Source organism: Pleurodeles waltl, chromosome 3_1 (genome assembly GCF_031143425.1).
Source record: "Pleurodeles waltl isolate 20211129_DDA chromosome 3_1, aPleWal1.hap1.20221129, whole genome shotgun sequence".
Lineage (NCBI taxonomy): Eukaryota > Metazoa > Chordata > Amphibia > Caudata > Salamandridae > Pleurodeles > Pleurodeles waltl.
In genome coordinates this window covers 974970646-975114824 of record NC_090440.1, presented here as the reverse complement: position 1 = coordinate 975114824, position 144179 = coordinate 974970646, and the positions used below count along the sequence as shown (strand labels likewise).

The 144179-nt window shown below is 46.2% G+C and overlaps 1 protein-coding gene across 4 annotated transcripts; it reads right to left on the bottom strand.

Annotated features, from left to right (window-relative positions):
* Positions 1-42204: 42204 nt before the first annotated feature.
* ZDHHC18 (zinc finger DHHC-type palmitoyltransferase 18) lies at positions 42205-135303 on the bottom strand. Of its 4 annotated transcripts, XR_011201465.1 has the most exons (11): positions 134957-135303; positions 124658-124818; positions 114793-114942; positions 113257-113394; positions 108885-108933; positions 107972-108074; positions 83511-83620; positions 81098-81194; positions 77840-77936; positions 43319-43392; positions 42206-43140 (listed from the first exon to the last, which is right to left on the bottom strand). XR_011201465.1 is itself a non-coding variant. In XM_069224055.1 (10 exons), exons 1-10 carry the CDS (start codon positions 135169-135171, stop codon positions 43128-43130), a joined length of 1110 nt encoding a protein of 369 aa, XP_069080156.1. In that variant the 5' UTR covers positions 135172-135300; the 3' UTR covers positions 43002-43127. The 4 variants fall into 4 exon arrangements, 2 of the variants coding, with proteins under 2 accessions (XP_069080155.1, XP_069080156.1); XR_011201464.1 differs by lacking the exon at positions 43319-43392 and having other exon boundaries at positions 42205-43140; XM_069224055.1 differs by lacking the exon at positions 77840-77936 and having other exon boundaries at positions 43002-43140; positions 134957-135300.
* Positions 135304-144179: the final 8876 nt, after the last annotated feature.

The following is a 144179-nucleotide window of genomic DNA, read 5'->3' as shown; positions in this document are numbered from 1 at the left end:
CATCCACTGGGGGAACAGCCTGCTTGTATATCAGAGGCTGTGCACCCTTTGAAGCTCACCGCCTCTATGCGCCACTTCACTGGCCTTCCTGGGAGGGAGCGAGGAAAGAAGGTGTGACCTAGACCTACTTCCTGTCCAGGCCATTGTCCTCTCTCCTGAGAGTGCTCACACTTTTGCCCAGGGGGTCAAAATTCTGTTTTGATGGCAGCAGCTGCGAACTGGCAGCCCGAGCAGAGGAAAACTGGGGTAACTAGGTGGGCAACCTCTAAGGTTGCTTTATGGGTCCATGCCACTTTGCCCTCAACACAAGATTTGTGTCAGACGTGAGAAGACACATTGTTTGATACCAAACATGACCCATTTCGGTGCTACCATAATGGAGCTGGCGACCTCTGGTTTGCCTGGGTGCCAATCCATGTTATCCTATGGACCTTGGTTCACTTATAGTATCCTTCAATGGAAAAGGCCACTATAGGGAGACATAAGCCTGCACTTATAGTTCAATACCTTTCATATAATGCATTCTGCCTTCTGGGCTCCGGAGGCCATCCTTAGGGGTGACTGGCGTAAATGAAATATAGTGCTTGGGCTGTGCCACACATGGTGTGGGCACAGTCGAATTCAAGCAGTTTGCACTGTTCCTGGAGTCTGATGGCAGGCCTGCTGTCAGTAGTTTACTTGGGTCACTCAGAGGGGCATAAACAGTGCTTAAGGCCCTGGTTACCCCTTTAACACCCATGCTCTGTGTACCAGCGGCACCATATACTAGGGACTTATAATGAGGTTAAAGTACTTGCCAATTGTGGGTGCCAATTTACATATAACGATTTAGGGGGAAGCACTTGCACTGGGGCCTAGTTAGCAGGCTCTAGTGCACTTTTGGAGTCCTAAACCAGCAGCTAGTAGTCCAAATGGGGCAAAAAGCAGGGAGAAACGTCAAAAATGCCTGGTTTCCTACAACCTCAAAAGATATGAAGAGGTTCACTTTTATGTGGAGGTGGTATGTGACTAACTGTGGTGATCCTGCCTTTCACAGCCATTCATCAAGGTAGGGGAAAATTGGAATCCCTACCCTCCGAAGGAGTGCAGCGACCACCACCATCAATTTCATGAACACCCAAGGAACATTGTTGAGGCCAAAGGGGAGCAGGCAACTGAAAATGCTCTTGACCCAACTTGAACCCCAAGTAGCACCTGTGGGACTGCAGGACGGAAACCTGAAAGTAAGCATCCTGCAGATCCAAAGTAACCATTTAGTCACTGGATCCAGAGCCAACAGAACCTGGGTCAGTGTGAGCATTTTGAATTTGTCCTTCATCAAGAAGCCATTTAGAGGACAGAGATCTAAAATAGGATGAAGACCTTTGCCCTTCTTCGGCACAAGAAAATACGGAGTAACAACCACCCTATTTTCTGGGTGGGGACTCTGTGACTCCTTCAGGCAATAGAGTCTGCACTTGAAGAAAAATGGGCAAGTACTCATCTGAAAGACGCTCTGATGGAGGTGGAGCATATGGCGGGTCAGAAAGGAACGGCAGGGCATACCTTATTTGAATGATCTGAAGGACCCACCTGCCGGATGTTATATTTTGCTACCCTTGGAGAAAATGTTTCATCCTGCATTCCACAGAGTGGCCATGTGCTACTAATGGCAAACAAAAGGAGCAGGAAGGCTAATACTACAGGGTGTTGGGAGTGAGAAGTTCTCTGCCCCTGGTGTGCTTGATTGCTGCGCCTGAAAGGACTGGGGGGCTGTTGTAGGGGAGGAGGCCTTGCACTGCTCCTACACCAAGCCTCCGGACTATCCTCAAAAGGGGCAAACTATTGAGGATACTGTCCCACAGGGGTAGAAAGGCATAAAGAATGCACTTTGGCACTGTTTCCTTGAAGTGTTCCAACCCCGAATCAGTTTTTTCACCAAAAAGGCGAAATCTGTTCAATAGCATGTCCATTAAAGGGGCCTGAACATCTCCATAGAAACCTGTGGATAACATCCAAGCAGTCATTTGTGTTCAGTCCTGAACGTATGATGTATTTGGCTGCATCCTAACTACCATGAATGGTTTGATCTAGGTTGACCCGAAATTCCACTGGAACTGATGACAAGATATCACCAACCATGTCCCATAAGGCCTGAGAATATCTACAGAGCAAACCTCTGGCATTGACTTACTGGAGGGCTAGTCTGGCTGAGGAAAATATCAGTTTCCCGAATGTTTCAATTTGCTTTGACTCTGTCTGGGCAGTTGTAGGAAACACACTGGAGTTTACCCTGCTGGTGAAAGTCTGAACCACCAACCATTCTGATGTGCTATGCTATGTTAAGGGCTCAGGATCACCTCGTGCCAGTCTGTGCTGCCTAGCCACCAAGCAACCTACCTGTTTACTGTCAGACAGCAACAAGGCTTAGACAAGGTACTGATCAGGGTGTCCATCAGGGCTTCATTGAGTGGCAAGAGAGGCACAGAGGATGTTTTTCCGGGTTGAAAATCTCCCATCAAGACTTTAGGTTTGACTTCCATAGTTGGCAGTTGTAAGTCCAATATCTTTGCTGCCCGTCTCATCACCACAGCAAAGGAGGCAATGTCTTCCTTTAGTGGCCCAGGGGACACAGCCCACAGTCTGGGGAAGTGTCCAACCCAGTGGCCTCTTGTAAATCCATGCACAGGTTGTCATCATAATCTTGGAGGAAATAATCTCTATTGTCTTATCCAAAAACTGGTTGGCAATGATCAGAACTGGCACCAAAATGTTATTGAAGTGCTAGGGTGCAACACTGTGGCAAGCTGTGGTTCTATCTGTCTAATTTGTTGAGTTAACGGTGAACGCTAACATGTCAGAGTGTGACATAGGCATTGTTACCTGCTATTGCTCATAGTGAGACCAGTTGTGAAGAGTATGGCATTTCTATGCCATTTCTCTTCACCCTATATGTTACCAATCTGGGTAGGGTGCAGAGACCTGTCTCAGATTGGAAGTCACCCTGTTACCGCCTTCTTCTATGCTGAAAATGCAGTACTTATGGCCAGTGCCCCCATTAGTCTGCAATGACTTATTAATGCCTTTGTGGATTTTACAGCAGATTTAGGTTGGGGATTAATCGGGCAAAAACCTTCATTATGAAATGTGGTCCAAACTAAAACAGACTTTGTCAATTTAAAGTAGAGGGAAGTCAAATTACCCCAAATCAACACATTTTCTTACTTGGGTGTATTATTTGATGCTCAAAGGGCCTGGACACATCTAACCACGGCAAGAAAACTCTAATTTAAAAATACTATCACTGCATTATGTAATTTTTCTGCAAAAATGTGGATAAAGCCATTGGAAGGGATGGACATTTATACGGCGAAATGTGTATCAATGGTTATGCTTGGGGCACCGGTTGGGGGACACACTAATCTCATGAATTTACAAACAGCATAAAATGTCGATCTTCGGCGACTACTTGCGGGTCCCCTGAGCTGTTCAACATTTGTTTGCCATAAAGAGCTGTGCATGCTGTTTATGGAGGATTTAAGCAGGAAATGACCTATAGTATTGGGACCAGATAATTGGACTCAAGAGGAGGCCCTTCTGAAGAGAATTGTTGTGAGCGACAGTAAATCATTGGATTTAGCCGCACATATTTAATGGATACATTACATAAAAACCTTTTCTGTCAGGCTGGGCAGACCAGATATTTTTTACGACTCAAGAGTCTTTACATGGAGTTTGTAAAGCAGAGCAGAAAAAAATCCCTGCATGAAGCTGCTTGAGAAATAAAGGTTTAATGGAGAATGAGGTAAGCCTATTGTTATCTATGATCAATTGCTGTTAAACTGTGATTGCCTCCAACCCTATCTGGAGCATGCGCCTAACTCTCAGTTTAGGTTTGTTTTAACAAGATTTATGAGCAATACAATTCACCAAACGTTAACATTTCCTAGGGTAAATGATTGGTCCAGTCCGTTAATGAAATGTCCATGTGATGGCCATTCAGAAGAAGACACAATGTACCTTCTATTTTTCTGTAAATATTATGTGTAGAGAAGAGAATCTGTTTTATCTCATTAACTGAAAAGGCACTTCAGACAATGTAGACTAGATTCGATTTTTCTCCAGCAACTATGTTCAGGAGAGATTTGCTGTAGTACACTGGCTCTCTATATAGTGCACTAACATGAACTACACTGTGCAGAGAGTCCAGTGGATTCCCCTAATTGGTATTGCAGAAGCAAAAGTAGATAGAAACAATGCTCTGTTTGTAGTGGTGTGGGTGAGCAGTTAGGCTTATCAGAGGGTAGTGCTAAGCATTTGTTGTACTCATAGAGGCAACACATGAAACACACGCCCAAAAAACAAAACCGAGACCAATTTAGAAAAATAATGCTTCTTTTTATACATGGTTCAAACGAAAGAAATTCATAATCAGGTGAGTACGTTTTCAGGTATAAATACTTTTCAGATCCAAAAATCACCGCTTAGTGCAATTCTCAGTGTTCTTCAAAGTTAACCTATGGAGGAAAACAGATGTTTAGGAAACACAGAATTTACAACAACTTATGAAGCCAATCTCAGGGTGTTAAGGTAAGTACTGGGCACTGATCAGAATCACACCAACAGGTCACACCAGGCAACACTTAGGTGGCCGGGTGCAGAGGTGCAGTAAGGCGTCGTGTGGATAGGAAGCCAGTCAGGGACAACAGACAGATAGGTAGTAGACTTATAGGGCTCGGGGACGTGGGTACACCTTTGGTCCTCTACTCCTGTGCCCAGGGTCAACGGATGCATGGGTGTCTTTGGGAGTCAGTGTTTCACAACCGGGAGCACTCGCAGTCAGGGGGTCCTGTGTATTGCGGCTGTAGGCGTCATCAGGGAGTCCAGCAGGGATGGATACAGGGTGGGCTCGAACTCTTAGGGCCGGGGGCGTCATTGGAACCTGTGACCCACCTCAGCTGGGGCCAGGGGGTCATGGGTGCAGTGGGTGCTGTAGCTGTCAGATTTTTTCTCTCCACAAGCCTGCGTGCAGAGGCTGCAGGTGTCCGAGGAAAGTCCAAGATGGGTGAAACCACACTGGACTTGGTCTCTGAGCAGCTGAGGACCCGCATTGGCACTGTCAGTTGGCTTCACCTCAGGTTGTGGATGTCAGGTGCAGTGGTCGCTTCTGGTGTCAGGTTTCTGGGGTTCCGGCAGCAACAGAGTCTTTTCGTTGGAGTTTCTTATTGCAGGGCAAGTCCGATGCCTACGGGAGAATTTAGTCTTTATTGAAGGCTGGACGAGTTGGCTTCTTGTGCAGGATCCTTCGTTGTCAGAAGGCAGGCTGGAGGGGCCGGTCAGCTGCTTCTTTTTTTCCTCTTCTGCGGGTGCAACTTTTCTTTGTCCGGATCTTCTTAGGTTGTCAAAATCTAGTTCTAGGGTTCAGGGGTGCCACCTAAATATTCAATTTAGGGGTGTTACAGGGAGTACCAGGCGGTAGCCAATGGGCTGACCATCTTTAGGATGACTACACCCTTCTTGTGATCACTTCTGCTGGGGAGCGGGCATAATCTTAACACTTGTGACCTAATTCATTCCAAGCAAGAATTTGAAAAGGAGTGTCCACTTCAGCTCATCCACCTTAGGAGTGGGACTGGCATGAAGTGGGCACTTCTAATTTAACTAATTTTCCCGCCTGCGCTGCCGCCAAACGTGGGGTCAGTATAGGGGAGTTTGGTCATATCTGCCATTTGGAGAGACCTGGGTCACATTACAAAGGCAGCAAGGTCTTTGACGCTCCCCACCCTGGAATGTCCATCCTGCCTGGTACAGGAGGTCACTCCTCTACACAGAGCAGGCCTTTGTCTCAGGCCCTCGAGAACACTGGCTCTCACCGTGGGGGTCCAGAAACGTGTCTGTGGTGGCTGAACTGGTCAGGTCCAGTCAGTCAACACACTAGCAGTTAGTAGGTTTTCAGGGGGCACCTCTAAGGTGCCCTTTGTGTGTATTTATTAATAAATCCATCACTGGGGTCAGTGAGGGTTTATTATTCTGAGATGCTTAATACCAAACATCCCAGGATTCAGAGAAGCCATCATGTAGCTGGGGAACTCGTAATGACCAGTGTCCAGCACATGCATTTAAAATGGCTTCCGTGTGCACTTACTATGTCTCAGAATCGACAGAGGCATAGTAGGGGCATATCTGCTACTGCATATATGCCATCACATGTGGCTTGAGGCACCCTGCTTTAGGGATGACTTACACCTGCCACATGCAATGACAGGGGACCTGGCACACAGGGACCCAGTGTGCTAACAGTCAAAGCCACATCATAAATCAGGCAAAAAGTGGTGGCTAACCATGGCAAAAAACAGTGGTTTCCTACATTTCCTATACAATTTCCACTTTTATATAGCAGGATGGTTTTACCCAAAAAAAGAACGGATACATAAAGTCTATCTATGTATCGATTTATTGGGTTTGGTTGTATGAGCAATGTTGTTATATTTACTAATGATTGTACTTTTATAGTTTTAAAAGAAGCTGAATAAAGCTTACTATGAGGATGATTAATGGGGTGGTTACTTTGTGAAAACAATTTGCCTCCAAAATATTGGGTAAGAGTAAGACTTATGGATCTTTAGCAAAGGAAGCAGATGTGTGATTTGTCCTGCCCGTGTGGTCTATGATCGGTTTGGAGACTGTACTGGTAGAGTTTACTTTCCTTTTAACTTTGTTGGAGTGATGGTGTAATTTGGTGGAGGCAAGAGAGGTGAAGTTAACCTTTGGGCATGATGAACAAGTTACTTTCAGTAATGACAGTAATGTTTGAGACTATTTAGCTGCAGATTCCTCACCTTTTTTTTTTTTATTATATTTTATTAACTTTTATTATCTTACATCCGTTTACTCTCTCATTGCAACATTTTGTATTCATTGTACATTTCTCTCAGACAGTTTGTATTTACAATTTGTATTGCTTTTAATTCTCTACTCAGATCCTGAACCTCGTATGTTTCCTTAATGCTTTCATCAATCCCTGACTCTGGTGTGATTATCAAATTTACATTTTGCATTACATTACTCGCCGGCCTGTGTTGCCTTTTGGGATCCCGTAAGTCAGTGGTCAACTTAGTTCTGTTCTGACCCATAACTTGGATGAGATACTAACAATAAGGGAGAGAGAGTGAAAATGTAAAAAGGAGAGCAACGGAGTTGAGAGGGCAAAAGAACAAAAATTAAGGTAAATAGACCAACGAGCTAATGGTCAACATAGCGGCATTGTGTGGGTGGGACTTATTACTGATACCCTAAGAAGGCACGGGAACATAGGAGCATGAGAGGGAGGGCCTAGCCCCGGGCGCCCTAGCGTGCAGATAGGCAGGCCTCCACCTACTTTATCCCTCCCCTCTATTGGTGGTGTATAAGGTTGCTATTCGCTCGCTTCTGTACTACCTCAGTCAGTGTATTTTGATTGTGTAAGTATTCGTCTTCAGGCCCCCACTCGGGAACTTTCCCTTGTGTCAGCTTCATGGGGTGTGCTACTCATCCCTTATTTCTACCTCGTGTGCTGTTGCCCTCTTACATAGACCTTCCCAGTGTGAGACCAGGTCTTCCCAATCTGGGGCAATGGGGACCTGTCGGATTCCTCTTGCTTCTTCTGCCTTCAAAACCTGCAGTTCGGCCCTGGACCATTTCAAAACGTCACCTTTCCAGTCAGTCTGTGAGGGGCTGCTCGGGGCCTTCCAGCCCTTCGCGATTAATCTTTTATAAAGTGCCAGGGCTAAGTCAAGGAATCTCCCTCTCACTTTCCCTTGCAGCGCAGCCGCCCTAAGGCCCAGTAAGCACAGATCAGGTGTAGGCGATAATTCTATCCCTAGTAACTGGGCCAAAAAGGCCATTGTCTCTCTCCAACCCGATTGAAGCTCCGGGCACCCCCACACCATATGGTCAAAGTCAGCATCTGCCCCCCGACATCTCGGGCACGTCCTCGGGGTCCCCCCGTATATCCGAAACAGTCGGTGTGGCATTAGATATGTCCTATGAAGGTAGTTGTACTGAATGTACCTTAACCGTGTGTTACGCGAGACCACACGGGGATAAGCCAGTGCTTTATTCCATTCTGAGTCAGTTAATTCCCTCCCTATCGTGTTTCCCCACCTTTCTCTCAAGGATCGTAGAGGGTCCAGCATGGCCTCCACCTGAGCCCGGTATATCCTGGCGACCGCATGGGGTTCCGATCCCGTTGTCAGCAGTAGGTGGAGCACCCCGTGCGTGGCTGGCTCTGCGTTTATCGTATCCCAATGGCTTTTCAGGGTGTGTAGTATCTTAGCGAAGAGTAAGAACTGACCCCGGGGGACCCCCTCCAACAGTATGTCAGCGAATCCCTTCAGCACCCCCTCCTCGAAGAGTCCTCCCACTGTCTCAATCCCCGCGCCAGTCCAGGGGCCCAACCCCAGTTCTTCCGAATCCTTCCCTCCGGGCCCCACTACCAGTGCCGACAACGGCAATGCTGGAGAATATGGCTGGCCCACTCCCACTCTTTTCGTGCATTTTTTCCAGCATGCTAATGCGATCTTTACCATTGCGCTGTTCTCAGGAAGGGCTATCTTCCTGCCTGCCATATGTGCCACTATCCTTGCCGTACCTATTACTCCCTGTGCAGTACAACGGTCTAGGTGTCCCTTGCCCGCTTGCCAGCCGGCCACCCATTGTAGCTGGGCCGCTAGGTAGTATGCCTCGAAGTCAGGAGCGCCCAGGCTGCCCATATGGGTTGGTCTACAAAGGGTCGTCAAGCCGTTCGTCTGCATCCGTCGTCCCACACTAGTTCCCTGAGGAGAGTATTCAGGTTGCGAAACCATGTCGGCGGGATCAGTAGTGGTAGGTTGGCAAAGTAATAGAGGAGTCGGGGAAGCATAATCATTTTGGCCAGTGCTACTCTGGCCATTATTGAAAGTTTTAGTGAACGCCAAAACCCAACCGACGATCGTAGGGATCTAAGTACCTTACCTAGGTTACCGTCTCTGAGATCGCTAATCTCGTGAAATATTTGGATACCCAGATACTTGAAGGTCCGTGGAGCCCAGCTCACATCCAGTGGGCACTCCACCGGGCGCGCGGATCCCTGCCTCATGGGGAACACGTATGTCTTGCCGCGGTTAAGGCGTAGTCCCGAAACCTCCCCAAAGTCCTCCAACGCCTCCAAAGCCCAGGGAAGACCGTTAGCTCCGTCCCTGAGGTAGATCAGGATGTCATCCGCATACAGGGAGACAATATGCTCGTCCGGGCCCCATTCAATCCCCTTACCCACCCCCTCTCCCCGCAGCTGGGCCGCCAGGGGTTCAATCGCTAATGCAAACAGCAGCGGGGACAGCGGGCACCCCTGTCGGGTTCCGCGAAACACTGGGTACGCGCCCGAGATTGTCCCGCCCGTCCTCACTCTAGCCGTTGGAGTCGAGTACAGCAGGTCCACCCATTTAACCCATTTCTCCCCAAGGCCCATTTTTAACATAGCTGCCCTCAGGTAGTCCCACCTAATCGAATCAAAAGCCTTTTCGAAATCCACCGCTAGTAAGACCCCGGCAGGGGGCTTCAACTCATCGGGCATGTACATTATAGAGAAAAGCCGCCTGAGGTTCAGGGAGGTGCTGCGTCCAGGGATAAAACCATTCTGGTCAGGATGTATTAATGTAGTTATGAGGGGGAGCAGCCGGTTGGCCATAATCTTGCTAAGTATCTTAAAATCACTGTTTAGCATCGATAACGGGCGGTAGTCAGTCACTGATGCTTCCCTATTGTTGGTTTTGGGGAGTGGCACTACCAGTGCCTCACGCAGTGTGTTAGGTAGTTCTCCACAATTCCACGCCTCTGCGTACATGTCCGCCAGCTCAGGAATCAGCAGGGTTTTATATTTTTTGTAGAAATCCATGGGGAACCCGTCCGTACCGGGGGTCTTCCCAGGGGCCAGTTGTGTTATTGCCTCATCTATTTCTTCCCTAGTCACTGGCACCCCCAGGCTGTCTCTGACCACCGGGTCTAGCACTGCTAGAGGGATCTGTATTAGGAAATCATCTAGAGACTGTGTCTCCAATTCTTTAGGTCTTCTGTACAGATACGTATAATAATCCCTGAATGCATCATTAATAGGGCCTGGGTTAAGTCTGCGGTTCCCCCCTCTGTCCAATACATTCGTGATAGGCTCATTTCCTCCGCTCGGACGCACCAGCCATGCCAAGAGCTTCCCCGATCTGCCCTCCTCTGATTGCAGAGACGCTAGGTATCTTTGCATGTCATGGCATCTAAGCCTTTCCTCAGTTTGGGAGTGCTCTCTGCGGGCGCGGTCGTATTGTTCATCACCTTGTGTTGTTGGGCCTTGTCTCAGTTCCCCTTCGTGTATAATCTTCTCTAGGGCGGTTAGCTCTCTCTCTAGTGTATGCCTCACTCCTGCTGATTGCCCAAGGCAGAAACCCCTTGTCACCACTTTAAGCGTCTCCCATTCCACAGCCCTAGAAGAGGTGGATCCCTTATTGGTCTCAATGTGTTCTGTCAGGTGGCAACGGAGCGCTTCCCTATACGCCTGGTCCTCCAGTGCCGCAGGGGCCAACTTCCAAGAAGGTATAGGGGGTCTGTCCTGTGGCACCCTCAGTGTTAACAGTAGTGGGTTGTGATCTGATATTGTGCGGGCCAGGTATTCGGAGTGGGTCATGCCTCGTGCCAGGCCCGCAGTGCAGACTACCCTATCAATTCTGGTGTGTACTCGATGGAGGCCTGAGTAAAATGAGTAGTCCCTAATGTCCGGGTGTCGCATCCGCCAGACATCCACTAAACCCCAGGTGCTCATCCACTCCACCAGCCTTTGAGCTATCTTAATTGATGTCGCCCCTTGTAGCGGCGGGGTGGATCTATCCATATCTATGTCCAATACTGCGTTGAAGTCCCCACCTATTAGTACTTCCCCAGTGCGTTGTCGGGTGAGGTGTCTTGATAGGCCTGTCATGAATGAAGTCTGGTCCTGATTAGGGGCATAGATGCAACCCAACACTAATGGGGTCCCATGCAGTTTCCCCTCCAATATCACGAACCTACCATCTTTGTCTATGTTGGAAGAATCAACCGTTAGGGGGACACCCGCTCTTATCCAAATTAGTACGCCTCTTGCATAGGCTGAACATTCTGTGGCGAACACCTGCCCCCTCCATCTACGCCTTAGTTTCTCACCCTCCCCCGGTGCCAGGTGGGTCTCCTGTAGCATTGCTATCTGCACTTTCCTTCTTTTAAGGAAGGACAGGATTCTGTGTCTTTTGGCCGGCGTGCCCATCCCCCTGACATTCCAGGTTATGAAATTGTAGTCAGCCATTTTAATCCTGTACTCTGGTGAGAACGGGCCCGGTGCACCCGGGGCACCGGCCGAAGCCCCCACACGCCCGCACCCCTATAGTGTACTGATGTCACCACCCATCTTGCCGACTGAACTCGTATCTGTAAACCCCAACTCCCCATACCCAGGGCGCCTCCGGAACTGCAGGTGGCCCAGCAAACTGTGCAACAGTGCAACTTGTTTAAAAACATAACTGTCCTATTCGCCAGCCGAATCTGCAGGCGAAAGTCAAGTCTAGGGGGGGTGGCCAGGTCCGGAGGGGCCACATGTTTACTCACAGTGTGCCAAGTTCCCAGGTGCTGCTACTGTTCTGGACTATCAGAGTTCGTCTGCCGTTTGAGGTGTCACTCTCGGGGCGCAGGCCAAGCTCCCCGATTCTCCGGCGGAGGACATCACTGTGTCGTCAGACTCCACCTCAGAGCCATCTTGGGGGGACGTCTCTCCACCCACTCGGGCCGCTGCCTCAAGGGCTGCCTTCCTGCCCGTTTCTCTTTGCGTTTGTGTTGGCGCTAGTTGAGGGCGATCCCTGGGTCTCTTCCCCCTCGGGGCTCGGCGGGGCCTTCCCGCACTGGATTTCCCACGGGCGGCTTGATCCGTGTGGGACCCGTGCCTTTCGAGCCACTCCCATGCCTCCTCTGGGGATTGGAAAAATTTGGATTTCCCATCCATAATCACTCTTAGTCGTGCTGGGAATAGTAACGAGTACTGGATCCCTTCGTCTCGGAAGGCTCTTTTTACACCTAGAAATGAAGCTCGTTTGTTTTGGACTTCTAGTGTAAAGTCTGGGAACAGTGTCACTTCTCTGTTTGGCACTCTGAACGGGCCCGTCTCTCTGGCTTTCTGCAGAAGGATGTCCCTGTCTCTATAGTGTAGGAGCTTAGCGATTACCGCACGGGGCGGCCTGCCAGGGGCAAGGGGCCTCGCCGGTACACGGTGCGCTCGTTCCAGTGCGTAGAAAGGAGTCAGGCATCCAGGTGCGACCACCGTGCTGAGCCACTTCTCCAGAAATTCCACCATGTTCGACCCCTCTGACCCCTCAGGAAGGCCCACCACTCGCACATTGTTCCTTCTGTTTCTTCCCTCTGCATCTTCAGCCCGTTGTTCGAGTCTTGTCACTCTGTCAGTCAGGGAAGCAACCTCAGCCGTCGTGTCTTTCTGTCTTGGCGCGATGTCTGCCAGTGAAGCTTCTGTCGCTTTGACTCTGTCCACCAGCTTATGGTGTTCCGCCCTTAGGAGCCCCACCTCAATTGCCACTTGGTTGATGTCGTGCTGCAATGTCGACTTTGTGTCCTCTATTGTTCCCAGTATCTTGTCTAGGGTATCTTGTACTTTGGTTTGTGACTGACTCTGTGCGTCCGCTTCTTCGCCCCCAGCAGGCGTCATGTGGTCCATGGCTCTGTACTTGTGGCGGCCCTTGGGGGGCATCAGACCGGCAGGGGGGTGTACCACGGTGGGCACTGCCAGCAGTCCGGTTTTCTTCGTGCGTTCTGCTATTGGTCTGTCCCTCCGTTTTGGTCTCCAAAGGTTTAGTTCCTGTTCGCAGATATCCCCAGATCGAGTTCCAAGCGCCCCGCCGGCTATTTCCGGCTTCTAGTCGCAGAAACAGTGGGTTCCATGCCCGTCTACGGTTGCCGGTTGCCACCCCCTTCGATGGTGTGTCTCTTGCTCATTGCTCCTGCCGGGCGTATCCTTTTTGCAATCAGGATCGGGCGCTCGCCTTAGCCTCCGTTCGACCGTCTCCCTGTGCAGGGCATTCGTCCGTTCCCCAGCGCTTCGTCCTTTGCTGTAGACTTGTTTAGGTTCGCGCACAGTGGCCCCATTCAGGGGTCGGTGGTGCTCCCAGGCGTTCAGCCGCTTTCTTGGTTTCTCATTTTGGGCGGACGCTTTCCCCTGTTTTGTTGAGTGGGCCCCTTTCAAAGCGGAACTTCTGTGGCCCTAGCCCCCCTTCGGGAGACCTCTTAATTGGCCCCCACAGGAGTCAGGGTGCCGCAGGTTCAATATTGCTCTCCAAAGTTCTGATCGGGCCCAGTGCGTCCCGCTCCAATCGGGGCTGGAGGCCTATGACCGTGACTGCCTCCCTGCCTCCAGGTAGGGATTGTTCTTTGGGGTGGGGCCCCTCCGTGGCCTCCCGCCCTTGCCAGGCATCTCGGGGGTCCTCACCCCGGCTGTTGGGCCCAGGCGCGACCGCCGCCACTCACGGGCCGCCCAATCCGATCCCAGGGCGGCCCGCCGCTTCACGCTAGGCCGTGGTCCCCCAAAGGGGGATGGGCTGCAAACCTCTTCCCGCGTCGGTCGGCCCGCCTCTGTCCCTCGCTCACCTCCGTCCCGTGGTGAAAGATCGATCGCGTCGGCAACTCGTCGGCAGTCCGCTGCTCATGCTCCGGTGAGAAATAGCCCGGGCTGGCGCGTTTAATAGGATTTTTGGCCCCGGCCCCTCCGGAGCCCGAGAATTAGACGTGCGCCATGCTCGGCACTTTGGCCACGCCCCCTGCAGATTCCTCACCTTTTGAAGATTCCTCATCTTTTGAATATTCCCCAGGTCTCAGACTGAATCCAGAAACGTTTCAGCAGCACCTGGGGATTGTGCCATGCAGCTCTGCAAAGGCACCATTCCACTCCGGAAATGAAGTTTGGAGCCTATAGAGGAGCCACTCCCACAAATTGACATCTGCTGCCTTCAAGGGTGTCCGTGCCTTCAGATGCAAAGCCTGAATAGTAAATTGGTTGTGACCAGTGTGCAGATTCCTAGACTTGTTATCTTTTTAATGGAAAACGTCTAAACACAGAACGAGGAGGATGGGAGGGTCAGTGGGGAATCTATGGCTAGGTAGAGTCTCTAACAGAAAGAGCGTTACCGAAGGTAAGTACCTTGTTCTTCTGAAGGAGACTTCTAGCCACAGATTCCTCACCTTTTAAATAGACATAAAACAATACCTATTTGGAGGTGGATCTGCGGATGGTCTCAAATCAGAAAATCAATATTTCTTTGGTATCAAAACTGTTTGAGTGTGGGGACTGAATGTGAGTGTATATATAGTGTAAGCAATTTAACAAGGGGAATCCTCCATATTGTGTGGTTGTTTAAACCTCGTCTCCTTGTCTTGAGGGGATTACCTAAATGTATTACTCTCTTGTGCACAACTGTGAGTTCGATAGTGATATTGCAAGATATCTTATCCGAATATGGACACTCTAAAAACATTTTGTTTCAGTGAGGACAAATTCAACAAAATTATTAGTGGGAATGGCCAGGTAGCCACAGTAAGGTAGCCATTATTTCCAATAATAACGAGAAATGGGTAAACTTTTGTCCTTAAAGAAAAAAATTGAAGAGAGCTGAACTTTATGTGGAATTTCTAATTGAGTACTACAGAAAAGGGGTCATATCAATTGGCCTTCAGCCAGGGCCTATTATAGAAAACCAGAAATTTCAACATACGTGGACTCTCATTGCGAATCGCTGCAGTAAGGACTGGATGCTGCTAATCATAGACAGCTCAGGAGATAATTTTGCTTGAACGAAAGGAAATTGATGATGCAGAGCAGAGCTTGAAAGAGAACACAGCCTTAGCTGAAACCAAAAAAAATAGAAGAAATGAATCATTAAATAGACAGCTATAGGGACTACTTGGTTAACAAAAACAAAAAAAAAAATTAAAGTAGAATATTAGTAAATTTAACCAACAAGTGGTTTATCCATATTTGAGAAAAGAATATTATGATGAGCAGAGGAATGATCAGGGCCGGGACGGACCACATAGGGAGAACTCTTATCAGTCCACTTGGCTATATTACTACCATAGGTAAAAGAAGATTTCCTCCCTGAGTGATAGGGTGGTTCCTGCCTAAAAGAACCACTACAGACTGAGTGGAGTGCCGGTTACATTATTCAGAAGGCACTGGTCCCTGACTGTCTAGGGGCCTAGGTGTGGTTCAGCAGTTGGTCAAATGTGCAAATAGGCATGAATGAAGGTGGAGAGAGGTGGTGGCTAATATGCACTTTTGCACTTAACCTGAATGAATAAATGATGGGTGTGGCATGCACAACCATGTGGTGGCGTGGAAGCAAGCAGTATTTTTATACCACAGGATAAGTGGTCAGCACTTGCGGTCTACAGGCAAGTTCTACTTATGAGGTTTCAACAAGGATTTTTGTAACTCTTCACTATCAAATGACTTTTTTTTTCAACAATGACACATAGTTTGTTCTGTTGCCTTAACATGTTTATGTATTTTTTTTTAAAGAAATATATCTGTTTTATAGATACTCATTTGGGAGGAGTCATTAAATCTGAGGAAGCTGGTATACATGATTAAAGACCAATGAAACGCGTCAACAGAATATATATCCACAACCCACAGTGCATGGACGATTTCAATATGTCACTGAACATAATCAAGTCATACCCAGTGACACAGTGAGAAATCAATTGGAGTATTTTATTTGTAATTCTCCCCTTTTGATTAATGTTGTTTTGTATTTTGTCTTTTTTGTTATTTTTGTTAATTTGGTACATTGATATTCTATGCATTTTAATGAATCTATAATTAAATGACCTATGTGTTCTTTCAAAATTACTGTGGTATCAAATCAGTTTGAGCATGGGAACTGAATGTGAGTGTATCTATAGTGTAAGCAATTTAGCAAGGGGGATCCTTCATATTGTTTGGCTCAAATCGGAAAGTGCTCCAGAACCAAGTGGACAAAATGCACCTCTCGCAAACCTGACTTTCAAGACAATAAAGCCTCGTGAACAAATGGAGGGATGCCCACATAGCCACCTGGGAAAAGTCCAAGACAGGGATTCCAAGTGCCAATGCAGTGGTGGCAGCTTTGGCCCTGGTCGAATAAGCACACAGTCCTTCCGAAGGTTGTGTTTTAGCCAATGCATAGCAGATCTCAATGAAAAGTACGGCCCAGCAGCAGATGATTCTCTTCTACCCTGGCTTGCCCTTTTCCACTCCACCGGTCCCTACAAAGAATTGACTATCAATCCAGTGTTTTTGACACGAACAACATAAAAAAACAGCTCTCTTGGGACCCACAAAGTGGACTCCCTCCTCCTATTTAGAGGTGATGCGAGCATAGAATGCCTGCAAAATGATGTTTGACTGATGTGGAACCGCGCCACAATTTTAGGCAAGGAGGTTGACCATTTCCAAAAAAACAGACTGCCTAGGCACAGGTGATGTACAGTAGGATGGAAGAGAGAGTCTGATCTCATTCACATGCTACACCAATGTTATGGTGATGAAGAACACGGTCTTGAGAGTGGGAAGCCACAAGGGACAACCGTAAAACAGCTCAAAGGCAACGCGTGACAGACCTATGATGACCATGTTAAGGTCCCTCTGTGGCATGACAAAGGGAGAGGGAGGAAACAAATGGTATACTCTTTTAAAAAATGCATAAGAACTGGAGACCTACACAATGAGGACTGATCCAGCAACCATAAAAAGGCTGAAAAGTACCCCTGAACTGTGCCCAGAGCAAAGTTGTGCTGGGCTAGGGACAAATCAAACAACAAAACGCCTTATAACTTTGCCTGCAGAGGTTCTTTCTGTTGCGTACCACATCAAGCCACAAATTTGTCCAGACAGGCGTTTACAGTTTTTTATTGCGTGATGCCTGGCTGCCAGGGTGACATCAATCACCTCCAGAGGAAGGTCAAAGGTGTTTGTTTGTCATCACTCAATCTCCAAAAATGAGAGTGAGGAATGCAAATGCCCGGGTGCAGAACCTGCCCTGCTGATGAAAAAACAGATCCTCCTGGAGGGGCAGACTGATCGGAGGACAGACGCTCCTCCTCATGACTTCCAGATACCATACCCTCGGTGCTCAAACCAGAGCCACAAGAACGACTTGGGTCCAGTCGGTCTTGATCTTCTTAAGAACTCAGGGCAGGAGTGGAATCGGCAAAAAGGCATACATGAGTCCAGAGTTCCACTTGAGTTGGGCAGTGTCTCCAAGCAAGAGATACTTTGGAAACTCTAACATGCAGAAATGCTAACACTGCACAGTATCCACGGTGGCAAACAGACCAAGCTATGCTTCTTCTCATTTGTCTAAGAGACCTTTTGACACCTACAGGTGTAACTGCTAATCACCGAGAGTGGCTCTGCAAACAATCTCAGGACCTTCCCCACGACTGGGGTCTGGAACCTCACGGGGGCATTCGGGGTCAGGCGAGGAGATTAAAGGACTACTCCCTCAGCGCCTTTGGATGCATGGCGTGGTAATCCTCTCATATCTTGCCATTATGGCTCAGACACCAAAGGCAAACCAAGTGCAAGCCTGTCACCAACATCTGATGGTGACAGGTACTGCATGGGTTGAAATATTCCTTTTTGGTGGACATCTCAAATTAGAAGAGAAAGGGTCAAAAAAATATTTGACAAAAAAAAAACAGTCAAAAATTTACTGGGGGTAGCTTTCTCCGGATATGCCCTGATTGGTGCAGAAAGAAAAGAACTGTTGTCAGCATTCTGGGGTGGTGCCTATATAGACACCACACAGATTATTTCCAGCTCGGACAATGCTGATTTTGCCACATGGAGCCGAACAACACCTACTACTACCATTCAAAGCTACTGCTCGTCAAATGTTTTCATATCCAGCCTGGGGAACATACTATGATAAGAAATCTGCAGCTAGAAGTCTCTAGCATATACAGGAAAATAAGTCACTTACCTGTTACTGTGGTTCTCCAGTATTGGCATCTTTCATAGATTCACATGCTTGAATAATTTCCTGTTGTCGAGGTGGGAGTCCTACAGTACGGCTGAAAAAGCAGTACAGGTTTTGCATAGCCCAGAAGGGTTAGAAAACATTCACTATAGTAACTTATGCACAATAACCGAACTACAGCTAATTAAGTGACAGCACCCTCTAAAAACATTCCCCACAGAGGCTTCACTTCCTCAGATTTTCAATAACTAGTGAAAGTAAAAATAATCCCATAAGGGTAAGGTGAGACTCTCGGGGGAAAGGGATGGGTCACGTGTTTCTACAAAAGATGAGTAAATTATTTTCTTCACCATTATTGGATCTTTCATAGGTGCACATGCTTGCATCCGAATAGATTAAGTATACAAAAAGAGATGGATAGAATGCTTAATCTCAGCCACTGGTAATTACTCGAGGTGCATCCTAGTCTAGCATTGTTTTGCACACCATGCCACCTCAGTTTGGATACAGCTGTTTGCAAATCAGTCTAGATCCTTCCCCAATCGGAACAGTCCATCCCAAACTGCCAAGCCAGGCCCTCCCTGAACCGGAACACAAGCAACTCAGGCCTCGTTTCACCCTTATTATGGACTCGTCAGCTGGGTATAGCTTGGTCCCAGCGGCACACTGGGCACAGGACCCATGTTTGGGCATACCCATCCCACTTAGGGCAACATACTGAAGTATACAATAGTGATGGTGGACTGCTTGAATTAATCTCAGCCACTGGTAATTACTCAGGCTGCCTCCCAAACCGTCTTTATTTTGTGCAGTATGCCACCTCAGTTTGCACCCAGCAATATGCAAATCAGTCTTGACCCTGTTCCAATGGGAACAGTCCAGCCTGAACTGCCAAGTCAGGTAATCCCTGAAAGGGAACACAAGTAACCCAGGACTGGTTTTGCACTTGTTATAGGCTCATCAGCCAAGTATAGCTTGGTTCGAGTAGCACAGTGTGCACAGGATCTAAGTCTGAGCTTAACCATTCTACTTAAGGCGACATACTCAAGCACACAAAAAGTGATGGGTGGAATGCTTGAATTAATCTAAGCCACTGGTAATTACTCAGGCTGCATCCCAGTCCATTGTTATTTTGCACACCATGCCACCTCAGTTTGGACCCAGCTATATGCAAATGAGTCTTAACTCTGCTGCAATGGGAACAGTCCAGCCTGAACTGCCAAGCCAGGTAATCCCTGAACCAGAAAATAAGCAACCTAAGACCGGGTTTACCCTTAATACATTTTGTTGGTGGAATCAGCTGTAGCCTTAGCAATAATTTCCTTACATTCCTGTGGAATATTCAGGCTTGCAAACATTGTGTTCAGGAACCAGGCTGATAAGTGTAAGGATGTCAGATCCAAATAAAGTATTTGGTTGTGGTTCATTGTTAAAGCCATTAATGGTTTCAGGTGAATGTACTGTTTCTCTGATAGCAGAATTAGGTCCGTGAACCAATACTGTCTGGGCCATTTCAAGGCTATTAGAATTATCCTGCACGGCTCTCGCTTCATCGTATTGAGAAGCTTTGGGATTAGCAGGATCAGTGGAAAAATTCAAACAGATCCTTGACCATCTTATCGAAAATGCATTCCCCAATGACCCTGGCTGTGGTTTCAACTTGCATAAAACCAACATCTTAAATTCTGATGAGCTGTAAACAGGTCTAGATGTGGCATAGCGCAAAGATCAAAGATATTACCTAGAGTATCTTGATTGGGCTCCCATTAATGGCAGCTGTTTTGGGCTCTGCCTAATGTATCTGCTATAATGTTCCTTATTCCTGGAACACATTTCATGTTTCACATATCAGGTGCTTGAGATCTTGTGCCACCTTGTTTGTTGATTGCCTAATGTATCTGCTATAATGTTCCTTATTCGTAGAACAGGTTTCAGGTTTCATGTGTCAGGTCCTTGAGATCTTGTGCCACCTTGTTTCTTGATGTAATACAAGGTGGTGGTATTGTCCATGCATTTCAGCACTGACAATTATTTTATTATAGGAAGGAAGGACTGCAGACTTAGGCCACTGCTTTGAGTTCCAATAGATTTATGTGAATACTTTTGTATTTCAGAGCCCACTTTCATCTGATATGTAAATCCTGAAGGTGAGCACCTCGTCCCTCTAGGGAGCCATCTGTGGTAACCACAAAATCAGCCATTTGAGGCAGAAAACTTGATCCTAAAGAAAGATGCTCCAGTCCACCAGGGAAAGGACTCCTTCTTGCTCAGAGTGATCTTGGTGATCTCCTTGAAAGAGTCCTGAGTTAGTAGCCATGGTTTGTCTAACTCGTCCTGTAGAGTTTGCATTTGAAGACAACAAAATTAGACCAGAGGAATGCAAGACGACACCATCCCTAAAAAGGATTTGAACAGATGAACTGAAACAAACTTTCTTTTCAGTAATGTACCCGCCAAAAACTTGAATCTTGCTCATCTGTTAGATATGCTTTGTCCCGCATGGCGGCTAAAATGGCTCCTAAAAGTGTCAGTCTGTGATGGAAGAAGTGACATTTTCTGCTGGTTGAGGGTCAAGCCCAGTTTGCTGAAAAGCGCCATACAGGCTCTTGTACCTTTGGTGGTCTCTCAACCAGTATGGGTCTTTATCAACCAATCACCAAGGTATGGGAATATTTGACAACCTCCCTGTCTCAAATGAGCAGCCACTGCAGCCAGACATTTCATGAAAACAAGGGTGTCAATTTCAGTCCAAAAGGGAGGACTTTGATCTGATAATGAATGCCAGCTACTCTGAATCTCAACCTTTTTTGATGCTACAGATGAATTGGGATGTGGAAATAGGCATTCAGGAGTTCTAGTATTGTTATGTAGTCACCAGGATTTAGAAGTAGGAGGAGGTCTTGAAGAGTGACCATGTGTAAAGATTGCTTTCTTAGGTATTTGTTCAACCTCCGCAAATCCAAGATCGGCCTCCATTCCCCTGTCTTTTTCTCAATTGAAAAGAATTGTGAACAGAATCCCATCCAGAGTCGGACTAAGAGAAAAAAATAGGCCTGGGCACAAAAATCTAAGTGGACCCAATTAGCAAAGTGGATATCAACAAAACTGGTAATAGCAGGTAATTCAACACGAAAAACTAGCTGACAACTACTAAACAAAAAAGCAGCCCACACACTGATCTGTCAGACCAGCCCATCAGGCATGGCCTAACTGCCCTATAGGCCAGTCCAAGCCTGAAACCTATTCTTTTCTTGTTGAAGGGTACCCTTTCCTTACCACATTTGCTGAGCATGGTTGATATTTCCAGTTGTAGGTGTTTGAGATGAAGCAGGGATGCTCCTCTTGGAGGTGTAGGAGGTGTTTTTCTGTATAAAATCCACAGTATGGCTGTAGGTCACTTAATCTAAAACCACTTGCCTACTGATATGAATTTCCACAGCTCCAAATAGTTTGTTATTTGGCCACCTACTAATTCCAAGAATAGTGTGGGAATAAGCGGCAATTTTGCATCGTCTCTGCTTTCTACCTGTGTCCCTTCCTTGGAAAGTATGCTTCCTTCTTGCTGTTTGTTATAAGCGGCTGATGGTGGCAGACTGAATTGTTATTGAGGATACTGTGGCCTGTATTGTTGCTGAACGAGCTGGTATTGTTCAGATGAATGAGACTGATATCCACCTCTGTAGGAAAAGATCTCTGCCTCTTGTTTCTTGAAAAAGGCACGCACGACTTTGGGTCCGTATCTGCTTTTATCGACTGTTAAGCATTGTCAATATGTTTGCCAAATAATACATTCACATCGTGAGTCATATCTTACTTTGGACTACAGGTCTAAAGGAAGTAGCTTTTAGCCACCCTTGTCTGCTGAGGACAGCAACACCTGCCAATTGCTGAAAATCTGTAGAAGAGATATCCATTGTACAGTCAATAATTTCCAATGAGGTTCTTTAACCCTCCTGTAGAATGTTTTTGCTTCCATCTTTATATCTGCAGGCAGGCAATCTATGAACAGAGCAATATCTGACCACATTTGTCTGTCGTAGCGACCAAGGATTGCTAGAGAATTAGCTGCTCCAACAGTAGTCACTGTCATGGCAGAAATACGCTTCCCTATGTTATCTAAACACCTCTCCTCCCTATCAGGTGGTGCGGAGATGGGCACAGAGGGGTTTTTATGAGCAGCATTGACCTGCTTGAGTTATGGAGTACAGCTTTGGGTGTCCTATTAAGCAAGCTGGTGAATTCACAGGTGCCTTATTATTTTTTAACCAATCTGGGTAGGACAGCAAAGACTGCTGCTGGATTTTTCTTTATTTTAACGCCTTCATCCCAGACGAAATTAACAACAGGGATGTTTCTGATGCATTTCCTAGCAGGTTACTTAAAGTCATACAGAAAACAATCCTATTGCTTTACTACCATTGGAAAGTCGAGGGGCATATTTATACTCCGTTTACGCTGAATTTGCGTCGTTTTTTTCGACGCAAATTTGACGCAAAACTAACTCCATATTTATACTTTGGCGTTAGACGCGTCTAGCGCCAAAGTTCATGGAGTTAGCGTAATTTTTTTGCGTGAACACCTTCCTTGCGTTAATGATATGCAAGGTAGGCGTTCCCGTCTTAAAAAATGACTCCGATGCATATGCGTCGTATTTATACTCCCGGGCAAAAATGACGCCCGGGAGTGGGAGGGTCTAAAAAACCTGCATTAGCGCCGGATTTTAGCGCCTGGGTCAGGGCAGGCGTTAAGGGACCTGTGGGCTCAGAATGAGCCCAGAGGTGCCCTCCCCTGCCCCCAGGGACACCCCCTGCCACCCTTGCCCACCCCAGGAGGACACCCAAGGATGTAGGGACCCACCCCAGGGACATTAAGGTAAGTCCAGGTAAGTATTTTTTTTTATTTTTTTTTGTGGCATAGGGGGGCCTGATTTGTGCCCCCCTACATGCCACTATGCCCAATGACCATGCCCAGGGGACAGAAGTCCCCTGGGCATGGCCATTGGGCAAGGGGGCATGACTCCTGTCTTTGCTAAGACAGGAGTCATTTCAATGGGGGATGGGTGTCGTAAAAAAATGGCGCAAATCGGGTTGTGGCAATTTTTTTGCCTCAGCCTGACTTGCACCATTTTTGGACGCCCATACGCCATTTTTCCCCTACGCCGGCGCTGCCTGGTGTACGTCGTTTTTGTTAACGCACACCAGACAGCGCCGGCGGCTAACGCCGGCTAACGTCATTGAATAAATACAGCGCCCGCATGGCGCTTCAGAATGGCGTTAGCCGGCGCTAATTTTTTTTGCGCAAAACTGCGTTAGCGCAGTTTTGCGTCAAAAAATATAAATATGGCCCCAAACCTTTTAGCTGCTCTTTCCAGGACAGTATGAATTTCTCCAATATCTTCCGGAGTTGAATCCACCTGATAAAGAGAAGGTGGTGATGGTGTTGGAAGCAGGTAGTCGTCCCATTCATTGGATGCACTTTTGTCATCTGATATTTCACCTTCCTCTTCGAAAGATATTCCACCATCTGTAGGTGGAACTGTGATGTTTGATGCTGTGTCCTTTCGGGTGTATGCACTGCTTAAAAATGATGCTGTGTGCTTGGATTAGGAGCTTGTACTCGAGGAGATTTTGGAGACTGGACTGGTTCTGGTGACAATATAGCCTTTGAGGGTTTTTGAAATCTCTTGTAATAATCTTGTAACATGCTTTGTAAATCATGAACCAAGGTTCTTGGTACCTGGACCATGTCCTCATGAGGCTAATAATGGCTACAGGGTTAGTAGTGTTTCATGTATGGAATAGGTTTATTGAGAAATTGTGCCTCTCTAGAGTAATATTCCTTCTCAAAATATTCCTCCCTTTCCTCTTGATATTTAACATTTAACTCAGAAGGACTATGGGCTGTTACAAACTGTTGATCATCCGAATTCTCCTTATCCAGCAAATGGGTTGGCGAAGTGGTGAAACTTTACTTGGAGGGGTGTGTTCTAGCATCAGTAAAACTGACTCAGAACCTATTGCTTATACCGTGAACTAGGTCATAGGTGACATAATGCTTTTGTCATCAACTGAGTTGCTGTCACCGTTCTCAACTGAATCATTGACGCCTTCCTCGTCATTGATGTCTCAGTGGAAGTCGTAGGTGTTGATGCATATGACTGCGTTACCTTTGCAGTCAATGGTGTCATAGTTGAAGTTTTCATCTGCATTTATTTCAGCACTGTCAAGGCAGATTTCTCCATTGATGGACTGAGGAGGGCTTCTTGAAATGTAATGTCAACTTTGGAGAAGATGTTGTGGGTACGGATTTCAACATTTGTGAGGAAATATCCTCTTTTGAATAATTGTGGGACTTTCGGTTGACAGAACTTGCTCTTTAGATTACCCACAATGTCTTTTATAGAGCTTTCTTCCGTGGTCTATGAGGGATTTTGGTCTTCTGATCTTTCAATATTATGTAGCTTCCTCTGAGATTTTAAGTAACCACCCTCCTCTGAAAGTGGAGCATCCTTGATTTTAAGTTTCTGAAGCCATATAAGAAGCCTCCACTCCCTGTCTTTAAGGGTAGCTGAAGAGAAAGTACAGCACATTTTGAATTGCTTACCTTATGGGAAGGGTTGAGGCAGTAAATGCATTCCTGGTGAGTAGCTTCTGAGTGCAGCCTTTTCTTTCCACAAGCCTGAAAAGTCCTTTTTTGGTTAAATCTGGCATTCTGAATAGTCAAGTTTGAACAGCAGACTTTGCTTCTATATAATTGTTTTACTGGAAAAACAAAAAAGGTTAAAGTAATGTTATAATTAAGTGAAAAGTTCAGTAACAACTTAACGTTTTAAACTCTAAAAAACGAATTCACCAGTTATAGTTATCTCAAGTAACTATAACTCTTGCTCTAAGGTAAATTTAGCTCATGCCTCCACCATGCACAGTTTTCTCATCAATGTCATTGCAAATGTTGCAGTGATATCATCAATGATGTCATAGAAGTTGTCATGAGAGATGTAATATCTACGGTAATTAGCAGTGCATGGCGCCAGCTCCATTTATCGTTACCTTAGGGTACGAGTTACAGTCACTTGAAATAACTATAACTGGTGAATTTCTGTGGTTTTTAGAGTTTAAAACATTACGCTGTTCCTGAACATTTCACCTAACTATAACATTACTTTAACCTTTGCTTTTTTCAGTGAATTTGTAGGTTTTTTTTGTTTCTGTTTTTTTTAAACAAAGTCATATTTATTTATTACCATTTGTAAAGCCAAGCCGGGGTGGGTTGGCTGCAGGACCTGTGGTCAATTCTCCCGCAGCCAACCAACCTCACAATTTGCACGGCCTTTTGCTGTTTACAGCAGGGGTTGGCAAGAGGGCCTGGCCTATTGCCAACTCACCCAGAGGTAGCCAGCAAACCCAAAGGCAGCCAACCCCACTCTGTGCACGGCTTACCTCATGCACAGCATAGGGTTGGCCACAGGCAGCCACCCAAACACAGCCAACCCCATGAGGCACACAGCCTTTGGTCGAGTGTGGTATGGGGTTGGCCACAGACAGCCAACATCACGCTGCACAGGCCTTTGGCCAGAGGGAGCGGGGGGCTAGCCACAGAACTTGGCATGCTGTAATGCCCTGTGGCCAAGTCCCCCTCCCTCCCCCCCCCCCACCCCCCCACCCCACCCCACCCCACCACCACCACCCACATCAGGCTGGCAATCCCATCCTGCGCACCTGGGGACAAACTCCATTAAAAAAGGGGAAGGGGCCATGTGGTCACCTAACCTGACCTTTGAAAAGCCTCAGGGACACCACCCCCCTTGGGTCAAATTCAACTAAACAGGGAAGGGGGACATGTGGTCCCCCTCACCAAGCGTTGTTGGGCCATGGGACCCCCATCCTCCAGGGGCCAAATACAGTTTAACAGGGGAGAAGGGTTGCAGGCCCACCTCAAGCCTTGTTAGGCCCCAGGGACCCCATACCCCCGGGCATTTCTAAATTATAGGTGGGTGCCCCAGTGCATCCAGGGCACCCACCAACCATCACACTGGAGGGTTAAGGAGGCTGCCATCACTTCCTGGTTGAAGTGGTAGAAGCCAATCAAATCTCAGCTTGTGATCTGTCAGATCCGTGAAGGCTCCATATCCCTAGATATACAAAGTTTTTGAGCATTAATTGCTCAAAAACTACTGAACAGATTTACACCAAATCACAAAAAGCACTCTTTCTGCACCAAGAACTAGCTAGTGTAAATCAGTTCAGCAGTTTGGACTGTAGCTGAGTCTAAAATGATTTGGTAAACACATTTTGGGACCCTCCCCCTTTTCTCAGCTCTTGCTTGGCAGATCAACCCGAAACACTCCATGCGCAAACTAATAAAAAAGTAGCACTTTAAAAAAAAGTTTGGTGGAGATTTGTCAAAAAGCGCCAAGTTATTAGCAACACAAAAATTGCATTTTCTAGGGGCGGAGCTTGCCTGGAACCAAGATGGCTACAAACTGAGTGCACTCTGCGAGCCACCAGCAATCCTGCTCAAACCTGTACATCCCAAATAGACTCATGCACATTAAAATAGCCCACTGAACTGCCCGCCACCCTTGGAAGCCACTTCCTCGATTCAGCAAGGCGGAGCAGGCTCAGTGGTGAGGCCGAGGCCTGTAGATCGGTCGACCAGAGTTTAGTGGCGTACTTACAGCAGAGTCTTTAACCAACCTAAGTGGCACAGGCTGCGCGAAGAGTAGCAGGACAATTTACACCCCACCCTCTGAGATACTGAATATGCAGTGGAACCCCACATCAAGCAAGTACTCGCAGCCATGCAACATAGTCTGGCCACAATTGATGGTAAGATCGACTCTTTGTTCCGGATGGACAGAATGAATGAATGGCTGGATAAACATGCTGAATGCATTGATGCTACAAAACGCAGGATATCGGACCTAAAAGATGACTGCACTGGGGCTAGCGCGTCATAGTCCCAGATGGACAAAATGCTTGTTGGTCTTCAGGCTAAGCTGGAGGATCTGGGGGCCCGATCCCGCAGGATTTTACGTGTAGTGGGAATAGCTGAATCAACTGCCATAGATAACATGAAAAAGTATATCGAACAATTGCTCATTACCTTGCTGGGCAGCGAAACATTCTCAGACATATTTGTGGGTGAATGGGCACACCGATCGCTGGCACCTAGGCCACCCCCGGGGGCATGGACCGGCCGGTTGTGGCTAGACTATAAGAAATACAGAGACAGACTCGGCCTACCGAAAGGCATGGGAGCTCAAGTCACTGCGACATGAGGGTTCTGATATAGCATTTTACCCTGACTTCACCGAGCAAGTCCGGGAGGCACGCAGACTGTTTCTTGCAGCCAAGCACCAAATGTAAGACCTTCATTTGGACTACTGCATGGTACACCCAGCAAAGCTTAAAGTCATGATTGAGGGAAAACCCATGCTGTTCACAGATCACAAACTTCTTTCCCAATTCCTGAAAAGAAGGGCTGCCATGAGCAGCCAAAGGAATTCGCCTACGTTGTAACCCTAGTGGGAGGCCTTGAATGTGTTTCACTGTGTTAAATTCCTGTCTATTTCATTTTACCACTGGCATAACATGGGGATCACTCTGGCAACCTCTGCCCCGTTGTGTGTCCAATATAAGAAACTAGGTGATTTTATTGAGGGATTGTTGGGAGGGTGGAGTGGGAATCGATTTTCATGGAAGGGCAGACTGAGGGTTTGCTTGTCGTGGGTGGGTCTTATTGTAAAGGTTTTACTTTGTTATTGTTTGCTACAAGCGTCAGTGACTGTGTAGGAAGTTGGCTCTGTATGTGCTATTTCAAAGTAAGGAATAGCATGCACAGAGTCCAAGGGTTCCCCTTAGAGGTAAAATAGTGGTAAAAAGAGATAATACTAATGCTCTATTTTGTGGTAGTGTGGTCGAGCAGTAGGCTTATCCAAGGAGTAGTGTTAAGCATTTGTTGTACATACACATAGACAATAAATGAGGTACACACACTCAGAGACAAATCCAGCCAATAGGTTTTGTTATAGAAAAATATCTTTTCTTAGTTTATTTTAAGAACCACAGGTTCAAATTTAACATGTAATATCTTGGTTGAAAGGTATTGCAGGTAAGTACATTAGGAACTTTGAATCATCTCAATTGCATGTATACTTTTCAAGTTATTCACAAATAGCTATTTCAAAAGTGGACACAGTGCAATTTTCACAGTTCCTGGGGGAGGTAAGTTTTTGTTAGTTTTACCAGGTAAGTAAGACACTTACAGGGTTCAGTTCTTGGTCCAAGGTAGCCCACCGTTGGGGGTTCAGAGCAACCCCAAAGTCACCACACCAGCAGCTCAGGGCCGGTTAGGTGCAGACTTCAAAGTGGTGCCCAAAACGCATAGGCTAGAATGGAGAGAAGGGGGTGCCCCGGTTCCGGTCTGCTTGCAGGTAAGTACCCGCGTCTTCGGAGGGCAGACCAGGGGGGTTTTGTAGGGCACCGGGGGGGACACAAGCCCACACAGAAATTTCACCCTCAGCAGCGCGGGGGCGGCCGGGTGCAGTGTAGAAACAAGCGTCGGGTTTGCAATGTTAGTCTATGAGAGATCAACGGATCTCTTCAGCGCTGCAGGCAGGCAAGGGGGGGCTTCCTCGGGGAAACCTCCACTTGGGCAAGGGAGAGGGAGTCCTGGGGGTCACTTCTCCAGTGAAAGTCCGGTCCTTCAGGTCCTGGGGGCTGCGGGTGCAGGGTCTTTTCCAGGCGTCGGGACTTAGGTTCCAGAGAGTCGCGGTCAGGGGAAGCCTCGGGATTCCGTCTGCAGGCGGCGCTGTGGGGGCTCAGGGGGGACAGGTTTTGGTACTCACAGTCGTAGAGTAGTCCGGGGGTCCTCCCTGAGGTGTTGGTTCTCCACCAGCCGAGTCGGGGTCGCCGGGTGCAGTGTTGCAAGTCTCACGCTTCTTGCGGGGAGATTGCAGGGTCTTTAAAGCTGCTCCTTGAAACAAAGTTGCAGTCTTTTTGGAGCAGGTCCGCTGTCCTCGGGAGTTTCTTGTCTTTTTCGAAGCAGGGCAGTCCTCAGAGGATTCAGAGGTCGCTGGTCCCTTGGAAGGCGTCGCTGGAGCAGAGTTCTTTGGAAGGCAGGAGACAGGCCGGTGAGTTTCTGGAGCCAAGGCAGTTGTCATCTTCTGGTCTTCCTCTGCAGGGGTTTTCAGCTATGCAGTCCTTCTTCTTGTAGTTTGCAGGAATCTAATTTTCTAGGGTTCAGGGTAGCCCTTAAATACTAAATTTAAGGGCGTGTTTAGGTCTGGGGGGTTAGTAGCCAATGGCTACTAGCCCTGAGGGTGGGTACACCCTCTTTGTGCCTCCTCCCAAGGGGAGGGGGTCACAATCCTAACCCTATTGGGGGGATCCTCCATCTGCAAGATGGAGGATTTCTAAAAGTTAGAGTCACTTCAGCTCAGGACACCTTAGGGGCTGTCCTGACTGGCCAGTGACTCCTCCTTGTTGCTTTCTTTGTTCCCTCCAGCCTTGCCGCCAAAAGTGGGGGCCGTGGCCGGAGGGGGCGGGCAACTCCACTAAGCTGGAGTGCCCTGCTGGGCTGTGACAAAGGGGTGAGCCTTTGAGGCTCACCGCCAGGTGTTACAGCTCCTGCCTGGGGGAGGTGTTAGCATCTCCACCCAGTGCAGGCTTTGTTACTGGCCTCAGAGTGACAAAGGCACTCTCCCCATGGGGCCAGCAACATGTCTCTAGTGTGGCAGGCTGCTGGCACTAGTCAGCCTACACAGACAGTCGGTTAAGTTTCAGGGGGCACCTCTAAGGTGCCCTCTGGGGTGTATTTTGCAATAAAATGTACACTGGCATCAGTGTGCATTTATTGTGCTGAGAAGTTTGATACCAAACTTCCCAGTTTTCAGTGTAGCCATTATGGTGCTGTGGAGTTCGTGTTTGACAGACTCCCAGACCATATACTCTTATGGCTACCCTGCACTTACAATGTCTAAGGTTTTGTTTAGACACTGTAGGGGTACCATGCTCATGCACTGGTACCCTCACCTATGGTATAGTGCACCCTGCCTTAGGGCTGTAAGGCCTGCTAGAGGGGGGTCTTACCTATACTGCATAGGCAGTGAGAGGCTGGCATGGCACCCTGAGGGGAGTGCCATGTCGACTTACTCGTTTTGTCCTCACTAGCACACACAAGCTGGCAAGCAGTGTGTCTGTGCTGAGTGAGAGGTCTCCAGGGTGGCATAAGACATGCTGCAGCCCTTAGAGACCTTCCTTGGCATCAGGGCCCTTGGTACTAGAAGTACCAGTTACAAGGGACTTATCTGGATGCCAGGGTCTGCCAATTGTGGATACAAAAGTACAGGTTAGGGAAAGAACACTGGTGCTGGGGCCTGGTTAGCAGGCCTCAGCACACTTTCAATTGTAAACATAGCATCAGCAAAGGCAAAAAGTCAGGGGGCAACCATGCCAAGGAGGCATTTCCTTACACAACCCCCCCCCCAAACGAAAGAGGATGAGACTAACCTTTCCCAAGAGAGTCTTCATTTTCTAAGTGGAAGAACCTGGAAAGGCCATCTGCATTGGCATGGGCAGTCCCAGGTCTGTGTTCCACTATAAAGTCCATTCCCTGTAGGGAGATGGACCACCTCAACAGTTTAGGATTTTCACCTTTCATTTGCATCAGCCATTTGAGAGGTCTGTGGTCAGTTTGAACTAGGAAGTGAGTCCCAAAGAGGTATGGTCTCAGCTTCTTCAGGGACCAAACCACAGCAAAGGCCTCCCTCTCAATGGCACTCCAACGCTGCTCCCTGGGGAGTAACCTCCTGCTAATGAAAGCAACAGGCTGGTCAAGGCCATCATCATTTGTTTGGGAAAAAACTGCCCCTATCCCATGTTCAGAGGCATCTGTCTGCACAATGAACTGCTTAGAATAATCTGGAGCTTTTAGAACTGGTGCTGAGCACATTGCTTGTTTCAGGGTGTCAAAGGCCTGTTGGCATTCCACAGTCCAGTTCACTTTCTTGGGCATTTTCTTGGAGGTGAGTTCAGTGAGGGCTGTCACAATGGATCCATATCCCTTCACAAACCTCCTGTAATACCCAGTCAAGCCAAGGAATGCCCTGACTTGAGTCTGGGTTTTTGGAGCTACCCAGTCCAGAATAGTCTGGATCTTGGGTTGGAGTGGCTGAACTTGGCCTCCACCTACAAGGTGGCCCAAGTAAACCACAGTTCCCTGCCCTATCTGGCATTTGGATGCCTTGATAGAGAGGCCTGCAGATTGCAGAGCCTTCAAAACCTTCTTCAGGTGGACCAGGTGATCCTGCCAGGTGGAGCTAAAGACAGCAATATCATCAAGATAAGCTGTGCTAAAGGACTCCAAACCAGCAAGGACTTGATTCACCAACCTTTGGAAGGTGGCAGGGGCATTCTTTAAACCAAAGGGCATAACAGTAAACTGATAATGCCCATCAGGTGTGGAGAATGCTGTTTTCTCTTTTGCTCCAGGTGCCATTTTTATTTGCCAGTACCCTGCTGTCAAGTCAAAGGTACTTAGGAATTTGGCAGCACCTAATTTATCTATGGGCTCATCAGCTCTAGGAATTGGATGAGCATCTGTCTTGGTGACAGAATTGAGCCCTCTGTAGTCCACACAAAACCTCATCTCTTTCTTTCCATCTTTGGTGTGAGGTTTGGGGACTAAGACCACTGGGCTAGCCCAGGGGCTGTCAGAGCGCTCAATTACTCCCAATTCCAACATCTTGTGGACTTCCACCTTGATGCTTTCCTTAACATGGTCAGACTGTCTAAAGATTTTGTTCTTGACAGGCATGCTGTCTCCTGTGTCCACATCATGGGTACACAGGTGTGTCTGACCAGGGGTTAAGGAGAAGAGTTCAGGAAACTGTTGTAGGACTCTCCTACAATCAGCTTGCTGTTGGCCAGAGAGGGTGTCTGAGTAGATCACTCCATCTACTGAGCCATCTTTTGGGTCTGATGACAGAAGATCAGGGAGAGGTTCACTCTCTGCCTCCTGATCCTCATCTGTTACCATCAACAGATTCACATCAGCCCTGTCATGGAAGAGCTTAAGGCGGTTCACATGGATCACCCTCTTGGGGCTCCTGCTTGTGCCCAGGTCCACCAGGTAGGTGACCTGACTCTTCCTTTCTAGCACTGGGTAAGGGCCACTCCATTTGTCCTGGAGTGCCCTGGGAGCCACAGGCTCCAGAACCCAGACTTTCTGCCCTGGTTGGAACTCAACCAGTGCAGCCTTTTGGTCATACCAAAACTTCTGGAGCTGTTGGCTGGCCTCAAGGTTTTTGGTTGCCTTTTCCATGTACTCTGCCATTCTAGAGCGAAGGCCAAGTACATAGTCCACTATGTCTTGTTTAGGCTCATGAAGAGGTCTCTCCCAGCCTTCTTTAACAAGAGCAAGTGGTCCCCTTACAGGGTGGCCAAACAGAAGTTCAAAGGGTGAGAATCCTACTCCCTTCTGTGGCACCTCTCTGTAAGCAAAAAGCAGACATGGCAGGAGGACATCCCATCTCCTTTTGAGTTTTTCTGGGAGCCCCATGATCATGCCTTTTAATGTCTTGTTGAATCTCTCAACTAAGCCATTAGTTTGTGGATGGTATGGTGTAGTGAATTTGTAAGTCACTCCACACTCATTCCACATGTGTTTTAGGTATGCTGACATGAAGTTGGTACCTCTGTCAGACACCACCTCCTTAGGGAAACCCACTCTGGTAAAGATACCAATGAGGGCCTTGGCTACTGCAGGGGCAGTAGTCGACCTAAGGGGAATAGCTTCAGGATACCTAGTAGCATGATCCACTACTACTAGGATGTACATATTTCCTGAGGCTGTGGGAGGTTCTAGTGGACCAACTATGTCCACACCCACTCTTTCAAAGGGGACCCCCACCACTGGAAGTGGAATGAGGGGGGCCTTTGGGTGCCCACCTGTCTTACCACTGGATTGACAGGTGGGGCAGGAGAGGCAAAACTCCTTAACCTTCTGGGACATATTGGGCCAGTAGAAGTGGTTGACTAACCTCTCCCACGTCTTGGTTTGTCCCAAATGCCCAGCAAGGGGAATATCATGGGCTAAGGTGAGAATAAACTCTCTGAACGACTGAGGCACTACCACTCTCCTAGTGGTACCAGGTTTGGGGTCTCTGGCCTCAGTGTACAGGAGTCCATCTTCCCAATAGACCCTATGTGTTCCATTTTTCTTGCCCTTGGACTCTTCAGCAGCTTGCTGCCTAAGGCCTTCAAGAGAGGGACAGGTTTCTTGTCCCTTACACAGCTCCTCCCTTGAGGGTCCCCCTGGGCCTAAGAGCTCAACCTGATAAGGTTCAAGTTCCAAAGGCTCAGTTCCCTCAGAGGGCAGAACTTCTTCCTGAGAAGAGAGGTTCTCTTTTTCTGACTGTGTTGCAGTTGGTTTCCCAACTGACTTTCCTTTTCTCTTGGTAGGCTGGGCCATTTTTCCAGACTCCAGCTCTACTTTTTCACCCTGTGCCTTGCATTGTGCTCTTGTTTTTACACACACCAGTTCAGGGATACCCAGCATGGCTGCATGGGTTTTTAGCTCTACCTCAGCCCATGCTGAGGACTCCAGGTCATTTCCAAGCAGACAGTCTACTGGGATGTTTGAGGAGACCACCACCTGTTTCAGGCCATTGACCCCTCCCCATTCTAAAGTTACCATTGCCATGGGATGTGCTTTAGTTTGATTGTCAGCATTGGTGACTGTATAAGTTTTTCCAGTCAGGTATTGGCCAGGGGAAACCAGTTTCTCTGTCACCATGGTGACACTGGCACCTGTATCCCTCAGGCCCTCTACACTTGTCCCATTAATAAAGAGCTGCTGCCTGTATTTTGGCATGTTAGGGGGCCAGGCAGCTAGTGTGGCTAAATCCACCCCACACTCAGAGACTAGAGTAGCTTCAGTGTGGACCCTGATTTGCTCTGGGCACACTGTTGATCCCACTTGGAGACTAGCCATTCCAGTGTTACCTGGATTGGAGTTTTGAGTGGAACTTTTCTTGGGACAGGCCTTGTCTCCAGTTTGGTGTCCAGACTGACTACAGTTTCGACACCAGGCCTTTTTGGGATCAAAGTTTTTACCCTTGTACCCAGGATTGTTTTGTGAAGAGGCTCTGGGCCCACCCTCCTGTGCAGGTTTTTGGGGGCCTTTAGAAGACTCTTGACTATTTTTATTTTTGGCTGTCTCACCACCTTTCCCCTGGGGAGGTTTTGTGACCCCTTTCTTTTGGTCACCCCCTGTGGAAGTTTTGGACACTCTTGTCTTGACCCAATGGTCCGCCTTCTTTCCCAATTCTTGGGGAGAAATTGGTCCTAGGTCTACCAGATGCTGATGCAGTTTATCATTGAAACAATTACTTAACAGGTGTTCTTTCACAAATAAATTGTACAGCCCATCATAATTACTTACACCACTGCCTTGAATCCAACCATCTAGTGTTTTTACTGAGTAGTCTACAAAGTCAACCCAGGTCTGGCTCGAGGATTTTTGAGCCCCCCTGAATCTAATCCTATACTCCTCAGTGGAGAATCCAACGCCCTCAATCAGGGTACCCTTCATGAGGTCATAAGATTCTGCATCTTTTCCAGAGAGTGTGAGGAGTCTATCCCTACACTTTCCTGTGAACATTTCCCAAAGGAGAGCACCCCAGTGAGATCTGTTCACTTTTCTGGTTACACAAGCCCTCTCAAAAGCTGTGAACCATTTGGTGATGTCATCACCATCTTCATATTTAGTTACAATCCCTTTAGGGATTTTCAACATGTCAGGAGAATCTCTGACCCTATTTATGTTGCTGCCACCATTGATGGGTCCTAGGCCCATCTCTTGTCTTTCCCTTTCTATGGCTAGGATCTGTCTTTCCAAAGCCAATCTTTTGGCCATCCTGGCTAACTGGATGTCCTCTTCACTGGAGTTATCCTCAGTGATTTCAGAGGTGTTGGTCTCTCCTGTGAGGGAACCAGCATCTCTGACTATTATTTTTGGAGTCAGGGTTTGAGGGACCCTGTTCTACCTAGATAGGACTGGTAGGGGGGAATTTTCCTCCAAGTCACTATCCTCTTCCTCTGAGTTGCCACCCTCAGAGGGGTTGGCCTTTTCAAACTCTGCCAAAAGCTCCTGGAGCTGTATTTTGGTAGGTTTGGGGCCCATTGTTATTTTCTTTATTTTACAGAGTGACCTTAGCTCCCTCATCTTAAGATGGAGGTAAGGTGTGGTGTCGAGTTCCACCACAGTCACATCTGTGCTAGACATTTTGCTTCTAAAAGTTGGAATACTTTTTAAGAATCTACAACTGGTTCTAGAATCTAATTCAAACTTTTACAAACTTTTAAACTCTAAAAGAAATGCTAAACAGGATCTAACACAAGGCCCTAGCAGGTCTTTTAAGAATTTAGAAAACTTTTCAAATTGCAAAAATCAATTTCTAATGACAATTTTGGAATTTGTCGTGTGATCAGGTATTGGCTGAGTAGTCCAGCAAATGCAAAGTCTTGTACCCCACCGCTGATCCACCAATGTAGGAAGTTGGCTCTGTATGTGCTATTTCAAAGTAAGGAATAGCATGCACAGAGTCCAAGGGTTCCCCTTAGAGGTAAAATAGTGGTAAAAAGAGATAATACTAATGCTCTATTTTGTGGTAGTGTGGTCGAGCAGTAGGCTTATCCAAGGAGTAGTGTTAAGCATTTGTTGTACATACACAGACAATAAATGAGGTACACACACTCAGAGACAAATCCAGCCAATAGGTTTTGTTATAGAAAAATATCTTTTCTTAGTTTATTTTAAGAACCACAGGTTCAAATTTAACATGTAATATCTTGGTTGAAAGGTATTGCAGGTAAGTACATTAGGAACTTTGAATCATTTCAATTGCATGTATACTTTTCAAGTTATTCACAAATAGCTATTTCAAAAGTGGACACAGTGCAATTTTCACAGTTCCTGGGGGAGGTAAGTTTTTGTTAGTTTTACCAGGTAAGTAAGACACTTACAGGGTTCAGTTCTTGGTCCAAGGTAGCCCACCGTTGGGGGTTCAGAGCAACCCCAAAGTCACCACACCAGCAGCTCAGGGCCGGTTAGGTGCAGACTTCAAAGTGGTGCCCAAAACGCATAGGCTAGAATGGAGAGAAGGGGGTGCCCCGGTTCCGGTCTGCTTGCAGGTAAGTACCCGCGTCTTCGGAGGGCAGACCAGGGGGGTTTTGTAGGGCACCGGGGGGGACACAAGCCCACACAGAAATTTCACCCTCAGCAGCGCGGGGGCGGCCGGGTGCAGTGTAGAAACAAGCGTCGGGTTTGCAATGTTAGTCTATGAGAGATCAACGGATCTCTTCAGCGCTGCAGGCAGGCAAGGGGGGGCTTCCTCGGGGAAACCTCCACTTGGGCAAGGGAGAGGGACTCCTGGGGGTCACTTCTCCAGTGAAAGTCCGGTCCTTCAGGTCCTGGGGGCTGCGGGTGCAGGGTCTTTTCCAGGCGTCGGGGCTTAGGTTTCAGAGAGTCGCGGTCAGGGGAAGCCTCGGGATTCCCTCTGCAGGCGGCGCTGTGGGGGCTCAGGGGGGACAGGTTTTGGTACTCACAGTCGTAGAGTAGTCCGGGGGTCCTCCCTGAGGTGTTGGTTCTCCACCAGCCGAGTCGGGGTCGCCGGGTGCAGTGTTGCAAGTCTCACGCTTCTTGCGGGGAGATTGCAGGGTCTTTAAAGCTGCTCCTTGAAACAAAGTTGCAGTCTTTTTGGAGCAGGTCCGCTGTCCTCGGGAGTTTCTTGTCTTTTTCGAAGCAGGGCAGTCCTCAGAGGATTCATAGGTCGCTGGTCCCTTGGAAGGCGTCGCTGGAGCAGAGTTCTTTGGAAGGCAGGAGACAGGCCGGTGAGTTTCTGGAGCCAAGGCAGTTGTCGTCTTCTGGTCTTCCTCTGCAGGGGTTTTCAGCTATGCAGTCCTTCTTCTTGTAGTTTGCAGGAATCTAATTTTCTAGGGTTCAGGGTAGCCCTTAAATACTAAATTTAAGGGCGTGTTTAGGTCTGGGGGGTTAGTAGCCAATGGCTACTAGCCCTGAGGGTGGGTACACCCTCTTTGTGCCTCCTCCCAAGGGGAGGGGGTCACAATCCTAACCCTATTGGGGGGATCCTCCATCTGCAAGATGGAGGATTTCTAAAAGTTAGAGTCACTTCAGCTCAGGACACCTTAGGGGCTGTCCTGACTGGCCAGTGACTCCTCCTTGTTGCTTTCTTTGTTCCCTCCAGCCTTGCCGCCAAAAGTGGGGGCCGTGGCCGGAGGGGGCGGGCAACTCCACTAAGCTGGAGTGCCCTGCTGGGCTGTGACAAAGGGGTGAGCCTTTGAGGCTCACCGCCAGGTGTTACAGCTCCTGCCTGGGGGAGGTGTTAGCATCTCCACCCAGTGCAGGCTTTGTTACTGGCCTCAGAGTGACAAAGGCACTCTCCCCATGGGGCCAGCAACATGTCTCTAGTGTGGCAGGCTGCTGGCACTAGTCAGCCTACACAGACAGTCGGTTAAGTTTCAGGGGGCACCTCTAAGGTGCCCTCTGGGGTGTATTTTGCAATAAAATGTACACTGGCATCAGTGTGCATTTATTGTGCTGAGAAGTTTGATACCAAACTTCCCAGTTTTCAGTGTAGCCATTATGGTGCTGTGGAGTTCGTGTTTGACAGACTCCCAGACCATATACTCTTATGGCTACCCTGCACTTACAATGTCTAAGGTTTTGTTTAGACACTGTAGGGGTACCATGCTCATGCACTGGTACCCTCACCTATGGTATAGTGCACCCTGCCTTAGGGCTGTAAGGCCTGCTAGAGGGGTGTCTTACCTATACTGCATAGGCAGTGAGAGGCTGGCATGGCACCCTGAGGGGAGTGCCATGTCGACTTACTCGTTTTGTCCTCACTAGCACACACAAGCTGGCAAGCAGTGTGTCTGTGCTGAGTGAGAGGTCTCCAGGGTGGCATAAGACATGCTGCAGCCCTTAGAGACCTTCCTTGGCATCAGGGCCCTTGGTACTAGAAGTACCAGTTACAAGGGACTTATCTGGATGCCAGGGTCTGCCAATTGTGGATACAAAAGTACAGGTTAGGGAAAGAACACTGGTGCTGGGGCCTGGTTAGCAGGCCTCAGCACACTTTCAATTGTAAACATAGCATCAGCAAAGGCAAAAAGTCAGGGGGCAACCATGCCAAGGAGGCATTTCCTTACAGACTGTCACAGTTTCAAACCATAATTAGTAGGGTTATCTGTACCTCTATTGACACAAGATAACACACAACACAGCATACAATAGCCAGAAAGGCACAGTTGCGTTGTGATTACCGACGCTTGGTGCACCGGATCCGTGCGTGTGAGCCCTTGTCCAGAACGTATTCCGACCATTCACCTGTGCTTATGTCCCTAGAGGTTGGGAGCGGGCACGTGGCACCGTTCACGTGGCAGTTCCCGCCATACTCACTACCTGCCCTGGCCTTCCGCAGTGATCTAGCCCAAGCTATATAGGAATTCTTTCGAATTAACGTAGGCTTGGTCCCTAAATTTTAAGTGACATGGGAAACATTTAAGGTGTGCATCCGGGGAATAGTGATCATGAAGCATGCTGGAGTTTTGAAAGCACTGCACAGCCTTAGCCCACTTGGAAACCGAAACAGCGCAACTGGAACCTGACCACCTAGTCACTGCAGATAAACGATTGCTTAGCCTGATACATGAGAAACTCAAGAACTTCCAAGAAACCGCACATAATGAAGGCCAGCACATGGGGAAGTATGTCACGGTATGTGCATATGGTGAAAGTGATCGCCCCGGTACTGTGTTGGCAACTGTGATACACCCCAGCAGGGAATTATATATAATTTTAGAGCTCCAGGACACGGGTGGCCACCTGATTACAGATCTGGCGGGTATTACTACTCAGTTCCGAGAGTGCTACAAGGAACTCTATGTGTCTAAGATTGACCCGGACACAGTTTCGGTGGAAGATTATCTCGAACATGTAGCCATGTCCTGGCTGACAGCCGCACATATATAACACCTCATGGCACCACTGCAACCAGCAGAAATACACCATGCCATCAAGGGAAGGGTGGCGTAAAAGGCCCTGGGGCCAGATGGGCTCACGGTAGCCTTTTATAGGGCCTATCAGGACCTGTTAATCCCGCACCTGCAAAAGGTGTTTGAGACAATGGCCAGGGACAAGGAAATGCCACCCTCCATGCGGGAAGTGTTGATTACGCTACCGAAACTGGGTAAATCCCCTCTACAATGCTCTTCCTATCGATCACTATTCCTGATTAATGTTGACACCAAAATCTTTGCTGAGATTCTGACCGAGCGGCTGGCACCCATTCTGCCAGTAGTAGTGAAGGCGGAACAAGCAGGATTTGTCCCATGTGTAGTTTCACCATGAATCTCAGAACACTCTTTGGCACTATACAACACATAGATACGCCTTGAGAGCAGTGGCAGTTTTCCTAGATGCCGAGAAGGCATTTGACTCTGTCAAGTGGCATTTTATGCTGGCAGTGCTTGGTCCTGTGGGTGAGGTGTTTTTCCAGCTGGTACAGACTCTGTACTCCGCCCCAGTGGCTCAGATACAGGTCAATGGGGAGGTCTCGGAACCAATACTTATCACTAGCAGCACCAGACAAAGGTGCCCATTGTCAAGTTAATATATGCGCTGGTGGCGGAGCCGCTTGCCTTCCCTCTCTGTGAATACCACTGTCCTAGAAGGATCAGTTTTCCCAGCTACAATTTAATCTTGTCCGCCTACGCGGACGATATGTTACTGTACATCCGTAATCCAAGCCGTAATTTGACACCTGTATTAGGAGAGGTCACAAGATTTGGAGGCCTTTCAGGGTTGAGGATTAATTGGGATAAATCCATAGTGTTCCATCCGACTCTGACCACGTCAGCCGTGTCTTAAGACTTCCTCTTTAAGTGGGAAACTTATTCAGTCAGGTACATACAAGTCCATACCGACCCAGCCATTGTTCTGTCTGATAACTATGGACAAGCAATACCTAAAATTGACAGAGGATGTGGACTAACGGATCGAGCTTCCGTTTTCTGACGGGCATATTGTTATCATTAAAATGGTGGTGCTGCCACAGTTTATTTTTTCATTTCAGAATATTCCTATCTTATTAGCCGCATGGGTGTTTTCAACACAGTCCATTTTAATCCACTTGACGTGGAAACAGCCCAGATTACAATGGCAGGTTCTTACTTTGCCATATGACATGGAGGATTTAATGCCCTCGGACCTAGAGTCTTATCATGTGGCGGCACAATGTTTGCACACTCGTGGCTTCATAGCCCACCTGATGTACCATATTTGCAAATAGAGCAGGAGATGTCAGAGCCTTATCTATTACCTTACCAAATATTATGGTCCTCAGACAGAAGGTGAAGGGTCTTTGCCTCCCTAAATGCTGCTACACATGCATGGCACTGTTTCCTGACTAAACAGGCACTCCCGTTGATGTATTCAACTCATGCACAAATGGCGTGGTGTGTCTGGTTCCCACTACGCAGAGACAGGGGTGCACTCAAGATAATGCAGAGTTTTGGGGGTGAGACCATGGAAAATATGTTTCAAGATGGAACAGTGAAATCCTGGGCATCGACTGCAGAACACTTAGCGACACCAACTCCCCTTATGCGCTCTCAATACTACAGAGCCCAGTACGCCAGGCGCGACCTCCTGGGCGATGGTTTGGTGGAACCACCCGAGGTGGCAGCGCTGTCAGCACTGATAGAGGACTCCACGCATACTAAACTAATGACAAAACGTTATGCCTATGCACAGGAAGCGCGCAGACCAGGGTTGACAAAAGCTAGATTGGTATGGCAAAGGGGTATCGGTGTGTCTGACTGACGCTCACTGACGATATTGCTGCTTCAGGACTCAGTCTATATCCCTTAATGGTAGGCATAGGTTAATTCATTTTAAGAACATTAACCAAATGTACTATACGCCTGTAAGGCTGTTTCAGTATGGACTGCGCCCGCAGAGGACTGCACGAGGTGTGGGGAACAAGAGGCGGGTTTCATTCACATGGCATGGCTGTGTCCTGGGATACAGACATATTGGGCCCGTGTGCTTGTGGAGTTGGGAGACATAGTGGGGGTGCAACTAGAGGTTACGCCTTTGCCAGCCCTACTGCATATGACAGAGAGGTGGATAAAGATGTTCGTAGCTTAGTAGCCATGGCCCTTTTACTTGCAAAGCTTAGGGTGGCCATGCTGTGGAATTGAGGCCCTGTTGCCCACCTTGAAAGAATGGCATGCAGATATGCTTTACTGTAACACCCAAGCAGATACAACCAATTAGTTCCACCACAGTCTTGTCCCCAAAATTACTGGTGTCCGTACCAGATTTACTTAATCAGCAAGGAAGCGGGTGAACCTGAAGGGCCACGTTAGCGCATCCCACCTCCTCTTATAGTCCCAATGTTGATGTGCCGCCTTATATCATGTAACTCGTATTAACTATAATGCATCAGGACACAACCAGGGGATATGCTACACTGAACCATGCCTGTCTCAACTATATGTGCTATAATCTGTTCGATTTGCTTATGTACCTGTCGCCAGAATGTAACGATGTTTTATCATATTACATAATTATGTATGCTAACTAGAACAACCCAGTGGGGACCGCCACTGGGTAATAAATATATATGTTGAAATAGCTGAAACATCTGGGTAGCTGAGCAGAGCTCAAGGAGAGTCCCTTCACATGACATGCAGTAGAATATCTGAAGGAATGAAGCCTCTGTGGGGAGTGTTCCACAGGGTGCTGTCGCCTGATTGGTTGTGGTTTTGTTCTTATGTAGTGCTGTGGATTAGTCACCTTAGTGAGTGTTTTCTAGTCCACCTGGGCTGTGTATACCATCTGCTGCTTTTTTAATTGTACCATGGGACTCTCACCTCAATGACAGGGAATGATTCAAGCATGTGAACCTGGGAAAGATCCAGTACTGGAGACGAATCAGCTACTGTTCAGAATGAGAGTTTGAGGTGGATCGAAGTGTTGTCAGAGTTGCAATAAGAAAATAAAATTGTACCTATACCCTACCTGACAATATCAAGGTCGAGGACACCCAACTCTGATTTGAAATAAAAACAAAAAAGAACATTTTACAGCAAATTGAGTTTACTGCAGTCCAACTGAACCTGCACAAGAAACAATTAATCTATGGCACACTGTAAAAATGATCCCACTGACCGGTTTGCGCAATGAAAGAACTAAGTGAGCTCCACAACCGACACATAAGAAGATCACAATGTTGCGCTTCCCTCACTTTATAATTTTTTTTATTCTATGGCTAGTGCTCAGAAAAAAACGCACGATCGGACAGATTACGTAACGTTGCATTTCTTGTTCATTCATATAAAAAGTGTTTCAGTGCATAGAGGTACGTGGATGGTATCACACAAAGAAGGAAATGTGTAAATTGGCCTTTCGTTTCCTAATTCCAACAAGTACAATATTATGAAGTAAACATCTTAATGACCCAAAAGCATTAAAGTACGAAGCCTGCACTTATCTGTAATAATCATTTTTAGGTCTTCCCATTAAGGAGAGTAGGTGCAAAGTTAGCAAGGTTACATAAGCAGCCTCAGAGTGCAATTATCTCAGTGATCCGGACAGCTGTTGAAATGTGTTCTGGCGGAAACTCCAGCTCTAGGCACTCGGCTGCTCTTTTTTGTAGTTCGAGTGAGGTCTTTCTGAAACCCAGCGGTCAACTGGTGCAGTTAAAAAAATATCCAAACTGCTGATGAAGTCATGGCTCCCAAAGTGGCATCCTGAATCCCTGGAACAGAGCTGGACCCCTGGTCCCAGTCTGCTTCGCTAAAGTAGTCTCTGAAATGACATTAGCCGCTCCATTACAGCTCAAGGATCACATGACTTTGTAATGGCAGCTTGATCCATGGAAGAATACTCAGCAAGTTAGAAAGGCTATCCTTGGCTATGGCAAATCCCCACTTGTTAGGGAAAGGAAGATACAGCAGCAGAAGGGATTCAGGGTTCGAGGCACAGGTGATATTTCCAAGCCTCCGTTCAGGGTCGACACCTAAGACAGAACAGATCAGGACAACTTCTGGAAACAGAAACTACAAAAGAGCCAAAGGACATTTTTAATACAATAATGGCATTGTCAGTTCTATGGACAAAAGTGCACCTAATTGGGGAGGATAATTTGGATGAATTTAGAATATATCCAGTTAAAAGATGGACAGATGGAATACTACCTCCTCCTCCTCCATAGTTCCTGCAAGGCGGCATCCAGCAGTCCTCCACTTGGCATTATTACCCTGAAAACGACCTATCCCAAAGGGCAGTTGAGGGGGGGGAAAAAGGGTTAGCATGAGAGTGTGGCTACACCAAAACGGGTCTTTGGAGTAAAACAGATGGATGCCACACATTATATCATAGCAAGCTTGCTAGAAGAACGAGTTACTTACCTTCGGTAACGACTTTTCTGGTGGATACATTAGCTACCTGTGGATTCCTCACCTGATGAATACTCCCATGGCGCCAGCATTTGACGGAAATCTTCTTACTAGTCTCTGCACGTCGACGAGGACGTCACTTTAGCCCACGCGACGCCGTCTGACGTCATACAGGCAATAAGAAGTCCTCGCCGACGTGCCGATGACAGTACCAACATTTTTTACGTGCATGAGAATAATAATAATAACCCAATGCAATGAAAGAGCAAAGCAACATCTCTTAATATTGTAAATCACACAACATTGCAATAAAATAGCTATAGATTTAATATAACTTTTTTTTTTTTTTTTTTTTTAAACAAATAAATATATTTATACATACGAACCATGTATATACCCAATATATATATAGATTTATATATAAATATACACATATATACAAATATCATACATGCAAAATGTATTGCAACTTTGAATACCAAAAGGAGCACACTCAAGGATTGCTTGGAGAGACCAAAAAGGCAACGGGGAGGCGGGTGGGACCGTGAGGAATCCACAGGTAGCTAATGTATCCACCAGAAAAGTCGTTACCGAAGGTAAGTAACTCGTTCTTCTGATGGATACAACTACCTGTGGATTCCTCACCTGATGAATAGAGTCCCAAAGCAGTACCACGCCCGGCGGTGGGTGCCTAAATGGTCAAACCAAGAAATCCTGCAGCACTGACCGTGCAAAATGACCGTCCCTTCTGACCTCAGAGTCCAAACAGTAATGTTTCACAAAAGTGTGAAGGGACGACCAAGTTGCGGCCTTGCAGATGTCAACCACAGGAACACCCCTGGCCAAGGCCGAAGAGGCCGACTTAGCTCTGGTGGAGTGAGCTCTAATGCCCTCAGGCGGATCCTTCTTTGCCAAAGAGTAACAGATTTTAATGCAAAGAACAACCCACCTGGAGAGTGTTCTCTTGTGGACTGCCTTTCCTCTCCTCTTGCCCACGTATCCGACAAACAGCTGATCCTCCAGCCTGATATCCTTCATTCTGTCGATATAGAAGCTCAACGCCCTTTTTGGGTCCAGGCGATGTAGTCTTTCTTCCTCCTTTGAAGGATGAGGCGGAGGATAAAACGTGGACAAAGTGATTGTCTGAGCCAAATGGAAGGGTGAAACAACCTTCGGAAGGAAAGCAGCCTTGGTCCTCAACACCACCTTATCCCCATAAAACGTTATATAAGGGGGTTTAACCGATAAGGCCTGCAACTCACTCACTCTCCTTGCAGATGTTATAGCTACCAGGAATACTGTTTTAATAACCAAATACCTTAAGGGGCAAGAATGCATAGGCTCAAAAGGGGACCCCATAAGGAAAGTCAGGACCAAGGACAAATCCCATTGAGGCATAACGAATGGTTTTGGAGGATATTGATTCAGAAGACCTTTCAAGAATCTGAGAACAATAGGGGATTTAAATAACGATGGTTGGTCTGGAAGACAAATGAAGGCTGACAAGGCCGACAAATAACCCTTAATGGTAGCTACTGCACAACCTTTCTGCGCTAGAGACAGTGCAAAAGACAAAACATGTGACAGATGAGCATGTAAGGGATCAATCTGTCTCTCTCCACACCACATAACAAATTTAGACCACCTATTAGCGTAGATAGATTTAGTGGAGTGTCGCCTGGCCGCTAAGATAACATCCACTACATCAGGCGGGAGAGAGAAGGAACTCAGGTTGCCCCGTTCAATCTCCAAGCATGTAGGTGCAGACTCTGGAGGTTGGGGTGTAAAACCTGCCCCTGCGACTGCGAGAGGAGGTCTGCCCTGAGAGGGAGACGGAGCGGAGGGCACAGTGAGAGTTGGAGAAGGTCGGAGTACCATACCCTCCTTGGCCAATCCGGAGCTATTAAGATGACTTGGGCCCGGTCTTGGCGAATTTTCCTCAACACTCGAGGAATCAAGGGTATGGGGGGAAACGCGTAAAGCAACTGGTCGCACCAGGTTATCTGAAACGCGTCTCCCAACGCTCCCTGCATCGGATACTGGAGGCTGCAGAATAACGGGCAATGCGCGTTCTCCCGAGTGGCAAACAGATCTATCCGAGGAAACCCCCACATCTGGAAGATTAAACAGACTTGATCTGGATGGAGACGCCACTCGTGGTCTGCCGAGAATTGGCGACTGAGACTGTCCGCACGTACATTCAAGACCCCGGCCAGATGATTTGCCACCAAGCAAATCTGATGGTCCTTTGCCCAGGACCATAGCCGAAGAGCTTCTCTGCAGAGAAGGTACGACCCTACTCCTCCCTGTTTGTTTATGTACCACATCGTGGTAGTATTGTCCGTCAGGACCTGTACCGACTGACCACGAAGGGATGGGAGGAAGGCCTTGAGAGCCAAACGTACAGCCCGTAACTCCAACAGATTGATATGAAACACCTGTTCCTCTGGAGACCAAAGCCCTTTGATCTCCAGATCCCCCAGATGAGCTCCCCATCCTAGGGTGGAGGCATCCGTTATTACCGTGGCCACTGGTGGCGACTGCGCGAACGGCTTCCCCTGTGAAAGATTGTTGCCCGCAATCCACCACTTCAATTCCACAGCAGCATCTCTGGAGATCTTGACAGTACCTTCTAAATCTCCCTTGTGTTGAGACCACTGCCTTCGGAGGCACCACTGAAGAGCCCTCATGTGCCAGCGAGCATGCGTGACCAACAGAATGCAGGAGGCGAACAGACCGAGCAGACGAAGGACCTTGAGGACTGGAACTACCGCTCCATTTCGAAACATTGGAACCAATTCCTGAATATCTTGAATCCGCTGAGGCGGAGGAAAGGCTCGACTCAATGTTGTATCCAGTACTGCCCCTATGAACAGGAGGCGCTGAGAGGGCTCCAGGTGAGATTTGGGCACGTTCACCGAAAAGCCCAGGTCGAACAACAACTGGGTTGTTGACTGCAGATGATGCGACACAAGCTCCGGGGACTTGGCTTTGATCAACCAGTCGTCCAAGTAAGGGAATACTGCTATCCCCCTCCTTCTGAGCTCCGCCGCAACCACTGACATCACCTTTGTGAAGACTCGAGGTGCTGAAGTAAGACCAAACGGGAGGACCGCAAACTGATAATGCTGCGACCCTACCACAAACCGGAGATACTTCCTGTGCGACTTGAGTATCGGGATATGAAAGTAAGCATCCTGCAAGTCGACAGACACCATCCAATCTTCCTTGTTCAACGCCAAAAGCACCTGTGCTAGGGTCAGCATCTTGAACTTTTCCTGTTTGAGGAACCAATTCAAGATCCTCAGATCCAGGATTGGTCTCAACTGACCATCCTTTTTGGGAATCAGGAAGTATCTTGAGTAACAACCTCGACCCTTTTCCTGCTCTGGGACCAACTCTACCGCGCCCTTTGAAAGGAGGACTTGAACCTCCTGTTCTAGCAACAGGAGGTGTTCTTCTGAACAATAAGATGGGCGGGGCGGGGTGAGGGGCGGGAACTCCCGAAAGGGAAGGGCGTAGCCTTTTCCCACAATGCCGAGAACCCAAGTGTCCGTTGTGATAGACTTCCACTTGTGGAGAAAACGCTGTAATCTTCCCCCTACAGGAGAGGAGTGAGTGGGAGACGGTGGAAGCCTAAGGCTGCTTCCCCTGCTGCACCCCTCCAGAGGACGAGGAAGAGGCAGAGTGCTGTTGAGAGGCTCCTCTGGTACGGACCCCACCCCTCCCCCTCCCTCTAAATGACCTATAGGGGAGGGAAGAGGCGGGTTGCTGGAACCTCCCCCGAAAGGAAGAGGAATAAGAGCCACGCCCAAATCCCCGAAACCTCCTGAAAACTCTAGAAGAGGCAGAGGAAGAAGGAGCTTGCAGTCCTAACGATTTGGCTGTGGCTCTGCTCTCCTTAAATCGTTCCAAGGCTGAATCTGCCTTGGCTCCAAACAGTCTGTCCCCATCAAACGGGAGGTCCAGCAGGGTCGACTGCACATCCGCAGAGAACCCTGAGTTTCGGAGCCAGGCCTGTCTTCTTGCCACCACAGCCGTGCCCATCGCCCTGGCCACCGAGTCGGTCGTGTCCAGCCCAGACTGGATAATCTGGGTCGCGGCAGCCTGGGCGTCCGAGACCACATCCAAAAGACCCTGGGGAAGCTCCGTGAATGAAGACGAAATATCATCCATCAGCGCATGGATGTACCTCCCCAGAATGCACGTGGCGTTGGTGGCCTTCAACGCCAAACTGCATGACGAAAATATTTTCTTGGACTGCGCATCCAGTTTCTTGGAGTCTCTGTCTCCAGGCACCGTCGGGAAGGAACCAGGCGCTGACTTTGAGGAACAGGAGGCTTGCACCACCAAGCTCTCCGGCGTAGGGTGTCTAGAGAGAAAGCCAGGGTCAGATGGTGCAGCTCGATACCTCCTGGCCACAGCCCTATGAACGGCCGAGGAAGACACCGGCTTCTTCCACACCTCCAACACCGGATCCAGCAAAGCCTCATTAAATGGCAAGAGAGGCTCAGCTGCAGCAGAGGCCGGATGCAATACCTCTGTCAGCAAATTCTGCTTTGCCTCTGCCACCGGCAAAGGCAGGTCCAAAAAGCTCGCTGCCTTCCTCACCACAGCATGAAAGGAAGCAGCCTCCTCCGTATATTCCCCTGGAGATGAAAGGTCCCACTCAGGGGAAGTGTCCAGCCCACTGGCTGTATCCAGACCATGCAGTCCGTCTCCAGAGTCCTCAATCTCTCCCTCCTCTAGGACTCGCTGGTACTCTTGCTCTTCTAAAAGACGGAGAGCACGCCTCCTCGAATGAAGTCTCTCCTCGATACGCGGAGTCGACATGGCCTCCGCCGACGTCGAAGAACGGCGCCGATCTCCAGAAGCATCTGACGCCGCGTCCGGCGCCACAGGCAGCTTCGGCGCCGAGGCAGGAGCCGATGGACCAACCGGAGTCACAGGGCAAAATCCTGACTTCGACGGAGGGGCAACCTCCGGGGCCGAAACATCCGAAGCCACCGGAGCGGCCACCGACGCCGGCACCGGCGCCGAGCCCACATTCCCAAAAGGGAGAAAGGGCATAAAGGGTGCCGGCCGAAGAGGCGCAGGATCACCCAACGAAAAGGCCAAGGGCCCCGAAGGACCAGCCGGAGCAGCTCCTGGAGCCATCTGCTGAAAGATGGTATACATCGCATTAAGAAACGCGGTACTATCGGCTCCAGGAGTGGGAAAAGCCGGATACTGGGGTGCCTGGATCGAGGGCGACCCCGACGCCGGCCTCGACGTCTGCGACGCCGGAGAAAACACAAGAGGCTGCACCACCTCAATCACTGACGCCTGACCAGGTGAAGTCGGTGACGCCGGAGAGGGCAACGGCGTCGATGGATGCGGCGTGACCGTGGGGCTGACCTCCCAAGTCCTCCGACGCCGAGCCGAAGGTGACCTCGAACGAGACTCCTTGCTGGAGTGGCGTCGTGAGTCTCTACGGCGCCGGGAGTCTCGATGACGCCGGTGAGACCTTGGCGAAGAAGACTTCTTATGATGTTTCTCCTTCTTCTTTGACTTTGCCATGAATAACTTGGCCTCGCGCTCTTTGAGGGCCTTCGGATTCATGTGTTGACATGAATCGCAAGTCGAGACGTCGTGGTCGGAGCTCAAACACCATAGACAGTCGGAGTGAGGATCTGTAACTGACATCTTGCCCCCACACTCTCGACAGGGCTTGAAACCCGACTTCCTCTGAGACATTGTTACCGCAGAGAAGACTACGCAGCAGACAATACACTGTAACCACGAAGGTAACAGTAACTCCCTCGAAGATAACCGTTTCGAATGCACGGAAAAAAGGGAACTGTCATCGGCACGTCGGCGAGGACTTCTTATTGCCTGTATGACGTCAGACGGCGTCGCGTGGGCTAAAGTGACGTCCTCGTCGACGTGCAGAGACTAGTAAGAAGATTTCCGTCAAATGCTGGCGCCATGGGAGTATTCATCAGGTGAGGAATCCACAGGTAGTTGTATCCATCAGAAATGGGGTTTCTGGTTGGTTTTGTTATGCACCTAAGCCTGGCAGAAATCACCACTCTGGTCAGGGTAAGTTACACACCAAAAATAACCTGTGCTCACCCCTGGTAGCTTGGCACACAGCAGTCAGGCTTAATATCAGAGGTCATGTGTAAACACACACCAGTGACACAATTAATACACCACAAAAGAGACTCCACATAGCATTATATAAAAATACCTTTCTATACTGTATACATCATAAGGTAAAAAAAACATATCCATAAGTACTATGCATAGCAACATCACTGAAGTGGTACTCATTATTCTGGGTAATGCATTAACCAAACAGGGACATAAATCACAACCTCAGTGAATACTACACGCATGAAAATGCAGTAGTAAGACACAAGACATATTGCCTGTCACAAGAAATGCGTGGAAATTATGAACAAACACCTGAGTCACCACTTTAGGGGAGTACCATGTCTCTGTCTAGAAGCAACACCCCTAATTCCTAGGGATCTTTAGAGTAACCCCCTAACCATGTAGGGTAGAATCATCTACATTTGTAGATACAGCACACTTGTGCTACTATTTCAGGAATGCCATAATTATGAATCCCCTGTGAGCAGAGTGCACCAATGCACAATAGGCCAGAGGATTTCCTGCATGCTTATTACACAAATTATGTTAACTTTGATTTGGTTACAGCTCACTTCCTGAGGGTGGACGGGCCTCCACTGAGGGCCTACGTGGCAGGCACTGCACAAGCCATCCTAAAGTCCAGGTGGGTGGCCTGTAATAATTCCTGCTGGGCCCATACGATTCACTCCCTGGGCGCTGGGTCTCCTGCGCATCTACTAGGAGGAATACAGCAAGTTCTAGCAGGAACCCAGGTCACCTCCTGATGGCGGGCATGGTCTCGGTAGCAAGAACAGCAGACTGTGGTGTTGCCGCGTCCTCGCGACTCATTTTTACGCCCCGAGAGAGAGCTTGAGACACAGGAGTCGAGAGGACGGTTGAAGGCGGTAGCTGCGACATCGCAGCGGTCTACGTTTTTAATAAAATTATACTTACCATTTTTCTACACTTGTAGTCGCATTTACTACAAGAATGCCACATGCAGGAAGTGCAACAAAGTTGGGCACTTTGCCAAAGTGTGTCAGAGTGGCACAATAAGTGTTGGTTATCAACAGGGTTCAGGGAAGCTTCCAAATGGTTCAGGGGTAGCATATGTTACAGAAGTAGATGATGATGATGATGTAGATAGAATCCAAGAAGAGTTCAGGGACATGGTAATGATTGTCACAGAGGATCAGATAGTGACTGGAGATCCTACTAGGTGTGTGGATCCTTACATTGAAATTGGTGTTGGTGGTGGCCACGGAGCTGAGCATGGCGCACGCTTAACCGCTCGGCTCCGGAGGGGCCGACTTCAAACATATGCCTAGACGCGCTGGGGCGGGCAGTGTCGCGCTCAAAGTGGAGCGTAACGACTGCTGAAGACGTGGGGAGACGGTGGCGGCGCGGCTTGGCCCCCGGGGTGAGCGCCTGGGTTCCCGGGGCCGATCGGGGCTGCGGAGCGGCTGCGGCCTAGCTGACGGGCGGGGCCGCCCCGCGCTGAATTGAGGTGCCGCTGGCTCGGAGCGAAGGAGGAGGTGAGCGGCGATTGCGGGTGGGGCCACTGGCGAGGGGCCGTTGCCCCGGGGGTGGCCCCCTGCGGATTCGTGTGGCCCGGCGGGGATCGTGCCCAGGGTTCTGCTGGCGGGCTGCGGCCACGGTCCTGGGACGTGCGGCGTGCCGCGTCGGGCGCGGAGGCTGTGCGCGGGCCCGCCCCGAGGTGTGAGGGGCAGATCGGAGTGCCGAGTGGGGACGCCGGACGGAGTGAAGTCGGCCTCCCACCCGGGAGGCGGGGCCTGGTGCTTCCTGGCTGCGGGGGCACGGACGGTGAGGAAACAAGGGGACAAGAGGCGCCCCGAGGAGGACTGATAGGGAGCCCGCTTCTATTGTGCCCCCTGGGGGCCGTACGACTGCGGTGCCGGTGGTCGTTGCCCGGGTGCCCCCTGTATGGTGGCGGGGGGGCCCCCTGCGCCTAGGACGGTTCAAGTTGGACACTGATCGCCCGTCGCGGGGTGTGGCGGCGAGGGTCCGCCCCGTGCTGATTGCTGTTATCATCCGAAATTTGAGACTGCGCACCATTGTTGCCCGGGGTTGGGGTCCCTCCTGGCTGCTGGAGACGGCGCGGCCTTGGGGGCCTGCCGCGGCTGCCCCTCCCGCGCAGGGCGGCGCGGTCTTGGGGGAGGCGCCACCCCCGACCCGATCCAAACCACCTTGTTTCCGACTGCGCCGCTGGTGGGGACGCTCGGCGGAGGCGAGCTACACGGCGACATCGAGGATCCTTGGCGCACCTGCTTACTGTGGCCCAACGAGCTGGGGATGACTGGCATGGTGTCTGAGACTCCTCCTAGAGCGACCAGAACCTGAGATCTTGACGGCAACAGATTGGGTGAACGGGCAGGCCAACAACAGGCAGTATAATTACCTGCACAGCGCGCCGGCCTCGCTGAGACGCCCTCCTCTGCATATCCAATGCCCTCCAAGGGCAGACACAAGAACAAAGCCATGGAACCCATGACACTGATACCAATGGCGGACAACGAGCTGACCACACAGAGCCAGTCACAAACCAAGGTTCAGGACACCCTGGACAAGATACTGGGTGCCATTGAGGACACCAAATCCACTCTACAGCGTGACATTAATCAGGTGGCGATAGAGGTGGGGCTATTGAGAGCCGACCACCACAAATTGGCCGACAGAGTAAAGGAGGCAGAAGCAACACTAGAGGAAGTTGTCCCAAAACAAGCAGAAGTATCAGCGGAGGTGACCTCTCTGGCAGACAGAGTGGCGAAGCTCGAACGGCGAGCTGAGGACGCAGAGGGCAGAAACAGGAGAAACAATATTCGGGTGGTGGGTCTCCCTGAGGGGGTCGAGGGGACTAACATGGTGGAGTTTCTGGAGAAATGGCTAAGTACGGTTGTGGCACCAGGATGCCTGACCCCCTTTTATTCATTGGAACGTGCACACCGGGTGCTGGCTAGACCGCTTGCCCCTGGCAGACCGCCCCGGGCTGTAATTGCTAAACTCCTGCACTATAGAGACAGAGACATCCTCCTGCAGAAAGCCAGGGAATTGGGTCCGTTTAAAGTGGCCAATGGCGAAGCAACACTGTTCCCTGACTTCACCTTGGAGGTCCAAAACAAGCGTGCCTCCTTCCTGGCCGTTAAAAGAACTTTACGAGAAGAAGGGATACAGTACTCATTGCTCTATCCAGCAAGACTACGAGTGATTGTGGAGGGGAAAACCACTTTCCTCCAGACTCCGGAGGAGGCATGGGAGTGGCTTGAGAGCTCGGGGTCGGGCCCGGCGCGGCCTGCGCCGGGGGGCCGCGGTGGGGGAGGGTCCCGGCGGGCCCTGAGAGGGAGAAGGCCAGGGGGCGGCCGACGGCTAGCACCCACGCAGGCACAAAGGGAGACTGGAAAGAGAGAAGCCCTAAAAGCGGCAGCCAAGATGGGAGTGGAATCGTCTCCGCCGGCGGTCTCTGAAGAGGAATCAGAAGACATAGTGGTGTCCTCGCCCGAGGGCTCTGGGGGATCAACTAGTGCACCGGAGGTAACCCCACAAACGGCTGATGAACTGATCTAAACAGAACCCGCACCGGCGCTGAAAGGCGAGTCAAGATAAGAAGTACGGTGGCCCCTCCGGACCTGGCCGCCCCCCCGGACCTGTTTCTCGCCTGTCAACCCTGACCGGCGAGTATTGACTTGATGTGTTTGTGTGATCTGCAGTGTTGTAGGACTTATTGGGCAGCCTACAGTTTTGGAGGCGCCCTGGGGAAGGGGAGTTGGTTTTTTTTGTTATTAGTTATACCGGCTATATGTGCGATGTGGGCTGATCATAATGAAGGTGCAAGCTTCTGGGGGGCTGGGCCGGGGGCGTGTAGACTCCATGTACAACGGGTTCTAAGAATACGATGGGGGGCTACAACACTATGACCTGGAACGTTAGGGGGATGGGCACTCCGAGTAAGCGACATAGAATTCTTTCCTTTTTAAAAAGAAGAGGGGTGCATATAGCTATGCTACAGGAGACTCACCTCGCGCCCGGAGAGGGGGAGAAATTACGGAGGAGATGGAGGGGTCAGGTATTTGCCACAGAATATTCAGCTTACGCAAGAGGAACCCTAATTTGGATTAGAGCGGGAGTTCCATTTGTGCTAGATTCCTCCAACATAGACAGGGAGGGAAGATTTGTCATTCTAGAAGGGAAACTACAGGGGCTCCAGTTGACCCTGAGTTGTATATACGCCCCCAACCAGGAACAAGCATTATTCATGACAGGCCTGTCTGGGCATCTCACTCGTCAATGCACGGGGGAAGTACTAATAGGAGGAGACTTTAACGCAGTGCTTGATATCGACCTAGATAGGTCTAACCCCCCACTGCAGGGAGCAACATCAATTAAAGCAGCAAAAAAACTAGCAGAGTGGCTGGACGCCTGGGGACTGGTGGATGCTTGGCGGCTACAACACCCTGTTGCCAGGGATTATTCGTTTTACTCGGGCCTCCACCAGGTACATACTAGAATCGACAGAATAGTTTGCACAGCAGGGCTGGCCCGAAATATGACCCACGCGGAGTACCTTGCCCGCACAATCTGATCATAATCCTCTATTGATGACATTGAATGTATCTCGGGACAGACCTCCTATACCGGCATGGAGAATGCTTCCGTCGGCCTTGGAGGACCAAGCGTACAGGGAGGGGGTACAAAGCTACTTAGAGGAACACATAGAAGATAACCGGGGATCCACTTCCTCCAGAGGCATAGAGTGGGAGACACTCAAGGTGGGGACGCGGGGTCATTGTCTGGGACAGTCAGTGGGGATAAAACGTACACTTGAGAGAGAATTAAACGCACTGGAGAAGGTCATCCACGAGGGGGAGTTGAGACAGGGCCCCACAAGACAAGCGGATGAAGAGTACGAGAGTGCGCGTAGGGAGCACTTCCGAATAGAAGAGCGTCTTAGATGCCACAGTGTGCAAAGATACTTGGTATCCATGCAATCAGAGGAGGGGAGATCCGGTAGACTTTTGGCATGGCTAGTGCGCCCGAATGGTGATAGTGGTCCTATTGCAAGTGTATTGGACAGGGGTGGGACACGCAGAATTAGTCCAGAATCCATTAACGACGCATTCAAAGATTATTATACGTACTTGTATAGGAAGCCCACAGACTTGGAGGTGGGGATCCTTGATGGTTTCCTAACTCGGATGTCTCTGCCGGCTTTGAGCCCGGAGGACGGGGCCGGCCTGGGGGGTCCAGTGACTGCAGAAGAGATAAACGAAGCAATCACGCAGCTGGCTCCTGGGAAGACCCCGGGCACAGATGGTCTTCCGATGGATTTTTATAAAAAGTATAAATCCTTATTAACTCCCAGACTGAAGGAAATGTATATGGAGGCGGTAAAGAATGGGGTGCTCCCTTCCACGCTCCGTGAAGCATTGGTTGTGCCGCTCCCAAAAACAAACATTAGTGATCCATCGGTAACAGAATTTAGACCACTATCAATGCTAAATAGCGACTTTAAGATCTTGAGTAAGATACTAGCTAATCGGTTACTGCCCCTTATGCCGACCCTGGTGCACCCGGACCAGAACGGTTTTATTCCCGGTCGCAGCACTTCCTTGAATCTTAGGCGGATTTTCTCTATAATGCATATGCCTGATGAGGCGAAGCCACCAGCCGGGACCTTGCTAGCTGTGGACTTTGAAAAGGCCTTCGACTCGATCAGATGGGATTACTTGAGGGCGACAATGTTAAAAATGGGCCTGGGTGGTGGCTGGGTTGCCTGGGTGGACCTGTTATATTCGTCCCCATTGGCAAGGGTCAAGACGGGTAGGACGGTCTCAGCTGCTTACCCAGTGTATCGGGGAACTAGACAGGGATGCCCCCTGTCTCCATTGTTGTTCGCTTTGGCGATGGAACCCTTAGCGGCGTGGGTGCGAGGTGAAGGAGCGGGCAGAGGGATTCGGTGGGGACCAGGGGATCACATTATCTCGCTATATGCAGACGACATTTTGATATACCTTAGAGACGGGGCGAGTGGACTCCCCTGGGCCCTGAACGTACTTGAGGAATTTGGTTTGGTATCAGGATTAAGACTTAACCGTAATAAAACATATGTGTTCCCCCTGACGTCTGGATATGGTCGCCCCATAGCGTGCCCGGTGGACCTGAAATGGGCTCCGCGTACATTTAGATACTTGGGGATCCAGATCTACCATAGTATGGCTGACCTAAGAGAGGGTAACCTAGGTGGAGCGCTTCGTTCGCTGAGATCATCAGTAACATTCTGGCGCTCTTTAAAATTGTCAGTGATGGCTAGAGTGGCGCTATCCAAAATGATCATGCTCCCCCGACTGCTCTATTACTTTGCCAATTTACCGCTGCTAATACCCCGGGCATGGTTCCGTGATCTGAACACATTGCTTAGAGAACTAATTTGGGATAGTGGGCGAAGACGTACCACTCTCGTGACCATCTGCAGGCCTCCCCAAGCGGGAGGCCTGGGGGCACCTGACTTTGAGGCATATTACCTTGCATCCCAATTGCAGTGGATAGCCGGGTGGCTTACGGGTCGGGGCCAACTGGATTTATATACGGCCCAGGGAGTGATTGATACGGCGTGGATTGCGGCAAACATGGCAAACAGGAAGATAACTCTCCCTGGGAACAACATAATGATAAAAGTGGCAATAGGATGTTGGAAAAGATGCACGAAAAGAGTAGGAGTTGGTCACCCGTATTCTCCAGCTCTGCCGCTGGCAGTACTTGCTATAGAACCCAGGGGGAGGGGGCCGGGAAGTATGGGACTCAGTCATTGGCTAGCAGCGGGAATAGAAGTAGTGGGAGGACTTTTCAAAGAGGGAGTCCTGAGGGGATTTGTTGACTTGATGGAGGAGGGTGTTCCCGGTGGACAGTTTCTACTGTACGGGAGACTGGTACATACCCTTAGGGCTCACTGGGACACGGCAAATGCGGAACCTGACACACACGGGGTCTTGCACTCACTGATGACATTAGGTGAGGAAACACGTCTCATCACCAAGATATATCGGTCCCAGGTTGAGGCAGCTTTAGACCCCCTACGTTCACTGAGAGGAGGCTGGGAGGGCACGGTTGGTCGAGAACTCACAGACTCAGAGTGGAAAAAGATACTGGCTTACCCCCGGATGGTGTCCCGTAATACACGCTTAAGGTACCTTCAATATAATTACCTGCATAGAACATACCTCACACCCCACAGGCTGTTCCGTATATACGGTGGATCTCCAGCGACCTGCCCGAGGTGTGGGGGGGGTGGGGCGAATTTCGACCACATGGTTTGGACTTGCCCGGTGATCCAGACTGGCTGGAAGGAAATGTTGACTACCTTAACTGAATTGCTTGAGATTGAGTTAAGACCCAGCCCCGAGATGTGCTTGCTGGGCCTTGGACCAACGGCACTCCGTGGAAAAGTGAAGGGGCGCTTTTTGGACCTCACCCTGGCACTATATAAGAGACTAATCTCGAGGGGCTGGAAAGCTGCGGGTTGTCCTTTACTGACTGTCTGGGAGAATGATACATTAACGTGGGCTAGAGCTGAATTACAGGTCCTAAAAGCAGAAGAAGCCAGGAGTATCCGCCGGGTTCCCATAGCTCCGGGGTGGGAGAACTTAGTGACGAATTGGGAGAGTATAATTAGGAGATTGGTGAACCCAGCAAGAGAAACCAGCGACTCCCAACCCACGCCGAGGTCGGAGCCAGGCGATTGTAGCACATAGATAGGCGCCCAGAACAAACCCGACCTCCACGTGGCTTTCATTAAGTGTAGAGGCCTGAAGGCAGCTGGGCCGTGGATCCCCACCTCGCCATCGAACATGATAGGCAGTGTGCGTGCCCCTCCGTCTACACGGCGCGTCCCTGCGCCCTGGGTCGATATCACCCCCTGCTTAAAATTAAAATTAAAAAAAAAAAAAATGGATCTGAGATAGCACCTTCAGTTCAACAACTATAAAAATCATTTGCACATAGCCGCATGGTTGGCCCTGTGTGGCCTGTTCTTTTTTATTCCCGCCTCTTCCTCCTTCCTCCCACACCCAATTGGGTGGCACCTAACCCTCTATATCATTATTCCAAGTTACAAGGAAGAAGGGGTTTAAACCTGTTGCTTGACTATTGCTTATGCAGAACAAAGAGCTGTAACAAAGAAAAGTGATTGAATAAGTAAAAGAGTAACTGGTTGAATAAAGAGAAATAAAACGACTGTTAATAAAGATCGAGCAATAAGCGAAAAAGTACAAAATAAGAAGCAGATATAAAAGTGCATGTGAAATGAATAAATATGTAACGTTGTAATAGCAAAATGTTAATAAAAATATATTCAAAAAAAAATAAAGAAATTGGTGTTGGTGACAAAGTAATCAAACTTTTGGTGGATTCCGGGGCTCGGATCACAATGATTACTCAAGAACTGTGCAAGGAGGTTTGGGGAGAGAGAACTCTCTGTGCACCCGACAGAGCACCTATCTCCTATGAAGGGAAAAAGATTGAATTGGCTGGTTATTTCGAAGATGTACTTGAATTTAAGGGAAGGAGAATGTTTGGCAAGATTTATGTGGCGATAAAGGGACTAAACATATTGGGTTGGTTCCATCAAGGTTTGTTCCAAATGGTTTTGAGGCCAGGCACTAATATCTGTTGTAGAATCAGGTGATTATGCAGCCAATCTGATAAAGGATTTTCCTTTGGTATTTTCGGAAAAGTTGGGCACCATTGAAGGATTTACTCATGTGATAAAAGTAAAGGAGGGAGCCATTCCAGTGAAACACAAATTTAGGAGTGTACCATTCAGTGTGAGGGACAATTTGGAAAAGGAGTTGAAGGATTTGTGTATGAAAGGTATCATTGAACCTATAGATTCCTCTTTTTGGTTGTCTCCCTTGGTTATTGCAAGGAAGAAAAATGGTGATTTGAGAGTCTGTGTGGATCTGCACAGTTTGAATAAACATATTTGGGTAGATTTGCATCCTTTACCTAAAATTACGGAAATTCTGGCCACTATCAGTGAATCAAAGTGGTTTTCCAAGTTGGATCTAGCTGCGGCGTACCATCAGATTGTTCTAGATCCAGCCTCAAGGCATCTTACTGCCTTTGTTTCACCTTTGGGCACATTTCAGTATTGCAGGATGCCTTTTGGGTTAGCCTCAGCAGCAGCTGTTTTTCAGCAAGTTATGTCTCAGATGTTAAAGGACATAAAAGGGTAGCTGCATTTCAACATGATGTTTTGATCCATGTAGCATCCAAAGAGGAACATGATCACATTGTGAGGAAAGTGTTAAGAATCATGCAGGAAAAAGGAGTGGTTCTCAAAAGTGAGAAATGCCAATTTTTGCGTAATAGAGTTGAATATTTAGGACATGTTGTTTCTGAACAAGGGATTGAACCCAAACCAGGGTTAGTCAAAGCGATTATGAGTGCTTCTCCACCGTCAGACAAAACAGGATTGAAGTCTTTTATTGGTTTGTGCGAATTTTATTCACGCTTCCTGAGTGTTAACGCTGCTAAAACTAAACCTTTGACGAATTTGTTAAAGAAAAATGTTGTTTTTGTTTTGAGTAAGGATTGTCAGGAAGCGTTTGAGTGGATCAAGTCGCAACTAGTTGGGCCTAAAATTTTGAAACCTTTTGATCCAGACGTGCAGTGTATTATAACTGTTGATGCAAGCAGTTTCGGTGTGGGTGCTGTGTTGACTCAGGCGAAAGAAGGTACGGAAAATACTTTGGGATATGCATCGAGAGTTTTAAGAGGATCTGAATTAAACTTTTCTGTTATTGAAAAAGAATTGTTGGCATGTTGGTGGGCCATAAGGAAGTTTCATCCATATATATCTGGGGAAACAAGTTTGTGTTGTGCACAGATCACAGTCCCCTTGTTTCTATTTTGACTGGAGACAAAATCAGAGAATGAAAACCTCGCATTTCTAGATTAGTCACAAAATTATTACAATATGATTTTGAAGTCCGCTATGTTCCAGGTAACAAGAATGTTAGAGCAGATTTTTTATCTAGATTTCCATTGGTTGAAGATGCGGGTGTTGGTGAGGATGAAGATAAAGATGATGTTGATAACTGTTTTATAGCAGCTGTTGATCTGGAAGATATGTGTGCGATAAGTGAATGTGAGTGGAAGAGGGAATTGGCGAAAGGCTTGTTATTGGCTCAGATTGTAAAAATTTATAAAAGAAGGGTGGCCCAGAGAAAGAAATGAGCCTATTCAATTCCAAACTTTTCTCAAGGTGTCAGGTGAAATGTCCGTTGAAGATGACATTCTGATAAGGGGTGAGAGATTTGTTCCGCCGGAGAACCTGAGGAAAAGAATAGTTGCTGCTGCGCATGAGGGCCATATAGGCAGGGCACTTACTAAGCGCAGATTACGTGAAACGTTTTGGTGGCCTGGAATGGACCAATGTGTTGATGTTTGTGTGTATGAATGCGTGATTTGCAACAGTTGTGAAAAGGGGTTCAAAGTGAGGACTCCACCGTTACAACCTATTGAACTACCCGCTAGGCCTTGGGAAAAGTTGGGAATTGATCTTATTGGTCCTTCCTATGCTTTGCCAAGTCCATGTAGGTTTGCTGTAGTCTTAATTGACTACTATTCTAAGTGGCCTGAAATCAAATTTATAAGTGAACCTTCATCAAAAAATGTAATTGAATTTTTGAGAGATGTATTTCTACGGGAGGGGTTCCCTTCGGCTATTGTTTCCGACAATAGTGTGCAATTTGTTAGTCAGGAATTTAAAGAATTTTTACTAGAAGGTGATGTCAAACACATAAAGAGTTCACTATATCATCCTCAAACCAATGGCCTTGTAGAGCGCATGAATCGAGTATTGGGGAATTGTGTACAATGGGCTATCGCTAACAAGTCAAATGTTCAAATTTCTGTACGGACTATGCTTTGGTTTTATCGCACAACTCCCCATTCTTCTACAGGTGTTTCTCTGTTCGAACTGTTGCGTGGAAGGAAGCCATCTTCAAGGATCTGTCCTGGTTGGATGTCTAAGTGGGTGAAACGAAGTGATTTGAGTGTAATTGATGATTCTGTCAGAAATAATGTCCGGAGGGCACAAACGAAAAAGAAGGAATATTTTGATTTATCCCCCCATCAATTTGAAGTAGGTGACAAGATTAGAATCAAACTTCCTGTCCACAGGAAGAAAGGAGAAAAGAGATTTTCAGAACCCATGATAATTGACAAAGTATGTGGTAATGCTGTTGGGGTTAATTTGCGAAATTGGTGGAATGTTGACAGGGTGGTTAAAGTCAAGGAAATTCCTAACAAAATGTGTAAGTCTGATCAATCTATGGAATGTCAGAACAAACCATCTCACAGTGAACCGGTTACTGATAAAACTAATCCAACAGATGTTGATAAAGTTGTTTTTCAACGTTATGTACGCAGAAGCGGCAGAAAAAGGGTGAAACCTTTGAAATACCGTTAATTCTGTGACATGTATTTGAGTTATGACTTTGTGTTTCATCTTTCTTGATGCTTTGTATCTTTAATTTTATTTTTATTTCTTTTGTTGTTATTGTTCTTTTGTAGACTGCTATCTTGATGAGTAATGGTAATAGAAAAATTGTTATTTGCTCATTTGTAAGGGAAGAGGATAATGTGGTGTTGCCACGTCCTCGCGACTTCCGTCTTACTTCCCGAGAGAGAGAGAGAGAGAGAGAGAGACACACAGGAGTCAAGAGGACGGTTGAAGGCGGTAGCTGCGACTTTGCAGCGGTATACGTTTTAAATAAAATTATACTTACCATTTTTCCACACTTGTAGTCACATGTACTACACAGACCTCTCCGGCACAAGAGTGGGGAGTCTTGACACTCCTCTTAGCCCACCCTGGCCCCTGGCCTCAGGCTCCAGATTGAATGCTGGCGCGATCAGTCCAAGATCGGAGAAGGCAGTGGCAACCTCCGTCCTCGGGGGATAGGTGGAGTCTAGTGGTGCCTAGCAACAGGCGCACTTGGTCTACAGTGTTTCCTCAGCTGGTGCTGGCCCAGGACGAGAGGCAGAGCAGGTGCAGTTCTCCCGGCTGTGCAGCTTCAGGGATATTCCCTTCTCTCAACTTGGAGAGTTGCTGCAGTACCCACTGGCACCGTGTGTTGAAGGGGGATCCTTGGCTTTCCAAGCTGCCATGTAGCAGGGACAGTAAATCCCAGGAAGATGAAGTGCTCACTACGTGCTAGTTTTTGGATCAAAGTGGAGTGTCAAGCACACGCATGCTGTAGGGAGAAGCAAAACAATGAAGTGAATCCACACAGTGCTTCCTCCTGCATCAGGTATCAAAGCAGTGGACATTGAAGGTCTCCCCAGGCACTAAAACTGTATAGACCAGGAGCAAACCAGCACATACCACGTAGTGGGCTTCCTGGGAGAACACGGAGGGCACAGAGGTGCAGATGGACAGCACAAAATAAAGCAGTGAGCCCAGATGATGGTTCCTCCTACAAAATAACAGTCCTCTTAGCAGAACCGAGTCAGGGAGCAGGCCAACAAGCAAAAAAGGCAGTCCAGGTGGTGAGACCTTCGTGCCACCCAGCAGGTCCCAGAAATCAGAACAATAGGAGAGCAGTCCAGATCCAGATGAGTCATTTATGCAGTCCAGTAGTCCTTTCGACAGAGGTTCAGGTCCAAAAGTGCTATAAAATCAGGGGGGCAGAGCCCCTCTAGTGTACTCAAAAATGCATTTGCTCAAGGGGTAACTTTGAAGGAGTCCTTTCAAGTCAAGCTCAACACCCTTTCAACTCAGTCCTGTTCTCCAGACATCAATAGAGGGTAATCAGTCCATTATGTGAGGGCAGAACACAGCCTATTCTCATGTAAGGTGTGAATGACCTTCCCTCTCCGCGAACCTGGAAGACTATCAGTATGCGGATGTTTCTTCTGTCACACCCAGCCCCTCCTGTAGGATGGCTGCCTGGAAAGTATGCAGCAAGTGGAGCTGTCACTCTGCCCAAGACGTGGATTGGAATCAGGCTGCAAAAGTACTAGAGTTATAAACACAGAGAAATGCCCACTTTACAATAGTGACATTTCCACAATGGTAACAAAAAATTAATCTACACCAATAAACAGGATCTCACTACCATTCCAAACATACTAAGTATGCCCTCGCTATTCCTCATAGATCAGACAACACCCCCTAGATATATGTCAGGGCATTTCCAATGAAATCCTATGAAAAGAGCAGCACTCACAGTAGTGAGAAACTAAATAGGCTGTTTGTCAGTACTAGGACATGTAGTCCATAAAGACATTGTGTAAGGAAATGCCTCCTTGGCATGGTTACCCCCTGACTTTTTGCCTTTGCTGATGCCAAGTTATGATTTGAAGGTGTGCTGAGGCCTGCTAACCAGGCCCCAGCACCAGTGTTCTTTCCCTAAAACTGTACCTTTGTTTCCACAATTGGCACACCCTGGCATCCAGGTAAGTCCCTTGCAACTGGTACCCCTGGTACCAAGGGCCCTGATGCCAGGGAAGGTCTCTCAGGGCTGCAGCATGTCTTATGCCACCCTGGGGACTCCTCACTCAGCACAGACACACTGCTTGCCAGCTTGTGTGTGCTGGTGGGGAGAAAATGACTAAGTCGACATGGCACTTCCCTCAGGGTGCCATGCCAACCTCACACTGCCTATAGGTATAGATAAGTCACCCCTCTAGCAGGCCTTACAGCCCTAAAGGCAGGGTGCACTATACCATAGGTGAGGGCATAAGTGCATGAGCACTATGCCCCTACAGTGTCTAAGCAAAACCTTAGACATTGTAAGTGTAGGGTAGCCATAAGAGTATATGGTCTGGGAGTCTGTCATACACGAACTCCACAGCACCATAATGGCTACACTGAAAACTGGGAAGTTTGGTATCAAACTTCTCAGCACAATAAATGCACACTGTTCCAGTGAGGGTTGCTTGACTTTGATAGCTCATTCTATTTTAGAAATAAATTGCACGTGATCACTTTAAATTGCACCAGATTAAATACGAAGCACAATATGAAATATGGTGTAGAAACGCTATTTAAGCAAAACAATTAAAATATGCCACAATGTGATACATGATGATAAGAAGGATGCATTTTGGGAGTTGAAGTATTCAGCCATTGAATCACGTGACATGTATAAATGTAATTCGAAGCATCTGTGATTGTATGCAACTGCTCTCCTGTGAACAAGGCTGTTTGCCGAAACGCGTCAGGAAAAGAAGGAATAATTTGCTGCCAATAATGAAATAAACTCGTGCCAGATTGGAATCGGAAGGCTTCTGTATTTCGTTTTTCTTTTGGATGAATATAACAGGATGCTCCATCCCTGTGATGAAGCCGCCCTGCAGGGTTGGGGGCCCCGTCGATGGAGCTTGTTTTAGAGTATATATATATATATATATATATATATATATATATATATATATACAGGGAGTGCAGAATTATTAGGCAAATGAGTATTTTGACCACATCATCCTCTTTATGCATGTTGTCTTACTCCAAGCTGTATAGGCTCGAAAGCCTACTACCAATTAAGCATATTAGGTGATGTGCATCTCTGTAATGAGAAGGGGTGTGGTCTAATGACATCAACACCCTATATCAGGTGTGCATAATTATTAGGCAACTTCCTTTCCTTTGGCAAAATGGGTCAAAAGAAGGACTTGACAGGCTCAGAAAAGTCAAAAATAGTGAGATATCTTGCAGAGGGATGCAGCACTCTTAAAATTGCAAAGCTTCTGAAGCGTGATCATCGAACAATCAAGCGTTTCATTCAAAATAGTCAACAGGGTCGCAAGAAGCGTGTGGAAAAACCAAGGTGCAAAATAACTGCCCATGAACTGAGAAAAGTCAAGCGTGCAGCTGCCACGATGCCACTTGCCACCAGTTTGGCCATATTTCAGAGCTGCAACATCACTGGAGTGCCCAAAAGCACAAGGTGTGCAATACTCAGAGACATGGCCAAGGTAAGAAAGGCTGAAAGACGACCACCACTGAACAAGACACACAAGCTGAAACGTCAAGACTGGGCCAAGAAATATCTCAAGACTGATTTTTCTAAGGTTTTATGGACTGATGAAATGAGAGTGAGTCTTGATGGGCCAGATGGATGGGCCCGTGGCTGGATTGGTAAAGGGCAGAGAGCTCCAGTCCGACTCAGACGCCAGCAAGGTGGAGGTGGAGTACTGGTTTGGGCTGGTATCATCAAAGATGAGCTTGTGGGGCCTTTTCGGGTTGAGGATGGAGTCAAGCTCAACTCCCAGTCCTACTGCCAGTTCCTGGAAGACACCTTCTTCAAGCAGTGGTACAGGAAGAAGTCTGCATCCTTCAAGAAAAACATGATTTTCATGCAGGACAATGCTCCATCACACGCGTCCAAGTACTCCACAGCGTGGCTGGCAAGAAAGGGTATAAAAGAAGGAAATCTAATGACATGGCCTCCTTGTTCACCTGATCTGAACCCCATTGAGAACCTGTGGTCCATCATCAAATGTGAGATTTACAAGGAGGGAAAACAGTACACCTCACTGAACAGTGTCTGGGAGGCTGTGGTTGCTGCTGCACGCAATGTTGATGGTGAACAGATCAAAACACTGACAGAATCCATGGATGGCAGGCTTTTGAGTGTCCTTGCAAAGAAAGGTGGCTATATTGGTCACTGATTTGTTTTTGTTTTGTTTTTGAATGTCAGAAATGTATATTTGTGAATGTTGAGATGTTATATTGGTTTCACTGGTAATGATAAATAATTGAAATGGGTATATATTTGTTTTTGTTAAGTTGCCTAATAATTATGCACAGTGATAGTCACCTGCACACACAGATATCCCCCTAACATAGCTAAAACTAAAAACAAACTAAAAACTACTTCCAAAAATATTCAGTTTTGATATTAATGAGTTTTTTGGGTTCATTGAGAACATGGTTGTTGTTCAATAATAGAATTAATCCTCAAAAATACAACTTGCCTAATAATTCTGCACTCCCTGTGTATATATATATATATATATATAGATATATATATCTATAGATATATATATCTATAGATATATATATATATATAAATATATATATATAAATATATATAGATATATATATAGATAGATATATATAAATATGGAAAATGTCACTTACCCAGTGTACATCTGTTCGTGGCATGAGTCGCTGCAGATTCGCATGCTGTGCACAGTCCGCCGCATATGTAGCTGCACATACATATGCTATGCATAGACTAAAAAGCAGTTCTTCTCCCCAAAAGAAGCGGTGGCTAGCCTGTAGGAGTTGAAGTAGTTTGAAATAATGTTTTTAGTACAGCTTGACCAACACTGGCCTGTTGCTTTGAAAATACATCCACACAGTAATGTTTTGTAAATGTATGTGGTGTAGACCATGTGGCAGCTTTGCATATGTCGGCCATTGGTATGCTTCCTAAAAATGCCATAGAAGCACCTTTTTTCCTAGTGGAATGAGCTTTAGGAGTTATCAAAAGTTGTTGTTTTGCTTTAATGTAACATGTTTGGGTAAATTTTACAACCCATCTAGCTAATCCTTGTTTAGAGATAGGATTTCCTTTATGTGGTTGTTGAAAAGCTGTTTAGTTTTCTAAACTCTTTTGTTCTATCTACATAATACATTAGAGCTCTTTTAAGGTCAAGAGTGTGAAGGGCTCTTTCAGCAGTTGAATCTGGCTGTGGGATGAAAATGGCAATTCCACTGTTTGGTTAATGTGAAAAGGAGAGACTAGATTTGGCAAGAATTTTGGATTAGTTCTAAGTACAACTTTATGCTTGTGTACTTGGGAAAAAAAAGTTTCCTCCAGAGTGAATGCTTGTATTTCACTAACCCTTCTTAATGAAGTAATTGCTACTAAGAAAGCAACTTTCCAAGTTAGAAATTGAATCTCACACGAATGCATGGGTTCAAATGGTGGCCCCATTAGTCTTGTGAGTACAATATTTAGATTCCAAGCAGGAGCTGGTGGTTGGTGGAATAATACATTTTAGTCCTTCCATGAAGGCTTTAATAACTGGAACTGTAAAAAGATGTATGTTTTATAGTTTGTAAGTATGCTGATATAGCAGTAAGATTAATTTTACTAGATGAGAAAGCTACATTTGCCTTTTGTAAATTAAGTAGGCAGGATATAATATCTTGTATTGATGCTGTAAGTGGGTCAATACTTTTAGATTGACAGTAATAAACAAAATGTTTCCACTTGTTAGCATAGTATTGTCTGGTTGTAGGTTTGCATGCTTGTTTGAGAACTTCCATACATTCTAATTGAAGTTGCAAGTATCCTAATTCTATGAGCTGTTGTTATGCCGAATGGTAGAACTATGAATTGGTAGTGGTTTCCCGCTATCACAAACCTTAGGTATTTTCGGTAAGCTGGATGTATGGGGATATGAAAAAACGCATCTTTGAGATCTAATGCAGTCATGTAATCTTGTTTTTGTAGTAGTGGAATGGCGTCCTGCAGAGTCACCATGTGAAAGTGTTCTTACAGTGTATATAGATTTAGTGGTCTGAGATCTAGAATGGGTTTGAGAGTGCCATCCTTTTTGGGAATGAGGAAGTATAGTGAATATACCCCTGTTTCTTGTTGAGATTTTGGAGCTAATTCTATTGCCTCTTTTAGCAGTAGCGATTGTATTTCTTGTTGTAACAGAACGTTGTGTTCTAGGGACAGTCTGTGATAACGAGGAGGAATGTTTGGAGGAGTAGAAATCAGTTCTAGGCAATAACCACTGCAAATAATCAAAAGTACCCATTGGTCTGTAGTGATATTTTGCCATTGGGAGTGGAATTGCTGCAGTCTGCCCCCCACAGGAGATGTGTAGGGTCGTGGTATGCTTAGGAAGTCACTGTTTTTATGGAGTTGTGACACTTTTTGAGGCCTGGAATTTTCCTCTGGCTCTGAAGTGTTGGCCTCTATAAAAGCCTTTAAATGCTCCTCTCTGGTATTGTTGTTGGCCTTGTTTAGGTAGGGAGGTGGAAGTATCTGTAGATTGGGGCTTGAAGCCTCCTCTAAACTGTGGCTTACGAAAGGATCTTCTATAAGGTGTTGTGTATAGAGCTCCCATTGCTTTTGCAGTGTCTGAATCTTTCCTGAGTTTTTCAATTGTTGTGTCAACCTCAGGACCAAATAGGTGTTTTTTGTCGAATGGCATATTTAGTACTGCTTGTTGTATTTCTGGCTTGAAACCAGAGGATCTTAACCATGCATGTCTACATATGGTTATAGCAGCATTTACGCTCCTAGCTGCTGTATCTGCAGCATCAACAGCAGACCTTATTTGGTTGTTGCTAATTGCCTGACCTTCAAAAATTTGTTGAGCCATTTTTTGATGTTCTTTTGGCAGGAGTTGTAACAATTCCTGCATTTCACCCCAGTGCACCCTATCATATCTTGCTAGCAAGGCTTGTGAATTGGCAATGCACAATTGGTTAGCTGCCTGTGTAGCTACCCTCTTACCAGCAGCATCAAACTTTCTGCTTTTTTTGTCAGGGGGAGGGGTATTCCCTGAAGATTGGCTATTGGCCCCTTTTCTGGCAGCGGTAACAACAGAGTCTGGTGGTACCGGTACCTGATGCATGATGTAAGATGGGTCTGTAGGCGCAGGCTTGTATTTTGTATCTATACGTGGTGTTAAAATCCTAGATTTAACCGGTTCTTTAAATATTTTGTCTGCATGCCTGAGCATGCCAGGCAACATTGGCAGGCACTGGTAGGGTGAATACATGAAGGATAGTGTATTGAAAAGGAAATCCTCTTCTAAAGGCTCAATATGCATAAGTACCCCATGGTACGCAGCTGCCCTTGAAATGACCTGTATGTATGCTGTTGTATCCTCTGGTGGTGAAGGTTTGGGAGGATAGAGGTCTGGGTCATTTAGTGTTATGGGATCTGGATCATACAAATTCCAGGGATCAACTGTATCACCATGTGAGTAAGTGTGGGAGTGTGTTGGTGAAAGCAGGTGGTGATGAGAAAGAAAGTTGTGCCGAATGTGGAGGAGAATTTTGCAAAGGTAATGGTTTCTCCTTCCTTTTAAAGATCTTTGCTGGTGGTGGAGCAGTACCAAGATGTTCTTGAAACGCCAACTTTCTTTTTGTTTGTGGAGGAGGTGAAGCAATGATCCTCCCAGTCTCCTTGTGGATATGAATCCTTGATTGTTTGGCATCCATGATCTCAAGTATAGGCTGAATGCCTGAATCTTCAGAAATCTATTCTGATGCTTTTGGCGGTATAGAGGACTGTTCATCGAATGTCTGAGCTCTTCTTTAATCGGGTTAAAAGTCCTTGTTCCTCTGTATACTAATATATTTTTTCGGCTCCGAAGTTGACAATTTTTTTGTCCCAAAGATACAAGCCTGAGGTTTCTGCTCCGAAGCTGGACGTCGAACTTTCGACGCCGAAGAGTGTGGATGCCGGGCCGGCTCAGATGTGGAGCTTTTGATAGATTTGCTCAACTCTAGCAATGAAGCTGTTGTGGCCTTTTTTGTCGCCAAAGTTCAGTCGCCGACTATTTTCTTTCGGGTGGAACCATGGCTCTCTGGCAGTGGTGCACCCAAGGCCTTAACAGGTCTTTTGGTAGTGGGCGTAGGGGCAGTTGTACTCACAGGAAAAACAACTTGTAACACTCCGGGCCCAACACTAGCTGGGGGAATCTATGCATAGCATGTGTATCTGCAGCGACACATGCCATTGAATGAAATATATCTCAAAACAGGGAATTGCTTGCAGGCTTAAAAAGATGTGGAGATGGAGAACATTATTTTATGAAGAAAAATTATCAGAAAAAAATGAGACTTAAAACCTCTGAAGTGTCCTGAAATCTAGTCTCCATAAGCCACCTGAAACCTAGTCCCCACAAGCCAAAAAATATACGGAGTTGTGATGCAAACTGCCAGAACAGTGGATGGCGGGTAATGGAAACTACTACTTTTTACAGTTACAGTGTAAGCTTGATGCACTTTTAACCTGACAGACATCTTTCCCTTCATTTTTTTCACAGTTACTGAATTTGTTTTCCAGAGATTTCACTATATAGCACCCTTCTACTCCAAATGCTGCTATGTGGATCATATTTTATTTACAACACTGCGGTTTGCTATAGAGCTATAGAAAAGCTGACCTGTTGAATAATTAGAGAGGTGCCACTGAACCGATCAACACTAAGGTGTCTACCTCAACGTTAAGATGGTAAGTGGAAAGTGCTACTTACCCTTCAAGAATATGTTTGTGGCATGCAGTACTAAAGATTCATGTGCTGTGTATACTCCTGCCTTCTAGTATTAGGCTCAGACGTATACATGTTGGGATCAGATATGTACAAGTTGTTTTTCTTCTGAGAAGTCTTTTGGGTCACAAGGTAAAGTGACTCCACCAGTGAATGGTAATGCGCATGGTCATCAGCTCCATTGTTAGATAATCTTTTCAGCCCAAATAGAGAGGACGTAGATGGAGCATAAGATAGAGGAAAGATGGCCATAGCACAGAATAGAAAATGTAAAAATTAGTAAGGCAATTGCAACATCCAGGGGCTTTTGGGGAGAAGGGTTGGCGCATGTGAATCCACAGCACTACATACGACGAACAGATGCTTACAGGGTAATAAAACGGTTACTTACCAGTAGGCATAGTGTTGCAGCCTGAAGACTTTTTTGTATTCACATGCTGTTCATTTATTCCACCATTTATTGGTCGAGTCTGGCACTGTGTTTTGTCCTTCTGTATTACCTTTTATTTATTTTTTGTAGGTACGCATCATCGACCACCATTTGGTGGCAGGCCCACTCTTTGCGAGACATCAGACGGCGCCCTATAAGTTCCTTAGTGTGGATGCCATCTTTAGAATATTTTTTGGCGTATGCTGTTCTTCAAACTTCCCTTTGCCTTGAATAGCTGAGTGGGACAGTTGCACGTGAATCCAGAAAACTCTTCAGGCTTCAATACTACTCCTACCTTTAAGTAATCATTTCATGTTGCAGCATCAATGCTTTTCTGCATTCACATGCTGTGCATCTCTCTACATAGCAGTGTTTGGTTCCTTGGGAAGGATGGGTTGATATGCGTATGAATTGGCAACCCGGTGTCATAGCACTTTCCTTCCTACTTGTACTTTCTTGATCAAATGGATGTCCACACAGTAGTGGTTTGTGAAGGTGTTTGGAGATACCCAGGTTGCAGCCATGCGGATGTCACCAATGGGTATGTTCGGAAGGAATACTAGGGTTGTGCACTTCTTCCAAGTTGAGGGCACCCTGGGGCGTGTGGGTAGAGTCTGTCCTACGTTTGCATAGCATATGTGGATAGTTTCCACTATCCATTGTGCAATCGTTCCTTTCGTTACCAGTGTACCTCTACTTGTCCAGGCAAAAGAGATGAAGAGCTGGTTCCCCTTCTGAATTGATTTTGTCTCCTGTAGACAGTACATGGGTGCTCTTCGCACGTTCAAGGTATCAAGTGCCCTCTCTCCCTGTCTCTTTGGGTCATGAAAGAAGGCTGGAAGTTAGATGTTTTAGTTGACATGAAAAGGCAATACTACCTCTGGTCGAAACTCTGGATACAGTCTCAAAACAACCCTGTCTCTGTGGATTTGAAGGTATGGTTCTTAGATTATGTAAGGAAATGCCTCTTTGCATGCTCACCCCCACATTTTTGGACTGACACTGCTGGTTTTTGACTCCGAGTGCATTGAGGCCTGGTAACCGGACCTCAGTGAAAGGGTTCTGACCCTACACAAATTGCATGTCGAATTGGATACACTTAGTTGACAAGAACTGACTTACTCATAAGTCCCTAATATATGGCACACAGGGCATGTAAGGCATAGTGTCCACTCGGGGCAGCAGCACTGTTTGTGCCACCCTGTGTGTGACAAAGTACAAAATGGCCACTAGCTTGCCACTGGAAACTGGAAGGCCAGTGTTTTCACTGCCAGCTAAACTTTGCCAAGTCACCCTATCCTTAAGCACAATATGTAAATCTCCCCTAAGGAAGGCCATAAAGCCTTATGGAAGGGAACTGTATTTTGATAATTGAGATGTATATTCTTAATATGTATTAAAAGCAACACAGCCAAACTGCAGTTTTCCTGTGGATAAAGTTAGTAGTCGCAGTGGCTAACACATGGTTACCGGTTGGCCCCCCAACCTGGCTAACTTCTGAATAGGCCAAAATAACTGGGTTACGTAAGGTATCAAATTAATTGTGGCATGAAACTCGGCCTGATGCCCAGGTCGAATTTAATGCCGCTATTAAAGGTAAGCAACTTCGAGAAAGTTGCCACGCTGTCCTCCAGATAGCCCAGCAGCCTCACAAAGGCCATGGCACAAAGACAGCTTTCTGACAGCCAGGGGAGACGTGTGAAGGACTTCCCAGCACAGGAACAAAGGCAGTTGCATGCTGAGTGAGGTGTCACCTCCTCCCCTAGGATGGTCAATCTGGGTGTTAGATCAAAATGCAAGCTTCAAAGGTGATGCTGCCTTTGTAAGGGAAGTAGTGTCAACATCCCTGAGCAGGATGCTCTTTGTTCCTGCAGACAAAGTGGACGCTGGGTCAAGGATGGAACACTCACCCCCAATCCTCTCCTCTCCTTTCCATGTACCAGCCATGTGTTCAGAAGCAACAGGATCCACATCCATCAGGATCGAGGGGGCTCTCCTCTCCTTCGATGTTCCTCACGGCCTCTGGTGCTTTATTCTTTCTCTTTGTAGATTGTTCAGAGCTCCTTCCGTGTCCTTTCAGACTCAACTGCAGTAAAAAGAATCTGAAGATGGCACCATGGACAGGAAATTCAAGGGTGTTGTTGCACACCACACAAGGGATGGATTAACCACCAAATGGTGGTCGCCGATGCCGAATACCCCCCAAAAAAGGAGTGAAAAACAGAAGGACATAACACGATTCCAGACCCAACCTGTAGCTGGAGGAATCAATGCACAGCTTGTGAATCTCGAAAAGGGTTTATGCTGCAAAAGTAACATTTTCTGTGTGTTCCTTGGGTAGCTATAGATACACATACTATGCATGGTTCCACACGGGAACCAGAGGCATCCATGGTGGGAGGACCCTTTTGAGTCTCTCTATAAAAGCCTCGATCACAAAGACCCTGAAATGGGAAGTTTGTTGTCTACTTTGAAGGTAAGTGTCAATAGCAACCAAGTGAAGCGTAACAGAGGTGTATGCAAGGCGTGATATCTGAAGGAGAAGCAGACAGCAGAAAATGACCTGGACTGCTGCTAGAAGAATGGAAATCTGTCTAGGAAGACAGTAGTGCACAAACCTCTTCTGTTTGTCTGTGTTGCAGACTCTAGGACTTAAGGAGCGAGACAGCAAAGTTAAACTTTTTTTTTTTTTTTTGTGAGGTACTAGGGACAGCTCAAGGAGGGTGAACCAGGGCTGAATGGCCGAGGTTGGGGCTACCAGGATGAGAATGAGGGATGTTTGCCAAAGATTGCAAATCACAAATGGAAGAAGTAGGAGAGGTCCACTGCCCCTGGACTGTAGGTGTGGAAGTATGGTTGCCAGGTTTGGTCATTTTGTGTTTGCAAACAGGTCAGTATGGGAGTAGGACTTGGGGGAGTTCCCACTCATGGACTTTTTGATGTGCCCTGCTGAACAAGTCTGCAAAGTCATTGTACACTCCCGGAATCTAGTCTGAGTAGACGGATCCTCTGATCTATTGCTCACCTCCAAATGCTCTGAGCAAGAGAAGACAACTGCAGGGAGTGTGTGTCATCGTGTTTCTGCAGGTAAAGCACAGCAGTTGTGAGTCCGGACTAGAACCACCTTGCGTTCAATGAGAGGGAGTCCACACCTCCTGTATGGTCGGTTCTTGGAGATGTACTCCCAAACCAGTGAGCAAGACATCCATTGTAATGGTCATTTGCGGAACTGGGTCCAAGAAGGGCCGTCCGTGCAGCAGGATATTTGCATTCCACCACTGCAGAGAGCAATGAGTACAGCCCCAGATCAAAACTAGGTCCTCCCATACTCTCCGCCTATGACCGTTGTGCCACCATGACGCCGTGTGTTCCCTTGGCATGTGGGAAGACAGTAATAAAAGAGGCCATCATGCCTAGAAGGCGAATGAACAGTCTGGCCTTTACCTGGCAATCTGGCTGATAAAGAAGAAACAACGCTTGGAATGCTTGGACTCTTGCTAGGATGGGGAATGCTTTTCCCCATGCCAGAGTAGAGTATAGATCTGAGAAAGGGTTGTATATGGAGGGGCTGGAGGTGGGACCTGACAGAATTGACAGCTAAGCTTAAGCTGTGCAGATGTATGGTAGCCTAGGTGTGGGCAAGGCACTGCTGCTGCGCTCTTTCTCAAGCAATTGTCAAGGTGAGGGAACACCCAGCTGCCGCTCCTTTAAAGGTGAGGGGGCACCACTGCAAGATACTTTGTGAATACTCTGCAAGCTGTGGTCACTCTGAAGGGAAGCACTTTGAACTGGTAATGCTAACCACTTACCATAAAACTGACAAATACCCGATGTGTAGACTGGATGGCAATATGAAAGAAGGCGTCCTTTCAGGTTGAGGGCAGTCATGAAGTCACCTTGTTGTAAGAGAGGAATGACATCTTGGAAATCTACCATGTTAAAGTTCTCAGACAGGTTGTATTTGTAGAGGGGCCAGAAGTCGAGCATGGGCCTGAGGGACCCATCCTTCTTTGGAAAGAGAAAGTAAAGGGAATATACTCTTTCGCTTTGTTTTGTGCCTTTTCCCTCTTGAAGCAGATGCGGATGTTCTCGGGCTAGATTGTGTCGGCTAGGGAAGATGTTTGGTGGTGTTTAGAGGAGTTCTAGACAATACCCCTCTGCTATACCTAGAACCCAATGATCCAAAGTGATTTTTAGCCTTGGAGCAGAAACTCCTTGAACCTTTCACCTACTCTGCTGAGTGGTCAGGAACAGAGTGAGCGAGTCACTGTTAAGCAGGTGCAGCCCTTTTTGGCCTCCGCCTTACCTCCCCCCCCTACTGTCGTTACCCTTGAGTCCTCCCCTGTATTTACCCCAATAGTTTGTTTGCTGCTGTTGCTGTCTGGGAAAGAACAAGGATACCTCGGGCTTGGTGGCCTTGGCTCCGCCATGAAATTGTAAGTGGCGAAAGAAGTCCAGACACCTGGGGGTTTGCAATGCACCCATTGCTCTGGCTGTCTCAGCATCCTTTCTTGATATTTTCTAGTGTCTGCTCAACTTGTGGGCCTAACAGATGTTCGCCATCAAAGGGCAAGTTAATCAGATGCTGCTGTTTAAAGCAGAAACAAGCAACCAGGAATGCCTTCACAGAAAGATAGTTTTGTTGACGCCCCTAGCAGCGATATATGCTGTGTCCAAGGTGCACTGGATATTGATATTGGAGATAATTTTCCTCTCTGCTACCAACTCCTGACCTCTCTTCCAGTACTGGTTTAGGAGGTGTTGCAGTCACGCAAGGAGGAGAGAGTGGGTGCAGCAGAGAAGAGGGCAGAGGAAGACGGGGTGAAATGGCTCTTATCTTGGCACCCAGGCTTTTTCTGCATCGACTCAAAGGGCAGATTTATAGCCTCCTCAAAAGTCAATTTCCTATTTGGGGGAGACAGAGTCTTGCTTGGAGGGCGAGCTTTGCCAGATTCGCCCAGTCCCAGGCTGAATGTGAATTTGTTGCTGCCTTTCATCAATCTCCTGCTAGAGGCGTTCAAGGACGGGTTGGCCCTGCTCTTCGGAAGAGACTGAGGATGCTGCCCTGGATGTTGGCTTTCTAGAAGCCAAGCCTGCACCGAGTCCGACTTAGTCTCTGAAGGCTTCAACGACAGGATTCAAGGGTGTCTTTGACGCCGTATCCAAGGAGCCTCCTGAAATCGAAGGGCCTGGTTTCGAGACAGGCTTTGACACAGAATGATGTACATGCAATAGCTCCTATTCAGTGTTTCAGTACCAACCATGGCCTTGCAGCATGAGAAATAATTACATTAAGTGTTTAACATTATCTGTAAGGAGGGGTCCTTAAAAAACTATTGCTGTGAAAGTCAAGGGCTACACCTGCCCCATAGGGACCATGTGTGTTACTATTTGATGATCTGGGGACAGACAGACAGTAAAAGCAGGTGGCCAACCCACTTAAGTTACACAAGTTTTACTTTCCTCTGGAGGTAGTCGGCGACTGACTGTATGGGTAAAGGGCAGGTTATTAACTGTTGCACTCAGAAGAAAAACACTCATGGTATCGGCTTGTGCCAATTCAGCTCAGACAGTAGTCCTCTAATGGTCCTCCCGTAATATCAGATTGCCTTATGCTATACTTTTTAAGTTGGAAACACACTCACTCAAATTTGGAAGGAAATTAAAAGACATCAAGAGCCAAGCTCGAGAAATATAGAAGATCTTAATTCTGATTAGAACTAAGGGCCTCATTCCGACCCTGGCGGTCTAAGACCGCCAGGGCCGCGGGCAACGGAAGCACTGCCAACAGGCTGGCGGTGCTTCAGTGCCCATTCTGACCGCGGCGGTAAAGCCGCGGTCAGAAAAGGGGATCCGGCGGTTTCCCGACGGATTTCCCCTGGCTGGGCTGAAACTCCATGGCGGCGCTGCTGAATGCAGCGCCGCCATGGGGATTCCGACCCCCTTCCCGCCAGCCTGTTTCTGGCGGTTTTGACCGCCAGGAACAGGATGGCAGGAACGGGTGTTGTGGGGCCCCTGGGGGCCCCTGCACTGCCCATGCCACTGGGCAGACAGTGAAAATCGCGACGGGTGCAACTGCACCTGTCGCACCCCTGCAACACCGCCGGCTCCATTCGGAGTCGGCCTCTGTGTTGCAGGGCCTTTCCCGCTGGGCCGGCGGGCGCTCCCCTGGCGGGCGCCCGCCGGCCCAGCGGGAAAGTCAGAATGGCCTCCGCGGTCTTCTGACAGCGGAGCAGCCATTTGGCGGTTCCCGCCAGGCGGGCGGCGTCCGCCGCCCACCCGGGTCAGAATGACCCCCTAAGTGTGTCGAATTGTGCAGAAAGGCAATCCTCCTAAACAGTACATAAAGGGATTACAAGGCACACACCACCATACGATGCAAACATGCAGACTACAAGTAATTACATTCTTTACCATTCACATGACAGAAGGCCTGTTCAAACTCTTGAGTTTAGCATCAGTCCATTTGAGCCACGAGCTCTATACACTGTCCACCTTTAAGCTGGAATATCTGTATTCCAATCTAGGGTCACCATGTATATCGGAATACACACAACAGCTTCTACACGGGATTACCATGGAAGAGAGGACCAAACATCCAAGACATTTTGGATACCAAAAAGCAACAGGGGAAAAATATGGTTGCACTGCTGGTCAATTAACTGCCACAGAGAGGACATCCACATCTTCTGTTCACGGCCCTGAGATGATGTGCGAGGTCAGGTATGGGTAGGCGAAATGGGGTCCTCTCACTGGTCAACTCTAAGTATGAAGTGATGTCCCACGCAGTGCAAAGTGTCATTTGACACCAGGTTTAAAAAGGGTCTTGAAAGTTTTTCTAATTGTGAAAGATATGATCATGAACAAGTATTCAAAGTTATCAGTGTGCAACCTAGTTTTGTGCAGTGCAACCTAGTTTTGTGCAGTTAGATGAACAATGGTGTGCCAACTTAAGGCCTATTCAAAAGATCTGAAAGCTTGGCATGCGCAGCATCGGGTTCCAATAAACGCAGCCACACATGCAATGAAATTGCCCATCACTCGATTAATAAACGTATCAAATGTTTGACTATCATCACTTATCAGTATTGTAACCTAACAAAGCAGGTGTATTTGTACAGCATCTTAACAAGGTGCTCTCTTGGTGCCCGATATTTTTATTGGTATAGGGTGATGCTCACAGTGATACCTCTAGAGGTGTATTAACCTTGGGCAGCCATCTATTGACATGCAATGCACAAATTGAAACTGCTTACCCACATGCAAACAGCGCCTTCCACAGTCTGCACAATTGCCAAGCACAGGAAGCTTATTGACAGCCAAAGAACAATGATGGGTGATGTAGAGATGACTTGGTTGTAGTGTGGTTCTATAAAAACACTGAACACAAATATGGGGCGGTAGGATGGATGGAGTAATGGGGTGTATACCCAGATGCAGATAAGGGGAATGGATGCATGGTCACGCTGTGAAGGGGAGGAGTAGAAAGAACATCTTACCAGCAAAAACGCAGGCAAAAATATAAGAAACTCCACAAGGTAGAGAGATCTGCGGTTAGGCTGTGCAAGAAATGGCAAAGTCCTGACAGGCATCACCCTGTGAAGACACCAAATGTCAGATGTTACATGGCAGACAGCCATTTGGGAAGGACCCAGCCAGCATTGTAAAGGGAAGGCATGCTACCATCCTGCATCACAAAAGCATGCTTTTACGCAGGCTACACCAGGGAGTGTCTCCCTCCCCCCCTACACAATCCCATTATTTAGATTCTCACATACAACACCATCAACCCACCAACCACTGATAATCTCCCTTTGTGTATCATTATTTATGTGCAACAGTTCTTCTGCTTCTTTTAAATCATTTGCATGGTTGACACAATTTCAAACCCCTCATACTCCTCCCACTGACAGGGTTCAAACTCTTTACTCCCAAAACAAATGTAATGGTGTGCTTAAAAATAATATAAATAAAAAATATTATTGGTTTAAAAATATATTTTATTACAGCAACTCCAAAATAATATTGGAACAAGAAAGAACTGGAACAATGGACATAAACATAACCAGTATTTTGCCCTCAACTCTTTTTTGCTAACTCCCAGAAACCTCACAAAAGGCACTCACCAACTATGAATAGTAAGTGATGTCCCCTCATGATCATGTGACCTCAGAGAGAAAGAAGAGGACTGCAGGAAAGATGTACATTCGCAGACTGCTTCTATGTACACCAGATTCTGATATCGACTACACTCACAATAAAATAACACTTAGTGGCATTCATTTGGTTTGCTTGTGCCCTCCTTTTACCTCAGCAAACTGTTGCCAAAAATCAGTTATCAGGAAGCAGTCATATGCCTTCAGCAGACAGGGGGAGTCAAGGCATTCATTACCAAACAGCCCCAACACTATGACTACAACAGCTGCATGCCCCAGAAAGCAAATGCTAGGAGCACCAAGTCAATTACTGGACAAGTTAATTTCCATTATTTGTGGAGTGAGACTAACAGTCACATCCCTCCTGACCCTGAGTAATAAACTTACAAGAAAGCTTTATGTAGTATCACCCAGGAAAAGGTCATAAAATGGACATTTCTAGCAACAAACCAGGTTTCTCAAATCTGTGCCTCTGTCGCCACGATAGAACAAAGACTATCTTCATTGGTCTGCCAATTACAGAACAGACTGGATGCAAAAACAACTAAAACCCACGATTAACCTCCCTTTCTCCTCCAATCCTCGGGAGGACTCTCAAATACAAAACCCTAAGAAGGTGAAGAGAGACAAATTGAACCTGGGGATTATGTCGCTACAAGATGTTGGGAGACTCTTCCCAAGATACGCTGCAGAACCTTCAAAAGATAGTCCAGTCTTGAACAAGGGAAAGTGATCATATGAGCTAGATAATGGGGAACAGGATACAGGGAAGGAGGCGGAGGTTATAGATATAAACGGACGACCCTGCAAAAAAATCTTTTATAAAAAGGTAATAAAAATTGCAATAATGAAACTTCTATTTATAAATTGTTTTAACATGATGACATGAACCTTTACAGCACAATATCGGTCAACATACAAAAATATTATAAAAAGAATACAAAAGTGTGCAAAATCCCCAAGCAGCTTTGTTTTCAAGTATTGCCAACAACAATAAGAGGTGCTTCATCATATCGGTATCCCTCATACTACAAGAACACAGGGAATACATGCAATGTGCGTCCTTGTCACATCTAAGGAAAGTCAACGTCCTCCAATTAGCTCCAGGGTGAACCAAACAAGCAATCAAAAGAACGACAAGCACCTCAATGATGCAAACTCCCCCATCCCCCGCCCCCAAAATACAATGATTAACTGACTTTTCAACCTCATGAGAACTACAAATAAGCATTTGCCAAATCTCATCTTACATAATGAGGACAGGGAACCTAGTCAGGATGAAATCCATTCAAGCATCATAACAGTCCAGAGCAGCCCTTTAACACCGCCATCTATAATGTAGAGCATATCTCTGGGAGTTTAAACCTCCCCAAATCTGCAGCAACAAGGACAGTACAAAACTGAGGAACTGAATTACAGCAGTAAAGGGATACCAGCACTGTGTGCAGACTCTTCAAAAAAATGTTTCCTTCAGCAGCCGAGAAAACCCTTAGTAGAATATCTGGATATCTTCAAAGCTCTTTTCAATAATTACATTGTTCGGTGGTATGAACAGTCAAGACAAGAAAGGAAAAACCTACGCAATCCTTACCATCAAGCATTCTACCTCTAAAAGACCTGACTGTTAATTAATATTTTTTAACACCATGGGCCAGGTCCATCATTAAGGGTAAAGTACTGTGACTCTGCCAATGAGAAATCACAAGCAAGCCCGAAAGGCACAGAATACAAATTAATGCACACCCCTGGAATCCTTCATGAGGGTTGGGGCGATCCTTAATTTAAATTCCTAAAAAAGTGCCACAGTGACTCGCAACATCTCTAACTAATGCAGACCGATCCTTTGGCCATGCATTTGCAGTCAGAATTTAACTATACACCTGTATGAAAACAGTGATGCCAAGCTGCTTCTATAAAAGGCCCATAAATCGTGCCCCACACTACTACATCTATCCCATGTGCAATTCAACTGGCTGGCACGAAAGCTCGCTGTAAAGCACTGGTTGCTTCTCTTGGTCCATTCCGTACATCATCATACATGTTCCATCAACTAAACAGAATTTTTGGGCATATCACGAGCAAGGAACTTGGAACTGTTACAATCTGTTGTCAATTGTTGTCTATCAGCACCTTAATACACAGAAATAAAGGCTGGGAAGTATGGTACCAACAAACAAAAAATAATGGTGTATTTCAGGCCCCTGCTCACGACGTACACACACACTGTGCAGCCTGTTGATGATAAGAACTTTGTGGATGGAGGAGCCAATACACATGTAACCATGCATCACTGCTGACGGTCCCGAAGTTCTTCTACAGAAAGGCACTCATAGGCCCTAGCTTTACAAACTGCATCACGACATGGTGTTGGTAAGGCTTCGTGTCCACAAGCAGCAATTGAGCAGCTCAGTTCAGCAACACTGTATTAAAGAACTATATCAAAAAAGGCAACCTATGGCTGAAGTCCATCTTTGGAAGCCCGAATTAAGAGACTGCTTCTCTCCATTGTGCAGTGTACAGTGCATCTGTTGGCGTCACGTCACGCACATGCACACAACAGGCACAGGAAAATCAACTGTGACACTAGAGGACTCCGCCTACCATGTTGTTGTCAGTCTTTGCCTCAAAGGAGGAACTTGGTTTGGGAGCAGGGAGGATTCCCGAATCTGGCTGCACGAAGCCTCGTCGGTCAATCAAACTGAAAAAAGAAAGGGAAAATAAACAAAATAAGAGCAAAAACATTCTGAAAACAGACGTGCACACAGAGGTTGCCATTAAGAGACAATCCGCTAGCTCAGCTTGAAAGCATGCAGAACGTGAAGGCAGGCCAATACTGAGCAACCATTAACTATTTTTTGTGGTCTGAGTTGATGTGCCCAAACAATGCTGACATTCCTTGACCTAAGATGTGAATAGATAGTACCCGGACTAGCCATGGTTACAGTTGTTATAGTTACCTTGTTATTTAACTGTTAACCTTTACTATATTTTGCACTTCAAATAATTTGGTGATCTCAGGCGAAGTTTGATTGCAGACCATGCAGCAGAGAACCAACCTGAATTGATCACTACGACCCACGAAGCCATAGCACCACCTTAGAAAGGCAGAACTTTTTAGTCCAGAAACGCTATGTCCGATTATGTCGTTTGTTATGTAGCACATAATAGTTGAGACCAAAAAGTGGTCACATACCTGATTCTGTAATTGGAGGCTCTGCTTACGTAATATTTCATTGGGGTGCACTCCTGTATTACTGACAATATGAAAATGCTAATAAAATAATTTAAAAAATATATATATTTGATGGTGCATCAAGCTTACTGCAGAGAATACCACTTGAACACACAGGTGGAGATGTCATTTTTCTGGGAAGGAGTGTGTAGGATCGTCCTTTCACACGCCAAAAGGATAAGGAGAGTATGGCCTTTCCTTACTAGAGGGCAGCTACTTCTGCGGAGATACAGTAGATGTTTTCTATATAGGGATGCAACAATGAGTGCTGTTTTCTTAGAAGTATTGGTATGAATGCTAGCATGGAGTAGGTATCCTTATGCCAGTGGTAGAAGTAAGTTAGCAGTTGGGTATGTTCATCCGTTACATATATGAAAGCAAGAAGAACTGTGCGTGAAGTAGTGAAAAATAAGTATATTTGAATTAGAAAAGTCGGAAAAATGGACAACAACCAGATGATGTGTTGTCCCAACAGTCTACTGTAATTTGGGGAGAGAACACTTATCAGTAGACTGTGAGGGGCACATATCATAAAGACTGATAAAAGTGAACAATGAGCGGGATCTTTCACCGCAGGGTACTGAGTGACATCAAATACACAGCTAAGTTCAAGTGGTCTATAGTATCACTCAGCACACAGAGGTAAAAAAAAAAAAAAAAACCCATGTTATTCACTTTTTGCCCATCTATAATTTTATGCTGCGTGGCCCCCCAAAACACCTGCCCCCACTTCCAGTTTCTACACAGGGGAGTAATGGGGGTGAAATACATAACTTGTCTCAAACGTAAAGCTTCCTGCCAGGCACTCCCACCACCCTCTGTGCCTTCCCTCCTCCTTGCCTCCTGAAACTGCTCTTTGGTCTCCATCTGAGCAGAGAGCCAGTGGCTGTGGAGACAAGCTCTCAGAGTACCCTTTCAGAAGAAGACAGGAAATCTTTTAACAACTTTTGTACCCACTCCTGCTAGGACAAAAATATATTTACAATCTGGTATCAGAGTGATGCTCAGCCACAGTAATACATAGAAAAATAAATTATAGATGGTTAACAGTGAATAATGGGGATGTTTTTCACCAAGGGGCTCTGAGTGGCACACCGGAAGTGACGTTCGAGCTGTCGATGTCACTCAGGGACCCTGTGCTGAGATACCCACAAGTAAACTTACTTTGAGAATAGGGTACTCTGTCATTTTGTATTGCAGTGGTGCAAGTAGGGAAGCTATTATTCTAGGGGAGCAGATGCAACCAACAGACTGTTAAATGAAACACTTTTGAAGATCGCAGACTTCAAGACGACAGCTTTTTGATCAGGTAGCTCACCAGGTTTGTGAAAGCAGCACTGTGGTTAGAGCTTTGGGGGTTGGTTTTTATCACACTGAAGTTCAAATCAGGTATGAACTTTGGTTAAAGGTTCCTCAACAATTTCCCGACAGTTGCTCTTGAAGGGACATTAAGACATTTTTGTGCTTTACAGCAGTATTTTTTGCTATGAGCATTTTTTTATGAGTTAATAATTGTTTTCTTTATTTTGCACAATGAAAGGACTTGGATCAAACCCACAAGGTACTGTATACTTCAAGTGTGACGAGGGGTTAAATAAAGCCAATGTGACTATTTACAACAATGTAACTTTGTTGGGAGCCCATGTACAGCACCTTGGTGTGAAATATTCAGCATGTTGATAAATAAAACAAACCGACGCTAAACACCACTAGTAGGCAAAAACAGAAGAATAAGTCAATTAGGGCACCTGCACTGCTTGGGATGGTGTAGTGGATTCTTACCTGGGAGGCAGAGGGGAGCATAGTACTGCACAGCAGTTTGTGATGATACTTTGATGACTGTAGGGATTCCCAGAGTCTTCCGCATTTTTGCTTGACCATGAACCTTTAATCTGTTTTAGAAATGTCAACATTAGATGAGAAGGGACATTCATACACAGTACAACTCCGGTGAAGAGGGGCTGCTTCTCCCTCCAGCAGAACAGGACAGCAAACAATACCACCACCCTCCATCCCCCCACCCAATGAGGCCAGTGTCCCCCTCACTATAGACGCCACGCTCCTCATGCCAGCCCACACCTTTTTGCACTCTGCTGGTAGAATATGGTAAATATCAGCTGAACAGTCACCGGAAGCAGGGAAAACGCAGATTTACAAGCCGCATTTTTGGGTCTGTGCTGTCATTCCACATTCCAGGGACCATATCTTGTAACAGCCAAATTTAGATGTGAGAATAGCCTCCAGAATCGGATATTTGTCTCTTGGCATCTCACACCTGAATGTGGTCAACCCATAATGAGGGCTTGTGTGTTAACAAGTTGGAACAGCCACACAAATCGTGGGAATTAAAAGGAGAAAAACTATGTTATGATTTTGTTTTTAAATACAGAAGTTGGTAAATACTAAAAGCTGATGGGTTAATTCAGAGAGGTGGTTTGTGCCATCTCAAGGAGAGTAAACATACATAATTACAACGTTTTCTATATCCACAAAGGAAAACGTAAACCCTGCTGGATTAGAAGTCTAATTAGTATTTGAAAAAAAAGGGAGGCGGGGGGCTATGTGAGGCAGACAGGAGGCACAGACAGCTGGTGCCCACAAATAAGGCTACTATTATTTACCAGAAATTAACTACTAAATAAACTGAAGAAACAGCCACTATTGATACAAGTTACATCCAGATGAGGAGACTGTAATTGTAGGCATCTGCTTTTGACAGATGCATGTCACATTGCAATGTTTGCACACATTACATCGAAATTAAACTATTGTAACTCACGTTACAGAAGCATAAATAGCTCCTTAATCCACAGATTACAGTGTATTCAAGATCAGGCTGTGAGATTAAGTCTTTTAGCTCTTAGATTCTCCAAGGCATTGCCAATGCTACTGAGCCTGTCAAACAATACCGGGCAGATGCAATTTCATGTACAGTAACAGTCCAAGGCTCCATGTGTTCTATTGCACTCATAGTCCCTAGCCAAATCCATAAATCTAATAATTGGTATTGAGAGATCCCTAAAATGTTGAAGTCTACTAGGATTGCCTTTGAGATACATTTAGTCTACACATTATAGAGATGTTGGGCCTCATTACGACCTTGGGCAGTCTTAGGACCACCAGGGCTGCGGTGGCGGTCAGACCGAGGCCAACGTGGTGGTCCAACAGCCACATTACGACCAGCGCCACGGTCAAGATCACCAGCACCGCCACTTCTCCTCCACTGGAGGTGCTGGCGGTCCTAATCCACCAGGGCAGTGCTGCAAGCAGCACTGCCCTGGGGATGAGTCCCTTCTCTGCCGGCGATTACATGGCGGTAGCACCGCCATGTAAAGGCTAGCGGAGATGAGGTGCAGACAGTGAACAGCGCGACGAGCGCTGGCGCACCCTATGCACTACAACGTTGCTGCTGGCTCTATTGTAAGCCGGGTCCATGTTGTGTGATGTTTCCCGCTGGGCCAGCGGGAAACTTGTAATAGGGGCTGCGGGAAAGGGACTCGCACTGGCGGTAACCTGACCGCGGGCCTTCAACGGACAGCTTTTTCCTTCTGCCAGAGTCACAATTAGGGCCATTGTTCTTAAATTCCATGTTGATCTCCCATTTGAGCAAACTGATCTGACTTGGTTATTAAAACCGGCCCTAAATTGTTTTATAGGGAATAAGCCAATGTTTTATAAGACTTCATACTAAAGTACTTGATCCACTGCTTTAAAAAAAACAGAAAATAATCATTAATTAGATCACCTTTGTAATAACCTTTCACCATTAATGTATAAGAAGGAGTCATATAGACACTAAAGAATGTAAGTGTCTATATCAATGACTATCCACAGTAAGGTTAAATTAAGACTCTAGCCCAATGTTCTCTGACAAAGTCAATTTATAGAATACCTATGCAAGTCTGTTACAACCTGTAGGCAGATGGCTGGCTATGCAGTGTGCCAATGTAGGGGGTATACTCTGCAGATAGTACAGGTCACCCTTATCGGTTGTCAGGGGTTAAAATAATAACTCTAAATTCTCTCTTTTGTGTAAGTGTGGGTGAGCAGTTTAGGCTTACCAGAGGATAATGCTAAGCATTCGCTGATAACAGTTAATAAATGAGACACACACAAGAAGAAACTCAAGACCAATTTTAGAAAATTATGGCACTTTTATATTATTCTTAGACACCAAAAATCTTTGGCCTAAGGTAATGCTGTTGGAGGTATTATTTTGCACAGTGAGTTAAGTATTACACACCAATGCGTTTTTACGTGGTAATGCTTTTCAATGGATAAGAAACATGTACTGTATACGGGTACTAGCAGAGGTATTTCAGGGGTCCAGTACATAGCTTAAGATGGCTTCCCTGCTCACTTGCAATAACTAGGAATCCAACTAGACATCACAGGGGCATACCTGCTCATGCACCTATGTCTACACATCAAATATAATGCACCCTGCCTTAGGGCTTTAAGGCCTGCTGTAGAGTTGACTTGCATATATTAGCTGCAGTGATCTGGGGCATGGCACACAGTGCGTGTGCTATGTAGTGTTCTCCCCCATGGCTTGCATCATGAAACGCAGTCTGCAATGGTAGGCTGTGTGCAATTTGTATGGGGGTCCTACAGGGTGGCACAAAACATACTGCACCCGTAAGACCCTCTTTAGTACCCAGGCCCTAGGTACCAGGGGTACCACTTAATAGGGACTTACAGCGGTGCTAAAGTGTGCGCCAACTGTATACAATTAGAGCTTTTAACTTGTTTTAGGGAAGAGCACTGGCACTTGGGATTTGGTTAGCAGGAACCCAGTGCACCTTCAGTCGAAAAACCTTATTACTAGTGGCAAAAAGTGGGAGTGATCATGTCAAAAGGAGCACTTTCCTACACACTCACAATAATGAATGAAGACCTAGTACACAAGAGCCAAGTTGGGTCCCCTGCATTATAACTGGGTGTAAGGAAATGCCTCCTTGGCATGGTTGCCCCCTGACTTTTTGCCTTTGCTGATGCTATGTTTACAATTGAAAGTGTGCTGAGGCCTGCTAACCAGGCCCCAGCACCAGTGTTCTTTCCCTAACCTGTACTTTTGTATCCACAATTGGCAGACCCTGGCATCCAGATAAGTCCCTTGTAACTGGTACTTCTAGTACCAAGGGCCCTGATGCCAAGGAAGGTCTCTAAGGGCTGCAGCATGTCTTATGCCACCCTGGAGACCTCTCACTCAGCACAGACACCCTGCTTGCCAGCTTGTGTGTGCTAGTGAGGACAAAACGAGTAAGTCGACATGGCACTCCCCTCAGGGTGCCATGCCAGCCTCTCACTGCCTATGCAGTATAGGTAAGACACCCCTCTAGCAGGCCTTACAGCCCTAAGGCAGGGTGCACTATACCATAGGTGAGGGTACCAGTGCATGAGCCTGGTACCCCTACAGTGTCTAAACAAAACCTTAGACATTGTAAGTGCAGGGTAGCCATAAGAGTATATGGTCTGGGAGTTTGTCAAACACGAACTCCACAGCACCATAATGGCTACACTGAAAACTGGGAAGTTTGGTATCAAACTTCTCAGCACAATAAATGCACACTGATGCCAGTGTACATTTTATTGTAAAATACACCACAGAGGGCACCTTAGAGGTGCCCCCTGAAACTTAACCGACTATCTGTGTAGGCTGACTAGTTTTAGCAGCCTGCCACAAACCGAGACATGTTGCTGGCCCCATGGGGAGAGTGCCTTTGTCACTCTGAGGCCAGTAACAAAGCCTGCACTGGGTGGAGATGCTAACACCTCTCCCAGGCAGGAATTGTCACGCCTGGCGGTGAGCCTCAAAGGCTCACCTCCTTTGTGCCAACCCAGCAGGACACTCCAGCTAGTGGAGTTGCCCGCCCCCTCCGGCCAGGCCCCACTTTTGGCGGCAAGGCCGGAGAAAATAATGAGAATAACAAGGAGGAGTCACTGGCCAGTCAGGACAGCCCCTAAGGTGTCCTGAGCTGAGGTGACTCTAACTTTTAGAAATCCTCCATCTTGCAGATGGAGGATTCCCCCAATAGGGTTAGGATTGTGACCCCCTCCCCTTGGGAGGAGGCACAAAGAGGGTGTACCCACCCTCAGGGCTAGTAGCCATTGGCTACTAACCCCCCAGACCTAAACACGCCCTTAAATTTAGTATTTAAGGGCTACCCTGAACCCTAGAAAATTAGATTCCTGCAACTACAAGAAGAAGGACTGCCTAGCTGAAAAACCCCTGCAGAGGAAGACCAGAAGACGACAACTGCCTTGGCTCCAGAAACTCACCGGCCTGTCTCCTGCCTTCCAAAGATCCTGCTCCAGCGACGCCTTCCGAAGGGACCAGCGACCTCGACATCCTCTGAGGACTGCCCCTGCTTCGAAAAGACAAGAAACTCCCGAGGACAGCGGACCTGCTCCAAGAAAAGCTGCAACTTTGTTTCCAGCAGCTTTAAAGAACCCTGCAAGCTCCCCGCAAGAAGCGTGAGACTTGCAACACTGCACCCGGCGACCCCGACTCGGCTGGTGGAGATCCGACGCCTCAGGAGGGACCCCAGGACTACTCTAAGACTGTGAGTACAAAAACCTGTCCCCCCTGAGCCCCCACAGCGCCGCCTGCAGAGGGAATCCCGAGGCTTCCCCTGACCGCGACTCTTTGAATCCTAAGTCCCGACACCTGGGAGAGACCCTGCACCCGCAGCCCCCAGGACCTGAAGGACCGGACTTTCACTGGAGGAGTGACCCCCAGGAGTCCCTCTCCCTTGACCAAGTGGAGGTTTCCCCGAGGAACCCCCCCCTTGCCTGCCTGCAGCGCTGAAGAGATCCCTAGATCTCCCATTGACTTCCATTACAAACCCGACGCTTGTTTCTACACTGCACCCGGCCGCCCCCGCGCCGCTGAGGGTGAAATTTCTGTGTGGGCTTGTGTCCCCCCCGGTGCCCTACAAAACCCCCCTGGTCTGCCCTCCGAAGACGCGGGTACCTACCTGCAAGCAGACCGGAACCGGGGCACCCCCTTCTCTCCATTCTAGCCTATGTGTTTTGGGCACCACTTTGAACTCTGCACCTGACCGGCCCTGAGCTGCTGGTGTGGTGACTTTGGGGTTGCTCTGAACCCCCAACGGTGGGCTACCTTGGACCAAGAACTGAACCCTGTAAGTGTCCTACTTACCTGGTAAAACTAACAAAAACTTACCTCCCCCAGGAACTGTGAAAATTGCACTAAGTGTCCACTTTTAAAACAGCTATTTGTCAATAACTTGAAAAGTATACATGCAATTTTGATGATTTGAAGTTCCTAAAGTACTTACCTGCAATACCTTTCGAATGAGATATTACATGTAGAATTTGAACCTGTGGTTCTTAAAATAAACTAAGAAAAGATATTTTTCTATATAAAAACCTATTGGCTGGATTTGTCTCTGAGTGTGTGTACCTCATTTATTGTCTATGTGTATGTACAACAAATGCTTAACACTACTCCTTGGATAAGCCTACTGCTCGACCACACTACCACAAAATAGAGCATTAGTATTATCTATTTTTACCACTATTTTACCTCTAAGGGGAACCCTTGGACTCTGTGCATGCTATTCCTTACTTTGAAATAGCACATACAGAGCCAACTTCCTACATTGGTGGATCAGCGGTGGGGTACAAGACTTTGCATTTGCTGGACTACTCAGCCAATACCTGATCACACGACAAATTCCAAAATTGTCATTAGAAATTGATTTTTGCAATTTGAAAAGTTTTCTAAATTCTTAAAAGACCTGCTAGGGCCTTGTGTTAGATCCTGTTTAGCATTTCTTTTAGAGTTTAAAAGTTTGTAAAAGTTTGAATTAGATTCTAGAACCAGTTGTAGATTCTTAAAAAGTATTCCAACTTTTAGAAGCAAAATGTCTAGCACAGATGTGAGTGTGGTGGAACTCGACACCACACCTTACCTCCATCTTAAGATGAGGGAGCTAAGGTCACTCTGTAAAATAAAGAAAATAACAATGGGCCCCAAACCTACCAAAATACAGCTCCAGGAGCTTTTGGCAGAGTTTGAAAAGGCCAACCCCTCTGAGGGTGGCAACTCAGAGGAAGAGGATAGTGACTTGGAGGACAATTCCCCCCTACCAGTCCTATCTAGGGAGAACAGGGTCCCTCAAACCCTGACTCCAAAAATAATAGTCAGAGATGCTGGTTCCCTCACAGGAGAGACCAACACCTCTGAAATCACTGAGGATAGCCCCAGTGAAGAGGACATCCAGTTAGCCAGGATGGCCAAAAGATTGGCTTTGGAAAGACAGATCCTAGCCATAGAGAGGGAAAGACAAGAGATGGGCCTAGGACCCATCAATGGTGGCAGCAACATAAATAGGGTCAGAGATTCTCCTGACATGTTGAAAATCCCTAAAGGGATTGTAACTAAATATGAAGATGGTGATGACATCACCAAATGGTTCACAGCTTTTGAGAGGGCTTGTGTAACCAGAAAAGTGAACAGATCTCACTGGGGTGCTCTCCTTTGGGAAATGTTCACAGGAAAGTGTAGGGATAGACTCCTCACACTCTCTGGGCAAGATGCAGAATCTTATGACCTCATGAAGGGTACCCTGATTGAGGGCTTTGGATTCTCCACTGAGGAGTACAGGATTAGGTTCAGGGGGGCTCAAAAATCCTCGAGCCAGACCTGGGTTGACTTTGTTGACTACTCAGTGAAAACACTAGATGGTTGGATTCAAGGCAGTGGTGTAAGTAATTATGATGGGCTGTACAATTTATTTGTGAAAGAACACCTGTTAAGTAATTGTTTCAATGATAAACTGCATCAGCATCTGGTAGACCTAGGACCAATTTCTCCCCAAGAATTGGGAAAGAAGGCGGACCATTGGGTCAAGACAAGGGTGTCCAAGACTTCAACAGGGGGTGACCAAAAGAAAGGGGTCACAAAGACTCCCCAGGGGAAGGGTGATGAGACAACCAAAACTAAAAATAGTAAAGAGTCTTCTACAGGCCCCCAAAAACCTGCACAGGAGGGTGGGCCCAGAGCCTCTTCACAAAACAATGGGTACAAGGGTAAAAACTTTGATCCCAAAAAGGCCTGGTGTCATAGCTGTAAACAGCATGGACACCAAACTGGAGACAAGGCCTGTCCCAAGAAAGGTTCCACTCCAAACTCCCATCCAGGTAACACTGGTATGGCTAGTCTCCAAGTGGGATCAACAGTGTGCCCAGAGCAAATCAGGGTCCACACTGAAGCTACTCTAGTTTCTGAGGGTGGGGTGGATTTAGCCACACTAGCTGTCTGGCCGCCTAACATGCAAAAATACAGACAGCAACTCTTAATTAATGGGACTAGAATAGAGGGCCTGAGGGATACAGGTGCCAGTGTCACCATGGTGACAGAGAAACTGGTTTCCCCTGGCCAATACCTGACTGGAAAAACTTACACAGTCACCAACGCTGACAATCAGAGAAAAGTACATCCCATGGCAATGGTTACTTTAGAATGGGGAGGGGTCAATGGCCTGAAACAGGTGGTGGTCTCCTCAAATATCCCAGTGGACTGTCTGCTTGGAAATGACCTGGAGTCCTCAGCATGGGCTGAGGTAGAACTAAAAACCCATGCAGCAATGCTGGGTATCCCTGAACTGGTGTGTGTGAAAACAAGAGCACAATGCAAGGCACAGGGTGAAAAAGTAGAGCTGGAGTCTGGAAAAATGGCCCAGCCTACCAAGAGAACAGGAAAGTCAGTTGGGAAACCAACTGCAACACAGCAAAAGAAAGGGAACCTCTCTTCTCAGGAAGAAGTTCTGCCCTCTGAGGGAACTGAGCCTTTGGAGCTTGAACCTTACCAGGTTGAGCTCTTAGGCCCAGGGGGACCCTCCAGGGAGGAGCTGTGTAAGGGACAAGAAACCTGTCCCTCTCTTGAAGGCCTTAGGCAGCAAGCTGCTGAAGAGTCCAAAGGCAAGAAAAATGGAACGCATAGGGTCTATTGGGAAGATGGACTCCTGTACACTGAGGCCAGAGACCCCAAACCTGGTGCCACTAGGAGAGTGGTAGTGCCTCAGCTGTTCAGAGAGTTCATCCTAACATTGGCCCATGACATTCCCCTTGCTGGACATTTGGGACAAACCAAGACGTGGGAGAGGTTAGTCAACCACTTCTACTGGCCCAATATGTCCAACATGGTTAAGGAGTTTTGCCTCTCCTGCCCCACCTGTCAAGCCAGTGGTAAGACAGGTGGGCATCCAAAGGCCCCCCTCATTCCACTTCCAGTGGTGGGGGTTCCCTTTGAAAGAGTGGGTGTGGACATAGTTGGTCCACTGGAACCTCCCACAGCCTCAGGAAATATGTATATCCTGGTAGTAGTGGATCATGCTACCAGGTATCCTGAAGCTATTCCCCTTAGGTCGACTACTGCCCCTGCAGTAGCCAAGGCCCTCATTGGTATCTTTACCAGAGTGGGTTTCCCTAAGGAGGTGGTGTCTGACAGAGGTACCAACTTCATGTCAGCATACCTAAAGCACATGTGGAATGAGTGTGGAGTGACTTATAAATTCACTACACCCTACCATCCACAAACTAATGGCTTGGTTGAGAGATTCAACAAGACATTAAAAGGCATGATCATGGGGCTCCCAGAAAAGCTCAAAAGAAGATGGGATGTCCTCTTGCCATGTCTGCTTTTCGCTTACAGAGAGGTGCCACAGAAGGGAGTAGGATTCTCACCCTTTGAACTTCTGTTTGGTCATCCTGTAAGGGGACCACTTGCCCTTGTTAAAGAAGGCTGGGAGAGACCTCTCCATGAGCCTAAACAGGACATAGTGGACTATGTACTTGGCCTTCGCTCCAGAATGGCAGAGTACATGGAAAAGGCAACCAAAAACCTTGAGGCCAGCCAACAGCTCCAGAAGTTTTGGTATGACCAAAAGGCTGCACTGGTTGAGTTCCAGCCAGGGCAGAAAGTCTGGGTTCTGGAGCCTGTGGCTCCCAGGGCACTCCAGGACAAATGGAGTGGCCCTTACCCAGTACTAGAGAGGAAGAGTCAGGTCACCTACTTGGTGGACCTGGGCACAAGCAGGAGCCCCAAGAGGGTGATCCATGTAAACCGCCTTAAGCTCTTCCACGACAGGGCTGATGTCAATCTGTTGATGGTAACAGATGAGGATCAGGAGGCAGAGAGTGAACCTCTCCCTGATCTTCTGTCGTCAGACCCAAAAGATGGTACAGTAGATGGAGTGATCTACTCAGACACCCTCTCTGGCCAACAGCAAGCTGATTGTAGGAGAGTCCTACAACAGTTTCCTGAACTCTTCTCCTTAACCCCTGGTCAAACACACCTGTGTACCCATGATGTGGACACAGGAGACAGCATGCCTGTCAAAAACAAAATCTTTAGACAGTCTGACCATGTTAAGGAAAGCATCAAGGTGAAGTCCACAAGATGCTGGAATTGGGAGTAATTGAGCGCTCTGACAGCCCCTGGGCTAGCCCAGTGGTCTTAGTCCCCAAACCTCACACCAAAGATGGAAAGAAAGAGATGAGGTTTTGTGTGGACTACAGAGGGCTCAATTCTGTCACCAAGACAGATGCTCATCCAATTCCTAGAGCTGATGAGCTCATAGATAAATTAGGTGCTGCCAAATTCTTAAGTACCTTTGACTTGACAGCAGGGTACTGGCAAATAAAAATGGCACCTGGAGCAAAAGAGAAAACAGCATTCTCCACACCTGATGGGCATTATCAGTTTACTGTTATGCCCTTTGGTTTAAAGAATGCCCCTGCCACCTTCCAAAGGTTGGTGAATCAAGTCCTTGCTGGCTTGGAGTCCTTTAGCACAGCTTATCTTGATGATATTGCTGTCTTTAGCTCCACCTGGCAGGATCACCTGGTCCACCTGAAGAAGGTTTTGAAGGCTCTGCAATCTGCAGGCCTCTCTATCAAGGCATCCAAATGCCAGATAGGGCAGGGAACTGTGGTTTACTTGGGACACCTTGTAGGTGGAGGCCAAGTTCAGCCACTCCAACCCAAGATCCAGACTATTCTGGACTGGGTAGCTCCAAAAACCCAGACTCAAGTCAGGGCATTCCTTGGCTTGACTGGGTATTACAGGAGGTTTGTGAAGGGATATGGATCCATTGTGACAGCCCTCACTGAACTCACCTCCAAGAAAATGCCCAAGAAAGTGAACTGGACTGTGGAATGCCAACAGGCTTTTGACACCCTGAAACAAGCAATGTGCTCAGCACCAGTTCTCAAAGCTCCAGATTATTCTAAGCAGTTCATTGTGCAGACTGATGCCTCTGAACATGGGATAGGGGCAGTTTTGTCCCAAACAAATGATGATGGCCTTGACCAGCCTGTTGCTTTCATTAGCAGGAGGTTACTCCCCAGGGAGCAGCGTTGGAGTGCCATTGAGAGGGAGGCCTTTGCTGTGGTTTGGTCCCTGAAGAGGCTGAGACCATACCTCTTTGGGACTCACTTCCTAGTTCAAACTGACCACAGACCTCTCAAATGGCTGATGCAAATGAAAGGTGAAAATCCTAAACTGTTGAGGTGGTCCATCTCCCTACAGGGAATGGACTTTATAGTGGAACACAGACCTGGGACTGCCCATGCCAATGCAGATGGCCTTTCCAGGTTCTTCCACTTAGAAAATGAAGACTCTCTTGGGAAAGGTTAGTCTCATCCTCTTTCGTTTGGGGGGGGGTTGTGTAAGGAAATGCCTCCTTGGCATGGTTGCCCCCTGACTTTTTGCCTTTGCTGATGCTATGTTTACAATTGAAAGTGTGCTGAGGCCTGCTAACCAGGCCCCAGCACCAGTGTTCTTTCCCTAACCTGTACTTTTGTATCCACAATTGGCAGACCCTGGCATCCAGATAAGTCCCTTGTAACTGGTACTTCTAGTACCAAGGGCCCTGATGCCAAGGAAGGTCTCTAAGGGCTGCAGCATGTCTTATGCCACCCTGGAGACCTCTCACTCAGCACAGACACCCTGCTTGCCAGCTTGTGTGTGCTAGTGAGGACAAAACGAGTAAGTCGACATGGCACTCCCCTCAGGGTGCCATGCCAGCCTCTCACTGCCTATGCAGTATAGGTAAGACACCCCTCTAGCAGGCCTTACAGCCCTAAGGCAGGGTGCACTATACCATAGGTGAGGGTACCAGTGCATGAGCCTGGTACCCCTACAGTGTCTAAACAAAACCTTAGACATTGTAAGTGCAGGGTAGCCATAAGAGTATATGGTCTGGGAGTTTGTCAAACACGAACTCCACAGCACCATAATGGCTACACTGAAAACTGGGAAGTTTGGTATCAAACTTCTCAGCACAATAAATGCACACTGATGCCAGTGTACATTTTATTGTAAAATACACCACAGAGGGCACCTTAGAGGTGCCCCCTGAAACTTAACCGACTATCTGTGTAGGCTGACTAGTTTTAGCAGCCTGCCACAAACCGAGACATGTTGCTGGCCCCATGGGGAGAGTGCCTTTGTCACTCTGAGGCCAGTAACAAAGCCTGCACTGGGTGGAGATGCTAACACCTCTCCCAGGCAGGAATTGTCACGCCTGGCGGTGAGCCTCAAAGGCTCACCTCCTTTGTGCCAACCCAGCAGGACACTCCAGCTAGTGGAGTTGCCCGCCCCCTCCGGCCAGGCCCCACTTTTGGCGGCAAGGCCGGAGAAAATAATGAGAATAACAAGGAGGAGTCACTGGCCAGTCAGGACAGCCCCTAAGGTGTCCTGAGCTGAGGTGACTAACTTTTAGAAATCCTCCATCTTGCAGATGGAGGATTCCCCCAATAGGGTTAGGATTGTGACCCCCTCCCCTTGGGAGGAGGCACAAAGAGGGTGTACCCACCCTCAGGGCTAGTAGCCATTGGCTACTAACCCCCCAGACCTAAACACGCCCTTAAATTTAGTATTTAAGGGCTACCCTGAACCCTAGAAAATTAGATTCCTGCAACTACAAGAAGAAGGACTGCCTAGCTGAAAAACCCCTGCAGAGGAAGACCAGAAGACGACAACTGCCTTGGCTCCAGAAACTCACCGGCCTGTCTCCTGCCTTCCAAAGATCCTGCTCCAGCGACGCCTTCCGAAGGGACCAGCGACCTCGACATCCTCTGAGGACTGCCCCTGCTTCGAAAAGACAAGAAACTCCCGAGGACAGCGGACCTGCTCCAAGAAAAGCTGCAACTTTGTTTCCAGCAGCTTTAAAGAACCCTGCAAGCTCCCCGCAAGAAGCGTGAGACTTGCAACACTGCACCCGGCGACCCCGACTCGGCTGGTGGAGATCCGACGCCTCAGGAGGGACCCCAGGACTACTCTAAGACTGTGAGTACAAAAACCTGTCCCCCCTGAGCCCCCACAGCGCCGCCTGCAGAGGGAATCCCGAGGCTTCCCCTGACCGCGACTCTTTGAATCCTAAGTCCCGACACCTGGGAGAGACCCTGCACCCGCAGCCCCCAGGACCTGAAGGACCGGACTTTCACTGGAGGAGTGACCCCCAGGAGTCCCTCTCCCTTGACCAAGTGGAGGTTTCCCCGAGGAACCCCCCCCTTGCCTGCCTGCAGCGCTGAAGAGATCCCTAGATCTCCCATTGACTTCCATTACAAACCCGACGCTTGTTTCTACACTGCACCCGGCCGCCCCCGCGCCGCTGAGGGTGAAATTTCTGTGTGGGCTTGTGTCCCCCCCGGTGCCCTACAAAACCCCCCTGGTCTGCCCTCCGAAGACGCGGGTACCTACCTGCAAGCAGACCGGAACCGGGGCACCCCCTTCTCTCCATTCTAGCCTATGTGTTTTGGGCACCACTTTGAACTCTGCACCTGACCGGCCCTGAGCTGCTGGTGTGGTGACTTTGGGGTTGCTCTGAACCCCCAACGGTGGGCTACCTTGGACCAAGAACTGAACCCTGTAAGTGTCCTACTTACCTGGTAAAACTAACAAAAACTTACCTCCCCCAGGAACTGTGAAAATTGCACTAAGTGTCCACTTTTAAAACAGCTATTTGTCAATAACTTGAAAAGTATACATGCAATTTTGATGATTTGAAGTTCCTAAAGTACTTACCTGCAATACCTTTCGAATGAGATATTACATGTAGAATTTGAACCTGTGGTTCTTAAAATAAACTAAGAAAAGATATTTTTCTATATAAAAACCTATTGGCTGGATTTGTCTCTGAGTGTGTGTACCTCATTTATTGTCTATGTGTATGTACAACAAATGCTTAACACTACTCCTTGGATAAGCCTACTGCTCGACCACACTACCACAAAATAGAGCATTAGTATTATCTATTTTTACCACTATTTTACCTCTAAGGGGAACCCTTGGACTCTGTGCATGCTATTCCTTACTTTGAAATAGCACATACAGAGCCAACTTCCTACAGTGGGACACATTTTGCTTAATTAAAATAGGCAAAGGTGTACAACCTGCATAAGGGGCATTACATTAACTTAAGGCCCCTACAGGGGCTAGCATAGCTTTTGTTTATGTTTGTTCTTGGTTCATGTCCAAGCTTTTTATTCACATCCAGGTGCTATGTCTATGGTTTGAACTCTACTGAGTTTCACCAAGTGTGCTCGGCATGAATCAAGACCACGTTTAAGGCACATGCCACGCTATCAACATTCTAGGAACTATAATACAATTGTCAGCGTAAGCAGTGCTTGAGTATCAGATACCACTGACGTTTGCTTCGAAAAGGTAACATTGAATAAGTTCACTTTAAATGTATGATGCGTGGCCTGAACACTAAGGCCTCAAAGATACAGCTCTACTTCATGGCCTTCTCAATTATAATTCTCCACCACTTCAGTGTTTTTTGGAAACCTATCAAAGTTAATCTCTCCAACAATGTGACTATTTACAGGGTCAAATGCCTACGAATTCCACAAATGTACACTACAGTGGCTCCAACCCACTCCCAACACACTTTCTTTGATGACAGTTAGGGTAATAATACCATGCACCATGAACACTTTTTTTCCTGAAACATTACATGCTTTAAAGGAAGTATAGCAGTCTATCCACTTATTTAGCTGGAAATATCCCAACAGTATCTTGACTTGAGGAATTAACATGGTCAAACTAACAATAGTTTTCTGGGTGGAGTTGTCCCCTGCTGCTTTTACTAGAGAACACCCTGACATGGCTGCACTAGATTGGTGTGTAGACCCCTGGGACTGTTTTGTTAGATTTGCTCTTATCTTAGTTTTGAGAAATTTCATATTTTGGCCACAAATCCCCTTGCCAATATCATAGAAGGTTCTCAAGCACTCACTTATAAACTAATAGAGGTGATCAACACCAAGCAGAGACCTAACTAGACATAGGGAATGACTGACCTGTACCATGGCAACATAGTAGACACGTACACATCATGAATAACACGAAACCACAGAGCATAACATGTAGAGCAAGGATTCAGTCATTAAGGGTGGTTGATATTGTGAAACATAGTTCTGTAATCAAACATATATATCACCTGTTGTCTGAATGCAGGGGTACCTGTTCTATGTATGTTAAGCCACGGACTGACATCGTAATGCAATGGCCCCACTGACAGTAATTTCTATAACATGCTTACATGAATAATTAATGTACACTTTAAATGCCACTAAAAGTGTTTTAAAAAAATACAACAGTATACTGGGGAAATCGTTTTTTTTTTTTTTTTTTTTTTTTTTTTTTTTTAAAGGGGAGCAATATTACCCCTTTTTACATGTCTGGAAATTCGTCTGGTTTACCCATTTGACCCAACAGCATTAGACAATCCTTGTGACGTAATCCATTTAATTTGCAGCTATTTTAATGCAGATTTTACCTTGCTTTGGCATTTTAGTATTCTGGTTCACTGTAGCAGTCTAAACTAAAAAGTCAACTTAAAAGTAGGAGTAATTTTACAGTTTGAAGACTTTTCTGGATTCACATGCGACCCTCCTGTCTCCACAGTATGAGGTTCAGACAAGCAAACATGGTAGGGACGGACAAGTAAACATCATCACACCCTATAGGAAAGGCCACCAAAAACAGGGAAAAAAGAAACTGAAGATGCTAACCACACAAGGGGACATCACTGGTGTATGTCTGAAGTCACAGTGAAAGGATGAGATGAGACACCAAATGGTCAAAATACAAAGGAAAACAAAGAAGAAAAAAAATACAATTCCAAAACTAAGCACTAGATCGCAGAATACAGCACGCATCCAGAAACGCTTCAACCTTTTTTGCTTTGCAGCATGAATATCTTTTGAATTATCACAATTATAAAGCAACATTTCCCCCTCTTTGTAAAGTAGAGTTGCACTAGCTGAGGGTTAGCAACCAGTCTCTCTCATTTGCGCTTCACTATTTGCTTGTATGTCAATGCAGTAGAGTTTGAGATTGTCTCCCCCACACAAATGTCATTTATGGATATGTTCATTAGAAATGCTAGAGTTGCTCTTTTTCCTAGTGAGTGTACATTTGGTTTCTCCTACAAGTCACATCCTACTTCCCTGTAGCACCCTTGGCCAGTTTGCACAATCCAAATGCACTATTCATCTTGCTATAGTAGCCTTTGTGGCACATGGGACGAAGTACTAGTTGCCTTTCTGCTCTGTCTTGTCTTGAGTGTAGTACATGATTTCCCTTCTGACATGCAATGTGCATAGTGCCCTTTCTCTATCTTATGGGCCTTCCTTCATTGAGTCATTTGCTGGCCATCGCTGACCCACTATTGGCCATAATGCAGTCTCGGATATTGCCGATTCTGCTGCGATGTACCTGTTCTCTGAGAAGCGTTGTTCTGTGCCGCCTGTGTTGGGGAGGGTTGCAAATTCCCTCTTTCCATTGGTTTTCCGATTGGTGTCTTTGCTCTCTTGAATGAGCCTCCCTCATCGCTTTGGCTGTCTCATTATCTTACTTTATCTGCTGAAGACAGCCATCTACAGCTGAATCAAACAGGCTCTCACAGGTGAAGGGGCATGTTTTTTGGTGGAAGCTTGTACTTCCTGCCTGAAGCCTGAGACGTCAAGCATGACTCCTCAAGGTCTTGCCTGTATACATTACTCTAGCTGTATCATCAGTGTCAAGCACTGTTTTCAAGAGTATGCAACAGTCTTTCCCTACCAGATGATACTCTCGGCCCTCGTTTTAGGTGTAAAAACATTTTGATTCAGACTTTTCCAACTGATAATAATGTGTTTCCCCTCTGACAATCTTTTCTTGAGCCCCTAACAAATGACCACTTCCGCCAGAACTCCTACTACTAATATTACGTACAATGCATTTTACTTGATATTAGCCTCATCTTGTTCTTCATCTCTGTCTGCTCCCTAAATTATGGCACAGAGTAGTAAGTGATCAACTTAAGATTCTTCCAGAATTCTCAATATTCTCTCTGTAGCAATGCACATCCTCTTCCAAAATATTCTAATAGAGCGCCCCACTGTTTCTTAAATACTGTTTTCGTTTCTCTGTGCAGTTTTAGCTAGCTTTTCCAGACCCAATACCCACCATTGTGTATCTGCCCATCAATTTTTTTACAAGTATCGTTGGAAAGCCCACCAGCCCTAGTAAGGTTTGTTTTGTTGCCAAGAGCAAGTGTGAAGTTAGTTTTCTGTTCCTTCAAGCTCAGGTGGTATACCACTTCATATGGCCGGCCTAAAATCATCAGTTCTCTGTATCCAGCGAATCCTGAATCTGATGTCCTCATTAGTGACTAGCACAATCTGCCAAATGACTTCACAAGGGGACAGGACCATGTGTTCGAGGGACCCAGCTTCACAAAAGCCCTTCCAGCATAACATTCTCCTCTGTGTCTTCCACCCCACAGCCTTAACAGCACAGTGCCATTAATATATGATATTCAATAGTCTCTTTCCCAACTGTGAGAGTCCCAAAAGCGATAGCTTGTTGAAGGAGGTGGTTTCACTGCTTGCCATCCAATCTGAAGACAAAGTCTTTTTCATGTTATCTAAAAAGGGGTGCTTGCCTCTAGTGTCACTTAATTAAAACAATCCGTTAATTCGGAAAAGCGCATGCTTCTAACCATCATATGTTAGCAGACTTTTCAAAAGTGTTTAGAGCTCTCATAGCCCACTGTTTAAATCTGGGCTATTGGATCCAATGCCTGTTGTAGGTAATGAAAGTGTCCCTCCTTCTGCAACCCTAACTTCACCCACTCAACAATTTTGATGCCCGAAAGCGTACCATGTAGCATAAGACGATCACCCTTCTACCCCTGTTGGAATGTAGTTCTGGCCATCCCCAGTGTGAACTCACTGTTCATCCATAGGGATGTAAAAACCAAGGGGAATCAGTTCATGCTACTCTTCATAGCAACGTTATTCCATATCTTGTAATCAGGGAGATACAGAACTTGGGATCTTTGGGATCTTTTGCTTTTCACAGGACTTTCCAAATGAGAAGTCCCCCTCCTCACAAATGGTCCATATGACACCTTTGTTTATCCTATTGCAGTTAAAGAGAATTCACAGAAGTGTTACGCAGTAGTATTTAAGATTTAGAATCCCTATGCCACTTTCTTTGTCCTCCGCATGCACTGGCATCTACTAATCCTTTTTTTTCCATTGCTTGATAAAATCGTCCCAAAAGGTCTGTGGTTCTGCTACGTTCACCCTATAAATTAATAACATCACTGTTGGAAACACAAATAATTTGCAGGTGGACAGTCTTTGCCGTGGCTGTGACCCGACACAAAGGTGATAGACTTGCATCTTCATCTTCCCATATTCATCTAAATCCCTCTTTTCAGCGTTTGAAGATTAATTTCCCTAGTTCCCCAAAGGAAGCCTGTGAGCTCGATCCTCGGGTACTCCAAAGAGGTATCAGATTACTTACAGGGGGTTACTTCTTTTAACCTTGGTATGTGACACCTGGGAGCCACCGTTTTCAAAGTTTCAGACTTGTGTAGGTTAATTTTAAAACCTGACACTTTCAGGTATTCATTAGGCTCATACATTAGGTGGGGCAAGGACTCAGGGGTCTCTGTTAGGATACCGAAATGTAATTGACATTGATTGCAGATACGGATCCTTGAACCCCCGTTTTATCCCTTTGTTCACAATATATCGGATTTGCCAGGCACGCAGTTCCAGAGTCAACGGAAATATGAATGCAAGGAGGCCATTCATGTCTTGCTCTCTCTCTTTTTAGCATCCACCAAACTGGTGTTTACCCTGGCTCTAGCAGCTCTTTATTTAGACATCACTCAGATACAGTATTCCTTCACAGAGCCCATCGCTTTCTGGGCATGCATCATGAAGTCAAAGTACAACCTGTCGTACAACTTTACGGCATCCAGGGAAACCAGGACTGCTCTCCTATTAGCCCTCCTAACTATTTCCAAAAGGTAAAGGGCCTTCTTGGTGCGGTTACTAGCCAGCTTGCCTGCCCTGGGTAAACCCCTACTGACTAGGGCGAACTGGCTCTCTAGTTATAGAGTACAAACACATGGACGCTCTTTTTGCGACAACCTTACATTGATATCCAACTATGAAATTGGCCTACACAAGGCACAATCATCTGGTATTTTACCTGGTCTGGTGATGAGCGAGATAATCAATTCTGACACTTGGGTTATACCTCTGTTGCTGAAAGACCACCTGATAGACAGTGAAGAATGGGCAGCAAAGGTGCGCTAAAAACTTTGTAGAAGGCAGCCTAGAACCCATCTGGTCCCAGCACCTTTGAGAGATAGAGTACTTCCTATCTTTAATCGCTAGCTCAAATCTATTGCTTGCATTGTATCAGCCGCAGAATATGCATCTCTATGTATGCCATCCTTACTTGGCCTGGGTATTCTTCCGCTGGTTTTAGCCTCTGGTGTTGGTGTCGATTTGCTTAAGGATTTGCGCATTCATGCTATGTCGCTTGCACAGTTCGAGCTTTCCATCTTAAGGGCAGTCCATTTGATAACTATCTGCAGGTGCCGCTTTCCATCCTGCCATTATTACTTCTTTCTTGGGAATATGCCTGTTGCTGCACCATGGGCCTCTGCACCATTCTGGGCCTTTGGATCAGGGACAGTCTTGGCTTTGATTGTACAATCCATCCTCTCTCAAGAGGCCTTAGCCACAGCAGGTCATAAGTTTCAGTCAAAGATTTTGAGGACCACTGCTTTCCCTTCCATTCCGTATTCCCACCTGTATTTAATGCCTTTCTCTCTCAGAAAAGGGGTGCTTGGTTTAAAGCACACCTTTTGAGCAATGTGATGGTGAAAAGATTTTGGTGTACCTGTACATCTGTTCTCTGTATCAAAACAGGCCTCTTTCCTATCTGCTTTCACGGTTGTCTTTTCTTAATCAAAGTAGTGCAGACATGCCAGATTGTCTGTAGGACTCTTCCCTCCTAGGGAGCTTGTATCTGTCCTTTATCTATCTGAATGGGTTGTGAACTACTGAGCTCCAAGAGTGTGCTAAGAAGATCCTTCGTGTACTTTGAGGTATTTTCTGTCAAGTCCTTGCAGCACCCTTCTTCTCCATGGTTTGTTCCTCCGGAAAGGTTTTTAGAGGTCTTCTTGCTTTTCCTGCAGGATGATGACCTGTTCATCAAGCATAATCAACTTACTCTGTATTCTTCATGTTTGAGGGCTTTCTTGATGTGTGTTTTCCTTTGTGTGACTGCACCGCCCAACTCTTCCACTACTCATCTCTTTCAGGATTTGTATTAAGTCTGTTCTTAATGTCTCAATATCTTCTTGAAACTCTATTAAAGGGTGAATTTAAACGTAGTTATTATTATTATTTTTTTATCATCCTCGTGTTTAGTCGTCCATGTCTCGGTCCTCTCTCTCTGGCCCCCTTTGACTTTTTATTATGGGTCTGCTGAAGCAGACTTTTAATGATGCTGTCTGCCTGGCACCATGTTAGGCATATAGAGTGCTTTATCAGACAGTGCTTGCCTTTCTCTTAACCTGGGTTAGTACCTCCTCATCCACTTGTAAAGGCTTTTTTAAGGAGCCACGCAGGCACATGTAGCTTGTGTACTGCTAGTCCTCAGTCTCCAGCACTAATCTTTCATGATCCCTGGTGTCTGCCGAGGTGACTTATCAAGACAGGTAGTGCCAGTGTCCCTGGTTCAGGGATCTCCATTTTATCTCCTTGCTAGGAACCAATCTGGTGCTGGTGAGGTGCTTATATTGTTCACCTGAACCCCTTCTTTTATCCATTTCACCATCTCCACTTCTCAGGAATGGTGAGGGCTCTATTTTTTACCCTAGTGGGATGACAGATAGAGCTTCCCAGACACGCACCTAGGAGCAGCACCTCTTGGGTGAGTTCCATCTATTTTAAGCTCAAGAGACTGGTGACTTCAGTAAAGGCCTGTCTCAATTTCCACTAGTCTGTAAGCAGCTGTGTCCTGTATACTGTAGCATCAGGTCCCACTGTGCCTGCGATTTGAGAGGAGTGGTCCAGTTAACAAGTCCACCACCATCTTAGCGCAGGCTGTACCCCCAATAATCTTGGCCGCCTTTTTCTACCGATGAGGGAGGTGCTGCATAATTTCTTCAATCTCATCCCATTATATGTGACTGTACATGTTTAGGAGGGCACTGAAATTCACAATCCTTCACCGCAGTTCTTCCATCTTCCTGCCCACCTTTTAAACCTCTAACTTCCTTGTCTTCTGGTAGACCAGAGGATGACGTTGTGCTGGCTCTTTTCCAAGCTGTGTAAACTATGATGAAGTCTGCTGTTTCTTGATGTACACCGTACCCATGCTGGAAAGCTTCTACTACTAATCTATCCTGGGGGCGAATATCTTTGGTGCTGCTGGTTCCTTGAAGGTTTTTTACACTTGATCTAGGCCTCCAGGAGGACCAAACTTCTGCCTGTTTCTCTATCTGCTCTCTGTAAGTGTCTACAGCTCTTTTGATCAAGTTGTTATACAGCAGGAGGGCATTTGGTTGTGAAGGTCTTGAGGTGTACGGTTCTAACACCTCCTCTGGTGAGTAAAAATCCAGATCTTCAAATGAATCATGGTTTTAGTGCACCTCAGACACTGCCTGCTTGTCCTCTTTGTGGAAATTTTCCTAGTCTTTCTTCCCATGGTTAGGAGGAGAGTGGAGGTCCAAGCACTGACAGCTTTGCTGTTTCTGCTTCAACTGTTTTGATAGGCTTTGGGGGATTGAAAACTCTGCATTGAACCGTTGAATCATTCCTTTTCTTTTGTGGCAGGAGAGCAATCATTTCAGCCTCGACCCATCATCTGTTCCTTTTGATATGGAGGGCCTCTTGTGGAATGCCAGAGCTGAACATTTTTCGGGGTGTTGAAATAACCTTCCTTTTAAGATCTCTTTCCCTCCCATGATCACGGTTCCCCTTCAGCATCGAGCTGATGTTGGAAGGTTTGTCCCCCTTGGTATCCTTTGCCTTAGATCCATGATGTTCTTTCGGATTGGTCTTGCCTTAGCTCACCAGGGTTTTCAGGAGTTTCATTTCAGCCTATAGCTCTGCATTAACTTGGGTGCTGGGTGTCTTTCAGCACCCTTTGATGCTTCTTCATCCTAGCATGGTTGGTAGTATGCAGTTTCTTCAAACAACAAATTCCTGGTCTGCTTGGGCTTCCTTTATGACCGCTTCGTTGCTGGACAGTCCCAGATCTTTCAATGAGCCCTGTTTCAATTGCACCATAACATAGTGCTGCCACCCCTGCTTCGCCCATAACAGTCACTGACCAGACAATGTGGGCTTTGCTTTTAGGCCCAAGGGCAGAAAAATTAATTAGAAGATGGCAACCATTCACAGGGACTAAACAGATGTCATATGAGAAGGAAAACACATCAAATGGTCGACGGCGCTAGAAAGGTGAAAAAAAAAAAAGGAAGAACAATTTCAAACCCAGGCACATGCTGCACAGCATGTGAATCCAGAGAATATTCACTCTGCAAAACTGAGGCCAAGTATTCTAACAAGCTATCTTCTGTAACCTCGTCCATTAGTTTCCCACTTCTACAGTTTTCAATGTTTTTCCTTGTGCTACATACTTTTGCACCCTTGTTTGATTATCTAAAATATTTATCCAGGATACGTGTTTTCCTTCAAAATGTTTTATAGCCGTTTTATCTGCATCAGTTAACAGATACATTTTGGATTAGTGTAAAAAATATCTGTCTGCTGCATCAATTTTAATAAATGAAAATGCATCTGACATACTTCCTGATAGAAAACACTTTTGTACCACGCACAATTACCTGATCTTACTGCTGGCTCAGACTTAAAAATAAGCGTATTTATTTTCACAATCGTCACTAGTTTCAATTTGAGTACTGAATTTGGGTTTCAAATTGGGATGCATTTCAAATCAGGGTGAGGTGGTCTAAATTTTATATCAAGCAGAGACAGGTTCTTCTCACTGTGTATTCTCAATATTGAATAGGCTCTCATCGACTTCTCTCCAACCCTCTCTTGTTTGACCACTTGTGGGATGCTACTGCTTCACAGGAATGGAAGACAAGCTAAAGTGGAAAGCGCGCATGAAAACAACAAGCTGGTATGTCTTTTCACCCCTCAACGAAGTGGCCCTCGCTGGTTTGGCTAGGGAGCCCCTGATAATTACATTGCCTTAAAATACAGGAGGAAGACATTTCACTGCCTAGCAATCTTATTTTAATTAAACATTACCCTCCTACTCACCCCTGGATCACTGCTACCTTTCAATAGCACAACAGCAAGATAAATGCTGTTAAACTGCATTTGACAGCAAGATATATTACTACAATTAAGCTGCAATCCTGGGAGTGGTGTACACAAACTATAAATGATCTTCTTGCCTGCAGTTATCTCACAATAAAGACATCAGCTACACACTGGTCTGCTGGGCGACTGCATGAAAACAACAATGCATGAACCACTCTCATGGCAGCGGACATGGGGACAAGTGATTCATTGTCAAGTTTGAATCCCAAGACCAGAGTTTTATTCGGAGCCTCTCAATTGTGCTGGATTGAATTCCAAATCGTAAACAGTCAACTTCATCTCTTTACTGCTCAGTTTCCTTAACAAGTAAAATCATAAAAGCCCAGTAATAGCTCGATTTCATTTTAACTATAAAATAATAGGTAATTCAGTTTCCATTGTTTAGTAATACATGGCTACTTACTTCAAACGATTTGCAAACACTATAATAGTTAGGAAACAACCTACATTCTATTTAACATAAAATAGTTACATTTTGTTACTATGGATAGTCACAGAAGTTAACATTTAACAAATTTGGTATATGCATATTGGACAAGTCTGATCAATAGGTGAAATGACCGATCAGAAGACACCTGCAAGGCTTGTGGAGGGGGGGTGGGGCAGTGGAGCTCTTGCCTCAAACCATTAACTGTGTAATTCCAAACTCCTCCAATTCTAAACTTGGATGACCTGATGAAAAGTTATGGTCTCGCCAATACAACCCAAATATGGGACATTTGCTGGGGACCACATCACCCACTCTCACACCCTTATTCTGTGGAGGACTTGTTAGTTTACTGCAACCTTCAACCATGAATATTTCAGAAGCAAGTATTTGTTTAGCCTCAAGGATGTAAGGCTACTTTTATCATGAATATCAATTGGATTTGTTAGAGCTTGCATCTCCCACTACGTGCAACATGGTGAGGGCAGTTTGCTGGGAGATTCAGAACCTTTCTACCATGAATTGAGTGCGTGCAGGGAAATAAAGACTCACAGTATCCTTTTAGGTTTACACTTCAAAAGGGATCACTTCAACCCTCCATCCTAAACCTACGGCACGTTTTGGGGCACTTAACTCTGATTTAAGGAATGGTTCCTTGTTTGGGTGTCTGGGATTACAGCTCAAGTGTACCTGGGGAAGACTTGTTGGTGTTCAAAGCCTCTCCCATCCAGAAACTCAAGAGGACTATTAGAGGTTTACATCATCCGGCTACCATGTATCCCCGTGGAGTCTTGGGGGGCTTAGTTGGAGTTCATAGAAACACCCTGAATCTAGATGGTAATGAGCTGTCTGTTTAACAGGGTCAGAGGTCCACAGCAGTTACATACCCTAAATGTAACGAACAATCCAGGAAACTAAACAAGAAAAATCTTTAAGGCAACAGTTTGAGGATAGGTCTGGGACGGTGCATTTAAATCACAGCCAAGAAAGACTTCTAAAACTTTGAGATAAGCATCCATTTTACGCAGAAGACTAACCAAATCACTTTACTAACCAATCAAAAAATTATTTGAAACACTATCGTCCAAAAAATCTCAGGACAGTGCATACTCACATCTTCATTTGTCGTCAGGTCAGAGGCTACGAGGTATGTGTGAAATCCTGACAGGCCAAGAATAGACCAGACGGAGAAAAAGCAGACGATCAGTTCCAGGACAGTAGCACCAGTAAAGGAAGATCAGCATAGAGACCAGGAGAGAGGGTACACATGAAAATTACCAAAAGGTGATACCATAGACCATGCTCCGAGGCTAGATATTGCTTGCCCACCCCACAGACACCCAACATCACTGCAGCCTATTTAGCCCAGTGTTTGCAGGTCTGACACACAGAGAGGCCCACTCACACTCAGCTAAAGGACAAGAGGCAGCCTCATTCTACGCCCAAAGCTCCTCAAGCCCTGTCAGTAAGGCCCAGAAACTGGAGCACCCACTACCTGGCACAACCCAGAATTACATACACACCTCCAAGCCCAACGTCTTCCAAGTCATGGATTGGAGCCTACTTGGAGCATTCCCATTCTCTTCCACACTCAGCCCATCCCATCAAGCCACACCTGACCCCAGACCTCTTAGTCTTTGTGCAGGCACCAGAGACCGGGTTGATAAACGTCCAAGTGCCACTGCTCATGAACAGTTTCAGTTCAATCCAGGGAGCCCCCCCCCCAGCACAGCCAATAAACCCTCCCATTCAAGCGGCTAGCCCTAAAGTCCATCCCAGCCTTACCCATATCAGAAGTTTCCACATAATGGCCAAATTCCTGCTCAAATTCTACCCTCATTCAGGCACACACCTCTTTTGAATATGGAAGCAAGTGATTTTTATGGTTAGCAGTAACTTACAACTTGTAATTTTGAAAAAACTCACAAGTGAACCTTTGTACCCTTAAACAAGGGATGCATAAACTGCTGGACGCTGACAGCTAGTTAGTAAACAGAAAGAATATGTTTATCACTAAAAAAGGATATCTGGCTGGTGTGTCCTTCAAAGTACTGAGAAAGCCAGCCCTCTGAGACCCTGAAATGAGAAAGAACAAAATTCACATTAAAACACTCTTCAAAACCACCAAGACGCTACAACCTACCCCACTCAAAAATCAATGCATCCCATGTCATTAATGTGGTGACATCCCCCAAATAACTTATCGCCATGAGCATATCACCAGTTCATAGTAGGTCTAGATACAGAAATGCTAAGGAAGATCATCCGAGATTGCACTATATTGCACACAAGGGTCATATCTGCTATAGGCCATCAAAACATCTTCAGCACCTGGGGAAGGGGTAGTGCTTGGATTCGTTAAGTGCCACTCTTAAAGCAATCCTTGTTGAAAAGCTTAACTACTGCCTCTTAGTGGCTCACAAGTCAATCCACCAATCAAATAATTAACAGAGGGCAGCGTTTTAAGGCTTTCATCCCCAGAAGAGGGCTTAAAGATTACATTTTCATTAGCACGCATTAGAGGCCACCACCAGGTGTACACACTGATTATTATATAGCACATCACATAGCCCTGCACTGCTTCAAGGCACTAAGCGGACTGAGAGGATGTGGCACACACAATTTAGAAAGGCCATGAAGGAAGATTGGAATACGGATGCATCTCCTGATAACAGATGAATTCTCTGGCAGTTAATGAGTAAAGGAAGGTGCAATTGGGGAAGCGTTGTACTTGGAAAAGCAAATTCCTTAAAATAGTTCTTCTCTGAAGATGGAGAGGTGATTAAATGGGTTTTCAGGTAGATCTCCAGAATGTATTTGTTAGATCTGAAAGGCAAAGTCTGCTTCTCTCCACGCAGTTAATAAATTCCATGCAGGAAACGTACGACGAACGCAGAGTAAGTGCCCAAGCTGTTCTCTTCAGGGAGGCAAAAAGGTTGGATTTATTTTATTTTATTTATTAATTATTCCTACAAGCCACAGATCAGGCGCCGATAACTAAACTGGTCATCTAGTGTGACTGGTTTAGTAAGTTCCAAGTAAGAATTTTAACAGCACGCATCCTTTTCTTCGTCAAATATACAGTATTTTAGTTTCCTTAAATCAAGGGGCTGGCCTTAGTAGGCCATGGAATGTGAAAATAATAGATGCCTCTCCTTGGGTCAGGTGTGACTCATATTGGGTACAATGGAGTGGAGGAGTTGAAAGCATCTCTTCTGATGCAGACATAAGGTGCTACAAGCCAGGGTCTAAAAGTCAACTGGGCTCTGCCTCATACAAAGAAGAGGAAGCTTAATAGTGTTCCTTCTTATAGCTCTATGCTCAGCTGTCCCCCTTAAATCAGACCTTTACTAACGCTATGAACTACAGCACAATTATATGGTGAACATGCTACTAACTCGTGTTTATTATGGTTTCTAGTTTTATGGCATTTGAATATGTATGTTTCCTCATCTTATTTGTATTTATCCATTTTATTATTTGGTTGGTGAAATAATGTATTTGTAATTGGTGTATTTCCACATTTAACTGACCCTTACAACATTGCTCCCCCCCCCACCACCTTTTTATTCTCCTGAGGTAGGCATTTTACAAAACTACTGATCTGTTGATCATGGCTGACAGCAAGGGAAAACAGTCAAAAGAATATCGAAATTCAGTATTGGTTTTTAATTAAGGAGACAAACAGCTTATTCTCAGTCTATAAATATGAATACATGACGATTGAAAGCATTCTTTATCACTTTATAGTGTGCCTGTGACTTAGGTTTGGATGGAATAATGAAAAAAAAAAAACAATTCAAGTTAAAAACGCACACACACACACAAACAGTGACAGCACGGGAGTAGAACAAAAGCAATACTAAACAAGGCACATGTAGAGTCTGAGGCCTGTTCAGCAGAACTCCATCACCAGCACAGAAAGTAACAAAAAATCCAGAATCAAAAAGCAAAAAGGAAATCTGGAGACAGATCTGGGGCAAACTGGCTTTTATACACACTGGACCTTCTGAATGCTTGGGCCGTTCTTCTGTTGGAACCAAGGCACCTGGAAGATTTGACAAACCTGCCCAGCTACCATGGTGTCCAACCACTCAGGCTGGAAGGGAAGAAAGGCAGCCCACCATAATCCAGATAGACTCTTGGAGAATCAAGTCATCTTGCATTAGCTATAGTTATGATGTACAGTATTATGATAATGGAGGAACATTCATGCCGACGGTACAGTACACCAGTATAGATAATTAGGAGGGAATTAAAGACAAGGAACTGCAAGTTTTCTTTAAGATTTTTCTGCAAACCTAACCAAGCTAAACCTTCTTAACATCAGCCCACTGGTTCAGAGGGGATGAGTTGTGTTGAATCAAACTACTTTAATATGGACTAGATTACTCTCTTTGCAGATTGTCAATCATCCTTTGTGCTGAAGTGACATTTTAACTGCAGCCTTGCGAGACAACTGATGGCGTGACTGAGTGCTTGTGATAGTTCTCCCCTTCCCCCTCCCCTACCCCATTTACGAAACTAAATGCCTGTATTACACGACCGTCCATAATCAAGGATACCTCCTAAGGTTAGGCTTTTGGTACTAAGAAGATAATTCATGAATATATATTTTGGTCATATTGTTTTTTATTGACATGGTAGACAGTGGCCAGGTTATTAATACCTGCTTGCTCGCTCAGTTTTATCAAAAAGGGAGGTCATATCCGTTATTCATACCATGTTTGCATCGTTTTTCTGGAACGAAATCGAGGCATTTTTCAGAAACAAAGAGCAAGGTGGAAAAATGCAAGCTGGTCTCCTTCAACGGCAGCTCCTTCTAATTTGTTGCGTTATGCAATATTTAGGTTTGTTAATATTTTTAAAATAAAATGTGAAAGGCTGAGCTACACTTTAAAAATGCAGCGGATACTCACTCTCTATGTTTACGGCTTTGTAAATACATGCCTTCCTATTCTGATTCTACCATCCAGAATTCCGGTTTCAGAAAAACTACCTTTTATCTTTGCATTCAGAGCCCAAACCCATCCAAGAGCTGAAAGAGGAGATCATGTTATTTTAAATAGTGGCCTAGAGATAGGTGTATCACCGGCTTCAAGTAAAAATAATAATAAAAAAAAAAAAATCATACATTGCTGCTTACTCATCTGTTTTGTTGTGGGGCGTGTGTTTAAACGCTCTCTGTTGCTCGACTAATGTAATTAAAATAAAAATATATATATTTTTTTAAACATACAAATAATCAGCATATATACAACAAAGAGGACCCTCGGGTCAGCCCTCTCATCCACTGGTCTGATCAACTATCATTCAGAATTTTGCTTCTGCCCATCATATTATACAGCATGAGGCAACGAGTAAGCCATCTCATGCCATTTGTTATCTAGCACTGTTTGAACACTTGCCTAAAAAGAAGTGTACTTCACTGTCCGGTCTGATAGACCAACAATTTACTTTTCCCATGCATTATTCCTTCTGTTCCTTGTTTTGTTTTGGTCATCTTTGAGTGTTTAATCTAGGTCTTTAGGCTACAGTATTTTAAAGTCAATGGTACCTTTTTTTGCACCAAAAAAAATATTTTCCTGCGATGTGTCTTAAAACTAAAAACAGCTTATGCACTTGCCTGTTCAGAAGCAAGCCTACAATGTGATAGTTCTTTTTTTAATCTAAACTTGTTATTGCAAGCTCATGTCCACCACGTTGAGGCAGCAGCAAGTTCTCTTTTTTATATTATCTGCATACGTTTCCCATAGCAATATATCTGTCCAGCTTCCTAAAACAAAACTGGTTTTGCCAATGCTTCATATAACACGGGGCTGAGAAACTAAATTGAGAAGATTTACATGGGATAATTCGTGAACGCATAGTCCTACAGCTTTACGTTCTGCAATATATCCTGCCAGGCAACTCCTTTTGCAGATCCAAGTATGAATGTCAGTCCACTAAACAGCAAGAAAAGGAATGTAAAGGGAAAACTGAGTAGGCATTTGAGGCAGGGCAAGTTTGCTGACAGCACAACATCCAAGACTGGGCTTTCCATAATTTTTTATTTTTCAGAGCTAAATGTTCCATTTGCCACCCATAAAGAGTGTAATTCACCAATATTAGGGAACCTATAATCACCTTTCTCCCGTGTGCAATCAACAGCAAGGAGATAACCAGGTGCATTTTAGAGACGAACTTGAGCACTTTTTAGTGTCCACAAAAAAAAAAAAACGAATAAATTCAAGAAGTTACACCATACTCGGTCAAACTATAAAAAGTAAGACAGCAGAAGACCAGCCTGAGAACATCACAGCACCCAACATCGACAATGCCTTTATTTCTTAGCACCTCACTCAATAAACGGACCCTAACAGGCCACAGGACCCCCCCCATTGGACTGGGTTTACTTACGCAAGGTGAGGTGCGTGATGACACAAGCAAAGATGAAGGCTGTGAGGAAGGATAGGGAGAGGATGAAGCTATAGAAGAAGCGGTAATTCCGTTTCCCAACACAGTTACCAACCCAAGGACAGTGATGGTCGAATCGCTCTGAAAAACAAAAGCTGGTGATATAACACTCCACGTCTTGAATCCCGACTCTTTCCCCCCCCCCTCCTCCACCCTCCGGCCTCAGTAGAGCAATGCACATATTATAACTCTTCATCCGTCCTATCAACCCAGGACTGGGCTGACAGTAAAACAGTTCCCACTTCTTGTGCTACTATATATAGTCAGACATGGTCTATAAAATCTCTCACATAGTGTTGTAGTACCACTACAAACAATGTGAATATGATGATGGGATTAAGTACTGACGCAACCTGACCTACTAGTAAGGATTGTGGGCGTATTGCATCGTTCAGAACAGGCTTGGCTGCCTGAAAATTAAGACCTCACTGTGCCATGGAGGCAAAAGCTGCACTTAACTGATGAGACCTAATAAGGCATGGGTAGACTGTGTTCCTACTGAGAGGGGTGTAGCCTAGAAGTTCATGCCAAACTGCACATTTAAGATGGGACCACAACTAACTTACATGGCTCCCCACTCATCCGTTTCACAGACTACAAAACCAAGTACATGGAATGTACCCAGAATAATCACCAGCAGTTGAGAATGATTTAAGTATATTCAACCATCACCTTTCTGCCCCACGGACAGAGGACTAAAAAGAATCTCATACATTCTACCCCCTACACAGGGAAGGCATGGGGTTACTTTTGACACACACTTCCCACACCTTGTACCGATACAAATGACCAGATACATCGACAGATCAGAAAGGTCACCAGCAGAGATCAGTCATGAATCACCTCACACATTTCCTTTTCACCCCAAAACAGGGATGGGGTAGAAGGGCTACAAAAACACACTGCACTTCCTGTTCCATCACCTTCACACTGGGTTGGCGTAGGGATCCTCAATATCTCCTGCCTCATCAGTGCTCTCACTTAGAGCAGCTACCTCGCTCCATGTCATCAGGACACCATGTTTTCAGTGCTTTAAATAAAAGAAATCTTTCTTGGAGATGTGCTATGGATTTGATTGAACCCAACACAAAAGGTGATTATTTGAAACCAGGGAACATAGTAGCCTTCAATCATAGAACAAAGAAGCAACCCTGCCCCTACTACTGTACTGTTTCCGGGAGAAGCTCAGTTCTATCTGAGGCAGATGTTTAGAAAATAAATAAGGATGGTGTCAAATAACCAGGTGCTTGTTGGTATTCACTGAAAACCCATAACCTCTCACTGAATTTATCACCTCCTCTAAATCAACTTTCAGCGCTGGGCACACCAAACTTAATGGCCCACGTACCACCCAAAATGCAGTTAGCGTCTCACCCCCACAACCCATCTCTAACCCTCAACCCACCGCTAAGCTCCTTGTAGAAATACACCATGCTTCAACGAACCGACCCGAGGTCTCTACAATAAGCCTTAACCTACCAACACAGTTGTCACAGAGGCTGCAGTGAGAGGTTCGAGGAGGACGAAACATCTTGCAAGTGAAGCAGTATTTCAACTTCACCACCTGCCCGTTAATCACAACCTCTTTAGTCCGAGGGGGCGGCCGGTATGTGGAGGAGCCAGTACCATCTATAAAGGCATTCAAAGAGATAAAAAGAATGTTAAACACAAAGCGTTATGTAAAAACCCTCCCGTCTACGTGAGAATCTCACATGGCTCCACCAGTTTTTCTCCATTTTACTTAGAAAACATTAAACCCAGCAGACTACTTTCTAAAGATAATCTTCATAGTTTTTTGGTTGGGTTTTTTTGTTTTGCTGCAGGGCACTCTGGATTTGCAGAAACTAGCATGCCAACTTGCCAGCAAGCTACAGCATACAAGACAAGTTCATGAAGGAATACAAATGTCAGTTTATCGATTAGACAGTAAATGCCATTAGAAATTTCCAACATGGCAATTCTCATAGGCTAGGCTACCAAACTCTGAATTGTTTGCACCGAAAAACAAATTATTTGCATAATACAAAATAGGTATTTTATATTAGCAAACACAAAACTGTAGTCAAAGTACAGCTGTACTATTAAATCATTAACAGAAATTTAGAAATAATGGCTAAGTGAAAGAAGAAAACTGACCACAGATTCAAGTGGAACCAAAAAGCACCACAAAAGACAGGGATGATATGAAGAGAAAGAACACCAATGTGGGGTCAGTTATTTATTTATTTTAATCAGAGAGCTGCTCTGAGGGAAGAAAGGCAGTCTGTGTCTTCTATCAGTGGTCATACAAGAAGAAAAGGACAAGCTCAGACAAGGCACTGCCACCAGGGAACATAGTGGAATTCACACCTCTTCTACTGTGAGGAGATGGGGTGTATTACATGTTGTGGCTGTGCAACCTCACTGTGTAATACACTTACAAAATCCCATTTAGGACTCTTAGGTTTGAACTGTCATACCCTTAGCTCAACCCTGGGTAGGCGTGGCACTGAGCAGCAAGGCTTACACACAGCAACATGTGTAAAGTATTTAAACAGCACTAAAACAACTGAAGAATAAAATACCACGACAATCTAATACCAGTTTATAAAAGTTGACTGTATATTTATAAGAATGTGGACACCAGAACAAAAAAGATCCACTGGAGGTTCCAGAGATTGATTTTACAAGCAACAATAAATCAAAGCAATTCCACTCAACTGTGAGCAACCCTTGGCAAAGTCAACAAATGTGACCCTTAGAAACTTTTTCAAAGAAAACTTGAGTTAATGATAATGCAGTCTTAGAAGTACTTGAGAAGGATGAAGGTTGCTGAAGATACTCCAAGGAAGCCACACAGTCAACAGGAGTTTTCTTCCGAGGATTCCTCGGTCCATTAAGATGGTGAAGGGGTCCTGGTTGCAGTGTAGACATCCCACAAGGTCCTCTCCTGTCTGGCAAGTCCAGTCACCACTGGACTACCACTCACCTGGTGTTGCGGTCACAGGCCAATCCTTCCTTGGTCAGTAAGTTTTTCTAACAGTAGTTTTGCGTGTTTCACTGTCAAGAGATGCAAAGTACAGGTCCTGTCTATGCCATGTATTGCACCCAGCCTTAGGACTCAGTAGGCCTACCAGATGGGTGCCATACACAGAGGTACGGGGTGGTGACTTTGCCATTGCTTTCAATGGCAAAGTTGGGCTAGCAGTGGTGGATGGGGGGGGGGGGGGGGGGGGGGGGAATGTCTCGTTTTACTTGGGAGAACCTCCTGGGTTGAACAACCAGTGCTTCAAGCCCTGGGATGCCCCTCTAACTTAAGGACCCCGAGTACCAGGGTACCATATCCTAGGGTCTTATGAGTAAGTTAGCCATTTCCAATTGGGCACAGACCATTGTAGATACAATTTAAGTCAGGGAACTGGCACTGAGGTCTGGTTAGCAGGTCTCTGTGCACTCTCAGAGTCAAAAAACCAGCAGCAGTCGTCAAAAAGTTGGGAGTTGACCATACAAAAAGAGTCATTTCCTTACATCCACAATTCCATTTTCTCTGCTGTGAACCAGAGTATAACTTGAATGACTCCAGTCTACACTGCACAGCTTTGTAACAGAACGTTTAGGGTAATAAGGGAATTAAGGAACTTATTGTGTTTGGAAATAGGATCCCCGAACTCCCAACACTCTTTACAGTCCAAAATTTAATTGAGGCGAAGTGTACAAGGGCTTCAAGGTGAAGGATTTGCAAGTAGAATAGCAGAGCCTAGGAATAGAGTTTAGTTTTCCAGGATTTGCACTGTTTTAAGAGTTTGGAAAAGCCTACCCACCACTGAAGAAGGGGACTTCTGCATGAAACTAGCTTTAGATCAAGTACCTTACCTTTTCCAGGGATCAAAAACGGTAAACAGAAAGCTTGGCATTAAAGGCATCCGCGTTCCTGGAACTCTTCGCCCATCTTCTGTCTTAGTTGAGGAGTTGTTCACTTTTGCCATAACAAAGATGTACACTAGTAGCATGCAAAGCACTAACCAATTAATTTCCATTAAAAAAAATTATACAGCCCATGGCTACCCAAACAGGACTTTCCAGCACTAGGGTAGAAACCAAATCAATCACCCATTAAAACAGCAGAGTCTTCAGATCTTTGCAGAATGGAGCTTCTGTCGGACTTGCGCAGAAGTAGAAAATTTCAGTTTTGGTGCCAAATAACTAAAGCCCTCCTGTCTGGCACAGCAAATATGCAGTATCGAAGCTAGTTTGAAATTGGCAGAGCGCAAGCATCTACAAGGACAGTAAAGAAATATATGGTGCCTCAGATACAGATAGTGAAAGCGCTCTATAGACAAAGCAAAATGCTTTGAAATTAATGCGCTTCGCCACAATCAGTCGGTGGAGGTGCCTCAGCTGAGAAGAGACAGAAGAGTACTTAGGGATGTGGCCAAGGAGACTGCAGCTGCATTCTGGTTCATCTGGAGTCTTTTGAACAAGTCCTTTTATGCTCTAAGATGCAGAAAATTGCCATAGCACTGGCACAATGTGATCAGTACTGGACAATGATCCTTTGGGTGGACACAGGCAGGAGCCAGAGAATCTTTCTGAGGAGCTGCAACATACTAAAACAACAGCTAGTCACAGTGTTATCCGCTGGTCAAGTCTCAATTCCTTATACAGCCATAGTCCCAAATCCTTTACCACCCTTTTAACCTACAGCAATGGCTCAAATATCTCTGGCCACCAGGGTAAACCCTACAAGCTCAGCAGTTTCTTAACTATCAACATCTGTTATTCTACCATTAAGTTTGAGGCAATTGAGCCAAGGAGACCCTGTAGTATTGTCTGTATAAGAAATTATGGAAAAAACAGCTATTCCACTATGTCTACTAAGGTGCGAACATAGACATTAAAATGAGCTGGGTTCGGAGAAGAGCCCTGCGGCACACCACAAATTAAAATGCGTGGTGTGGATGCATAAGATTTAGATGAGACCTGAAAAAATTGATGCGCCAAGAAGGAAGTGAGCCAGCGATGGGCTTCTCCAGTAAATCGGTATTCCCACAGGGCTCATGTGTCCTCAGAAGAACTGGGTGGGATACGGTGTCAAAAGCAGCATTCAGATTAGAGGGATGATTGTTGCAGTCCCAACACACTTTCATGGCTCTCTCAGGTCTCGAGACCCAGAGAAGCGCAGACACTGTACTGTGGCCCGGACAGAAACCTGACTGAGACAAGTGCAGGAGAAAGTGGGATTCCAGATGCCACAATAATTGTCTATTAGGATTTTAGCCAGGAAAGGTAAAAGTGAACAGGGACAATAATATCTGAACTTGATGTCCTCAAGGTAGATTTTTTTTTTTTTTTTAAAGCAATGGAATGAATGTTGCATGCTCCCATATCTGGGGATCAGAGGCGGACGTAACAGTTTAGCAGTTCTAATAACATAGGTGTTATCACGGGAGCAGCCATTTTGAGAATCCAGGGCGACGCGGGATCCAACTGGGAGCCACATTTAACGTTGCTCTTGAGAAGGACAGGAGCAATTAGCAATGAAAGACTCCTCCTCAGATGCTTGATGGACGGACACTCCACCTTACCTCACGACACTTTATGCCATATTCACAACACTATGCTACTCTCCTCTACATAACAAACTTTTAGCCATGCTGAACAGCAGCCAGGCTGGTGGTGTAGAACATGGCTAAAACGCATTGTCAAAGGTAATAGCTCTTGCATAGGCGAGACCTATTGGCTTTCCTAATGCTAGTTTGATCTTGGCCGAGTTCTGCTGCAGTAATGTACAAGCATATTTAATAATACCACAAAACCTCTGGGTGTACTACCACTGTATCTAAAGCCAAACTAGATGGACACACTAGACTCCTTCCTATGTCTTCTTGGCACACCACCAAATATTTTATTAGCCAACTTACTGCCCTCTTAATAGAAGAGAACTGCAGAAGGAAGGATAGATTTGGCTGGTTTAGGTGCATAATCCCATATGAGCTTGTCACTGACCTGAGTGGGCCAGGTCTTTCAAAATGCTGCAGTAATCATCATACAGTCTTGGCCAAGACAGCCATGGCTCAGAGTTTTGCACTCACTGGATCAAAAGAAAAAATGCAGGATGCACCATTTCATGCTCAGATGCTTTTCACCAGGTAGTGCTGGGCTAAGCTTATATGAAGACTGGGTCATGTAACTCAAGATGCTTGGGCTGTATCCTGACCAGAGCCCTTGTCAAGAGTAAGAGAGCTGGACCAGGGTATAGGTTGTCAGATTTTTCTCTTTTCAGCCTGTTTCAAGTATACCTTTGCCTTTACTTTTTAAATTTAATATGCAGGGCTTAACTGCTTGAAATCACTCCCACCTTCTGCAGAAAAGGAAAAAACATTTACCTACCTATTAGCTCTCAGGTATTTTTTTTTTTTTTTTGCTTTACTTGTTACGTTATATGGAGACTAACTACGGAATCTGGTCACATCTCTTCACCAATATGCTGATAATAACATGCTTAAGGACTTGGACTCTAAATATCCTACAAACTCTTGACCACTGTGAGGCAATGGGGTGTATTATACAGTGTGTATGCGAGTCCTCGCTGTTTAATACACTTATAGCCTTAAGGACCTGTCAGTTTCATTTGTAATACCATCTAGCTCAACAATGGGTGGCTGCGGCTCTGAGAAGCAAGGCTTAAACAAACGAACAAGTGTTAAGCATTTAAACAGTACCAAAACAACAAAAGAAGAAATTCACCAGACGCTTAAGAAATCAGACACCAATTTGTAAAAATAAGGTGTTTTTTTAAAGACACCACAATGAAAAAGATCTACCAAATGGGTTACAGAGACATAGCAATTACAAGGTACAATAAATATGCACTTTTCACTTAACCACAAACAAGCATTGACACATTCAATGAATCGGACACTTTCATACTTACTCAAGTTTTGCCTGAAAAAGTTTCTATGCTGTTACTCTGAGTTACTTTAAGCGACCAATTCCGGCAGGGAGCCAGACAGGGGGACCAGCAAGGTCCTCAGAAATAGTTACCTCATAGAAAGAAGCAGTCTTCAGGAAGTTCAAGGAACTTTTATCCCTTTGCTTTAGGTTCCAATAGAAGTGGTCCTGATGCAAGGAATACAGGATGCAGAAGACGCACAAGGAAGCTGTTCAATGAGATGCATTTGACGGGGGTCTTCTGGCTGCTACTCCTCTATCCACAAACTCAATGAGGGGGTCCTGGACACAGAGGTCGCCGTCCATCAAAGTCTTCTCAGTCCTCACAAAAGTTCAGTTGCTACCGGGCTACGAGTTGCCTGGTATCACGGTAACAGCCAAACCCATTCCTGTGCAATAACTGGTCTTCTGGGCAACCAGGAGGCACTCCTAATGACACTCCCAGCTCCAGCATACTCAGGTGCAATTTTCTGCGTCAGGTCCTGGTCTCTGCACAGTTACGAGAAGCAGCAGCTTGTAGATTTGGGCTACTAACTCACCACGTCAGGCATTTTCACCTATTGTTGCCCTGTGATGCGAACAGAAGGTCAGCCAACTGACCCTTGAAGTTACTTGCTTTGGTTGGCCTGCGGAGATTACTTCTCTATGAGCAGGACACAGTAGGTACAGTTCCTTCTCTTCTGCTAGTCCACGTGGATGCTGCCTCTCCTTACCCAGTCCTTGGTGCAGCAGGGTAGTCCTTCACTCCTCCTCTCCAGTCCAACGAGATCAGAGTTCTTGTTGCCAGGGGTTTATGCTCACAAAATGACATCAGGGTAGAATGCAGTTGGTAGCCAACCAATGGGCTACCAGGTTCTCGCCTTCCTGATAACCACTACCTAGAAAGTGTGGCATCTGGTTATCCAAGGATGCAACATTTTGCCCACTCCCAACATGGCAGAATCCCTCTCAGCACCCAGAGCTACCTAGCCAACCCAAAAGGTATGGCTACAACTGAATTCCCCTGGAAAACTGGTCTGGCAACTGGTTTCCCCTATCTTTCCTGAGTACCAGCCGGTCTACCTAAACAATAAGGCAGCCCCTCCCCCACGTGTTTCCCATTTGCTATTCAAGGGCAGCTTCACCTTCGAAGCTCACCTTTTGGGATAAACCCTGTATGGCTTCCTGCCAAGGAGAGTTAACACCTCTCTTCTGTGCGGGCTTCTATTGTCTCCTTTCCTGGCAGTTGTTTCTACATCTGCCCCAAGAGGGTAGAAAGTAGTCTCAGGGAGCAACCTGTGCAGGACAGGAGAGTTAAAGGCAACAAATTGGCAGCTTCATAAAAGTACTGAGTAAAAGTTGCTCCTCATTCTAGGAGTTGTCCCACGCGGTCCTTTTTTTTGTTTTGTCTGGAAATGTAGACTTCATTGAATTGTAAACCACGCTTTCATTCTTTAAACATAAATCCATTTATTACATTCTTTAACAAAATAAATCCTCTGTACCCTTAATGGTAAGAAAAATCTTCTATGTCCAAATAGTACAATTAATCTTCAATGCTTGTCAATTTATAATACGTGTCTTGCATTTGCATGTACAGTATGCTTATCGTTCTGAAAGATTTCCAAGGCTACTCTGATAAAAGGGCTCTTATAAATACCAATTCCCCAATAAATTGTGAGAATTGTCATGCAATTTTAGGCTTAAACGTGAAATAATTTGAAGCTTCAAGAAACAAACTAACCGGCATGCTGAGTTGAAAACTTAAAATGTTAAAATGCATTGACGCATACACCACGTGATAGCTAAGATGAATGTGATCACACTTCCAAAATACCACTACACTCTTGCCACACTGACCGTGAACATCTTTCAGAACGATGAGCGTAACGTATATGCAAATGCAAGATGTGTATTATAAATTGACAAGCACAGAATATTGTACTATTTGGACTTAGGAGTTTTTTCTTAACATTTGGTTACAGTGGATTTATTTTCTGAACAAAATACGTAATAAATGGATGTGTTTAAAGAATGAAAGTGTGGTTTACAATACAATGAAGTCTGCATTTCCAGACATTTGAGTGCTTATTTGGGGCAATACACAACTTTATAAAAATTGCACCCAGCAACAAGTTACATTAATTTCAACTTGAGCATCAAAGCGGGCTTTATGTAACAAGTTCTTTGATACCTTACAGCATCAACTTTTGGTGGCACTATTCAAGAGTTAGCACAACTGAGATACCAGTGAGTAACCATGTACTCACCAATGAAGCAACTAAGTCTTTCCACAGTAAAAATTACAGTTTTGCGTTTTTAGTACTAGAACACGTAAGATACATGTTCTGCCCTAGAAATATCCTGAACCCTGTCTTAGGTCTCAGTAGACCTGCCATAGGGGTGACTTGCACATATTGCAGAGGGAGGTTTGGCTTTGTCATTGCTTTAACTAGCAAAGCTGGGTTAGCAGTTTAAAACTGCCCTTCCAGTCCGCAATGGCGGACGGGGAAGACTCAAATTACCTGTGTCACACACAGGGTGGCCCAACAAGTAAAACAATCACCTGGGGTGACTCCCTAACTTACATGATCTGGGTACCGTTTACTAGGGACTTAGTTAAGTTAACCTAGGCCATTCGGTATAGGCAATGAAACACACCCAGTTTTGTGTCAAGACGGTGGCACGGAGTTCAGTTTTATCAGGCTTAAGCGCACTCTCAGTGACAAAAAAACAGCAGCATAAGTCCAAAAACTTGGGGGTGGCCATAAAAAAAGCGAAATTTCCTTACAAACACACTACAACTTGGTATTCAGTCAAGGAAGACCTGACGAGAACTAAGACTAAACACTCAAAAGATTCTCCTTTTCTCCCCTGCATTAAACTAAACCACTTTCTACCGATTGGTCCCACCTATTAAGAGACATAAGAATGTTTCATGTAAATGCCACTACTGTGGTATTTCTTGGCTTGACCCTAGATACCTCACTACAGCTTGAAGCACAAAACAAGGTCCCAAGAAAATCATCTGACTTTTCAATCAGGACTTGTAGGACAAGCCTTAGTTATATAATGTTTAGTATACACTAACTCACTCCACAGGGGTCTTTCTTCGTTCTTTTCAAAAAAGTCTTATTCCATACTTCTACTCTTCTCACAAACACCAAGAAGGTTTGACTATATTTTTGGACCTAAATCAACTGCCGGTCTTTAGAAGCCAACAGAATCTACACAACAGCTCGTTTCACTAATAAAGAAACAATAACATCCAACAATCTGGCTCTAAATAGGGGAAACATGAAAGCAAGACAAAGCTCAGCATTAAACCTCCCTTATTCGGGACAGCCACCCTGTACTGACCCATCCGGTGAAATGTTTACAGAATCTAGAGAGTATTCCCAGTTCATATCATCTGTTGTAAAATAATGTCTCAAACAATAGTGAAAGGCTTCAATAACACCCAAACCATCCTTGAATTAATCTTCCATAGGTCACTCCTATATTACTAATGAGATTTGCATGCAAAAAAAGTCTTCAACCACATTCACATCCCACAGGTTCTGGTGTTATCAGCTCTTTAGAAGTTTTCCCAAAATTGTAAATTATTTCTATCTATGCTGAAATTATTTTATTTACATTCTCTGTTACAAATTCTACTGATGCTATACCCAAGGTCTGGTTCATGCTACATACAACCAGTATTAAATCAACACTCCTGGTCAACAAAATTAGAAACACCCTTTCCCTAGGCCATAGTCCCACTTACTGCAAAACACACTCCTACTCAACCCAAACTCCCACTAGTCCAGTGCCCACCAGCCAAACTAAAGTTATTAAATAGGACCAAGTCAATAACATGTTGGTGCTCTAAATATCATCCCATTCCAATAAAGAAGGTTTGTTTGTAGTAATAAAAACACTACATTTAAAAACGAGGAAAATTAAATAGGGCATCAATCCCATAAGAAAGTTCCAAAGCCGTGTTTATGCAGCATAACAAAAAAAAAAGATTCTGTGGACGTGAAGATACCATTCATTAGACCAACGTAAGAAACTTACAGATGTTACAAGTATGCAAAACGTTTCAAGAGTACAAAGGCCTCTTCTAAATTGGTAAAGCAACAGTCTATTCACTAATCAAAACAAATCCCTGGGTTGACCAAACATCAGACTAGCAGCGAAAAGAAAACCAGATTCCTACTCTACAAGCAGAAACAAAGATTGAGTTAGAACATGTGTAAGGAAGCACTGCTGAGGAGTACTGACTGTTGTCTTCTTAAATTCAGTGAAGGCGGACTCACTCATCATGAGAGTGGAAGATTCACACTGATAAGAGCCCATGTAAAAAAAAAATATATATATATATATATATATATATATATATATAAACATTCACACAAACGTCAACGACAAGGAAAAAATGAACCAGCCTTACCTATCTGCTTTTCTAAGTCTGCTGCCTCACATGGAGTGGCTCTGGGCAAGATCCCTGGATCACTGAAGCTGGTGCGTAGCAGCGAACTGATGACAAAGAAGAAGAGGATTCCTCCAATGATAGGTATAGCAAGTGTCAAATGGTGGGTCAGGAAAGGACAACTGCAAACAGAAGCCACATGTAATCAGTTACCACTGAGAAGCTGCACCCAGTGGTCCAATAAGGCCACCATCTAAACAGAGAAGTATGGGGCACAGTGACAATACGGAACAATCATTTTGTTCTGTGTTGCCTGCCCTAGGCTATGAAACCAGATCCAGTTGTTCTGGATAAAGAAACCCCGCCCATGCAATGTGGCATTCTTAATCAACAGCTTCCTACCCCACCCTGTTACGATGATACAAACAGGGCAGATTCAACCTCCATTTGAGTATCATAGATGGAGAGCACGGGTACCCAGATATCAAAAATACCTTCGGATAAACCTGTGTGAATTACATGGATTGGTGTCTATTATTGTTCCGTACTGTCACTGTGCCACTGTACCTGAGTTTCGATGCGTTAATTATTGAAGGTTTCAAGGTGTGCCACCTGTTCCTCTTTATCTCTCACTGTGATCATATTATATCAATAAGGTCACTGCAAAATTATCAGAATAAGATGCTAGCTGTTCTAGTTCCTTCATCCCAAACATTACTCCATCTGGCCAAATCGCCTTACTTTACAATCCCTGCCAGCAACTCAGCCAGTTTCTAAGCAACTCTTCTATTACTCCAGCAATGCAGCTTTCTTTAGACGGTGATTGTTATTCTACAGTCCCAACTGCTAAATTTTGATGCACACAAAGAAAAAATCTGAGTTCCTGAAACAAATTAATTATTTAATTTATATTGGAAATCTCCCAAAGGACCCAATACTCCACAATGGGCAAGCCTAGTAGAAAAAAGAAAATGGACAGAGTTGGAGCTAGAGACTCTATGTAGAGATAACTGCAGGGACCTGGGAACACCCGAACTCTCACACACGGGATTTTGGGGAAAGAAGTGGGGGGGGGGGGGGGGGGGGTTGAAGAATCGAACTTACCTTATGACCTTTCAATGCCCACAGACTTGATGAGGATACAGTTCTCGGTGCAATCCCAACAACAGCCAGAGTCCCAACAGAGGAGACCCCGGCGCAAACCTAGCTCCCAAAGTAACATCCATGCTCCCTCTGGAATCTATATCCTGGGCACACATGCTGGCCCTGCTCTTGCACCAGGGGGTGGAATATGCCCCACTACAGAAACTCACTTCACCATGGAACGGTTTAGCATGCTATGAGACAAGAGCTGCTCACCCCTCCAAGCCTCCTTCCCGCCAGCCCATATATTCGACTAAGTATATACCACCATCCTAGCCCGAGGTAGAACAGCTGGGGCTGCAATAATCGGACCCTCATGATCTGTTTCAAGTTGTTTCTGTTATAACATACTGTGCAATGCTAGATGTCTGTAAACTGCATGTAAAATGCAATCAAATCAAATGAAAAAAAAAAAAGAAATCTAAATTATCCCGGGTAAACTGTTCCACGAAGACTGGAGCCCATAATCTACAACCTCCCTATTGGCCAAGTATACCAACAGAGGAATGATCATGATCAAATGGGTGGCAGAGAAGCACGGAGGTAGGGGCTAGGGATTCCATCTTTTTTTTCCAGAAAAACACCTAATTCAGTGCTCGCGGTTAAAACCTGCTTCCAGAACACAACAATGCCCATTCAAAACCCAGCTGCTCCTTTTCTAATGTTTATGTACTTCGGATCAAACCTTCAAACCCTGCATTCCTAAAAAAAACTCACATCTTCTCAAACGTGACCAGGATTAAATCTTTCAGCTCCTATGCACAATACATCACAGACTCTACACATACAATTCCCTTCTAAAGACACATCAAGGCAACAAGCTACCCTTTGCCAAAACCACAATCTCCAAGACAACTTGCAACACAGAGAAGGGCGGGAAAAAAATAAAAATAATAAACCACCCCACAAACTCTGCTCCACACTGCACTTGACCTCTAATCCAGAACAACTTTGGACCCTTGTCTATACTTAGGAGCAACTTGAAGCATTTAACCAAGAGACATACTGCACTCTAGATGCAGCGGCACCCGTGAAATAGATCAGAGGTAGGCCCACCAAACAATTATCCCTATAGTACTTCAGAGAGCAGGGAACCTTTATATAAATGGTGTAAAGAAACTGGGCCAGCTCATTCCCACTAACTGGTAAACCATGCCATAAACGCAACGTAGCTAAAGAACAATGTAGAAAAACACCCATCAAAACTCGCTCTTTCTGTGACCTACACATCATTAATAAAGGCCTCCATAATACTGCACTGAAAGAACGTGTGCACAGACAGACAAGCATTACCCTCTCTATTTTTTTAATTTTAACTTTAACAGCAAAATCTCTAACAAGACCATAGCAACAGAATCCCAGCTGCCTGCTCAACAATCCCAAGCGGATACTACCTCCATCTTTTCAATCATTCAGCCATCGCACTCCACTCAAGGCAAGCACGCCTGTTGTAAGTCAAATGCACTACTGCTCCACGCATGTCTGTAAGCCAAGAACCCTTGTTGTCTGTGGTATTACCACTGATAGCAAGGTTATAAATTTGCTCTTTACCATATTGCCCACCCCCAAAACTTGAAAATACACCGACACAATAAAATATCTAATAAATCACATTCTAAAGAACCGTTAGATCCTTCAAATTGGATCCAGCCAAAATGTCCAAGAAAAGCAGCGACTCTACAGTTAGTTCAGATACACAATACATCTTATGTCTTTCAAGAAGCCAGTGAAACACAAAAGTTTGAGATATGTTTTTAAAAGTCAGTCCTCACCTTAGATTTCCACTGACCTATGTACAAACGTTACTATGATTAATGGTTATCTGTAAACACACTCCGATTGTTGTAGCTATATTACAAACAATGTGAACTTCTTATATTTAAATCCATGAATCACTTGGCTTTGATCTAATCCCAAACATAAATCGCAGATTCACAGTCACTGACCGTTCACAGCATGCACCCCCAGCGCCCTACTGCAGTTCAACCAGAAAACATTTATACGCAGCCTTCCAGATGGGAATCATTTATAGCCCAATCACCAAGAGTTTACATATCGGAATTCAATGCCCGAAAACCACATGGATTACAGAAAAACGTTCGCCATAGTCTCCAAGCTTTTGGGTACCAGCGGAATATGAAGACTGACCTACAAATGATCAATCGTTTTTGGACTACAAAAATGTTATAATGACTCGTAGCTATAAGACTTTCGCTGGGCCAAGTCAGCACTTCACGGAGTCTTACTAACATCGAAAAAATGGTAATGCAGAACACACTTCTTCCGATCACAATGGTACAAACGGAATGAGGTCAGTGTCAGCTTTGAAATGCTTGCATTGGAAATCACTTAAACACGGAAAGATGCTTGTAAAGAAATGGCTTCCTGTTGCAGTTACCCCCCACTTTTTGCCTTGATACTGATGCTGACTTGACTGAGAAGTGTGCTGGGACCCTGCTAACCAGGCCCCAGCACCAGTGTTCTTTCACCTAAAATGTACCATTGTTTCCACAATTGGCACAACCCTGGCACCTAGGTAAGTCCCTTGTAACTGGTACCCCTGGTACCAAGGGCCCTGATGCCAGGGAAGGTCTCTAAGGGCTGCAGCATGTCTTATGCCACCCTAGGGACCCCTCACTCAGCACAGACACACTGCTTGCCAGCTTGTGTGTGCTGGTGGGGAGAAAATGACTAAGTCGACATGGCACTCCCCTCAGGGTGCCATGCCAACCTCCCACTGCCTGTGGCATAGGTAAGTCACCCCTCTAGTAGGCCTTACAGCCCTAAGGCAGGGTACACTATACCACAGGTGAGGGCATATGTGCATGAGCACTATGCCACTACAGTGTCTAAGCAAAACCTTAGACATTGTAAGTGCAGGGTAGCCATAAGAGTATATGGGCTCGGAGTCTGTCAAAAACGAACTCCACAGCTCCATAATGGCTACACTGAATACTGGGAAGTTTAGTACCAAACTTCTCAGAATAATAAACCCACACTGATGCCAGTGTTGGATTTATTAAAAAATGCACACAGAGTGCATCTTAGAGATGCCCCCTGTATTTTACCCAATTGTTCAGTGCAGGACTGACTGGTCTGTGCCAGCCTGCTGCTGAGAGACGAGTTTCTGACCTCATGCGGTGAGAGCCTTTGTGCTCTCTGAGGACAGAAACAAAGCCTGCTCTGGGTGGAGGTGCTTCACACCTCCCCCCTGCAGGAACTGTAACACCTAACAGTGAGCTTCAAAGGCTCAAGCTTCGTGTTACAATGCCCCAGGGCACTCCAGCTAGTGGAGATGCCCGCCCCCTGGACACAGCCCCCACTTTTGGCGGCAAGTCCAGGAGAAATAATGAGAATAACAAGGAGTCGTCACTGGCCAGTCAGGACAGCCCCTAAGGTGTCCTGAGGTGACTCTGACTTTTAGAAATCCTCCATCTTGTAGAAGGAGGATTCCCCCAATAGGGATAGGAATGCGACCCCCTCCCCTTGGGAGGAGGCACAAAGAGGGTGTACCCACCCTCAGGGCTAGTAGCCATTGGCTACTAACCCCCCAGACCTAAACATGCCCTTAAATTTAGTATTTAAGGGCTCCCCTGAACCTAAGAATTTAGATTCCTAAAACTACAAGAAGAAGAAGACTGCCGAGCTGAAAAACCCCTGCAGAGGAAGAACAGAAGACACCAACTGCTTTGGCCCCAGACCTACCGGCCTGTCTCCTGCCTTCCAAAGAACCCTGCTCCAGCGACGCTTTCCAAGGGACCAGCGACCTCTGAATCTTCTGAGGACTGCCCTGCTTCAAGAAAGACAAGAAACTCCTGAGGACAGCGGCACTGCTCCAAAAGAACTGCAACTTTGTTTCAAGGAGCAGATTTAAAGATCCCTGCAACTCCCCGCAAGAAGCGTGAGACTTGCAACACTGCACCCGGCGACCCCGACTCGACTGGTGGAGAACCAACACCTCAGGGAGGACCCTCCGGCGACTCCGAGACCGTGAGTAACCAAAGTTGTCCCCCCTGAGCCCCCACAGCGACGCCTGCAGAGGGAATCCCGAGGCTCCCCCTGACCGCGACTGCCTGAACTCCATTTCCCGACGGCTGGAAAAGACCCTGCACCCGCAGCCCCCAGCACCTAAAGGAACGGAACTCCTGTGCAGGAGTGACCCCCAGGAGGCCGTCTCCCTTGCCCAGGTGGTGGCTACCCCGAGGAGCCCCCCCCTTGCCTGCCTGCACCGCTGAAGAGATCCCTTGATCTCTCATTGAAATCTACAGAGAACCCGACGCTTGTTTGCACACTGCACCCGGCCGCCCCCGCGCTGCTGAGGGTGTACTTTCTGTGTGGACTCGTGTCCCCCCCGGTGCCCTACAAAACCCCCCTGGTCTGCCCTCCGAAGACACGGGTACTTACCTGCTGGCAGACCGGAACCGGGGCACCCCCTTTTCTCCATTGAAGCCTATGCGTTTTGGGCACCTCTTTGACCTCTGCACCTGACCGGCCCTGAGCTGCTGGTGTGGTAACTTTGGGGTTGCTCTGAACCCCCAACGGTGGGCTACCTTGGACCCAAACCTGAGACTTGTAAGTGATTTACTTACCTGACAAAACTAACAAAAACTTACCTCCCCCAGGAACTGTGAAAATTGCACTAAGTGTCCACGTTTAAAACAGCTTATTGTGTTTTATGTAAAAAGTATACATGCTAATGTAATGATTCAAAGTTCCTAAAGTACTTACCTGCAATACCTTTCAAATGAGATATTACATGTAGAATTTGAACCTGTGGTTCTTAAAATAAACTAAGAAAATATATTTTTCTATAACAAAACCTATTCGCTGGATTTGTCTCTGAGTGTGTGTTCCTCATTTATTGCCTGTGTGTATGTACAACAAATGCTTAACACTACTCCTTTGATAAGCCTACTGCTCGACCACACTACCACAAAATAGAGCATTAGTATTATCTCTCTTTGCCACTATCTTACCTCTAAGGGGAACCCTTGGACTCTGTGCATACTATTCCTTACTTTGAAATAGTGCATACAGAGCCAACTTCCTACAATGCTCGAAAGTCCACACAAACTGGAGCTTAAGTTTACATAAACACATTTTAAAATAATTTCAAATAATACACATTCTATAAACAAAGGATCAACAAAACAGTGTACAGACTTCTAGGAAAGAAAGCTAATTTCATCCACCGCCTTATGCCCAACTAACGTGGTGAGGTTGGGAGGAAAAAACACATTAATAATCTGACAGCAAGCAGAGATGTTCAGGCTTAATATATTTAAGACTTCAAAAAAAATAAAACATGAATGTCTTCAATCATGTAATTTCCTTATTCACCATCTCCCAGAACTTAACCAACTCTCTTCAAACACACACATTAACACATTCATCACTTACGTCAATTATAATCAATCACTCACTGCTCTCCGCCTTTGAATCTTTTAAGAGCCCGTTGCCTACTTCGTCTAGGCCCCACAGCCTTGCAGATGGCAGCAGGATGCAGTCAGGTTCACTAATCCTATACAAAGTACTGTTCAGAGACACGTCTAGTTTATCTCCATAGCACACCCTATTCTCCCGCAGCACACTCTAAATGTATGTTGCTTCACATTCTCTTGAGAATCTTTGCCTACTCCATTTTCCGGCTCCTCTTTGCACCTTTTGGCTCCCAAACACTAATACCCAGCAACTAAACTAGTAACTCCCAATCCCAATTGCCATAAATTACACGTTTTGTCTTCTTTCTACCTCCCTCACACCCTGTCACCTCAAGAGCCCGGTTTTTCCAAAGTACTAAAATTCACAAGGGCTCACAAATGATGGTTGTAAGGGGGGTCTAAAAGCATTACAAGGGCCAGGAAAACGCTTTAAGTACTTAAAAAGCAACCATCATAACTAGACAGACTAATATCCACATCACCTCCATCCACAATGTAGTTGATTTCTATTTAGGAAATGGCAGCATTAGATGCTGTGACACATTGGGGCATATTTATACTCCGTTTGCGCCGAATTAGCGTCGTTTTTTTCGGCGCAAATTCGGCGCAAAACTAACGCCATATTTATACTTTGGCGCTAGACGCGTCTAGCGCCAAAGTATGAGTAAAGAGCGTCATTTTTTAGCGTGAACGCCTTCCTTGCGTTAATGAGATGCAAGGTAGGCGTTCCCGTCCAAAAAAATGACTGCGACGCAAATGCGTCGTATTTATACTCCCAGGCAAAAATCACGCCCGGGAGTTGGCGGGGCAGAAAACCCTGCATTTGCGCCACTTTTTAACGCCTGGGTCAGGGCAGGCGTTAAGGGACCTGTGGGCTCAAAATGAGCCCACAGCTGCCCTCCCATGCCCCCAGGGACCCCCCCTGCCACCCTTGCCCACCCCAGGAGGACACCCAAGGATGGAGGGACCCACCCCAGGGACATTCAGGTAAGTATAAATATTTTTTTTTTTCTATATTTTTTTGTGGCATAGGGGGGCCTGATTTGTGCCCCCCTACATGCCTCAATGCCCAATGACCATGCCCAGGGGACATAAGTCCCCTGGGCATGGCCATTGGGCAAGGGGGCATGACTCCTGTCTTTACTAAGACAGGAGTCATGTAAATGGCGTCTGGGCGTCGTTTAAAATGGCACAAATCGGGTTAAGACGATTTTTTAGCGTCAACCTGACTTGCGCCATTTTTAAGACGCCCTAACGCCATTTTTCCCTACACCGGCGCTGCCTGGTGTACGTGTTTTTTTTCCACGCACACCAGGCAGCGCCGGTCTGCTTGCGCCGGCTAACGCCATTCAATAAATACGGCGCCCGCATGGCGCTTCAGAATGGCGTTAGCCGGCGCAAAAATTTTTGACGCTAAACTGCGTTAGCGCAGTTTAGCGTCAAAAAGTATAAATACGGGCCACAAAGCGAAGCACCAACCATGCATGCTGATCGTAGTTGGCAACTGACCTTTTGAATGGGTTAGTCTAACATCTAGCACCAGTTAGCACACCTGACTGTAAACAGTTGTGTTCTGTTTACAGGGAATGGGGCACTAGACAGTTTGCCCATCGCCAACAGTGAATGTCACTGTCATGATGAGTCCAGCCACAAAAGGTTAAGCCACAAGTCTTTAATGATAAAAAAACATCCACCGAGATCATCACAGGCTCCTTCCTCACTGCTCCTTCGCCAACTGCCCGCTCCAGAATTCCTTCGTCCTCTCCATTCTAATCTCTGACACCATCAGTCAGAGATCGTAAACCACAACAGTAAGCTTGTAAACCTTAGACAAAAAGTTTGATCTTCCATTCTTCACCCACTGAATACAGCGGATACTCCTACTCGCAACGGATACATTTCAGCCACTATCATCATTAGTTGCGCTCACCTACCGTAAATTCACCACCTACTTAAGTCCCGTGTCTTCATCTACACTACATCTTCACTACATTTAATCCAGAACGTAAACCCTACAAGGTTCAAATAAACAAGCAGAACAACTAGGGTGGCCAACTTTCCATTGCCACTTCGCAGGGCACCCGGCACGCGTTGCACAAAGACATCACCACGAACGGTTTGTCCGGCACAGGAGGACTACGCTTCACACTTCACAGAGCACACGCTTCTGGGCTCATTCCATAAACCCCTCATCTAAACAAGACCAACTAAAAAGAAACTTGACAGGATATTGAGCTCATCTGAATAACGTGCAATTACTTTGTTGTCGTGTATTTGGGTTCGAGAAAGAATTTTAAATGTCTACAATGCCTCAAGAGACTAAGAATACTACACGGTCTCAATAAGTTAAAACTAGATTAACAGTAACAGAAAGAACAGATGCAGTGCCCTTCTGGCATAATTTTCAATTGTAGTCAAATAACTTGAATCAACCAAAGGACGTAACTAACAGAAGGAGTTGGAGCAAAAAAAGCTATCAAGTCAGAGTTTTTATAATGCAATCATCAACAGGTGTAATGAGAAGATTGGGAGCGAGTTCATAACTATTACATAGGCAAAATCAATTAAAAAAATAACAAGAAACAGGAGTGGGTTACTGAATGGATAGAAAAACTGGACTTGATGGTTAGTACCTGTAAGTAGAAAACATTGTTTAGTCTCAGTTCAATTCACCAAAATCCAATATGGTAGTAAATGTAACTTTGGAGCAGGTAACCGTTTGCTGCAGTCGTGTGCACGATACGATAACAAACTGGCTCATCTGATACAAAATGTCCTTGTGCCTCTGCCCACCAATCTTACAATATGCGAACACTTGGAGACTTGATTTAACAGAAAAAATTAACATCAAAAGCATATTCTAGTACAGGCCTCCAGCATGATTTCATTCATATGCGTTGGGGTTGTTAAAAGCAGGTAGCCCCTTTCTTTTATTAACATATCTACAGCTGACTGTTAATACAGCTGCATCGTGCAGGATTCCTCCTGTGCCACAGGTCTTCTCTCCTAGCCACTGATGCTCATTCCGGGCTAAAAAAAAGTGACAATGACAGGCCACGGCAAAGTGTACGGGGCTAAAAAAAAAAAAGTGGCACAGGCAGGCCACGGTAACTTGTACCGGTGGGCAGCTCAAATACTCTACTCCTGGCTTATCGCACGAATGGCCCAAATAGCACAACGCTTAAGGTCCGCAACAGCTCAGTGTGTGTGAATAGACAAACCAGGCATAAAAGAGAGCTACTGACTGAATGGTTCCGATTGTTCGCCCGACAGTGTGGCATGATGCTCGTTATGACATAGCGTGGTGAGTGAAAATGCTTATGGGTATTGTATCCATGCAGCTGATCAACTAACCATATAACTACTACTACCAGCGTCCTCTCGTTGGCCGCCAGAGCCGCGCCCACCTCCCCTAGTTTCCTTGGTGCTTCCAATCCTCACCGTCCTTCCTCCTACACTATTATTCCCACTCTCTTATACCATTGCACCCTTCTCTCATACATACACTCCCAACCACGCATATCCTTTTTAATCGATGTCTTCCTTCTTCACACTCCGACCTTCTGTCTCTATTCTTCTCCCACTGCCCCGGGAACCTGGTGTGTACTTATATAGCGCTTACAACCCCTGGAGAGGAGTTTTATTTGTCCCTCTTTCTCTTCCTATGTACCCCTTCCCTACTTTCTCGCCCACAGACTGTCCCATCCCCGACCCAACCATCACCCTTGACACTCACTCGAAGACGAAGAAGAGGCCACTTGTGCTTAGGATCAGCCCGAGCGTCAGCGCGAAGACCCCGCTGTGCCGGGCCAGCATCAGCCGCCCCCCGCAGTAGAAACGATTGCGGCCGGGGAACACCTCCCATTTCCGGCGAAGAGGGGGAGCAGGGCCGGGAGGCGTGGGAGCTCCGGGGGTCACCCCCGAAATTTGCCGGTACTCGCAGTCCTTCATTCCGGGCCCGAAGCCCGGCCTGACTCCTTCCTTCCGCCCTCGGCTACTCTGAAGCCCGGCCGAGGGCAGCGTCACCCAGCGCCCGGGCCCGGAACTGCTGCCGCCTGGGTCACTCTGCGCACGCGCCCTGAGGCGGGCGGGCGGGCGCTACGGACAACACTGCGCAGACGCAAAGGACAGGCGCACAACTGTAGTAGCATTGCTTACCCGCATGGGCATTACGCATAAATTCTGGCCAGACTCCATGAAGAAAAAAAAAAAAAAGGCTCTTCGTGAAGTGAAGCACTGCGCAAATGCGCTGGAGGGAACGTTTACAAGAGGAGCTGCGTCCCAGGGGAAAACAGGCGGTTAACAATAAATGCACGTGCATCTATCTACAAGAAAGGCGAACGAAAAACTTTTTGAAAAGGCGTTCAGTCTGGGAAAGTTTAATGGGAAGGAGGAGCGGTAATAATTCTGTTTCAGAACCGGAGTTTTCAGATTTTGCTTCTCTTTCTTTACTACTTTATTACAGCACCATTGTAAATTCCTAACTGGACTTTTCTTGCCACTTAAATTGAAACTGAAAAATAAAACAGTTGACATAAGCGAGCCGATTCAAAGCACCATGAGCACAGAAAGAAAAATAAGTTAGCTTGCAAATATATTGGCAATCGCACAATTATCCATGTAACGGGCAGTCTGCAAGGCGATAAAACCACCCCTAGGAGGGATAAACGTAAAGCATTTACCAATGATAAAGGATTTTTGAAAGGCAAGCCCATGAACAAGTGTGTGTGATGGGCGTGCAGTGGTCGTGGTTAAAAGCCCACAATACTTACAACAGGTCACAGCACTTGTGCGCTCAACCTAAACAACATATTTAACTATATTACCCAGTAGAGAGTGCTCCCATCTGAGCCTATCTCCACCAATCAGGTCTCAGCCAGCCTAATAAATGATAACCACTTGTCCTATTACGCGGAGCAAGATGCGCCGAATCAACGTAATCATTCGACCAACAATGACAAACGCTTCATCGGTGTGGAGCGGTTGCCAGCCGGAGTATCAGAAACCTCTACAGACACTAAAGAACAAGGCCTTACGGACAGCATCAGGTGCTTTTAGCTCCACAAGAACAGTAGACCTCCACAGATATCTAGGCGTTGGGATATCCATCTCTGCAAACTCAACGAGAAATTCTACAAAGGACTAGACCAAAAGGAAAAAACTTTCTGTCATTTCTACAAACCCATTTGACTTCTATTTGTGGCCCTTCATAGTGCTGACCATGTGAACCAACTTCACGTGTGACAAAGTGTCACAAATCATAAAACAAAAAAAAACAGCAACTTAAAAAGTCCAAATGAATAATGAGTAATGAGGCTACAGCTTGGTATCCAAAACACACTACTGTCAGAAAAAATCTGACAAGCCAGAGAAGATGAAAGACGCCTGCTCTTTCTCTGCTGCTGTGCAGTCAGCTGAGTATTTATTCCCATTCCTTACAGTATTGCTGTCCTGTAATTTGCAGTGTGGTGCACCTGTCCTCTTAAAGGGTGATCGCTTGAATCGTGTTCCCTGTTTATAACCACTTTATTTTCAACAGGGTCTTGGGAGATAGAGTTTTCTTGCATGGCTGTGCAGTGGGAGCAGAGGAGTGTTGAGGCCGCGCTCACCCAGTTCACTCTCCCTTTTCATTGCGGCGCACATGAGGTTTCTCACACCTATTTTGAATAGCTTAGGAGTGATTGTGGAGACCCGTTCCTTATCTCCTACTCCTTCCATCCGGCCCCATTCCTCTGTACTACTCCTCTCATGCCCAACGGGGCTGCTAAACACATTGTAGGGCTGTGCCTGAGGTTCTGCAGGTCGCTCCCTCCATGTTCCATCAAAGCCAAGCAGCTTTCCCTTGTTGTGCCCAGGCTGCCCCCCAACCATCACTCTTCATTGAAGGTTGAACTTGGACGTTCAGTACCTCTACCATGGAGCGTTTCCTCCCTGAGGACGATGGGTATTATGAAGAATACCAGTAGGGTGCCTACCCTTACTAGACAGAAGAATGTATTGTTTAGGGTTTGGACAACTCTGTTCAAGTGCCATTTAATAGATCTTTGATACTGGCCTTGCCCCCCTACATTACTTTTAAGGTGCTATATGCGAAGGGATTTGGGGAGCCCCGTGTGGCACCCCAATCTTGGAGGTAAAGTTAGCTGGGCAAAGCATCCACACACCCTCAAAAGCTACTAAGTGGCTTCACTCTGAAAAAATAGACAAGCTTTCCTCCTCCGTGCTCTTGGATCAGGGAAACAGGTCCTCCCAGTTACAAGGCCCTTCCAGACCTCCACCGGACAACCCTTCCAGAGAATACCTCTCAAAGTACCTGTGTTCGGAAGGCTCCTAAGCTGAAATCCATCGTCTTCTGGTTAAATGGCAGAAGAAAACAGGCATCAAGAGTCTGTGCCGGAACAGGGGCAAACAGGCTGTTTGGATTTTGAACTGGAGGATATTGTCCATCCTCGCTCAGCTGAGTGCAACACTCCCTCTGAGGTAGCAGACTGTGTGCAAAAACACCTACATAAAAGCTTTGAGAGAGATGTGAGGTCTAAGCTTCGTGCTAAGTGCCCCAGACCCTCACTTCCCTGTAAAGTGACAGACACACCCGAACTGGATCCTAGCATGTCAGTTGTCTTTAAAAAAGTCTCCAGGGGTCCCTAGAAAAGCATACACAGCACCTGGCGTGGTTGCCAGGATAAACTCCTGGATGTTTTTGGACCACTGACCAAAATCCTCGAGATGGCCGCTCAGGCCAAGAGCTTCGGCTCCTCCATCGACCCAGATATCCTGCAGGGATAGGCACAGAGGCCTTCATGCCTCCTCTGAAATGTTCATTGTGCTATTTTTTCAGAAAGGCAGTGGTCCCTTTTAATGTGAATGGATCCCAAGTTGGCGGATCTCGCTACTTCGGAGGCCGGTCCCTTAGCTAATGGTCTCCTTTTTTTGGGACAGGTTAGTCCAGAGATACTCTGCGGCCCGGAGGCCGCATGCAACGTCCTGACCTTTGATTGCGGCCCCCTTGTGAACAGCAGCACTGGGCTGCTGTTCATTTGGCAAAGCAGAAAAATCCAGAAAGCTGTGAAATGGGCCTACTTTATTTACACGTTAACTAAGTGGCCTAGACAACTTATCTTTAGGAACATATTTAGTTTTAAAGATATCTTGCACTAGACATGTAAAAACATGATAAACTGTCAGCAAACTTCAAAAAAGTGTTTAAATGCATGAGCATTTTACCTTATTTTATGCCAACTTTCCATCACCCCCCACTCCCGGCCTACTGGCATCAGTGCGGTCCTCGGGCATGCCACAGACAGTGTTTTGTGGCCACCGGGAAAATGTTTGCGAGTACCCATGGGTTAGTCAAAGACATCAGCACGTATGTAGCAACTTTCTGCACCATAGACAAGGCCCAAACATCTCTCAAAAAAGTTTTCCATAGTGGCCTTTTTGGATGGGCCATATGCTTCTGGGGTGAAGCGCAGGCAGCAGGTCCTATCAGACCTCCTCCAGAGTATATGGGAGCAGAAGCAGAGGCTATGGAGGTTACTCAGATGGATGTACCCTCTATTCAATCAGAGCACGAGAACCTTGGTTCAGGCTCCAGAGGAATTACTGCCAGGGAGGGAGCACAACCTCTGACACCTCAGCTACAGGTAAAGATCATCCCTCCTTCAAAGGTGTTTTTGGGAGGCAGACTCAGACATCTTGTGCACAACTGGCAGACACTCACGTTGTGTCCTGGAGACAGTCCAAGGTACAAGATAGAGTTCTATGACACTTTAATTCAGGAACCCTTCTGTCCCCCTCTCCATTTTTCCCGCTCATAAGTCAATATAGAGACAAAGATGTTTGAGAACTCCTGACCACAGAGGTTTCTCCAGCATTATTTTCTGGTTCAAGAGAGTGGAGGAGGCTTTCAGTTGATGCTTAACCTCAAATAGTTCAATGCCTGGGTGGTTTGCCGCCATTTCAAGATGGAGGGCATTCACCTCCTGAGAGACCTGTTGCAGGAAAGAGATTAGCTGGTGCATCTTGATCTGAAGGGCACATATCTGTCCTTCCCTATTTTTTCTCAAATTTCAGTAAAGGTAAAATTGGTACAAATTTGCTATTCTTCGATTCAGGCTCTTGGCAGCAACCTGTTTTTTTTTACAAAATAGTTGAGACCTGTGGTGGAAACCCTCAGACAAAGAAGGGTGAGATTGATTGTGTATCTAGAGGATATCATCATTATGGCCAAGGACTGACACAGTCCTTCTCCTTTTATCGTGGACAGTTCAGTTGCCTCAGACTGTGGGGTTCATTATAAATGCGGAGAAATCAATCTTGTCTCCCTCTCAGAATCTGGAGTTACTGGGTTTCCAGGTGGACTTGCAACTAGCCCATCTCCAATTGCCAAAATCAAAATTGTTTGCAATCAAGAAGGAACTGAGATAAGCATTAGCAATTTCAACAATCTCCTTGAGGGATCTGGCAAGAATTGTGGGCTTTTTGGCCTTCTGTAAGCAGGCCATATTCAATACAGAGCTGTCCAGCACCTGAAGATCTTTCATCTTTGTGAGGGTCTTTCTTAGTCGGAACAGATTGCTCTTTCAGATGATGCAAAAGCAGAGGTGACTTGGTGGCTTGACCATATGGACACATGGAACAACAGGGGCATATTCACCAGTGTTCTGGATGGGATCATAGAGTCAGAGGCCAACAGATGGGCTGGGCAGCGAATGCGGCCCTGTGTCCACCAGAGACAAGTGGTCTCAGGAGGAACTCCAACTTCATATCAGTTTTCTGGAGCTTTTGGCTGGGTCCTTTGCGATAAAGATGCTTTCGCCTCACAGGATGAATTTTTCCATCCTACTGAGGATGGACAATGTCTCAACAGTGAATTATATCAACCGCTTGGGAGGAGACACAATCGCACCTCTGGGTGGAGAGCGCCAAGGATTTTTTGCATTATTGCCTACAACATCAGATCTCTGACAGCAGAATATATTCCCAGCTAAGCAAATATAATAGCATATTGGAACTTGCGCTTCCTTCAGGGCTCCAGTGTTTGGAAGCTAAATCCCAGACTTTTCCAGTTCCTCAATCAACTGTGGGTTCCACACAGTTTCCATTGTTCTTCAGTTGGATACTGGATCCTCTGGCAGTGAGCATGGATGCTTTCCTTCAGTCTCAGACAGGGAATCTACAATATGCCTTTTCCCCTTCAGCATGAGTCCAAGAATACTAGCACAGACGTGGAGAATACAGGGAGAATTCGTTCTGATCACTCCCCCCCATAGAGAGCCCAGGTCTGGTTTCTAGTTCTCCTGGGAATGACTTGCAAAAAACCCATTTGCATCTCCAGCTTCAGAGACCTCCTAACAGGTACGACAAGGTGCCCGCATCCTCTGATATTTTCATAGTTGTCCCTGGTGGCCTGGAGAATTTAGAATTTCCAGAAACAATGTCAACTGCTGTGCATATCATAGGAGGCTTCTTTCTCTCTTAATCCGGGGCATTAGGGACCCATAAGAGATATACTTCTGCATGGAAACGCTGGGCTGGCTGGTGCAATGAGAGGGTGGTGGATCTCATGGGGGCAAAGCTTCAATTGATAGTTACGTTTCTGGCACATTTAGCTTCTCAGGATTTCACTTACAGATTTGTCAACAACTTCCAGTCAGCCATCTCCACTGAACCCCCTTAATAGAGGGTAAGCCTGTTAGGGATTATCTGATAATTTGTAAGTTGCTTAGAGGAGTGAGGTTGACTTATCCCCTAAGACCAAAGTATTCATCTTTATGGGATGTGGACTTAGTGCTTCGTTTTTTTTTTTTTGCCAGCATATCCGGCAAATGAGGATCTTCCTCGTGAGCAGCCCCCTGCTAAACTGACAATTCTTCTGTGTCTGCTGTCCTGTAAGTGTGTTCTGGATGTCATGCACTGGACTTAACAGTTAGAGTTGTTTCTCCTTCAGGAGTGACCTTTCAAATTTCTAATCATACTAAGACAAACTCTTGTTTTATAAGTTATCCAGCCTTTCCTGACAATCACAAATTATGTGATGTGACTTGTCTGAAAGCTTATGAAGACTGTATATGTGAATTCGGGCCAAATCCTGGTGGTCAGTTGTTACCTGATTTGCAGAAGCCTTTTAAACCTGTTTCCGCAGCTGCCTTAGACAGGTGAGTCCAACAGCTGTTGTCTGAGGCAGGTATTGATGTTTCCATTTTTTGGAGCTCATTCAGTTAGAGGAGTGATGGCTTCTAAAGTTTTTTCTGTGGGCTCTGGACTGGAAGACATTGTTTCTGCTGCAGACTAGTCATTCAATTCTTCATTTAAATGATTCAGTCATAAACCCATTGTGGATGTGGCCTCAATGGTGGTGGCACAGCTTTAAACAAGCATAGTCCAAAGCCTCCGGTCCTGAAATAGAGTTTTCGAAGATCAGTGTCAATTTCCAGTTCAGGAGAAGAGGAAAGTGTGGAGGTGCTTCCTTCTGAATTAAAAGGGACAAATATTGACAAGGAGATGTTGCCAGAAATGTGGTCTATAATTAGAGAAAATGTGAGGATTCCAGTAAAGGAGTTGCTTGGTACGTCTCCGGAGGTGGTTTTGAGGCAGTTCTAGCAGCTGGTTACCAATTTACCTACATGTTGCAGTTGTGGCAACAAGGGAATGGAAGTATCCACATACAATCAATGTTCTATATTTATGTTGAGACTTTATCCTGTGGAAGAGATAGGAATCTGTTTCAGAGGATTCATTTGTGGCTAGTCTGGTGGAGCTGACATTCTTAAGACTAGATGGAAAAGAAAATCTACTCTACACTAAATAAATCCTATGCTGGAGCCCATTTGGCAATGAGAACCCGGGATGTTTGGGACCTATACTTCTCAGTCTCTTATTTCAGGTATCAAAAGCCTTTTTTTTTAAGGCAATTCAGGATGGTTATGATTGTTTAGCACTTATTGAAGCATTGGAGAAGCAGGTGGAGTTTTTATCCAAAATTCTCCTTTGATGTAGTGGGGGCTTCAGCAGCACTGACTGAAGGAGCAACTATTTCAGCCAGAAGGAACACTTACGATAAGGAATGGCATACAGGTTCAGCACAGAAAGCACTGGCTTTGCGTATGCCATTTAAGAGAAGCAGCTTGTTTGGAACAGATCTGGAAGATAAATTACACAAGTTTTTTAAGGAGAAGAAACGCTCTGTCATTTTGACAGAATGTTGACTTAGGCTCTGGGTCACAATCCTTTTCTTGGAAGCCTTCCTCGCATTAGCCCTCACTAAGGTCTCTGCAGCAACCGTAATTCTCCTTTGATAAAGAGGAAAAGGGAACAGAAGTCAAGGGGATCAAAAACTAAAATCAGAATCTCTTCCCATAAACCAACACTCCTGACAATGTCAAGGGGAAACTCTCCTCAACCAGTGGGAGGAAGAGTTTTTTTTTCTTCTGAGCAGCATGGGAGGAATCTACCTCAAATATCTGGGTGATTCAGGTGATGAAACAGGGTTAGTGGATAGAATTTTTGGAGATATCTTTAGATTCTGGGATCACACCCACTCCAGAGCCTCAAGATATAATAAAGAAGAAGATGTTGAAAGCAGAACTTCACAATTTGCTGATCAAGGGACCTGTTGAGAGAGGCAAGCGAATGTATTCAATTATTTTCCTACTCCCCAAACCTTCAGGGCAATTCTAGGTGACTATCAGCCTGAGAGGAGTGAACAAGTGGATAAGGAGAATTCCATTCAAAGTTGAGACATTACAAATAATTTGTTTATTTATTTCGGACAAAGCATTTGTGATCACATTGGATCAAACTAATGCCTACTTCCACATCCCATTCCCATAGATGCACGAGATGCATCTCAGGTTTTGTGCCCTAAAGTAGCACTATCAGTTCCAAAATTTGCAATTTAGAATCACGTCTGCCCCAAGTGTTTTTACCTGGAAATGTTTCCCCTGATGGCATTTCTTTATTTGCTGGGATTGAGTGTGTTTCTCTGCTTGGACGAATTACTCTTCCACGCTTCATCAGGGGAGAAGGTGTTGTAGGGTTGAAAGATAATGAAAGGTTGTGTAGAGCGTAATGGTCTTGTGCCAGGACTCTGGAACCGCTAAAGGGCGGGCCATTGTTGGAGTCCCCCAGGGGGACCCAAAGGAACATACTCGACGCTTGCACGGAGGAACGTGCTTATGTCACTCAAGGGTCAGATTCACCAGGCGGATCAGAAAAAAGAGAAATGCCAAAGGAATGCGAGGACAGAAACGCCAGGAAGAGAAGAGCGAAGACCCAGGGAAGCCGGGCCGACACAAAGAAGAAACCGGAGCAGAGTTCGAGAGCCGGGGAGCAGACACGAGAAACAGGAGAGTGGAAAAGCCAGCCACGTCCCCGGAGGGACGTGGCTATACCAGGTACGTGACCGCTTGCACGGTCAACTCATGGAGCTAGTAGGGAAGGTTGGGAGGGACTGGGGAGGGGAGTTAGGGCACAAAGAGGTGGAAAAGCCAATGTCCCCTATGAATTCCTAAACATAGGGGAAAGCACGTCCTGAGCACTATAATTTTATTTTTGGTTTTGTTATAACTGCACAAACTCAGCATATGTTAAAAAGAAAAAAAACCCTGATAAACCAACACGATGTTTCTTTTCTACCCGTTTTCCTGTACATCGGGCACTTGGGCAGCATTGATTCGGTAGAAAATAATCATGTTTTCACAAAAAGGACTTCCACACTAACCACTCCAACCCGCATGCACATATTGGGAAAGAAAAAAGAAAGTAAAAGAAGGAGAATACAAAGGAAACACCTACCTGACAATGGCTTGTCATTGTTTTCTCCCCTTCTCTCGCTGGCTACTTGGGAGCTGCGGTTCCGGCACGGAAGAATGTTGCTGGACAACGGGGGGGTAAGAGCAGAGCTGAAGTGAAGACTTGCCCCCGGGGGGGAGAGAACCAGGAAGAGACGAGGTGCCTCC

Excerpts from the sequence above, each read along its gene's own strand:
- ZDHHC18 (XM_069224054.1), bottom strand. The coding sequence starts at position 135,171 with ATGAAGGACTGCGAGTACCGGCAAATTTCGGGGGTGACCCCCGGAGCT. Across the intron at positions 113,395-114,792 it reads CCTCTGTGACAACTGTGTTG|AGCGATTCGACCATCACTGT; the intron begins GTAGGTTAAGGC and ends TTTGTTTTTCAG. Across the intron at positions 43,141-81,097 it reads CAAAGACTGACAACAACATG|GTGTCGACCCTGAACGGAGG; the intron begins GTAGGCGGAGTC and ends GTTCTGTCTTAG.